This window comes from Chrysemys picta, chromosome 12, assembly GCF_011386835.1.
Source record: "Chrysemys picta bellii isolate R12L10 chromosome 12, ASM1138683v2, whole genome shotgun sequence".
In the NCBI taxonomy this organism is placed as follows: domain Eukaryota; kingdom Metazoa; phylum Chordata; order Testudines; family Emydidae; genus Chrysemys; species Chrysemys picta.
In genome coordinates this window covers 17,472,201-17,600,625 of record NC_088802.1, presented here as the reverse complement: position 1 = coordinate 17,600,625, position 128,425 = coordinate 17,472,201, and the positions used below count along the sequence as shown (strand labels likewise).

The window sequence follows — 128,425 nt, the reverse complement described above, 5'->3', positions numbered from 1 at the left end:
CCCAGTATTCCGAGTGTTAGGGTCCTTCCCACGAGAACACGTCCGTAATTTCAGGCGAAGAAGAAGGGAGTTACCAGATGCCCAATGGTATGTAAATAACATAAGCCCCTTGACCTGGGAAGAGGCCATTGGCGGTTCCCTTATCCCACTTGGGGGAGTAATACACCATGCAAAAAGGCTCCTGAGGTTACAAGCAGTAGTTGAAATAATGGCAAATGAAACCGGAGAGAGTTTAAGAGCCCTGGCCAAAGAAACAGGGGCGATCCGACAGATGGCCCTCCAAAACCGTCAAGCATTGGACATAGTGCTGGTGGCCAAAGGAGGGACCTGTGCTCTCATTGGAAAAGAATGTTGTGTGTTTATACCTGACGACACCAATGAGGTACTAGATCGCGTTAGCCACTTAGAACAAATCGTATATCTTCCCCATGAAGAGCCGAGTTCTTTATGGAAGTGGCTAAGTAACCTGTTCAATTTCTCTGGCATAGGAAACTGATTGTTTCAGGGAGCCCTGACTATCCTGTTTGGAATCCTAATGATTTTTGTATGTTTTCAGTTAATCTCCTGTTGTATCCAGAATTGTGTAAGGTATGCCACCCAGGTGACTGCCCCAAAACAGAGTGCTAATATGATGATTTTGAATATCGCTGATGAAGAAAGGGATAAAGAACGGTTAATATGTGGAACCCAGTAATTGTTGGTCATAGCGTAGCTTGACCAAAAGGAGGGATTGTGAAAGTAGAATGAATTATATTGTAAAAACAGAATGGATTGAAGAAATGCTGTATGTACCTTTTTAAGCAGAAATAAGGAATGTTGAAATACAGGTGTCATAACTATAAAGGGAAGGGTAATAGCTGTCCTGTGTACAGTACTATAAAAATCCCTCCTGGCCAGAGACTCCAAAATCCTTTTCCCTGTAAAGGGTTAAGAAGCTCAGGTAACCTGGCTGGCATCTGACCTAAAGGACCAATAAGGGGACAAGATACTTTCAAATCTTGGGGGGGGGGAAGGCTGTTGTTTGTGTTCTTTGTTTGGGAGTGTGTTCGTTCTCGGGACTGAGAGGGACCAGACATCAATCCAGGTTCTCCACATCTTTCTAAACAAGTCTCTCCTATTTCAAATTTGTAAGTAAATAGCCAGGCAAGGCGTGTTAGTTTTCCCCCTTTGTTTTCTCAACTTGTAAATGTACCTTTTAGCAGAGTGTTTATCTTTGTTTGCTGTACTTTGAACCTAAGACTAGAGGGGAGTCCTCTGAGCTCTTTAAGTTTGATTACCCTGTAAGGTTAATTTCCATACTGATTTTACAGAGATGATTTTTACCTTTTTCTTTAATTAAAAACCTTCTTTTTAAGAACCTGATTGATTTTTTCCTTGTTCAAGATCCAAGGGGTTTGGATCTTGATTCACCAGGAGTTGGTGGGAGGAAGGAGGGGGGATGGTTAATTTCTCCTTGTTTTAAGATCCAAGGGGTTTGGATCTGTTTTCACCAGGGATTTGGTGAAGGTTTTTCAAGGTTTCCCAGGAATGGAATCCATTGAAATGGTGGCAGCAGAACCAGAGCTAAGCTGGTAGTTAAGCTTAGAAGTTTTCATGCAGGCCCCTACATTTGTACCCTAAAGTTCAAAGTGGGGATCCAGCCTTGACAACAGGTGTCAGGAAAAGGAACATTAAGGCATAAACAATGGGTCCGCTTAACCTAATGCTGGACCATTAGCCAGAGATCTGTAAAAGTTAGTAAGGAAATTGAATATGTATGTCTAGCCTCAGGTAAACTTGTCAGTTCTGCTTATCTTTGTCCTCTTGTTAAGGTCTCGCCCTTTTTATCTGTATAAAATAAGGTAGTGTGGGTCTTGCATGGTGCTCACATTATCTGAATGTATTAGCAGAGCGCTGTGCTAATAAACAGAGTGGTCTAACAAATTGCGAGTCTTGAATCTAACTTTGACAGGAGTTAGAGGTGGGATCCACAAAGGTACTTAGGTGCCTAAGTCCCATTTGTAAGCCCCACTGAGATCCATAAAACTCCCCTTTGACTGCTGCTTACCCCTGTACATTCCTAAACTAATTCAGTGGCGAATCATGTGCAGAGGGAGTACCCTAGGTGCCTACATTTCTGCCTGTGTACATGTGCTGTGCTGCCTCACCGCAGGTGCTCAGACGCCATCTCCTGTCTGTGCTCCAGACTGATCCACAAAACAGGCATTTGTCCACCTAAATTGCATGCTGGGCCTGATCAGGTAGGCATGCCCAGAGGCTGCTTACTGGATTGGGCCCATTAGCTGAGTTAACACAACAGTTGCAGGTGGTGGAGGGAACCTTCCTTTATAATCTTTAGCTTAGTGGTTATGGGATGTGGGAGACCCCCAGTTCAAGTCCCTCCTTTGCCTGATGAGGAGAAGGAATTTTAACAGGGATCTACATCACTCAGGTGAGTGCTCTAATAACTAAGCTGTAGTGTCATTTAACTTTGTCTAGCCCAATTAATATATAATGATTTAATTTAAGTTGAAAAACTTCAATAGAAGGTTGAAGGGAGCCCCAGATCAGGATATTCCATACCATAGTGATTAGGGTTCTCATCTCAGATGTGGCAGATCCCTGTACAAATCCCTGCTTCCTCTCAGGTGGGGGTGGGGGATTGTCTTCCACATCTTGGGTGAGTACTCTAACCACTAGGCTAAAGGTTATAAGAGAGCTGCTTTCTGTCCCTCTTTCTCTCTCCCACCCCAGCTGTTTTGTGTAAACTCATCTAAAAGTCCTGATCCAGTTGGTGGCATCTGAGCACACCTGTCAAATCAGGCCCATTCACCGCTTAGGTGGCCTAATGCCTTTCTTACCTCAGTTCATGGATCTCTAGCAGAGATAGGTGCTGAACTCTGAGAGAAGCGTGGAACTTAGGATACGCCCCTGTTGTCTGCATCTCCTGCTGGATGGCTTAGGTGGCTCGTAGCATGCTGGCTTTGTGGATTGCATTCAAAGGTGCCTATCGCTTTGCCTAGTGGCCTAAAAGTTAGGTGTTGTGATACTGATCATCCTATGCCTAAGTCCTTTTTGTACATATTAGCCTATGTACCTAAATACCTTTCAGGATCTGGGCCAAACACAGTTCGATGTTGGTGAGAGATAGTTGGCTGACTTGATATTTTATGGACCTAGTGGTGCAACCCTTACTCAGATCTGAATTGTACTTACGCTTGTGGGCCTGTGCGATGGGGTTTCCACCCCACACAAGTCCTGGAGATCAAGATTAGGCCAATTAGGCCTTAACATTTCCTGGCTTTCCTCCATGTGCAGCCTATAGGTAAATTGGCATAACTTACCCCTTCAGGCCTTGTTTGGCGATGAACACCGCATCACAACCTGCTTACATGAATCTGCACCACTCAGGAGTAAAAGATGCAAAACCCAGAGCTTTTATTTGAAAGACTATTTATCAAAATCTTACATCTCACTATGAGGGGCTTACTTATACCAGTGCTTTGTCTCTCATTCTGCACAGACTCAGCAATATTTCCTACTCTAATGTGCAGTGTGGATCTCCATAGCATGACGGGGGAGGGATTTCTCAGTAGTTCGAGCATTGGTCCTGCTTTGAGGAGGGGGTTGGCCTAGATGACCTCCTGAGGTCCCGTCCAACCCTGATATTCTATGATTCTGCATGCAAAACATCAACTGCCATCCAAGGGAGTTCCACTTGTGGAATGAATGCAGGTCCATAGCAATTGGGATCACTAGTGATTCAGACTGTTGGGGAGTTGGTTTGTAAAGCAGGTTGGGAACCTCTGGTATGAAAAGCAACAAAGAGTCCTGTGGCACCTTATAGACTAGAGGGCTTCCAGATCACTGCAGAACTGTATCATGTTCGTGCGGGTGGTGGGGCAAAAAGAGAGTCCCCGAGATAGGACAGTCGCTTCTGCCGAGTTAAGTGTGGAGCTGTATAAATTGACGATATTGCTGTGTCTTAGTATATTCCTCAGTGGGATTTGAGGAAAGTGGCCTGTAGAATTTGGTATTGGAGAGTTGTCTGGCAGCCTCCTTTTGGTAGTCAGACCTGTTCATGATGACAACAGCACCTCCTTTATCAGCCTCTTTGATTATAATGTCAGGGTTGTTTCTATGTATAGGTCTATTCTATGTATAGGTCCAGACCGTCATTTTGATCCTCAGGAGGAGTCCATGTGGAGTTCTTCTTGTGTTGTTGGTGGGAGGGTATCTGAGTATCAGTGCATCAGTGCACTGTTCAGTGTTATCTTGAAAGTATTCTTTGAGTCGGAGATGGCAAAAGTAGGCTTCCAGATCACCGCAGAACTGTATCATGTTCGTGCAGGTGGTGGGGCAAGAAGAGAGTCCCCGAGATAGGACAGACTTCTGCCGGGTTGAGTGTGTTGCTGGATAAATTGACGATATTGCTGGGTGAGTTAGGGGTACCACTATTCTATCGTGGCCCCATGTGGCAGGTAGGATTTTAGACAGCTTGCGTTCCTTTTTCCTTTGTAGAAAGGTGAAGTGTGTAATGTAGCTCTCCTGTCTTATGTTAGTAAAGTCTGTTTGTGTGGAGGGTTGGTTATTTATGAAGGTCTCCAGGTTGGAGAGTTCTTTTTTGATGTTTTCCTGTTTGCTGTATAGGATGCTGATCAGGTGGTTCCTCAGTTTCTTTGATAGTGAAATTTCCAAAGGCAGGTATAAATATGCAGGCAGGAATCAGTCTAGAGATAATGAGGTTAGTTCAATCAGGAAGGGTGAGGCAGACTTCTAGCAGTTGAGGTGTGAAAACCAAGGGAGGAGAAACTGCTCTTGTAGTTGGCTAGCCATTCACAGTCTTTGTTTAATAATGAGCTGACGGTGTCAAATTTGCAAATGAACTGAAGCTCAGCAGTTTCTCTTTGAAGTCTGGTTCTGAAGTTTTTCTTTGCTGTAGGATGGCTATGCCTACCTTCATGCCTCCAGCTTCCATCCCGGACATACCACACTATCCATTGTCTACAGCCAAGCACTGAGGTACAACTGCATTTGCTCCAACACCTACAAGATCTTCACCAAGGATTCTCAAAACTACAATACCCGCATGAGGAAATAAGGAAACAAATCAACAGAGCCAGACGTGTACCCAGACGCCTCCTGCTGCAAGACAAGCCCAAGAAAGAATCCAACAGAACTCCACTGGCTATCACCTACAGTCCTCTCCTTAAACCTCTCCAACGCACCATCAGTGATCTACAACCCATATTATTGGCTGTGGCTTCTGAAAGTTCCTGAGGAAGATGGCATCCACCTGAAATAAGAAAAATGGAAATAGAATATTAGACACAGCTGAACAATCCCCATTTTACCTCTCCCATTTGCTTTTATTGTCCATGTTAATATACTCTCAACTTGACCAGCCAGATGGATCTACATGACTCTTCAAAAGGATAAAATACAGAGCCGCCTTCCCCACAGTGAATCAGAAGAAGCAAGCAAAGAACTGTGGGTAGAGAACAGTAGACTCCAGTATATTTCAAAGTGTTTAGTAGAGCAAACTCCACTGATTTGCATGTCTAGCTAATCTGTATTGTTCTGGAGAAGGTTGCAGGAGACAATGCCAAGGAACTGTGGAAAACTAGATCCTGTTCCCAATCTCATAAGCATGAATAATTAGAGTCGCTGCTAATGATTGTGTTTGACAAGAGAGAGGAACTAGGCAAGGGCAGGAGAACTAGTGACTCCAGACTTTAACTGTAAAATTCATTTAATATTGCATATAACTGAGTCTGTGATAAAGGAAACAAGGCCCTCACTCTCACACAACAGAGAAGGAACAAGACAGCATGATACAGGGTAAAGATGAAATGTGGGGGAGGGGTAGCTCAGTGGTTTGAGCATTGGCCTGCTAAACCCAGGGTTGTGAGTTTAATCCTTGAGAGGGCCACTTAGGGATCAGGGGCAAAATCAGTACTTGGTCCTGCTAGTGAAGGCAGCGGGCTGGACTCAATGACTTTTCAAGGTCCCTTCCAGTTCTAGGAGATAGGTATATCTCCATATTATACTTGCTAGAGGAATTCATATGACCCATATTTTTCTGTGCCCCTGCACAGAAAAAGGCAAATTAAATCTACCGAGGGACACGGCCTCTTCCCCAGCAGCGCGTCTGTTGCAGCATGCATCGAGCAACCTCAGAGAGAGGGGCGCGGGGCCAGGCATGCATGCCTCCATGATCACCGTTGGGGGGGTGGTGGTATGTGGTATGTGCGTGAACAATCGAGAGAGAGAGAGAGAGACTCTGTCCCTCTCCCTTGCTACAACAGCTGACTGGTGTGGAAGGGGAGGGCTTTTTATTATGCACAAGGCAGTCTAGAGGCACAAATGTAGTAGCCCTGCCTGAGTTAATTGATTCATTCTCTGAGGCATTAGCAACCTGACAATGGAGTTAGTAACGTCGTTAAAGTTGCTGTTGTTGGTTAATTGATCTCATTCTCTGAAGCAGAAATGTAGCAGCCTGCCTGTTACAGTGAATGTTGTTAATGTTGGTATTGTTAGTTAACTCTTCCCTTTCTCAGTCAATTTCCCCAGGAGCATAAAACCTGTAAAAGCTTTAAGGCCCCTACATTGCCAGAGTGATGTAAAGGAGCCTTATTATAAATGACAGTAAGGGAATCCTCAGCTAGGAAGATCTATGTGCTTTCTCAATTTATTTCTGTGCCAAAGGGGCACAATGGGGTTAGAATACAGCTCAGGATTGATTTTACTTACCCATTAAAAAAAAGACTTTGAGGGCAAATAAAACATTTACCAAAGAGTCAATAAAATGCCAGGACAATCAGAACCAAGCACTTCCCAAAGTACCCAGCCAGGTCCAGGACAACGATTACCAAAACTGTATGACTTTCATGTGTGAAAGTCTGAACAATTTAAAATGACAGTCTACTTTTTTTTTTTTTTTTTTTTGCTGTTTTGTGTTCTGTAATGTAATTTAAATGAAAGGGTATTAGTTACCAAGTGTTTGTAACTTAACTTTCATGTGCTTAGGAAATGCTGAATAGTTATTGTGATTTTTCTGTATTGTAGTTTAAGTAAATTACCAAAACAGTTGAATCTGATGTGATTATATTGCATTATTTTGACAAATAAAGGATGCAGAATTTTGATTTTGATTTTTTTTTGGCACAGAATTCTCCCAGGGGTAAAGGATATTGACTTTTGAAGGACATGCTAAAATGAGAAGCTATGACCAAGTTTTGTCATAGACCAGGCAGTGCCCTGAGTGATCCAGAAGCTCGTGCTTCCTTAAAATGCCTGCAAGGTGTGATCATCCAACACTTTCTCTTTCAGGAAGATGATTGTCATATTACATGCCTCCACCCTATTCCCTACACTGACGTATCACCCTGTGTGGTGTTTGAGGAGGGAGGAACTGAAGAGAGACGCAGTATTTGCTGGGCAGAAGATGGCCCACTCTTCAGTTGGTCTGCCCGAGACTGTGAAGTTGGAGATGAAGAAGATCTCTGTCTCAAGGAAAAAGAAGCACAAACATTTGCATCAGCACATTCCCATTTTACCACCTCTCAGTAAGATCTGTATCAATCTGCTGCCTTGTAAGCTCTTTTGGGCTGAGACCTTCTATGCTGCTCTTTAAAGCTCTGATGACATGATATAAATTGGAAAGTAAAGAATCATTCTTTCTTGATGTAAATGCTAAGATGAGAAGCAATAGTTGGGGGAAGATGTCGGTCGGCCAGTGTCCTGAGGAATTTGGTGCCTCCTTAGAATGCCTGGAGCAACATAATCATCTTGTATTTAGGTTTTCAGATAGATGGCAACTCTATTCCATGCTTTACCCTGAGCCTTTACTCACCCCTCCCCGCACAAAAGAAAGAAAGATGTACCTGCACAGTAGATCTCCTGTACTCACTGAATGGAAGAGGGTCTGCTCTAAATTAAATAGTAGTAAACTCCTTTGCCAAAGCAGTAACTGAGGCTTGGTCTACACTGGGGGGGATCGATCTAAGTTACGCAACTTCAGCTACGTGACTAATGTAGCTGAAGTCAATGTACTGTCTTCACTGTGGGCCACTGTTGACTCTGCCTGCGCTTGTCACGGTGGCAGAGTACAGGAGTCGATGGGAGAGCGCTAGGGGGTCGATTTATCGCGTCTAGACTAGATGTGATAAATCGACCCCTGCTGGATCGATCACTGCCCACTGATCCGACAGATAGTGTAAACATACCCTGAGTCTTTGAATCACTCGGCAAATATGTTAAGACTTTCCCCTTCCACTGAAGTGCAGTGATAGGGGAGAATATGACAATCACTAACTAGATAGAAGCAGGGTGAAGTCAGGATTACGGGAAAGGTGTATTTGCATTGCAAGAGAATGTTAACGTGAGGAGGAATGGTTGGAGCTGGTTGTTGGTCAGAAAATGACAAGTGTAAAAGAGAATGTAGGTCTTCCTTACAATGACTGCAGAGAATATATTGTTATGTGTTTATCTTTTTAGAAATGTGGTAACCATATTGTCTACACCCAAAGCCCTGCACAAACTTGGACATGCACCCTCCCCAATATACATACAGATAAAGAAGTGAAGAAATCCCAATACTCACTCAGGGGTAGAGGGTCTGGTCTGTTTGGGGGAACTTTCATAAATCCCAAAGAACTGATCCTCGGGGAGTACAGCGGCAGGCAAGGGAGAGTCACTAATCAAGTGATGCCATGCTGGAGTATTCATCCTAAAATAACATGAATGGAAAGGAAATATGAGTATCAGGAAAGGAATTCTCTCTTGTATCTCCTGCCTCCTCATATACCATAATTTACATTAATAACACTGAATGATCCCACGGCCTGGTAAAATCAATGTTAATGTGACTTTCTTCCATCCTCTAATAAAATCTCTATTGTTTCATCAACAGAAATTTCAAATCAGTTTGGGGAACTGGGCTCCCGCAGACTCCTAAATTCTCATATCAGGATTATCATAGTCTCATAAATGGGCAAGAGAGAGGAAAAGCAGTGAGCCCCATGACTCCCTAATTCCTATATGGCCATCAGCTGTCTCACCATGTGCTGTATCTCACCAGCCATTCTTCTTGGTCTTGGTCACTACCGAAGGCGAAAATAAACTCCATTGAATAAGGGATGGAGTGTTCCATTACTCAGGGGCAAAGGATTTTAGGGAATAATCTCTTTACAAGTAATTGAGATCTTTGGAGGAGCTCTCAGTTGCCCCTTCCCCAAACTACACTGTAGAAATACCTTTGTAAGTATGTTGTCCTCTTAGTAGAGCTGTTCCTCACCCCCTGCCTACCCTACAGTCCCAGTGAAATACAGAGAGCAAAGTTGAGATCACACTAAACGTGACTGCTGCATTTTCTGTTCCTAATTCCCTTCTTTTCTCACTCTTGAGAGCATCATGAACTAGAAAAAATGGGTCCCAAGCTCCAGTTGTGGGCATTCCCAGACTTTGCCGGGGTCCAGGTAGGACACCCCCCCCCCCCCCGGCGAAGGAAGAGTTTTTTGAACAGTGCTGCATCCACATTTTCAGAAAGATGGGGGCCCTGTTCCATACATGTACCTGAAACCCTGCAGCCCCCAAAGTACTCTAACCTAGGGCATGGAGTATGCTCATTGCCAGAATTACCTGATCAAGGATGGATCTACCTTTATAAAAGGTGAGGAGGCTGCACTCGGCAAGACAAAGTAGGTTAGGGGCCAAAACATAGCTGACAATTTGGTGTGGACCCTTGATGGAACCTTCATCCTAAATTAAATGGAAACAACAAAATGTTAGGAATGGGTAGGGCACTGGGAGGAGGGTTTAGGGTTGGAATACACAGTCTGTTTATTATTCTGTGTAAAATGACAGACAATATCCCAATGAGTTCCTAATCAGAGTATTTTACCAATAACCAAAGCAATTTATGAACTGTGGGTTTAAGGAATGCTGTGAACAGTAGAGGAGCTAAAGGATTGCTGACTCCAGCATTGAGCAGGAAACCTGATATAAAAGGGTGTCTTAATGAGTTTTTGAGGCACCTAAAACGATTATTTTAGGAAGGGATCTCTGAGAGGAACCCTGACATTTAACCACTCAACTGTTAGGGGGTTCAGAAGGAGACATGTGACACTATACACGAAGCAGAGCTGCCTGCAGGATTCTGTGTGAAGCTGTCAGTGGCCTACATGGTATTCTGAGGCTTTTTGGCTACGCTATGTGGCTCAAACTCAGACCTTTTCCCCTGTCACTCCCCGCCCACCGCACCCCCCCACACACACTCTGTCACTCTGTACAGTGTGTACAATGTAAAACTTTTCTTATCTTCTTACCAAGAATCCACCCTCGACCTTAGGTACTCCATCCTCCACGAATGGGTTCTGAGATCTTAACTGAATAAAAATAGAGAAATTTATATTAGACATTAGGGAAATCTTCCATGCATTTAAAGAGAGATGATCGGACAATGGGAGTATCTTGTCTTCTGAAAGTGACCAGTGCCAGACGCTTCAGAAGGAATGAACATTACTGGGCAATTTCAAGTGTTGTACAGTCCCAGCTTCTAGCACTAGAGGTTTAGGATACCTGGAGCATGGGGATTGAGTCTCTGACCAACTTGACTAATAGCGACTGATGGATCTGTCCTCCATGAATTTATCTAATTCTTTTTTGAACCCAGTTATACTTTTGGTCTTCACAACATCCCTTGGCAATGAATTCCACAGGTTGACTATGCATTGTGTGAAGAAGTACTTCATTTTGTTTTAAATCGACTGCCTATTAATTTCATTGGGTGACCCCTTTTTCTTGTGTTATGTGAGAGGTAAATAGTACTTCCCTAATTTGATAGATGGATAGAGAGATGTTGTGGTGATTGGTGCTCTCTCTCTCTCTCTCTCTTCCTCTCTTTCTCTCTCTCTCTATATATATATTTAGGATCACTGGCTAGACAAAGGATTATTATTGACTTGTGAAGATAGGACTGTTTTTCAGGTTGGTACTCATCTCATTAATGTTAGGGCAAAGGAATTAATTAAACAATGAGGTGATCTCTGCAGTTGAAGATGGCTTTAAAACTGTTCCCATATCTCATACAATATCCCTCTGTTTAAGAGACTGAATAAGTCCTATTTAGGTTAAGATTCTTTCAGGCTTTTCTTTGTTAGCTTTGTTTTCATTTGGAATTATCTAGGTTCAAAGTTACAGGAATAATCTATCTAATGCCCACTGAGAACTAGGCTGAAACCCCTGTGGCCCCACAACTCCATTCATAAAAAAACTCACACAGTTCTATTATATTGGGTACACGGAAAAACTCACTTACTTCTGAGGTCTGAATGCCAAATCTTGTACGTACTAAAATCTCAAAATTGCTACAGTATAGCACGGCACCAACTGTCTCTCTCTGAGGCCAAGTTGAGCACTGACTTTTGTTCATTGCCTCAATAGCTTTGCTTGGGCTAGAGGATGTCACAATGAAGGCTGTGGTGCAATTGCCATGACAACCAGGTGTTAACTCACAAAAAGGGGGTGATGTAGTGGCTGTTATATATGTGTGCACCCCTGCCCTGCTCATTTGTTTATGAGTATGTGCCCTCTCTAGAGACTAGCCCAAAAAGATAAATCAAAGCTCCAAGTTTAGGGAGAACTGGTGGTAATTCTCTATGAACAAAAGAGCTTAGTTACCTTAAGTTCCTTTGGCCATTTGTCATTCACTCTAATTCCCTTAGTGTGGTACGCTACATGAAATGCTGTAGCAAGAGTGTCTCTCTTTTGGCTTTTTAAAACATAGAATTAAGCTGAAAAGAAAGGAATCCCCCCTAATCCAGTGTATATATGCTGTATTGAGACCTGAGTAGGGAATTCATAGGCTCCAAATGATTAATTGACCATTTCAATCCACAATCATTTTCCCTGAGAGATTTTTCCACCTTGGTCAATTAACAGTGTAATATATGTTACAAAATTCCCCAGGTGACTGTTAATTACCTTTGAATTTCTTCACTATGGTGGCCAGAACTGCAGAATTTTGAGAAGATTCCCGGATTCTCCATTTCAGTTCAGAAGACAAGGCCACTGGGTTCTGAAACTTCTCCCTCTCACAGTTGAAGAAGACCCCAGTGTTACTCATGATGGAGTTTGTTCATATTTTTTTTTCTAAAATTAATTTTATTCTAGTGAATGGTTGTAGCTCCCCAGACCTTGGAGGATTAAATTCTCTATTGCCCCAGGAATAGGTCCAATACCAGCTACCAAATACCTCAATGCCCAGCCGAGCCGCCTCACTCCCCCGCCAGACCCCCATGCCTGCCGCTTGCTCACAGCGTCCCTCCTCACTTCCCCGCCCCCGAGGAGAGGTGATGTGGTGAGCAGTGGGGACCTTTGCGGGGAGAGGTGGAGTGCAGGCAGGCAGGCAGCGACGGCAGCAGCAGGTGGTGGGTGGGTGGGGCCTCCTGTCCCTCGGGGGTTCCTGTGCCAGGGAAGGGACTTCAAAGACAAATGAGCACTTGCCAGAATAGTCCTTTCTGATTTTCTTTTCACATTTCCCTAGCTTTTGTCATGAGATTTTCTTGTTCTTTGAACAAAGAAAATGACCAGTATCTACCTGTAAAAACACTGAGGGTGAGTGCTGGATACGCACTCTGAGAGGCAGAGACTGAAACGGGGAAGGAAGTTACTGCCTGATCCCTGCAGAGATGTGAGATGCACTCAGGAGGGGGTGGACGGGGGGCGTGGACAGGGCCTGGTGTGACATTACACTCCATATTCTTCACAGAAATATTGTTATGATATGAATATGGCATAGCTAAGATATGTTTTATGCAAGATGGGTCATGTGAGGTATCATTGAAAGGGTTATGATCTACTGAATGTGTTTATCTAATTTATATACATGTATCATTTCTGTATGTGAAGTTAGGAATATTGCCTATGTAACCATTACAACTGTGTGTGTATTGGAGGGGAACACCCACCAGACAGCAGGCAATCAGCCTGGATGGGCCATTAAGAAGGACAATAGAACGTTCAAGATACTAATCTCCCACCTTCCTGAGAAGGTCAGCTGATGATGTCACCTGGTACGGAGTCCCACCTTGGACACTGCTGGTACTTTTCCACTAGAAACAAAGGATTCCCACCTTATGTAAATTCTATTTACAGCTGGGAAGGAAGGCAATCCGGGGTCTTCTCCACTGCCTGCCCGCCCAAGAAGGAAGACTGCTAAAAACACCTGGAGAAACAAAGGAACTAAGCAGGGGAAAGGCCAGGGCTGAGTCCAGGCTGAGACAGGGGTCTAGCCTGTAAAGAGTCATAACTGGATCTCTGAGCTGCAGAAACTCTGCAACCTGCCTAAAACAACATTTAGGGTGAGAAATTATATTTGTAACCTGTTTCTTCAGTGTATCAAGCTTAGTTTAACAAATGTATTTGGGCATAAGCTTTCATGGGCTAAAACCCACTTCATCTGATGCATGGAGTGAAAAATACAATAAGCAGTATATATATTACAGCACATGAAAAGCTGGGAGTTGCCTTACCAAGTGGGGGGAGGCGGAGGTCAGTGCTAACGAGGTCAATTGAATCAAGGTGGAAGTGGCCTATTCTCAACACTTGACAAGAAGGGGTAAATGTCAACAGAGGGGAAATTACTGTTTGTAGTGCTAACCTAATCACCTTGAATTGGCCTCGTTAGGTCATCTGCTCACACTTCTTGCAATGATCCTGAGGACCAGTGTGACATGAGCCTTTATTAGCGACCTCCCATGGCCCATGGTGGATAAATACTATGAAAGCAATGCATGAGGAGTAGTGAGTTGGTCAGGCCCAATCGGCGTTGTCATCATAGAACAATGCACCCTTTTCCGGTCAACACTGAAGGGCTCTTAGTGTCATAGGAGGCAGGGTCTGGGGCAGAGGGTTGCAGCGCGATGGGTTTTCAGACTCTTCTAGGGGTCTGTGGTGAAAATTTTTCATCTCCAAGGGAAATCCCCTCTGGCTGGCATTTCCCATGTGCCTGCCTGCTGCAGGACAGTCAATCTGCCTGGGGGAGCATTTTTTTGAGCTTCTCCCACTGACATAGCTGCCGCCACTCGTTGGGGGTGGATTAATTAGCTCTCCTGCCGGCTTAGAGTGGATACACTAGAGCAGCAGTTCTCAAATGTGGCCACCGTTGATACCAGACACCTCTGTGTTCTTGGGGAACCAGGGTGCAGTATCCAGCCTGACTCATGAAGGCCACCCCACTCCCCACCCAGCCTCTGCTTAAACCAAAACCCATCAGAGGGAAAAACTTGCAGAGAGCAATGAAGGGTGTTGGGAGACACACCTAGACCCCTCCTGACAAGGGTGACAAGATTAAGACATCTCCATTAGCATACAGAATGGAGAGCAGAGACAACTCCCCTAGCCTCATCTGCATGAAAGATGGGACAGGAAGACAGAATGGAGAACCACACTGAATTCTGGGACCAGAAAAAGCAGGGAATCACTGCATCTTGGGAATCTCTGCTCCAGATGCTAATGAACCTATGTCTGGACACACCCAGCTCAGCAATTATCAGATCAATTCTAGTAATGAATCCTTAATTGATATCCAAATACTGAAGCAGCCTAGTTGCATTGTGAGCTCCCTGGAAGAAAACACCACCCATAGCCAAGAGTGATCAGCTCTTATTGTCTGGTCTAAAGAACCCTTCAGTCATCAGCTTACCTATAAACAAATCTAGTGTTCTCCCTTGAACCATTGTATTTTCTCTACAAAAATCCCTTCTCACCCTCCAGTCAGTGTTCTGATGCTTAGATCCAAACTATGCATCAGTTCCACTGGAACACCATCGTCTCCTGACTGATCGTGCTGGGGGCTCTGCCTGTCTCCAGCGTTCAGGACCCTCCACTACCACCATCACCTGGGAACCCCGACCAGTTCAAGCCTCGTGGAGTAGGTGAGATCTCCCCTCTTTCTCTCTCTCTGTTTTCCTTTCTACCTTAGGTATTAACCTTTAATCATGTATGTTATGTTGGTTTAGCCCTCCTTGTGTAGTTACCACTAGTATTCAATAAATAACTTTTATGATTAACTTGGTTGCTTCTCTCTCTCTTGCTGAATTTTACTCTTTTGTGCTTTTAGCTTCCCCCATTCACTCTACAGCAATGCTTCTTTTACCTAAGCTAAAGATCCCTGCACTCCAAAATACTGTGGGGTTTGCTCATCAAGTAGGTTACTGCCAGTACAATTGTGATGTGAGAGTGGGGATAGGGACATGCTGAATCTGGGACGCATAAGGGTAACAGCTTGAAAGTGCTGCTTGACCCAGTCCATGGAGCCCAGGGGCATATAAAGAGAAGCGGCTTGAAAGTGCTGCTTCCTCCAGCCCAGTGAGTCCAGAGACATATAAGGGGTCAGCTTGACAGTGCTGATTGACCCGGTCCGCTCAGATTTGCTCTGTTAATGTATGTGTGGGTGTGGGTGTGTTCATCCGGTTCTGGGGCGGGAGTAACCCAGCCCTAGGGAGCCTAGGTCCTGCAGGATAGCTCCATTGGGAGGGGACTTGCAGAAGGGAGAAGTAGAGCTCCATATGAAAACACAAGTGACACAAGCAGTACATTGATAGAATTACAGAATCCCCTTCCCCAGAAGAGTAACCCGAATAAATGAGCGTAGCCCAAAGTAATGGGCAAATCTCGTAATACCGTGGCCACATGCAGCCACCCGGGGCTTTTCTTGCGGCCACAGCTACCTGGGTTGGGTGGTGATTAGGGTGGGTGGCAAAGCAGCGGCCCCTCCCCCAGACTCACCAGCAGGGTTTGGGCCCTGTCCCCTTCTGGAGCCACAAACGCTGGAGGAGCAGGCAACCGGTGTGTGTTCCCATCTTGTCACCGGTGGTGGGGCTTGCGTTTCCGGCTTTAGCCCTGGTGGCTGCTGGCAGGCTCCAGCCCTGGCACTTCGGGCTCCAGCCCTGGCGCTTCCAGCTCCAGCCCCAACCCAAGACTCAAGCCCCCCATCCATTGCCATGGCAGCCACGGCCTCTTCTGTCCCCGGCCTCCAGCTGTGCAGCAGTAGGCTCCAGATCTCTGCTGCAGGACTCTGGGCCCCGGGCTCACCACCCCTCCCACCGCCACTGGCCCCTGCTGCTACCCATCCAGGGCTTAATTTGTCTCCCAATTTGCTGAGTTTGAGTATCTCTGCTGTAAAAAGTGATATTTGTATGTTTGTTAATCACTTTCTGCTGCCTCCCAGCTCGCTAGCAAGGCTGCTGCTGTGAAACGTGATATTAACAAATGTACAAACATCACTTTTCACAGAAGCAGACTTACTAGCGAGCAAGTCTTTTAAAAATAACGCAACCAAAAAAGCAAAAGAAACAATAATGAAAAAGACAAGAATATGCAACTACCTTATTTGTGTTTCTATTCTGTGTAGGTCCAGTAAAGAATACAGAGAACTGTATTATTGAGTGTGCAAAAAAACCCCAAACCTATGTAAATAAATTACAAGGATCTGGACATGGATATGTGCATATTTATTTGTTTTTCCTAAAGTTAATTAAGTATTTTAGGAAAAATTCTCGGAGTGGCCACCAGTGGGAACCCCTGCACTAGAGAGCTTACAATGGTGCAGCTGCATCAGTAGTCATAACCTAAGAGTGCTTCTAATATCTTACTGTCTGTACTGGGCTATCTTGATTATCATTTCAAAAGTTTTTTTTCACTTACTTAGTTGGCCTCTCAGAGTTGGTAAGACAACTCCCACCTGTTCATGCTCTCTGTATGTGTGTATATATATCTCCTCAATATATGTTCCATTCTATGCATCCGAAGAAGTGGGCTGTAGTCCACGAAAGCTTATGCTCAAATAAATTTGTTAGTCTCTAAGGTGCCACAAGTACTCCTGTTCTTTTTGCGGATACAGACTAACACGGCTGCTACTCTGAAACCCATCTAATATCTTGATCTGTTTCTGGCCTAGCAAAATGAGGCCCTGCCCTTAACTCGGTGGCACTGGTCTGTTTCGATGGCTGCATCTGATCAATTCCAACATTTATGGGGATTGTCTGGGCGCCCATCAGGAGAAGGGGGATGATTTTGGTGACAATCAGGAAACAATGAGGGGGAAATAGGGGACAATCCTGAATGGGCAAAGCACCAGTCCCTGACACAGTGCAACAGGAGCTTTAGTGCCGACATCCAGGTGCCCAATGGGGAGCTGCAGTCAGTGCCCACACCGGGGAACCAGCCGGGACATGGGCTGAGGCGATTCCTGGGAGGGGGGCAGACATGAAGGGGTTTAAATAGAGCCCAGGGCTGGGTTCATCTGGACCTACAAGTAACCGGAAGAACCCAGTGGCAAAGCTCTGACAGTTCCATGACCCAAGCGAGGGGAGCAGAGCTGGTAGCTCCGGCCCAGGGCTGGTAGCCAGTGAGTGTGGTGTGGAGACAAGAGACCAGCTCTGCCCAACTGCTCCCTGTGCCAGTCTGTTACCAGAGCGAATCACACACAGTGTCCCCGGCTCCCCTCGCCCCTGGATTCTCTGAAACAACCGGAATCTCCATAGATACCTCCCTTCTCCCCACTCCCCGGATCTCACGTCTCTTTCTGTCCCCCCATTGATCCTGTGGCTTCTAGCTAGGATCTACATAGTTTCTGGGAGAAGCTGCCCGTGCCCAGGGGAGGTGGGGCCCCCAGGGGGCAGGGTCTGGGGCAGGCGGCTGCAGCGCGATGGGTTGATCGCTAGGACCCAGGAGCAGCTGGGTGGGAACAATGGCCGGGTTCCCTGTATCCCGGCGCCAGGAAGTGATTCGCAGCCGCTGCGGTGACTCGAGCTCCTGGCGAGATCCCCGAGCCCCGGCGGCTGGTGCTGGGAGCCCGGAGCCCGGGCTGCAGCCGGGAGAGGGGAATCTCCAGCAGGGCCCTTCCCGCTGCTCCCCAGGAGCCTCTCCCAGGGCAGAGCCCCCAGCCCGGCCAGGGCCATTCCCGGCCCGGCCCCTGCCCCAGGGGGGCCCCGCTCGGAGGGAAGGTGAGAGAGACCCGCCCGCCCCCGGGCTGCAGGGGGAGGTTTGGCCCCAGGCTGCTCCCAGCGGAGCTGGCTGCGATTCCCGCCCTGGGCCCGGGAAAGCTGCCGCCGGCTCCGGTGTGTGCGGGGCGGGGGGAGCCAGCCCGGGCCATCCGCTGCCCCCACCATCTACTGCTTTGCTCGTGTGAAGGTGCCGCTCGCTGACCTCTCCTGCATGGGAGGCCCAGGGGCTCTGCTGGCCCTAGGGGTAAGAGCGGGCAGAGGAGTCAAATGTGGGGACTATCCGTGCAGGGGGCAAACTGATGTGCAGGAGGGTCAAAGCGCTGGAGGGAGGGGAAGGCGATGGGGAAAATCAGAGACGGGGTAGTTAGGTACCAGGGTTAAGAATGTGGCTAAGGCCCGGCCAGGCAATATCAGTGGGGAAACCCCAGGATAAGTAAGGGCAGAGGAGTTAAAAGTGACAACAATGGGGGTGAGCAATCTGCAGTGGTTGCAAAAAAGGATGTTGAGATGTCAAGGGGTTCCCCGGGGGGCGTGGGGGTGGGATGCTACACCTCAGCACCTGTTCCCAGGGCTGGGTTCTCTCACAGCTGCATCCCAAGGCCCAGAGGCATGGAGCTGCTAAAGGAGACCTGATTCTGCACAATATTTCACATACCCCCCTTCCCCCGCAAAGTTTTAGTGTTTAAAATAATCCCCGATCAGTCGCTATCTCTGCATCATGCCTCACTGATGCAGGAAGGCTCTTGGTCTGCCTAAGGATCCATGAATGGGAACGGTTCTGCTGGTGTCTGAGTGGGCTGGGATGTAGGAGACCCAGGTCTCAAGCAGAGGAGGAAAGCAGATTTGAACAGGGGTCGCCCACATCCCAGGTGAGTGCTGAAAGATAGAAGGTGGGACAGTGACATGGCGGGAGGCTGAAGAGGGGCAGGGGGTGTAAGTAAGGGGGGATTGACAGGGGAACAGAGATGTGTGAGGCCGGGGGCAGGAGGGGATGGTGGCAGGGGGTAGCTGTTGCACTGAAGGGAGGATGGGGTGATGCAGGGGGGGAGGATTATGGGGCTGAGGGGAACGACGCTGGAATAGAGGGAAGATATGAGTGGGGGGTCACTGCGAGGAAAAGGGGGGATGTGGGGAGAGGAGGTTGTGAGGAGACTGGCCGGGGAAGGGAGAGCCGGGGGCAGGGATAAGGCGGAGGGGTGGGGAGAGATACAAGGGCAGCTTCCCTGCCTAATGGGGCAAGGGAGGTTGAGGGGGCTGCCCTGCCCTGCCCAGCCCAGCAGCCTGCCCTGCCCTGCCCAGCCCAGCAGCCAGTGGGGATTTGTTCCCCTACAAATGGTCAAACCAGCAGTGAGGAATGGGCAGGGTGACCATTCATCCTGAATTGGCCAGGACAGTCTTGTAATGCAGAGTTCAAGTCCTGGTCCTGAGCTGAATGACTCCGGGACACCATTTGTCCCAGATTCTCTGCGCCTGCCCCAGGCTCCGGGGCAGTGCCAGCCTGTTCCCCGTGGGTGGGATTGAGGTGGGCCTTAGCCCCCCTTCACCATGAGGCCCCGCCCCCGGCTCCTCCTCTTTCCCCGAAGCCCTGCCACCTGACCAGGCCAGAAGCTAGATCAGGGCCATAATAAGAGCCACCCAGGCTGCAGTGGGGAGCCCCAGACCCTCCACCTGCCCTGAGTGGCATGCCCTGGGGGGGTGGGCACATGTGCCAGGGGCTGCTCTTGAACACCCTATCCCCCTGTCCAGGGCAGGTGGAGGGTCCCTGGGCAACTCTTATCACAACCCAGCTTCTGGCCTGGGCAGGGCATTAGGAGGAGGAGCAGCAGGCGAGGCCTCTAGGGATAGGAGGGGTGGGGCCATGGAGGGGGCGGGGCTCCTGCATGTGTCCTGCATCCTGCTTTTGCCTTTTTTGAAAGGTGACCTAGGAATTGGGGGCGGACAGGAGACTTCCCCGGAAGGGCTGAGAATTTACAAAGGCAAATGTCCACCCAGAACCCCTCCCCCAACACAGCCAGCTCCCAATTTCATATTTGTGTTTAAAGGCAATCTCATTATTTGGGTGGGGGGGTCTGACTCCTGGGTTGACAGGACTGAACAGGGGCTGGTCTGATTTCTGTGCAGGATTCGGTGTCCAACCAGAGTCACTGCGAGCCGAAAGGAGTGGAATTGGGGTTTGGTTTGGATCAGTGGCAGTCAGTGTGTTCGGTTCTGGTTCAAGATGACCCAAAATAGTTCAGTTACCAGGCAGTGCCCCAGAAGGGGGGAGGGAGTTGGGAGTGAGCCCTGTGGCTTGCTTCAGTGGGGAACTGAATTTGGGGCATGGGGCCTGCCTCAGGTTGTGACAGTTGGAGGGAGGAGCTGCCCCAAGGGGTGGGGACGGGTGAGAGGAGGCCTGTCTAAGGGGAAGAAGAATTGAGCAGCCTTTTTCCTTGGCCTTGAAGAGTTAATGTTAACTTCTGGGACAGGGAGTCCCCACTTCTCTCCCCTTCCTCCCTGCTCCTGTGGGCTGCCCCCTTCTCTTTTTCTGCCGGACAGGCTGTTCCGGTATCGATCACATGCCTGGGGGTTGTTTTGTTGTCTTGTTTTATAATGAATGAGATCAGAGTAGGTTTTATTTTATTTTGTCATATGTTGAGCTGAAAAATTGCTGAAACTTCATTTTAACTGGAAGCCATTTTTCCCTGAGTTCGATTCAGGTTCACTGAGGAAGAGGAAAAATGATGGTTTAAGTCTGGTTCCATAGGTGCCGACTCCGTTGGTGCGCCGGGGCTGGAGCACCCACGGGGAAAAATTGGTGGGTGCTCTGCACCCACTGGCAGCTCCCCACCCCAGCTCACCTCTGCCTGCTCCCCTGAGTGTGCCGTGTCCCGCTTCTCCCCCCTCCCTCCCAGCGCTTGCCGCCGTGAAACAGCTGTTTCACGCTGCAAGCGCTGGGAGGGAGGGGGAACACGGCGCGCTTGGGGGGGGGAGGTGGGGGCGGGCTGGGGATTTGGGGAAGGGGTTGGAATGGGGGCGGGGCAGGGGTGGAGTCGAGGGGCGGGGGCTCGAGCATCCACTGGCGCTGGGAAAAGTTGGCGCCTGTGTCTGGTTCCAGTTCAGTTAAGCATATCGGTTCAACCTGGTTCTCTGGTTCTGTTCTGGTGGAGTCCAGGTGGGCAAATGAAATCTGCAGCCACTGAACTGTCCTCATAAGGAAGGCTGGGGGGCTGGTTATTGCTAAGGCAGAGGAGGCTGGTGTCTGTCTCTGTCTGCTCATGATTAAGGCTGCGAGTTTGTCACGAAACTCACGGATTCTGTGACTTTCCATGACTTCTGCAGCGGCTGGTGTGGCTGCCTCCGGGGATGCCCCAAGTAGCTCAGGTCCCTGGGCCAGTCTCACCAGCCACTGCTGGGGCAGTCCCGGGCCAGCACCCCTGCCCCCAACAACAGCAGGAGGAGTTTGCATGTGGGAGGGGGCTCAGGGCTAGGGGTCGGAGTGTGGGAGGGGGTGAGGGCTCAGGGTGACACTTACCTTCGGGGGCTCCCCGGAAGTGACAACAGGTCCCTCGCCCCGGCTCCTAGCTCCACGCGCTGCCTCCACCTGCAAGCACCGCCTCCACACTTCCCATAGACTGTGGTTCCTGGCCAATGGGACCTATGGGGGTGGCAGTTCACAGAGCTAGGAGCTTAGGGAGGGACATGTCCTGTGGCATGGGAACAGTGGGGGTGCTGAAAGCCAACCCCCTTACCTGTGTCTGTCCCCCCCTGTCCCGCTAGCCAGGGTGCGGGGGGGGCTGGGACCTGGGCGTGGGAGGCTGGCAGCGGAGCCTCGGCTAAAGCCTGCACGCAGTCATTAGCTGCTGTCACCAGAGGGGCTCTGGCTATTGCTCAGGGAGAGGAGGGAGGCTGGTGTGTGTCTCTCTCTGCTCCTCATATTAGAGCCCTTGAGTTGAGCTGCCTGGGTCAGATGCTGCTGCCTCCTCTGCCTGAGAGCCCAGACTGTGAGACTGCTGCTCCCCAGCTGGGGCTGTGCCAGGGGACAGACCTTCATTAACCCCCCCCCCCCCCCCCCCTGTGCCCAGCCCAGGTGGGCACTTTCTCCAGTGGCTGGAATCAGCTCCCTGGGGCAGATCCGGACTCTGCCCACACCAGCCCCTGAGCCCAGCCTGCAGGGGACTTGGAAAGGGCTGGGGCTGGGCAGGGACAGTGACTCTGCACAAAGGGCCCCTTTCAGCGACCTGCTGGTGAGTTTGTACCGGAGGGGGAGGGGCTCTCTATGGGTCTGTGGCTCCCAGAGCTGCTGCCCTCAGTGACACAGCCAGGCAAATGCCACAGGAACGGGACAGTCCCCAGTTCTCCCAGGCAGAAGGAAGAGGGATGGAGACAGGAAGGGGGAATGGTGAGACCGAAAGGGGCAGCAGGAGCAAGAAGTGGGGAGGGAGGTTCCCAGCTCCCAGCCCTGCCCGGATCCATTCCCTGCATCCCCCTGGGCCGACTCACTCTCCTGGGAAAAAGGGGAGGAGCTGACAGAGGAAAAGCCAGTTCTTGCCATAGACAGTCCCCACCCTGCTGGGGAGATGCACTGCCCTCAGGGGGCAATGTCAGGGGGGAATCTGCCAAAGTGGCTCCTTTGATTCTGCTTCCTTTCTAGCATTTGTCTTAGGGACTCTGTCCCTGGAGGGGTTAAAAGTGTCTCAGGGGTTCAGTGCTGGTGGGAGGGGCCGGGTCTGTGTTGTAATAAAGAGACTGAGGGTTTTCCCAGCATGGCAGAGTCCAGAGCGTCTGTCTGTAGGGAAAGAGCCTGGGGGGAATCGGGGTGTGAAATGGACTCAAGCCCCTTCTGAAACCTCCCTGATCACCCCTCTCGCCCTGACAGGCTGAGGAATCACGTCTGCGTTTTGCCCCAGATCGTCCCGTCTCCAGGAGACAGGGAAGGGAAATGTCTGTGATGGAGCCAGCTCAGGTAGGAGATTTTCAGGGAGCTTTGGAGCAGAGTGGGGTTTGCTGTAGAGGGGGAGGGGCAGGGAAACACACAGGGTGAGGCAGGGAGGGGACAGGGTGTGATAAACCTGCTGGGACATGTTCAACTTGGAGCCTGATTTTCTGAAAAGGCCCATTGGTGGGTTGGAGGAGGGGTGAACATGCCCTCATTTCTGAACCAGGAAACACCCCCCTGGGCAGGGCTGGGGAAAACTGACCAGACTCCCAGTGCTGGAGCCTGAACCCACTAGCCAGAGGCTGCTGTGAAATACGAAGGGAAGCTCTTGGGATTCCTGTCCCTGTCCCCGGCTCAGAGCTCTGCTTCCCATATCAGTCCTGTGGCTGGCAGGCGTGTGGGAAATGAGAAGACCCTGCCCACCTCCATCTGCTGGGGGGACAAGGAGCTCTCACCTCCCCACCCCCCCTGAAGCCTCCTGGCTGCTCTGAGCAGGGTGGGGGGTGGGATTCTGCTCCTCTGGCCCTCCTAGAGCTTCCATTTTATTGATCTTTCTCCCCCATGAACACTGAGATAGTGGCTGGGGCAGCAGCAGGTGCTGAGTGGGGAACTCTTGTTGTTTCAGATGCCGGTGACCTTCGAGGATGTGGCTGTGTATTTCACCCAGGGGCAGGGGGCTCTGCTGGACCCCCACTCAGAGAGCCCTCTACAGGGACGTCATGCAGGAGAACTATGAGACGGTGACCTCGCTGGGTAAGCGATACTCGTCCCTCGGTTATTGGAAGCCGCGGGGTCTGCATTTCTGAATCTGTTTTTTCCGTGGTCACGTAGTCCCCAGCTCCAGTGTGGGAGCGAGACTTTCATCTGCATACCCCCCTCCTATGGGATCGGGGAGTCATAAACCTAATGCACATGCTGATTCATCCCCATCCCTCCAATTTTCAAGGGGGCAGAAGCACTGTGTTGTCCTGTCTGGTTTAACTCTCACTCTCACACAGAATCCCAGTGCCCCTCCCTTCCTGGGACTAGCTCCAGCCCTGGGGAGGGCTCTGGATATTTTGCAATATGCAGGGGTTAAACTCCTGAGCTGTGATGGAGCCAGCCTCAGCAAGTCCCACCAGCTCCCGGAAAGCCCTAGGGATGGCTTGACAACCATCACCTCCACCCCCATTCCCCAGATATTTGCCTCTCCCAAGGGGGCTCAGGGGACCATGCTCCCCCCTTCCTTCAGATCCCACGTCCCCCCAGCACAGCATGGGGTCTGGTTAAACTCAGGAATGTTTTGTGACAAATATTCCTCCAATATCTGATCAGCACCCAACCTTGCCTGATTTCACCCCCTGCGCAGGATTCCCCATTCCCAAACCGGACCTGATCGCCCGGCTGGAACGAGGGGAAGAGCTGTGGGTCCCGGATCTCCAGGCCACTGAGGAAAGGGAGAGCCCGAGAGAGGTACCCGCACAGGTGAGGAGTCAGTGAGACTGACACGAAAACCATCTGAAGGAAAAAGCTCAGACTCCCAAAAATGTGCTGTGAGGTCTTCCTCATCTCCCCCAGATCAGGCTGTAGTCAGATATCACACACCGTCTCCCACCCACCCTGTTAGCTGTCAGGAGTTTCCTTCCTGATTTTACTTCCCAGTGAGTGTTTGCATGGGGATGTGGAGAGAGAATCCAATTTCTCCATCTCCCCACCTTTATTGTGTTGAGTTTTCCGTTTTTGCTATTCCCCTTTCTCCCCGGCACAGGCAGTGACTCATGTCTGGATTCTCTCTCCCAGCAGGTGCTGAGAGAGTGAGTGTGAATGAGGAGAACAATCAACAGTGGGAAGTTCCCGGGGAAGTGGAACCATGGGGGACCTTTTTGAGAAGAGCTGAAGGGAATTTTTCCCAGTGCTTGGAACAGGGAGAAGCCTGGGGAAATCGGAGCAGGTCAGAAAAACAGCTGGGAAAAGTGACAAAAGTGGATGAATCCATTGATTGTGGGGCAGGATGCAAGGATCCCAAGGAAACCACAGTCCAGCAGACAAGTCAAAAGGAAGAAGAACCCTATAAATGCCCCAATATTGAGAATAGATCTCATATGAGTACAAACCTTATTTCTCACTGGAGAAACCACACCGGAGAGAGACCCTATAAATGTCTTGATTGTGGGAAATGTTTCAATCAGAAGTCAACGCTTGTTAGGCATCAGACAGTCCACACAGGAGAGAAACTCCATAAATGCTCGGAGTGTGGGAAAAGCTTCACTAGATGCTCATACCTCGCAATACATCAGACAATTCACACGGGATTCAGACCCTATAAATGCCTTGAGTGTGGGAAGTGTTTCAATTGGAAGTCAAGCCTTATTACACATCAGAGAACCCATACAGGAGAGAAGCCCCATAAATGCTCGGACTGTGGGAAAAGTTTCATGCACAGATCTGACCTTATTAGACATCAGAAAACACACACAAGAGAGAAACCCCATAAGTGCTTGGACTGTGGGAAAACGTTCACACAGAGATCAACCCTTGTTGCCCATCAGAGAATCCATACAGGAGAGAAACCCTTTAAATGTTTGGACTGTGGGAAATGCTTCAGCCAGAGTTCATATCTTACTTCACATCAGCAAATCCACACCGGAGAGAGAACCTATAGATGCCTCGACTGTGGGAAATGTTTCAATTGGCAGTCATCATTTATTACACATCAGAAGATCCATACAGGAGAGAAACCCCATAAATGTTTGGACTGTGGGAAAAGCTTCAGTAGCACCTCAGACCTCGCTAAGCATCACAGAACCCACACGGGAGAGAGACCCTACAAATGCTTGAACTGTGGGAAAAGTTTCAATAACAACTCAAACCTTCGTAAACATGGGAAAATCCACACTGGTGAGAGACCTTATAAATGCTTTGATTGTGGGAAATGTTTCATTTGGAAGTCAAACCTTACCAGACATCAGGGAACTCACACAAGAGACGGATCCCACACCTGCTTGGAATGCGGGGAAAGTTTCATCCAGAGATTGGACCTTATGCAACATCAGACAATGCACAAGAGACAAGAAACATAAATGCTTGGATTGTGGAAAAAGTTACATTAAGAGAGCAAACCATATTACGCATCAGAGAACACACACAGTAGAATATCCCCATACATGCTTGGACTATCTAGGGGCGCTCACCCGTGTGGCTTCTCCGATGTTCAGTAAGAACATAAGAATGGCCGTACTGGGTTAGACCAAAGGTCCATCTAGCCCAGTATCCTGTCTACCGACAGTGGCCAATGCCAGGTGCCCCAGAGGGAGTGAACCTAACAGATCAAGTGATCTCTCTCTCTCTCCTGCCATCCATCTCCACCCTCTGACAAACAGAGGCTAGGGACACCATTCCTTACCCATCCTGGCTAATAGCCATTAATGGACTTAACTTCCATGAATTTATCCAGTTCTCTTTTAAACGCTGTTATAGTCCTAGCCTTCAACACCTCCTCAGGCAAGGAGTTCCACAAGTTGACTGTGCGCTGTGTGAAGAAGAACTTCCTTTTATTTGTTTTAAACCTACTGCCCATTAATTTCATTTGGTTGCCCCTAGTTCTTGTATTATGGGAATAAGTAAATAACTTTTCCTTATTTACTTTCTCCACATCACTCATGATTTTATATACCTCTATCATATCCCCCCTTAGTCTCCTCTTTTCCAAGCTGAAAAGTCCTAGCCTCTTTAATCTCTCCTCATATGGGACCCGTTCCAAACTCCTAATCATTTTAGTTGCCCTTCCCTGAACCTTTTTTAGTGCCAGTATATCTTTTTTGAGATGAGGAGACCACATCTGTACTCAGTATTCAAGATGTGGGCATACCATGGATTTATATAAGGGCAATAATATATTCTCCGTCTTATTTTCTATCCCCTTTTTAATGATCCCTAACATCCTGTTTGCCTTTTTGACGGCCTCTGCACACTGCATGGACGTCTTCAGAGAACTATCCACGATGACTCCAAGATCTTTTTCCTGATTTGTTGTAGCTAAATTAGCCCCCATCATATTGTATGTATAGTTGGGGTTATTTTTTCCAATGTGCATTACTTTACATTTATCCACATTAAATTTCATTTGCCATTTTGTTGCCCAATCACTTAGTTTTGTGAGATCTTTTTGAAGTTTTTCACAGTCTGCTTTGGTCCTACCCCTTTCTCCAGATCATTTATGAATAAGTTGAATAGGATTGGTCCTAGGATTGACCCTTCGGGAACACCTCTAGTTACCCCTCTCCATTCTGAGAATTTACCATTAATTCCTACCCTTTGTTCCCTGTCTTTTAACCAGTTCTCAGTCCATGAAAGGACCTTCCCTTTTATCCCATGACAACTTAATTTACCTAAGAGCCTTTGGTGAGGTACCTTGTCAAAGGCTTTCTGGAAATCTAAGTACACTATGTCCACTGGATCCCCCTTGTCCACATGTTTGTTGACCCCTTCAAAGAATTCTAATAGATTAGTAAGACACTACTTCCCTTTACAGAAACCATGTTGACTTTTGCCCAACAATTTATGTTCTTCTAGGTGTCTGACAATTTTATTCTTTACTATTCTTTCAACAAATTTGCCTGGTACCGACGTTAGACTTACTGGTCTGTAATTGCCGGGATCACCTCTAGAACCCTTTTTAAATATTGGCGTTACATTAGCTATCTTCCAGTCATTGGGTACAGAAGCCGATTTTAAAGGACAGGTTACAAACCTTAGTTAATAGATCCGCAACTTCACATTTAAGTTCTTTCAGAACCTTGGGTGAATGCCATCCGGTCCCGGTGACTTGTTAATGTTAAGTTTATCAATTAATTCCAAAACCTCCTCTAGTGACACTTCAATCTGTGACAGTTCCTCAGATTTGTCACCTCTAAAAGCTGGCTCAGGTTTGGGAATCTCCCTAACATTCTCAGCCGTGAAGACTGAAGCAAAGAATTTGTTTAGTTTCTCCGCAATGACTTTATCGTCTTTAAGCGCTCCTGTTGTATCTCGATCATCCAGGGCCCCCACTTCCTGCTTCTGATGTACTTAAAAAACATTTTATTACCTTTTGAATTTTTGGCTAGCCATTCTTCAAACTCCTCTTTGGCTTTTCTTATTACATTTTTACACTAAGGCCTGGTCTACACTATGAGTTTAATTCAAATTTAGCAGCATTAAATCAAATTAACCCTGCAGCCGTCCACACAATGAAGTCATTTACATCAAAATAAAGGGCTCTTAAAATCGATTTCTGTACTCCTCCCCGACGAGGGGAGTAGCACCGCAATTGACATTGCCATTTCGAATTAGGGTTAGTGTGGCCACAATTTGACGGTATTGGTCTCCAGGAGCTATCCCACAGTGCACTGTTGTGACCGCTCTGGACAGCAGTCTGAACTCAGATGCACTGGCCAGGTAGACAGGAAAAGCCCCGTGAACTTTTGAATTACATTTTCTGTTTGGCCAGCGTGGATAGCACAGGTGACCACGCAGAGCTCATCAGCACAGGTAACCATGCAGTCAGAGAATGGAAAAAGAGCATCAGCATGGACCGTACGGGAGGTACTGGATCTGATCACTGTATGGGGAGACGATTCTGTGCTAGCAGAACTATGTTCCAAAAGACGAAATGCCAGAACATTTGAAAAAATCTCCAAGGGCATGATGGAGAGAGGCCACAATAGGGATTCACTACAGTGCCGCGTGAAAGTTAAGGAGCTCAGACAAGCCTACCAGAAAACCAAAGAAGCAAATGGAAGGTCCGGGGCAGAGCTGCAGACATGCCGCTTCTACGCTGAGCTGCATGCAATTCTAGGGGGGGCCACCACCACTACTCCATCTCTGACCGTGGATTCCGAGGCGGGGGTAATCTCAGCCATGCCTGAGGATTCTGAGGACAGGGAAGATGAGGAGGAGGATGACGACGAGCTTGCGGAGAGCACACAGCACTCTGTTCTTCCCAACAGCCAGGATCTTTTTCTCAGCCTGACTGAAGTACCCTCCCAACCCTCAGACAATGAGGCCATGGAAGGGACCTCCAGTGAGTATACCTTTGTAAATATAAAACATGGTTTAAAAGCAAGCGTTTTTTAATGATTAATTTGCCCTGAGGACTTGGGATGCATTTGCGGCAAAGTCTGTTAACGTTTCTGGGGATGGAGCAGAAATCCTCCAGGGACATCTCCATGAAGCTCTCCTGGAGGTACTCCAAAAGCTTTTGTAGAAGGTTTCTGGGCAGTGCAGCCTTATTCCGTCCTCCATGGTAGGACACTTGACCATGCCATACTAGTAGCAAGTAATCTGGTATCATTTCATGATAAAGCCTGGCAGCATATGGTCCCAGTGTTTGCTGGCATTCAAGCAACATCCGTTCTTTATCTCGCTGTGTTATCCTCAGGAGAGTGACGTCGTTCCAAGTAACCTGGTTGAAATACGGGAATTTAATTAAGGGGACAGAGGTGACCGTTCCTACTGTGCTGTTTGCCTGTGGCTGAAAAGAAATCCTTCCCTGCAGTTAGCCAAGTGGGGGGAGGAGGGGGGAGAGGGGGAGAGATCATTGGCACTGAGCTTTTTGCGTTTGGCTAGCAGGGATCTTCCCTGATACCAGCCACGCGGTGGGGAGAGGGGTAAAGCGATTATCCCAGAGAATTGGAGGGGGGGGTTAGTTTGGTTTCTGCTGCTGCATGTTAACAGGAAAACCGCAGCACTCAACGGGCTTTGCTTGGTATTTGGGAAAGGAGGGCGCTGCTTTTCTGATGGCTACAGAAGCCGAAAGACAATGGCTTACCATGGCCGCATGCAAGCCGAATTCTGTTGCCCGGACCTGCGTCTGTGCTCTCTAACATCAAAGCCGCAGGCACTCAATATTAAGATGTAAAATGTGACCTTGTACCGAAATCACATGTGCTATGTAATGTGAATAGTTTTGTTCACCATGAAAGAGTATAAGCATTGTTCTGTAAAATGTATCTTTTTAAATACTTCTCTACTTTTTTTCCTCTCCCTCCCACAGCTGCAAATTTTTCAAGCCTCCCTCCTTCATCCCAAAGGCTATCTCAGATAAGGCAGTGGAAAAAAAAGGACATGAGACAAAATGTTCTCTGAAATCATGTAATCCACCCGCAATGAAAGAGCTTATCTGAATGAGTGGAAGGACACGGTATCAAAGTACAGGAAAGATGCCAGTGAACATGAGGCCATGAGGGACGCTCGAGATGAGAGGAGGGACACTTGAGATGAGAGGTGGCAGGCTGCAACGCTGGGGCTGCTGTGTGATCAAATGGACATGCTCCGGCGTCTGGTGGAGCTTCAGGAACGGCAGCAGGATCACAGAGTGCCGCTACAGCCCCTGTATAACCACCCTCCCCCCTCACCATGTTCCGTAGCCTCCTCACCCAGATGTGTAAGAACGTGGGGGGGGGGGGGGCGGGGAAGGCTCCATGCACCCTCCCACTCCACCCCAGTAGACAGCCCAAGCAAAAGGCTGTGATTATTTTGAACTTTTTTAGTGGCCTTTTCCTTCCCTCCTATCCTCCTCCCAAACCCCACCCAGGCTACCTTGTCGGTTCTCTCCCTATGTTTATAATCAACTAATAAAGAATACATGATTTTTAAATGATAGTGACTTTATTTCCTTTGAAAGCATGCTGTGAACGAAGGGGGGAGGGTGGTTTGCTTACAGGGAATGAGTCAATCAAGGGGGCGGGTTTTGAAGAAACAAAACTTTCACACCGGTTTTCAAACTGGTTTTCAAAGCTTCTCTGATGCGCAGCGCTTCCTGGTGTGATCTTCTAATGGTCCTGGGGTCTGACTGCGTGTAATCAGCGGCCAGGCGATTTGCTTCAGGCTCCCACCCCGCCATAAAGGTCTCCCCCTTACTCTCATAGAAATTGTGGAGCACACAGCAAGCAGCAATAACAATGGGTATATTGGTTTGGCTGAGGTCTGAGCGAGTCAGTAACGTGCGCCAGCGACCTTTTAAAGGTCCAAATGCACATTCTACCACCATTCTGCACTTGCTCAGCCTGTAGTTGAACAGCTCCTGACTACTGTCCAGGCTGCCTGTATATGGCTTCATGAGCCATGGCATTAAGGGGTAGGCTGGGTCCCCAAGGATAATTATAGGCATTTCAACATCCCCAACGGTTGTTTTCTGGTCTGGGAAGTAAATCCCTTGCTGTTGCTGTTTAAACAGATTAGTGTTCCTCAAGACGCGAGCGTCATGAACCCTTCCCGGCCAGCCCACGTTGATGTTGGTGAAATGTCCCTTGTGATCCACCAGTGCTTGCAGCACTATTGAAAAGTACCCCTTGTGGTTTATGTACTGGCTGCCCTGGTGCTCTGGAGCCAATATAGGGATATGGGTTCCATCTATCGCCCCACCACAGTTAGGGAATCCCATTGCAGCAAAGCCATCCACTATGACCTGCACATTTCCCAGAGTCACTACCTTTCATAGCAGCGGCTCAGTGAGTGCTTTGGCTACTTGCATCACAGCAGCCCCCACAGTAGATTTGCCCACTCCAAATTGATTCCCGACTGACCGTTAGCTGTCTGGCATTGCAAGTTTCCACAGGCTATCGCCACTCGCTTCTCAACTGTGAGGGCTGCTCTCATCTTGGTATTCTGGCGCTTCAGGGCAGGGGAAAGCAAGTCACAAAGTTCCATGAAAGTGCCCTTACACATGCGAAAGTTTCGCAGCCACTGGGAATCATCCCAGACCTGCAACACTATGCGGTCCCACCACTCTGTGCTTGTTTCCCGGGCCCAGAATCAGCGTTCCACGGCTATAACCTGCCCCATTAACAGCATGATCTCCAAAGTGCTGGGGCCCATGGTTTGAGAGAATTCTGTGTCCGTGTCCATGTCCATGTCCTCATCACTCTCGTCGCCGCACTACTGTAGCCTACTCCTCCTCGCCTGGTTTTGCAGGTTCTGGTTCAGCATAAACTGCACGAGAACGTGCGAGGTGTTTACAATGTTCATGACTGCTGTCTTGAGCTGAGTGGGCTCCATGCTTGCCGTGGTATGGCATCTGCACTGTTCACCAAGGAAAAACGCGTGAAATGGTTGTCTGCCATTGCTTTCCCGGAGGGAGGGTGAGAATGTACCCAGAACCACCTGCGACAATGTTTTTGGCCCCATCAGGCATTGGGATCTCAACCCAGAATTCCAATGGGCGGAGGAGACTGCAGGAACTATGGGATAGCTACCCACAGTACAACGCTCTGGACGTCATCACTAGCCTCGGTACATGGACACACACCGCCGAATTAATGTTCTTATGTGGCCGCATACACTCGACTTTATACAATCGGTTGCCAAAAATTGAATTCTGTAAATTCGGATTAATCCCATAGTGTAGACATACACTTAATTAGGCAGTGTTTATGCTCCTTTCTATTTACCTCACTAGGATTTGACTTCCACTTTTTAAAAGATGCCTTTTCATCACTCACTGCTTCTTTTACATGGTTGTTAAGCCACAGTGGCTCTTTTTTAGTTCTTTTACTGTGTTTCTTAATTTGGGGTATACATTTAAGTTGGGCCTCTATTATGGTGTCTTTAAACAGCGTCCATGCTGCTTGCAGGGATGTCACCGTACCTTTTAATTTCTGTTTAACTAACCCCCGCATTTTTGCACAGTTCCCCCTTTTGAAATTAAATGCCACTGTGTTGGGCTGTTGAGATGTTCTTCCCACCACAGGAATGTTAAATGTTGTTATATTATGGTCACTATTTCCAAGCGGTCCTGTTATAGTTACCTCTTGGACCAGCTCCTGCACTCCACTCAGGACTAAATCAAGAGTTGCCTCTTCCCTTGTGGGTTCCCGTACCAGCTGCTCCAAGAAGCAGTCATTTAAAGTATCGAGAAATTTTGTCTCTGCATTTCGTCCCAAGGTGACATGTTCCCAGTCAATATGGGGATAATTGAAATCCCCCACTATTATTGAGTTCTTAATTTTTATAGCCTCTCTAATTTCCCTTAGCATTTCATCATCACTATCACTGTCCTGGTCAGGTGGTCAATAATAGATCCCTAATGTTATATTCTTCTTAAAGCATGGAATTACTATCCACAGAGATTCTATGGAACATGTGGATTCACTTAAGATTTTTACTTCATTTGATTCTACATTTTCTTTCACATATAGTTCCATTCCTCCCCTCCCCCGCACGACCTGTTCTGTCCTTCTGATATATTTTGTACCCCGGGATGATTGTGTCCCATTGATTGTCCTCGGTTCACCAGGTTTCTGTGATGCCTATTACACCTCTACCTCAATATAACGCTGTTCTCGGGAGCCAAAAAATCTTACCGCGTTATAGGTGAAACTGCGTTATATCGAACTTCCTTTGCGCCACCGGAGTGTGCAGCCCCGCCTCCCCGAGCACTGCTTTACCGTGTTATATCCGAATTTGTGTTATATCAGGTAGCGTTATATCGAGGTAGAGGTGTATATCAATATCCTCCTTTATCATGAGGCACTCTAGTTCACCCATCTTATTATTTAGACTTCTAGCATTTGTGTACAAGCACTTTAAAAACTTGTCACTGTTTATTTGTCTGCCCTTTTCTGATGTGTCCGATTTTTAATGTGAATGTTTCTCATCTGATCTGGCCCTTACATTATCCTCTTCCATCCTTTCCTTCTGACTATAACTTAGAGAATCTCTATCAATAGACTCTCCTCTAAGAGAAGTCTGTCCAAGCCACATGCTCCTCCGCACCTCTTGGCTTTCCCCAGCCCTTAGTTTAAAAACTGTTCTGCAACCTTTTTAATGTTAAGTGCCAGCAGTCTGGTTCCACTTTGGTTTAGGTGGAGCCCATCTCTCCTGTATAGGCTCCCCGCATCCCAAAAGTTTCCCCAGTTCCTAATGAATCTGAACCCCTCCTCTCTACACCATCGTCTCATCCACGCATTGAGACTCTCAAGCTCTACCTGCCTACCTGGCCCTGCGCGTGGAACTGTGAGCATTTCTGAGAATGCCACCATAGAGGTCCTGGATTTCAGTCTCTTCCCTAGCAGCCTAAATTTGGCCTCCAGGACATCTCTCCTACTCTTCCCTATGTCATTGGTACCAACATGTACCACAACCACTGGCTCCTCCCCAGCACTACACATAAGTCTGTCTAGATGTCTCTAGAGATCTGCAACCTTCGCACCAGGCAGGCAAGTCACCATACAGTTCTCCCGGTCATCACAAACCCAGCGATCTATGTTTCTAATGATCGAATCTCCCATTACTAACAGCTGCCTTTTCCTAGTGATTGGAGTTCCCTCCCACGGAGAGGTAACCTCAGTGCTTTTTCAGTAAGAGCTCAAACCTCACTGAGCATCGGAGAAGCCACATGGGTGAGCAGCCCTAGGAATAGCTTGACTGCAGGAAAAGATTCAATTTGACTTCACACTTCAGTGACCCACACAACAGAGAGACCTTGAATGTGGGGGAAGCTTCATTTGGTGCTCCTGGAGTATCAGACACCCGCAAATGCACACAGGGAAGAAACCTCTGAGATGTTCTTAGTATGGAAAATGCTCCAAGTGGAGCTAACACCATGTTTGACATCAGAGACTCCTCCACACAGCAGGGAAATTCTCTGAGTTCCCTGACGGGGGCCATCCATGGTCACAAACAATGATGAGCTCCCAAAATCCTAATAACCAGTTCTCTACCAGGTCCTCGGTGGCACTTTGGCAGCGGGGGTGGGAAGGGTCTTCACTCGCTCCAGGTTTTTGGCGGCACTTGGGCAGCGGGTCCTTCACTGCTGGAACAAGTGAAGGACTTGCCGCCGAAGTGCTGCCGCTGACCTGGTAGGGAACCGCCCGGTGAATACAAGCCCCACATGCCTGTCCCCCCCGTGCCTATACGACCCCAACCCAAGTCTTGCCCACGACTGTCCCCCTCAGAACCCGCAACCCATCAACCGCCCCCTCCTCCTTGTCCCCTGACCACCCCCTCCTGAGACCCCCCCACCCCGAACTGCCCCCCAGGATCCCAGCCCCTACCCAACTTGCCCCAATCCCTGTTCCCTGACTGCCCCGACCCCGTCCACCACCACCCTGACAGACCCCCGGAACTCCCGCCTACCCAACCGCCCCAGTTCCCCGTCCCCTGACCGCCCCCCCCAGAGCCTCCGCCCCCTCCAACTGCTCCCTGCCCCTTATCCAACCCCTCCTCCCAGCCCCAGCCTGGCCTCCTTACCATGTGGCTCAGGGCAGCATGTATGGATGTTGCACGGCCCACTGGAGCTCGCAGCCCCACCCCCTTACCATGCCACTCAAAGCGGCAGGAGACACGCTGCCAAGGCTCTGCGACGGGGGGGGGGCTGGGGGAGCCTCCCCAGCTGGGAGCTCAGGTGGGTCGGACAGGACGGTCCCGTGGGGACATAGTTTGCCCACCCCTTTAACAACCGGTTCTAAACCGGCTTCTAAATTTAACAACCAGTTCGCGTGAACTGGTGTCAACCGGCTCCAGCTCACTACTGGTCACAAACCCATTTCCTGGTCCCCACACATATCAGGGGCATTTGGCTCCCAAGGATCCAGCAGCAACCGAGCATCAGCTGGTCAGTGACCCTCTGGCTCTGCCTGGTCTCAGCAAACCCCAGGCAGAGGAGAAGCTCCGATCAGCCCCTCCCCCCTGCTGCAGCCCTGGCTGCTGAGCTGATGGGGCACAAGGTGGGGGAAGGGAGAGAGAGAGAGAAACTCCTCCAGATGCTCCCTCTCTCTTCCTCTCCCAGCCGGGATCCCCCTGCCATGGAGATGAGGAGAAGGACACTTGGGCCAGGCCCCACCTTCACTCTACACACCTGTCCCCATCCCCCACCGTCCACCAGCCCGTGGGCTGGGCTCCCCCACTGACCTGGGGCTGTTCCCTGTAGGACGAGTGTCCCTGGGGCCCAGTAACTCCTCCCCTCCCCAAATTCCCCAGGGCGCTGGGCTCTGGGGGATCAACCGTTAAGAGACCAGGCCGATGGGTTGTGGGGAGGACACTGGGGATTGAATGGCTGGGGCTGGGGGAGCTGGGAAGCAGGGGGAACTGGGTGCTGGGGCTATCAATTGTTTGGGGATCATGGGATAAGAGGCGAGGGAGAGCACAGGGGCAGAGAGGTGCTGCCTCTCATCACTCACCCCCTCTGCCCCTTCTCCCTGCCCCCTCTGCATTCAGACAGCACCATTAGGAGAGACTGATTCCCACCGGGCCTTTTGTTGGAAACCTGGATTTTCCACCTCTGCTACAGTAGCATCAGCGTCTGAGGGTCTGTCTATGTTAGGGATTAGCTAGCACAGCTCTGAAACTCGACCAGATTGCCTAGTCCAGACTGACCATGACCATTGAATTTATTCTGATCTGGTGGCAGTCTGTACCCCTATGTTCACCCCTTTTACAAGACTATGATAAATTGTATACAAATCCTGCCATGTGAGGTATCATTTGAAAACCGATAATATGCTGATCATTATTGTCTTGTTAAAATATGTGTGGCAATATGGTATGTAAAGTTTTAAGATTCTACTAAGGGCAGCCACAAACTAGTTCCTCAGAGATAAAAGTTGATGCCTCAGCCAGGTGTCAACAAAATTAAATGGTTAAGGGCCATTGTTTGGCAGGAACGAGGGTGTGACCAAGAAATCTACATTTTCACAAAGAAACAACTTGACATTCCCATCCGCACAGACTTTCTGTCTCCTGAACCTCAGCCAGATCAAAGGAGAAAGAACTATAAGAAAGAGGACCAGATGTCCCCAAATATTCCTCCCTTTCTCTCTGCCCACGGCAGCCACAACACCTGACGAACAAAGAAACAGCTTTGGACCCAAGGGATGGATCCTGTCTGAAAGAGATTCTGCCAGTGAAATTGCTGAAGAATGTGGTGAGAGAGATTTTGTTTTGAATTCACTTAGCTCATTAAGTTAGGTATTAGTTGTGTTTTACTTCTTTTATTTTCTTGTAGCCAATTCTGACTGTTAAGCCTCATTACTTAAAAAAATTAGATTTAAAATCTTTCTGTAATTAATAAACTATGTTTTAATATTTAAACCAGTGCGTTTGGATTGAAGTGTTTGGGGGAAACGCCCTTTGAGATAAAAGGATTTGTGTATATTATTTTCTATTAATAAAATGACGGATTTTCTATCAGCTTGTATTGTCCAGGAGAGAGGCTGGGCAGTACAAGAGTTGCATTCCTGGGGAAAGTCTGAGACTGGGAATTTGCTGGTGTTGCTCTGCAGTGTAATTTTAGATGGATCACTTGATGAGTGCCCTGTTGTGTTCATTCTCTCTGGGGCACCTGGCATTGGCCACTGTCAGAAGACAGGACACTGTTGGACTTTTCGTTTGACCCAGTATGGCTGTTCTTATGTTCTTGATTCAGGAGTGGCTGACTATAGTGTTCATGCAGTATAACTGGGAGTGATTTATATGCTGGAGGCTGTTTGTGGACAGACCAGGAGTGGCTGCTCTCACTGTGAAACTGTAAAAGGCACCCCAGGTTGGAGAATTGAGGGGACACAGCTGTTCAACGGTCCAGATTGTACCCTGGGTAATGTCACAGATTCCCCACCCTGCTCCCCACCATTATGAGAATTATTGTTAGAGTCACTGAGTTCCCCCTCTGGGGGTACATTTTTTCATTCCCAAATAGTGTCATATTGCTCCAGATTATGTTGACAAGCATTTATTGTTTGTACATTTTATCCCTTTTACTGTCCCTGAATTACATTCTGGCTAATAAAGGTGGTGTTTTAGCTTCAATGTTATTTGAGAGTGATGGGGTGAGTCCGAGGGATTCCCTCCTTCCTCCGCCACTGTCACACTCCACCGGATACAGCAGCCCCTCTCTAAGCCTTGGAGAGTTTTATCCTCTCCCTATTCTACTCCTCCACCTCCCGCGGTGTCACTTGCCACTGGGTCCTTGGCTCTCCATGCTTAGGAATCACACTCTGATTTCCCTGATTCTAAATCAGACTCCCGAGGGCTGAGATGAAAGTGTCACAGATCTGCACGGGAAATTCAAATGAACCTCAAAGCACAGTTTGAGCTTTCTGAACTTACAGCCCTGTTTCCATCTATTAGTAAAATTGCTTCTGGGCGTTTTCTAGACTAGTCTAGATCATTTGTGGGTGGGAATTTTTTTTTCCTTTTTTTTTTTAATATGATGTTGCTAAAACTTTTGTAACGAATAGAACCAAATCAGGAGGCGAAAAGAGAAGCCAGTTTAGCCAGGTCGGAAGAAAATAGGCTCAGACTGACCTGACCCATGGGTGAACCTTAAGGACTGATTAGGAAGATATATAAATGAATAGAGCTTTGAAATGCAAGTCTGCATTGTAGGCATCCTCACCCCAAAAGGAGTTGTGTGTGTGTGTGGGGGGGGTGTCACAAAGTTATTGTAGGGGGTGTTGCAGTATTGCTACCCTTCTGTGCTGCTGCTGATGACGGTGCTGCCTCCAGAGCTGAGCAGCTGCAAAGTGGCGGCTGCTGGCCAGGAGCCCAGCGCTGAAGGCAGAGCTGCTGCCAGCAGCAGCACAGAAGTAAGGGGAGCATGGCAGGGTATTGTCACTCATACTTTGGTGCTGCTGCCTGCAGAGCTGAGCCCTCAGTCAGTGGCCTCCCAGCTGTGAAGGCAGCAGCGCAGAAGTAAGGATGGTACCATGACCTCCTGTTAGGACCTCCGATTTGAGAAATGCTGGTCTCCCCCCAGGACCAGATTTCACAGGGGGAGACCAGATTTCATGGTTCGTCACATGTTTATGGCCTTGAATTTAGTAGGGCTCTAATTATGATTAAGGGAGGTTAGTGTTTTGAGGTCCCGATTATACTGAACTGATTTTTAAAGCTGTGATGGTGCTGCCCGTGGGAGCCAGCTGAGGTCACTCAATTAGGGTGAACTGCAAACAAAATGGGGCAGACAAACCCCAAGAGCTGGTGGTTATTCCAATAATTAGATTTACCAAGCCAGCACAAAACAGCTTCTATAGTACCTCACTGGTTACTTGGAAGTCCAAACTTCGCAGTTCCCTTAAAGTACCCAGCCTCAGGCCTCCCTCCAGACACACCTGTCAGATATGATGATGATTACTGAAAAATCTAATCATATAAAAGAAAAAAAGGTTCTTCCAATCCTAAAGGATCAGCCACACACCCAGGTTCAATTACAACTTAGATCTTACCCAAAATATAGGCTTATAGACAATTTTTATTAACAAAGTTAAAATTTATTAAAAAAGAAAAGAGAATGTCGGTTAAAAGATCAATATACATACAGACTTGAATTCAATTCTTGAGGTTCAGATACATAGCAGAGGTGAGCTTGTAGTTGCCAAAAGTCCTTTTAGAAATAGTCCAGAGGTTATAGTCCAACGTCCATATTCAGGGTGGCTCCAGTCAATGACTGGGGATCTCAATCCTTGTGGCTTAAGGTTTCCCCCTCTTGAAACCCAAAGCAGATCTGAGATGAAGTAGGATCGTGTCCCAGGGTTCTTATACATTTCCAGCAGCCTTTCGGCCTGAGAAAACAATAGGCTTAATTCTCCTAGCACAGGTTAATTTATCCATTAAACAGTTCAGATATAGGTTACCACAATCTTCAAAGAGACATATAGACAATAATACTATTTCACTCAAGTATCATCATAAATGTTAATATTCCCTTTTTTGATCTTTGAATTAAAGTTATAGCAATAGACAAGACTCATTTGCTTACATCACAAGACCTGAGCAAACACCTACCCTTCTACCTCTAACAATGCAGACTTGCATTTCAAAGCTCTATTCATTTATATATCTTCCTAATCAGTCCTTAAGGTTCACCCATGGGTCAGGTCAGTCTGAGTTAATTAACTCTTTCTGGCCCTGTCACCTTTCAATGAGATTGTAAGGGTGTGGGACTCACCCTTGCGGCACCTCCTGCTGGTCACCTGGGGAATCAGCTCAATCCAGCCTCCGGAGTGCCCTCTGCAGGCCAGTGATATGCCTTGTCCTCTGCTGGCTCCCATGTCCCTCCCAGGACCCCAGTGTCCCTTGCTCTGGGTGCTGCCCCCTAGCAGTACCCACACACACTGGGTCACCACTCCCAGGGGAACCCCCACCCACTAACCCCACCTCAGGATAAGGCCACTGCCAGTCACCATCTAGCCCCCACTCTCTGGGGCAGACTGCAGTATAGGCCACTCATCATCAGCAAGGCTGGGTTTGGACCTGCTGCCTTGGCCTAGCCCTCAGCTGCCCTCTGCAACCCCAGTACCCCTTAGCCTTCCCCTAGGCTGCAGCCTGGGGCTATCCAGGCTGGAGCTCCCCAGCTCCTCAGCCTTTCCCCAGCCCTGCTCCACTCAGGTACCCTATGTCTAGCTCCCTGCAGCCAGGCCCTTCTCTCTCTAAGCGCAGAGAGAGACTGGGCATGAGCTCCCGGCTCCCTGCCTTTATAGGGCCAGCTGAGTCTGTTTGGGGCGTGGCCCCAGCTGCAGCCACTTCCCCCAATCAGCTCAGCCTTCATGCTGCCTTCTCCCTGGGCTATCTCAGGCCTTTCCAGGCAGGAGCAGGTGTCCACCCTGCTACAGAGATATTATATTATACTATTAACATCACAAAAGCACATTAGACTTTCAGGTAAGTTTTTCAAAAAACAACTTAGGGCTGGAGTTTTTAAAGGTATTAGGCACCTGAGGATGCCGATGGGGGGGCCTTGTGGGGTTTTCAAAGCAGGTTTAGGCACCTAGGGCTAGATTCACAAAAGGGCTTGGTGCATAAATGCCATATTAGGTACTGGAATCCAACATTTAGGTGTCACTCATTCTCAAAACCCCTGCTCAGCTGCTGCCTAACTCAGTAGGTGTCTAGAGTCCCTCTGTGCTTAGATTTCTTCTGTTAAGTCCTCCAGGTGCTAAAAGATCTACTGGGCATGTGCACAGCTGCCTCAGTCTAGGTACCCGGGTGCTGATCTCATTCCTAAGCCTCAGGCTTGCTGTTCTCCTGCCCTGTCTCGCAGGTGGGACCCAGCATGATAGGCTATTGAGCAGAATAGCCCCTTTGGGGTGCTGCAGGCTCAGCAGAAACTGTCGGCAGTCTATAGACAGCGGGGCTTTAAAACACTCCAGATGGCGGAGACAACGAGTTTCCTCCTGCAGACTCTTGGCTTGGCAGAAGCCATGCTCCGTTCTGGGAAGAGGAGCCGCCCCTAGATTTCCTGCTGGGCCGTAGCCTGGAGCAGCAGTTGGACATTCCCCTCCCTGACACAGATTGGAGCTTGCTGAATGGAGCGAGGCTCTAGGCAGTGGTACAGCTCCTGGGGTTGGGGTGAGACTCTGACCCGCTCTAGCTAAGGACTAAAGGGGGCTAAGGCCTGGAAGAAGCAGGCAGGACCAGGGGGATTGCATTCCCCCGGGCCAAAACACTGATAGGGTCAGGTGCTGCATGTTAATATGATGAGAGATTCAAGGAAACAGGCCTGGTGTATACTCTGTAAATAAATGTAACCCTTCTGCCCCTCTGAGTTGGCAGCAACAAGGGCTGGGTTCAGTATCTAGGGGTTCCGTTTCAATAACGCAATGCAAAACCGGCTCGAGCCCCCCCCCCCGGGCTCCTCTGGGAGGCAATACTTCCCCTCTCGCAAGCACGGAGTCTGAGTGTAGCAAAAGCCTTTTAATAAAGGAGGGAAACAATCCGGCATTATGTTGGGGAAACACCACAAACAGGATTCATAACACAAACCAGGAGCAAAAGACCCACCTCCAAGTAAGTTTGGCAGTGTCCTTTTCCCCTCAGGGTCTTAAGTCCAATCACCCCAAAGTCCAACAACCCCAAAGTCTCTGTCCCTGGTCAGTGCTGCCCCAGAGTTCAAAAGTTTATCTGCAGAGTTTTACCTCCCCGCCTGGGCGGAAATGGGGGGGGGGCACACGGGATGCTAAAGGGCACCTTACGTGGTCCGAGGCCGACTGCCCCACCTCTCTGTGGAGTTCTGCTACAACCTTTACCACAAATGGCTTCGCGCTACCAGCTGCGCCGCGCCGCTCCACTCTGCTCCTCCAGCCATTCCCGCAAAACTGCTCAGCTCTGCCAGCCCCTCCACTCCACCAGCCATCCCATGAACCACTCCAGCTGCCCCCGCAAATGGCTCAGCTCCGCTCTGTGCCACTCCGCTCACTGTTCCATGGGCCACTCCACCATCCCACAAACGGCTTGGCTCTGCCAGCTACTTAGCAATATATCTTCAGGCTCCTGCATTGGTTAACACAGCACTCAGTGATCTCAGTTCAGCATTTTTAGCAAGTAGTATGGGAGCCCCAGTGCTGGTGCACCATTGGCCCAAAGTGAATTCAGTTCAACAACTTCTAGCTAAATTCCTAATGAAAGCAAACTTAGCTCTGCTATTCAGCATGGAGAGGGAAATAGTGCAATTAGTGCTCCCAGCCCTCAAAAGGTGCCCATACCATCAGGTACATATACCTCTCCCCCAACCTCTCTTAATTTACTGGGTTTTGTAACCCATGCCCCTTGTCTAGCGAGTGCTACTTAGTTACTGGTGACTCCCTCTGTCATACAACAGTTCCACTGGCCTTGATTCACAGAATCAGGGTAACAACACTTTATTCTTCCTGTCCCAATAACAGAGAAACTGGGGATTCCACACCAGCCAAAGTAACCACTTTCAGTTGTTGTTGTCCCAGGCTAGGTGGGGTGGGTGTGCCTATGCAAACAAGATTAGCCCCTGAAGTTCTTTTCCACCCTCGCCATAATTCACCACCAGATGTCAGGGTAGAGCTTATCCTGACTCTGCTTACATAAATAAATACAAATAACACTCCATCCCCTCACTTATTTCCACAAGAGCTCCTCAGCTGTTGAAGTTGCAGCTACAGGAGCCATGTTTGCCTGGGTAGCAGGGCCTGTGGGGGCCGGGCCCCAACATGGAGCCAGGTGGGTTGCTCCACTTATGTCCAAAGGCCATGGAAGGAAGCAGGGGAGTCCCAAAATCTGCCACCTTCAGCAGCTGCCTAGAGCAGCCTCTGGGTGTAGCCTCAGAAGCCCAGAGCGGGGGCAGGATCCCAGCTCAGACTGTGAGCCGGAGACATGGGGGGGGAGGGAAATATCCCAGGAAGGACCTGGGCCTGTTGTAATATTTGGAGCTACAAATTTGTGTCAATGGGATGGAAAAGTTCATAAGTTGTCACAACGGCTTTTGATAAATGCTGATGGGAAAAGCTACGCGAACCAAACAGAGAGATTACATTAGTCCAGTGTTTTTCAAAGTTTGGGTCAAGACCCAGTACTGGGTCATGGCATTTAAGGCACTGGGTCGCCTTGCTCAGCACCCAGGACCCTAGTGGCTCTGGGCAGCACCGCTGACCGGGATGTTAAAAGCCCCATCAGCGTTGCTGCCCAGCTAAGGCAGCTATTGCCTACCTTTTCTGACCCCACACTGCACCCCGGAAGTGGACAGCAGTGGGTCCGGCTTCTAGGTGGGAACCGGCCAATGGGAGCTGGGGGGGCCGGTGCCTGTGGGCGAGAGCCACACGGATCCGCTTGTGTACCTCCGCTTAGGAGCCAGACCTGCTGCTGGCCACTTCCGGGGTGCAGTGTGGTCCACGTTGCCAGGACAGGCGGGAAGCCTGCCTCTGCACCCCAGCTGCACTGCTGACCAGGAGCTGCCGGAGGTAAGTCCGAACCCTTTCCTGCACCCCAAACTCCTTATCCCCGGCCACAGCCCAGAGCCCTGACCCCCCTCCTGCCAGGGCCGGCTTCAGGCACCAGCCGACCAAGCACGTGCTTGGGGCGGCACCTTGGGGCAGGGCAGCGCTCGATTATTTATTTATTTTGATTCGGCGGCGCGGCACTCGGAGGGAGGGCGGGGGCTTTGGGCGGCGTGGTGCTCAGGGGGCGGGGGTTTGGGCGGTGTGGTGCTCAGAGGGGGCGGGGCTTTGGGCAGCATCTTGGGGGGGCGGGGGCTGGTGCGGTGCAGCACTCGGAAGGGGGCGGGGGCTTCAGGTGGCATGGTCCTGGGGGGGGGCGGGGATTTCGGCAGCACTCGTGGGGGGCAGGTACGGCAGGGCGGCACTCTTCTTTTTTGCCTGGGGCAGCAAAAAAGTTACAGCTGGCCCTGCCTCCTGCACCCCAACCCCTTGCCCCAGCCCAGAGCCCCCTCCCACAGCCTGAATCCCTCATTCCCAGCCCCACCCTGCACCCCTCACTCCCGCACCCCAACCCTCTGCCCCAGCCCTGAGACCCTTCCACACCCCAAATGCCTCATCCCCAGCTCTGCTGGATTGTGGGCATCAACAATTTTCTTCAACTGGGTCCCCAGAAAAAAACACTGCATTAGTCCAAACAACCAGGCCACATTCATTTAATCAACAAGGAGTCTGGTGGCACCTTAAAGACTAACAGATTTATTTGGGCATAAGCTTTCGTGAGTAAAAACCTCACTTCTTCGGATGCACTTTCATTTAATGAAAGGACTGTTGAAATCATGCTTGGTAAAAACAAGAGACATGGAGCTGGCAATTAATTAACCAAATTCATGGGCAGCCGGAGAAGTTTCACTGCGGCCCTGCCTCTTCTGCTCATGGCCCCGCCCACACGCCACCCCAGGCCCTGCCCCTGCTCGGTCCCCTTCCCGCTCAACCGCCCGCAGCCGCAGCTTGCCGCATTCCTCCTCCTCCTCCTCCCCACCCGAGGCCCCCACCGCCCGCCTCTCTCTGCGTTCCTCTTTTCCTTCATGCCCACCTTCCCCTGAGTGAGGCCCCTGCTGTGTGCGCTCTCCATTTTCCTCCTCTCCTCCACTGCCACTATCCCCCGTGAGGGCCCCACTGTCTGCCGCTCACAGTGTCCCTCTTCTCCACCCCCTCTCCTCTGTGAGGGCCTCATGGAAGAGGGGAGATGGAGGAGAGGAGGGACGCAGCAAGTGGTGGGTGGGGGGGCCTTTCAGGGGAGGGGAGATGGAGTGGAGGAGAGAAGAGGAGGGACTCATCAGGCAGCGGCGGGTGGTGGGGGCCTCAGGAGGGGCAGAGCAGGGATGGGAAGAGGCAGAGGAGCGCAGGTGGGGCCATCACGGCTCAGGCATCTGGCGCTGGGGTGCTTAGCCTCCCCTGGCCTATTATACTCATCCCCTATGACCAGAATCAGTGTGTTGGATATTAGCCCTAGCTGGCAGACGAAATAATGAGATGGGCCATTCCACCCATGGTCCTTAAAGAAGGCACAGAGAAGGAAAAACAGATAGAGGCCACCGGAGCAAACTTTTGTTGAAAACTGAAAAATTTATGGTTGAAAATTTTCAGTTTTTGTGTGTTTCAAGTTCTGGATGAAAAGTCAAAAATGTCTATGGAACATTCAAGCAAAACATTTGTTCTTCATTTTAATCTGAGTTTTTTTGGGGGGGAGGAGAGCAGAGAGGAACATTTTCTAAACAGCTCTACCGTAACCCTTTCAGAGGAAAGATGGTGTTTTTTCTGGGTTTGAACAGTGCACAACATAATGTGGTGCCATCACTGCTGGGGCTTTTGGGCATTGGTCTTTTATGAATTAGAGAGAATGGACGACTGCAGGAACTTGATCAAATGGTGAATGCAGAAAAGCACGATCATAGCACTTATACTGATACATAAATCACAAGAATCATAACATCAAATGGAAGGAAACTGATCACAACTCCTTGTAGGGCACGTCTACATTACAAAATTAAGTAGGCCTAATTTACGTCGGCATATAGCTGCAGCAGTAATTACGTGGCTTGTGTATGTCTACACTTTGCTCCTTGTGTCAGCGGTGTGCGTCCTCACTGGGAGTGCTTGTATTGATTGTACTGGCACTGGGGGGCACAGTAAGCCGGCTTCTGAAAGCTAGTAACACTCAGTATGTCTCCACTGACACTGCATCAACCTAACTACATCGACCTTCACTCCACGCCTCTCATGGAAGTGGAGTTATTAAATCACTGTGGCAGGGCAGTTATTTTAGTTCCCTAGTCAGGTCAATGTCAACTACCTTGCATCAACCTAACTCTGCAGTGTAGACTAGGCCTCAGGCTCTTGTCAGACTGTCAAGAAGGCATCTGCAACCCTAATGGGGAAGCGGACCCTTTCTCACCCCACCCTACCCCCCAAAAATTGAAGCTGAAATAATAAATAAAGAAATTTTGAAATAATGGATGTATTTTCTGCTCTTCTCCTGTCTACTTTATTTACAGGGAATTAGGATGAAGTTAAAGAGGAGCTATAAGTGATCTTTATAAACTGGATGAGAGATATCCTAAGTTGATGAGAACACATTTGAGTGAGTCCAAGTGGAATCATGTACCCTTTCTCACGGACACACTCTGAGGTGGGCTCCTGCACCCCCAACCCGGAAGAAAGGGAAGATTTTCTCAGCAGCGAAAGAGGCCGAGCAGAAAGCGTAGAACGGTTTCACATTATCAGCATCGAAAAATTCCACCAGCCCCTCTTCATAGTTCAGAGAAACCCGAATCTTGTCAGGTTTCCTACTTAGGGAAAGGAGTGTCGTAGGACTAGTGAGAGCCCAGAGCTCACCCCACCACTGTCGCTCTACAGCCCAGATCCCCTCCTCAGGACTAAGGATCACTACTCCTTCCTTCCTCCTCACAGACTCTCTGGCCACCCCCACAGCCCAGCCTCCTTTGCTCCCAACTTCCACCCCCCAATAATGTCTCCCAGAGGTGAATCCCTCAGACGCCAGCACACACGGAGAATAACAAAATCCCTCATGATTGGCGAGCAGCTTCTCATCTGTGCCTTCCAGTCTGACTCTTTTCCGATCCTTCGACAAGATGAGGTAGGGATTTGCTGACTCTGGATCCAGGGTCACCCCCTCTGGAGAGAGTAAGAGAATCAGTGTGTTAGAGACAGAGCTCAGCCCTGGGGGAGGCTTTGATCGTATCAGTGACAGAATCTGCCCCAGCTGGAGAGTGAATCAATTTATCTCCTTTCTCTTGATTGTATATCTGAGGGAGGAAGGATGGCTGGATGATGAATAGATTTTAATTAATATTTTAAAATGATCACAAATGTTATCCAAACTTTTCATTTGCCAAAAAACAATTTTTGGATAAATTAAAAAAAAACAAAAAACTGACCATTTTTAAATAAAAAACGTTAAAAAAAATTCCTCAAAATCCTAAAAAAAGAAAAATGTTAAACACTTCAAAAGGAAAGCATTTTAAAAATATTTTTTGCAAAACTTTTTTTTCCCTTCCATTTTCCAACCAGGAGAGATCTGCCACTGTTCACACTTCTGCTTTCTCTGAAGCTGAGATCAGGGATCATTGCTGGATCCCCTCAGGTAAGAACAGTGGAAAGAACAGTATGATTATGCTGAAATGGGTATGTATACGGTCTTGAATTAAGAAGAAAAAAGAACCAAAGACCTCCTTAAAGCCAGGGGGTGTGCTGAGCTCACTCTGTTACCATCCATGGGAGGCGCAATCAAGCCCCTTTACATAGTAAAAACATCTGGAAACAAAGAAGGCCACAAATGCAGGAGAGGGCTAAGTTTCATGGTCTGAGGGGTTTCCTTTGTTGCAGAGGCTAGGAGTGTGTGAGTGTGAGTGTGTATATTACAGGGAGAAAGCCAGAGATGCAGTTGTGAGAGTGACCCTGAGAGGAAGCAGAGAGACCAGAGTCCCCATTCCACTAAGGGACACACAGCTTTACAACACCGAACTTTTAGGCACCTAGGAATCACCGTGAAAACAATGGGAACCCAAAATCCTGAGTGAGGCACCTAGGCTTCCTATGTGAATGGGGAGAGAGAGGCCCCTAAAGCTACATCGACATTACACACCACTGGCAGTAGGGTGCAGGGTCCGTGTACCCACACGCTGCAGTGAAAAGCATGCTGTATCGACACTGTGGTGTGTAGCTACATGTTTTAGTGAAAAGTTCTGGCCAGGTGGGGGCAACGGGGAAAGGCTCTGGCAGTGGACAGTTGTTGGAGACTTTTCCCACTGCCTCCCCACCAGAGCCTTTCCCCACTGTTTGTGGCAGGGAAAGGCTCCAGCAGCGACCTACAGAGGTGAAAGTCTCTGGCAGTGGGGAGGCAGCGGCACATTCTGGGAAAGGTTTTGCTTGGGCATGTAGACAGCCATGTAGGGTACATACCCACAGGGCACATGGGTGTTTTCACTTCCCTAAGCCGAGCCTCACCGTCTACAACTGCTATTTATACCCATGCTAGGGGGGCGTATAGCGTATGCTCTCTGCGCACGGCCACAAGAATACCGTGCAGGGTAGATGCACTTTAAGGAGGGGATTCACAAAAGCCGGCATGCTAGACAGGGAGCTGCCTAAACTAACTGGTGGGAGGGGTGTGTGCTAAGCCCCGTCCCATTCATGGAGATAATGCCTAAGTCTGGACAGCACGGAGGTGCCTGTCTCTGCTTGTGATCCATGAACCTGGGGGATGCAGGCACCTGAATGCCTGTCGTGCCTGGAGGGCCTGAGCTGGTAAATGTGCTCAGAGGCTGACTAGTTCAACACAAAACAGTGGGAGTGAGGAAAAATGCACATTCCTTTATAACCTTTAGTCCAGTGATTAGGGTGCTCACCTGGGCTATAGGCGACCTCTAACTCTGCCTGCTCAAGAGAAGGGATTAAAACAGGGATCTCCCATCTCTCAGGTAAGCGCTTTGGCCAACAGTGCCGGAACCTTGGTAGAGGGGGGACATCAGGCCCCGCCCCTTTCTGTGGCCCCACCCTTGCCCCTCCTCTTCCCCGTGTGGCCCCACCCCGCTCCATGGCCCTGCCCCCTGCTCCACCTCTTCCCCTCCCCCCCCCGAGGCCTTGCACCTTGTTCCTCCTCTTATCTCTGTAGCCTCCTCTTTGTGGCCCCACCCCACTCTATGGCCCCCACTCCCTGCTCCTCCTCTTCACCTAAAGTCCCGCCCCTCTCCATGGCCCCCACTCCCTGCTCCTCCTCTTCTCCCTGTTGCCTGGCCCCTCTCTGTGGCCCCCATCTCCATGCTCCTCTTCTCCCCCCTCCTCCTGTCCTCCCTGTGGCCCCACCTGCTTCCGTGGCCCCCACCCTCTGCCCCTCCTCTTCCCCCAAAGTCCCTCACCCATGCCACCTGAGCTGGGCCATGATAAGAACTCCCCATGGAGCTTGAGCCACTGTGGGGAGCCCTGGACCCTCCAACTGCCCTGGGCGGGGGGGAGGAGGTCTAAGAGAAGCCCCTGGCTTGTGTCCCCGTCCCAGCCCCCTTTTAAAGTCCCTTTCTCCTCACAGGTGGAGAGAGACTTGGACTGGAGGTTTTCCACATCCTGGGTGAGTACCCTAAGCACTGGCTGAAAGCTACAAGGTGCCTTTTCCCTCAGCTGTTCTACACAGAGCTAGGTGGCCTCTGAGCCACTAGAAAGGCTGTCGTCCCTGGCTCCTGGCTCGCACAGGGACTTAGGTGGGAGATAGGCACCTGGGTGCCTAGTGGGAGACAGCAATGTACCTGCCCAGAGGCAGAAACGTAGGCCCTTGGTGCCTATAGTTTTGCAGAGAAAGTCCCTGAGTTCTGACATCTCCATTCAGGTGGCAGCCAGGCAGGGGTTTTGTGGACCTGGGAGTTAGGTGCCTCAGTCTGGGCTTGTGGATCTGAGCCCGAACTCCCTGGGCACGCAGCTTGCTGGTGTGGCAGACCAAGGGATTTCTGAGAAAGGAAACTATCTGCAACAAAATGGCTGATGAAATTCAATGCTGATAGACGCAAAGTACTGCACACAGGAAAACGTAATCCCAACAAAAGGTTGGGGTCTAAATTAGCTGTTGCTACTCAAGAAAGAGATCTTGGAGTCATTGTGGATAGTTCTCTGACATAGGGTTGCTAACCCTCCAGGATTTTCCTGGAGTCTCCAGGAATTAAACTTTCATCTTAAATTAAAGATTATGTCATGTGATGAAATCTCCAGTAATACGTCCAACCAAAATGGTCAACCCTCCTCTGAAAACTTCTGCTCAGTGTGCAGCGGCAGTCAAAAAAGCAAACAGAATGTTAGGAACCCTTGGGGGGGATGGGATTTGGGCTTTGATAAAATATGAACATTTATTACCTGCTTCTGTAAGGCAGTCTCTCCACCCTGCAATCAATAAAAAGAAATGAGAACTCCTCTGAACGAACACTGAATTAGCAGGCAGCAATATTAAACAGAATTAAATGCAGGGAGTGGAAAGGGGGAAACACTTATAAGTAAATCTGGTCAAAAATGTGTTTGAAAACTTTTCCTGCAAAAAATATTTAATTGAAATGATAATTTTTAGAAGAAAAATTATGATTCTTATGGTGGGGGGAGGGGAACCTCTTTTTCTGTGGGGAAATTTCAAAAAAATAAATGTAAATCAACATTTAGAAATGAGAATTTGTGTTTCATTTCAAATTAAAATATCAGTTTTCAGTTAATTTTCCCATTTAAACAAACAAAACCTTACTTTGTGCCTAAATGTCCATTTGAAATGATATTTTTCATTTTTTAGAACTTTCTGGTTCCATTATTATTATTTTTTTAATATTTTGACTTTTGGGGGGAAACTAATTTTCAAAGAGCAAAATGTCCAGCACATCTTCCAAACATCTCTAGTGATAAGTTCTAGTAAAAAGTTACCATGAAATAATGTCAGAAATACGTATACAGTACATGAGCAATTCTCTTTCAAAGGTTACACATTTAATAGCGAGTTTACAGAAATTTCCAACTACTAATATTTATTTCTACATTATCATCATACTTAACCTGGAGATACACTAAAGTTATCTTTAAAACAAAAAACAAAACAAAACAAATAACCCCTTTTATTAAAGGTCTAATGCTTCACTCACTGATGTCCATGACAAATCCTCAATTGTTACCTATGGACCCAATTCCAAATCTCATGAGAGAGAAGGGAAAGACCCTGGCTTTGTATCCAACCCACTTGGAGAAGGTCTGAACCCATTATCATTATTTCCAAAGATTTGAAATAACAACAGGAAATAAAGTTACTAATATTAATATTTTGATAACATGCTTTAAGCATTTATTTTATCTTTGATTTATTGAAATATAAACTTTCCATCTTCTGTGTCTGATGTCCTTACTAGAAAGTAAAGATTCAGGCCCATGCAAAATTTTGGCATGCACTTACGTGCCAATTGCCTTCAATGGGACAAAAAAAACCATGCCTAAAGTTAAGCATGTGTTTAAGGGCTGCCCTAAATAGGGAGACACTTAAATACTTGCATAAAACTTTCCTGAATCAGGCTCTTAGATTTTCCCTTCATTGTATATGTTATATCTCATGCCTTTATTACATTAAATTGTCTGTCAGTACCAAGATTAAGGCTGATGGGTCATTTCTATTCAACCTTCCTGGTTTTAGTCTCTCACAACATTTTTTTTTTAAAGTTTCCTTTCAAAGTGAAATTCCACATATTTAATATTAACCCACCCCACAACACCTTTTAAAAATTAAATTAAAAACCAAATGAAACAAAAAAAACCCCAAAACAAGCAACCACCACCCCCTCCCCCCCAATACAACTGTGTGCAAAAGATTGTGAAAGGTGAGGGAATAACACTTACTAAGTTCTGCAGCCTTCTTCTCTAAAAAAATAAGCAGAAATAAATACACTATTATTATTACATTTCTTTTCCCCAGTAAAAAGACTATGCCCTTTATGGTCAAAATTTACCCATGGGGCTTCAAACCTCCCCCAGGGACTGCACTGGGGTACGCTGGCAGAGTGGCCAAACAAGGTGCCTGTGCGTCCACTACATGCAAGATAAAGTGACTCTGCTCTGAATGCAAATAGGCATGTGCAAAAGGTGGGGCAGACCCAGAATGGGGTCCCAGATCTCTTGGCTCCCGGACCCACAAAACCGGTGCACAGTGAAAATGGTCATTGTTTGGGTTCCTGAGTTTTAACATGTCCAGCATGATCCACCCTGTGCCTGATTTTCAGAAGAGCTCAGCATCTACAGTAACCTTTGACTCCAGCTGGAATTGGGATTCCTCAGATCTTAAAACCAGGCTCCAGGAGTCTCAGAGTGTGTCTTCATTGCAGAGTTAACTTGAATGATTGGTACTTGGGTCTGAGCATCTAGGTTAACCTAGGCCAGGTCTGTGGCTGCTCTGCAAACACATACTCGGAAAGTTACTGGGTCTTCACTACCGTCACACTCACCCTTGTGCAATACTAGGGTTTCTGGGGACATATCCCAGGGTTCTTTGGGCTATGCTAAGCTGAGTCATTCTACGATTCTTTTCCAGTGATTTTTGGGAGAACTTGTCTGTCCTTCTGGGCACCCAGGGGAATTGTGGGAAGGAACTGGAGGACCATCAGAATTCTAGTGATTTAGCCTGAGCCCTCACTGTATTACCAGCCTGAGTGAAAGCACAGCCCGAGCTGGGTGAGCTAGCCTGGGTGGAAAGGACCACTGAACTCAGGCCAGAGGGCTGTGTGTGTGAATGGAAGATGGGGCTAGGAGCAACAGCTGAGTGAAAGCCAGGGCTAATTCTGAAGTCAGGACATACCCTTGGATTCATTACACAAAAACAGAGGCAATTCAAATCAGTGATGACATGTGACAACTTGGGCCTTATCCGTGTTGCATATTGCCACTTTATACAACTGTATTTTGGTTCTGCACATTAGATCTCAGCTGCGAAGTCCAATAAACTAAATTTTAAGTTTCTCCTTTGTTTTGTTCTTAAGAAATGGTAAAAGAAAAAAAATGGAGCTTGGATGAACATTCCCATATTTAGGATGCTGTAAATTGGAACCCTTTGTTCAAATCACTTCCAATTTTGCAGAACAAAAATCACACACGGCTCTAGGGCTATAATTTTTTTGTGTTGATATCACTGTTTTGGGATTGTAGAGAGGGGAACAAAACCAGACTTTGCAATAATCTGAAAATAAAGTAACAACCTTAACTATGGAGTCATCACCATCACTGTATAACATTAAAACATCTTTTTATTTATTTATTACGAGAATGTCTCTTTATAGTTTATTTCCTAATTTAATGTATTACCTTTTGTTTTCAAGAGATAAATTAAGAGGCCAATAAAAAAAACCTGAATAACCAGGATCGTGCACAGAATGGCGATCCAGGGAGATTTCGTCGGGAAAAAGAGTTCTGGAAAAAAAAATTGAATTGACATTACTTTGGAAGCAAGGACAAAGGTCAAATGGTTTTTATTACAAATATATACATTTACAGCAGAATTTGGGTTAGACGAGGAATCAGAGATGGCCCTGTTTACACTGTGAAAGTGATCAGAAACTGACTTAAAAATGATCTTGGTTAGAACCATTTTAACAGTGATATATGGTATCAGTGAGTAAGTTGGCTTGGCTTGATTCACTGCTGAGATATTGTTCAATGCTGTGATATCACATATAATAATTAATTATAGTTGAAGGGAACAGTTTTTGACAAACAACCCATAAGATAAAAATTACCCACACAGAAAACTTTGCTAAAGTGAAGAATCCAGACACATATCAATGGTTTGAGTCTATACTACCTTTATATATAAAAAAAAACCATTAGACTTAAAAAGACTTAACTATCTTACCTGCAAATTTCCAGTTTTCCAAAAATGTGGATTTCTTGTAATTTAATCTTAACTATGAATTTCTTGGCTTCTAATTTTCCCCCCAGAATTTTAGAGTTCTTAAAAGGCAACATTCTCAAATTACTACTATTAATACTAACAACATAAGACAATTATAACAGTGTAACATAAACAGTGGGAAAATGTGAGAAAAAAAACCACGATTGAGGAACACACAGAAATATCAAAGAAAGAAACATGAGACACTGAGAGGAATGAAAAATTAGAAAGCATGAGGATTAAATGGGGGTGCATGGATTGTAGATGAAATGACAAACCACTCTCTGACTGCCTACTGGAAAAAATTAACAAATATTTGAAGAACAGATGCCCAAGATGGATGGTGACAGAGAGAAAAGAAAGAAGAAAGCAAGAAAGCTGCAGTGATCCTCAGAGTTACAGGCTGATCATGTGTTTACCAACAGCCTGGAAACTTCTATAATGACACTTCTGGCAAAGCAGATTTGGATACTTCTAATTTGCAGTGGAATGCTGCATCCTGAGCAAGAAAACTGCACAGCAAACATGAAAAGGATGCAAAACCACCTGATGCTGAACAGAAGGGTCACAAAGGATGCAGAACAGAAAGAAGAAAAAGCTAGAGAGGTATGATTAGTGTTGCCTAATCTTTTTAATGGTTAATAATACTTGTATTGGTTGCCAGTTGATCTGATTAATAGACTGAGGGCAAGAGGATTCTTGTCCCAGAATCAGGCTACACTGAACTCAAACTAACGAGTTCAATATCTTTTACGGATCCTCAAGGTGTAGGGTGAAGACACACACACTGTGGGCAAAGCAAAGCTTTAGAGATTTTTATTAAAATCAATAAGAAAGCCAGAAAATTGGGAAACAAGAAAAAAACTCCTAGTAATACATAGAGTAATGAATGTTAATCAAGATATGGAGAGGATTTACATCCAATGATGTAATGGAGGAAAAGTCTCTCTGTGTGTGTGGAGGAAGTAACGGACAATGAAGAATACAACATCAAAATATATGAGGAGTCAGCTGGAATAACAACAGGTGTGGGAAATAGACAGCAACATTATCATCATACACTAGGGACCATGACTGTGGATTGAGGGCTGCCAGTCAGTTTCACCCCAAATATCCAGCAAATAGTTAAGAATAATAAATACGTTCCTAGAAATCAGGACAGTTCATGAATGATTCAATTCCCTTGGAAGGTTTAAACTGGCAATGAACATTTATTCTGACCAGTTAAACTGGTTTTATTCAGTACACGGAGATGGGAAACCACACCACTCCACATCCTCCTGTAGTGGAGCGGCTGCCCCACTCCAGCAGAACAGGGGTTAAAAGCAGCCCTGGAGAGGGCTGTGGCTGGGATGAAAGGAGTGAGAGCAGCTGAGGGAGTAGCTGACCACAGGTGTGGCCAGCTCAGTCAGGTCCAGCTGGCCCTGATAAGGGGCTGGGGGGCAGGAGCTGGAGGAGTCTGACTCCAGCCTTGGAGTGGGAAGGACCTGGCTGCCTGGGAGCTCAGGGTATCTGGAGCAGAGCAGTGCTGGGGAAGGGCAAGAGGAGCTGGGGAGCTCCTGCCTGGCAACTCTCCAGGCTGAGGCACTGTTAAGGCCTAAGCAGCTACTGGGGCTGCAGAGGTGCAGCCTGGGGATAGGCAGAGGCAGCTGGTCCCACCCCCTTGTGGATGATGAGTGGCCATTACAGACTGCAGTCTGCCCCAGAGAAAGGGGGCTAGATGACGACTGGCAGTAGCCACTGAGGCAAGGTGGGAATAGGGGGAAGGGGTTCCCCTAGGAGGAAGACCCAGAGTGTGGGGCGGCACCCCAAGGTAAGAGTCACCAGGTCCAGGAGGGACATGGGGCCTGAGGCAGGCGAGACACCGGCCAGCAGAGGGTGTGCCGAGAGCTGGAATTGAGCTAATTCCCGAGGTAACCGGCAGAAGGCGCTGCTGTACAGACTGGAAATACTGCTCTACCTGCCATAATCACGGTGTGTCAGTGGCCCGCACCTTCCAGATACAGACCCACTCTTAGTGAATCCACGCCACATAATCTGCGTAGGCTGTTTGCATTGATCAAACCTGAAGGCACCTGAATGCACAGTTAATATAATCTTACAAGTTCTTCTCCTTGGATTGAGAACTCTGTTCAGTCTTTCAAGACACGCTTTAATGTCATTGAAGGGCCAAAATCCATGTGCTGTTTATGTAAAAACCTGATACAGGCTATGTCAGCTCTTTTTACAGGCCCAGAAAACAGTGAACAATATTAGCTAAGAGAAGCAGAACAAACAAGAGACAACCTTGCCTTTTACTAAAATAGGCATGGTCAGCAAAACGCCAGATGGGAGCAGTAATTGGCACTCTTAGCTGAAGCTGCAAACAGACCAAAGGAATGAAAGGGGCCCTGTGTCTGGGTCTGTGTCCACTCCTCTGCAAGAGGAGGTTGCCATGCTCTCCCCACACACCAACCTTGAGTTCATGGAAGAGGATCAAGCATGTCAGTATGAGATATGACCTCCTCCCTTTTCCCTCCCAGATACCAGTGTGTGCCTTTAGAAACACAAATGAGCAACATGAAAGACAATTTCTACTGCCATGTACTTTTCAATGTCTTTTTGCTTTAACCTCCAGGTATGCACCTGTTGGACAATCAGAACGGCTATTTCATTCCTATGACCCCAAATCAGAATTCAACATATATATTTTATACTAATACACTTTATACATTGTTTAAAGAAAAACACCTGTGTACTAATTGTATGTTACTTGTTAACCTGAAACCATGGGAGGAGACATTATGTAATCTTTAGACTACTGTGCTTATCTTGTCTTGCTGCTAGACCTATCCAGGGGCTCGGGACCACCCACCTTGTCACTTCCCTCCGCCCATGAAAAAACCTATGTAATCCATTGTAATCAATTGTTTGGCAGTGTCTCTGAGCCTGATAAGCAAAGTGACACTCCGCCAGTGCTGTGCGTAATAAACCCACGTGCTTGATTCTAGACAGTGTCCATTTCGTTCCTTCAGTCATTAGCTTTGTGCTGTAGTTTCTTCGGCGGGGAGCTGTGGCAAAGAGCCAGAAAGTTCGCCCTCTGCCTTAATCTCTCTCAGGAGAGTGAATTATTGGAGCAGAACTGCTCCCAGGGAACAAGGCAGTGGTGTCTGAGCTGAAATTTCTGACAGAGGGTTTCACCTGCATGCTGTTTGTTACCATCTCACTTCAAGGACTGATGTATGTAGCATAAATAAAACATGCTGCACTAAGAATATCACCAAGGTAGAGTCTGGGTGATCTCTCCTCCAATGGGCAGCAAACCTGTGAGGCCGTGAAATCTGCTACTGTTCAGCTGAGGGGAGACAAGAGTTTGGGAAGGAATTAGGCACAATAAGAACATAAGAACAGCCATAATGGGTCAGACCAAAGGTCCATCTAGCCCATAGCCTGTCTTCCGACAGTGGCCAATGTCAGGTGCCCCAGCGGGAATGAACAGAACAAGTGATCATCAAATGATCCATCCCTTGTCGCCCATTCCCAGCTTCTGGCAAACAGAGGCTAGGGACACCATCCCTGTCCTTCCTGGCCTATCACTGATGGACCTATCCTCCATGAACTTATCGAGTTCTTTTTTGAACCGTGTTATAGTCTTGGCCTTCACAACATTCTCTGTTTGAATATTTATGTACCATTCAATCACTATTCATTTGCATACATAATAATGCTTATTGGCTGTTTCTAAGGTGGTTTTTGTTGGTATAGACACATTTTAACATTGTTAGCCAATTGCAGGTGCGTGCGTGTTGATGGTCACATTGTGGCTTGGATGGTAACTGACCTGCTACATAAATTCTTGATTCCTTTTCTTGTTTGAGGAGAGTGCTCCTAATGGAACAGGAGATGTTCTGGTTTGAGGTTTCTGTTATGATTGTAGAAGTTTCTGTTTCAAACAGGCCATTAGCCCCTTGGAATTTTCTTTCAGACAGCAACGGTACATGTTGTCCAGTGAGACCTCTCCAACAAACCTCAGGCTCTGGGTACCACCCAGCTGATCGGCACACCACTCGGATCCCTCCATCCTGATAACCCTCAACAGAGATGAGAGGAGCAGCACCTAGAGCTGAAGGAGAGTGGAATAAAATTGTTTCAATTTTATATTCTGCCGTGGTGTTGTAGCCATGTCGATCACAGGATATTAGAGAGACAAGGTGGGCAAGGTAATACTTTTATTGTACCAACTTCCATTGTGGAGAGAGACAAGCTTTTGAGCTTACACAGAACTCTTCTTCAAGGTCTGGGAAACTAACCCAGAGTGTCATAGGTAAATACAAGATGGAACACTCTGAGTTAAGTTCCCAGACCTGAAGAAGAACTCTGTGTAAACTAGAAAGCTTGGCTCTCTCCCCAACAGAAGTTGATCGAGTAAGAGATATTACCTGGCCCAACTTGTCTCTAACATTATTCAGCATAAGAAGTAAGTATTTAAACCTTCAGCACAACAAATGCTTGGCAATGCACAACAGAAGCAGAATCGAAAGCCACCAAAGGGACTTGGGAAGAAGCTAAGATTGAAGCAAGAAACCAACAAAGATGCAAGGCAGCGGTGAAGGCCCTCTGTGCCACATGGCATAAAGTGCATAAGTCATGTTAGTTAAAAAGGCCCCTGTCTGGCTTACAGGGGGAAAGGGTTAGAACAGGAGAAGACAGCTGCAGCCATCTCTGCACTGAAGTTCTGGGTGTGCATGGCAGCTCAGGTAGATGTATCAGCACTAACTGTGCTCTAGCTGGCTCGCTAAAAGTAAAAGCGAGGATGCCACAACATTAGGGTTACCATTCGTCCGGATTTACCTGGACATGTCCTCCTTTTGTGTGCTAAAAATAGCGTCCGGGGGGAATTTGTAAAGCACTCACAATGTCCGGGATTAGCAGAGCGAGTGGCTGGGAGGGCTGCAGGGAAGTCCCGGGCTGGACTCAGGAGCAGCTGTAGAGGAGCCGGATCCGCCCTGCATTCTGAGCCAGCAGCTCCCTTGCAGCCCAGTCCAGCAGCACTGTGCAGGGCCAGACCGGGTTTTGTTGTGCAGGGCCAGGGACCAGGTTTTGTTGTGCAGGGGAGCTCAGCCACGTGTCCGGCTCGGCTGCACAGAGCCCAACACTCTGTTCTGAGCAGCAGGGTAAGGAGGTCAGGGGGCAGGAAGGTTCTGGAGGTGGAGGTCAAGAAACGGGGGGGGCTTTTTGGGGGGAGTGGAGAAAGTTTTGGGCAGTCAGGGTACAGGTAGGGGGTAGGGTCCTGGGGGGTATTTGGGGGGGGTCTTAGGAGGGGGCAGTTAGGGGACAAGGAACAGGGAGTCTTAGGTAGGGGGTGGGGTTCTGGAGGGCAGTTAGGAGCAGGGGTCCCAGGAGGGGGCAGTCAGGGGACAAGGAGCAGGGGGGGAGTGTTTGGGAGTTCTGGGGGGGGGCTGTCAGGTGGCAGGGGTGGGGAGATGGATCGGAGCAGTCAGGGGACAGGGAGCAGAGGGGTTTAGATGGGTTGGGAGTTCTGGGGGGGGCTGTCAGGGGGTGGGGAGTGGTTGGATGGGGCGTGGGAGTCCCAGGGGTCTGTCTGGGGGTGGGGGTGTGGATAAGGGTTGGGGCAGTCAGGGGACAAGAGGCAGGGAGGCTTAGATAGGGAGTGGAGTCCTGGGGGGCAGTTAGGGGCAGGGGTCCCAGGAGGGGGCAGTCAGGGGACAAGGAACGGGGGGAGGGTTGGGGGTTCTGGGGGGGCGGGAAGTGGGAGGGGCAGGGGCGGGGCTAGGGCGGGGCTCCTCCCGTCCTCTTTTTTTCTTGCTGAAATATGGTAACCCTACACAACATGGGCTTCACTGGCAGCTGCTCCAGCGGGTATGTTCCCAGGGGGGGTGAAAGCTGCTCTGAAGCCCAGGCCCTGGTGTTCTCACTTCTAGTTTTAGCGAGCTAGCTACAGGACGGTTACTGTGGGCATATCTACATGAGCTACTATTCACGCCCCTGGCTGCAATGCAGACAGACCCTTAGTTTCATCCACTGTTACTGACAGATGTGCTGAGAGAGCAGTGTACAAACACTTGCTCTTGGACAGTGCCAAACTAATGGGAGCCATTAGGCCATTTATTGATGGCCATTCTTTCGAAAGAGTACGGTGCGAGGCAGAGACGACCCGTGCCTGCCAATAGGGGGAGGGCAGAGTGAGGGCAGCCGGTTTCAGCAGTGTTACTGAGCATGCTCAGTACAAGCCAAGCAGCAAATGGGGTGGGGGATGCGACCCCACATGCCCCACCCCCCACGCGTCGTCTCTGATGCCAGTCCCTCTTCCACAAAGAAATTCGACCTCTCTTCATAACAGGAGTCTTAGGATATTCACAATCTTATCCATCAATGCCCGTTTTCAAATCCATTTTAGAAGGTAAATTGCTGAAAAAGTACTAAGGAGACATCTGCAGTCACATCACGATTTCACAATTTCCCAAGATCTGTAGCAGCTGAGCGTGAGACAGGTGATGGAAAAAGTGTTGGTATCTGTGGCTGAAAATCTTTTAATGACATATTCAGGAAGGTGTCCTGAAGATTTCAATAGATCTCTCAGTGGCCTTTATGATCACGGACCACGGCTCATCTCTGCTGCTTCTCATGGGTAACCTGGTTCCTATAGTGTAGTTCAGTCATTTTCTTCCTGCCTAATGAAAGCAACCTATGCCGGGGGTTCTCAACCCTTTTCTCTCTGAGCCCTGCCCCAACATGCTATAAAAACTCCAAGGCCCACCTCTGCCACACCCACTGTTTTTCTCCATGTAAAAGCCAGGGCCAGCGTTAGGGGGTAGCAAGCAGGGCAATTACCTGGGGTCCCACTTCACATGGGGCCCCGCGACACTCAGTTCCTCAGGCTTTAGCTTCAGGCTCATGCAGTGGGACTTCAGCTTTCTGCCCTGGGCCCCAGCAAATCTAATGCCGGCCCTGTTTGGTGGTCCCCCTGAATCCTGCTCGCGTCCTCGCAGGGAGCCCTGGGCCCCTGGGTGAGAACCACTGACCTAGACGATTAAACTCTTTTCACCTCGCCTGACTCAAGGCATGAGCCAAAACTTACTGAAGATATTACACCTGGCTTCAAAGACATTGGAAAACCTCCGGTTGATATCTATGGGCTTTAGATCAGGCCCTCAGTGTGTACATAAAAGCAGAGGACTTGACTGTGATAGGAGATATTTAGATTAAGAGATGCACCATTGCTTTGCTTTTTACATTCACCTGCACATCTCCTTTTCAGTGAATGATTATTCGGTTGTCTCTCTGCTGTCTCAGTTTCCGACAGCATTTGGGACACTGAGAGAAAACTGGGTCTGGCTGAATAAGTGAAAGGCTAAAACAAGGCTGATGGCCCAGTTCCTCCAAAGACTTCTGGTCATTGTGGTGTGAGGCTCATGCTGGCTCCTTTGCTGTCCCTGGGTTCTCAAGATATAGCAACTATCTCATGGCTAGCCACCCAGGAGGATGTCCCTCTTCCTCTCTTAGGCTTGGTCTACACTAACCCCCCAAATCGAACTAAGGTACGCAACTTCAGCTACGTGAATAACGTAGCTGAAGTTCGAAGTACCTTAGTTCGATCTTACCTCGGTCCACATGCGGCAGGCAGGTTCCCCCGTCGACTCCGCGGTACTCCTCTCGTCTAGCTGGAGTACCGCAGTCGACAGCGAGCACTTCCGGGTTCGACTTATCACGTCCAGACAAGACGCGATAAGTCGAACCCAGAAGTTTGATTGCCAGCCGCCGAACTAGCGGCTGGGTATAGACGTACCCTTAGGTGAGCCAAAACGAGTAGAAAAAACACCTTAAATTTAGAAACACACATGCCAAAAGCTTACAGCTTATTTGGTACTGAGCTCCAAATGAGAAAAAAGATCAAATGTTATCGTTAAAGGAAATACAAGCACAAACTACTGACCTGCCACCTTCAGTTCCATTTGGGCATCTTTATAAAAGGAAGTTGACCCAAAATAGCACACGTATCGTCCCTCATCTGTGGGTCTGATATTATGTAACCTCAAGGCGACACTTCCATTTCTGATGTCAACTTTCAGAAACTCTGTCCTTCCTGTATATTCCGGCATCTGATTTTCAGTCTGATCCTTTCCATCACGATAGTGATGCACAAGGTAAGAGTAATGGGACCGGAACCATCTCACCTCCATGTTCTCAGCACTCATCGGGGGAGACAAGTGACAGGATAACACAATGTCCTCACCCACAATAGCGGTGGCAGGTTGACTCGGTCCAATGACAGTGAACTGGGCTGTGAAAAGTACCATGACACAAGGAAAAATATCATATTCCCTCTATATAAATCCATGACACGCCCACATCTTGAATACTGCGTGCAGATGTGGATGCCCCATCTCAAAAAAAGTTATATTGAAACTGGAAAAGGTACAGAAAAGGGTAATACAAATTATTAGGGGTATGGAACAGCTACCATATGAGGAGAGATTAATATGACTGGGACTTTTCAGCTTGAAAAGGGACAACTAAGGGGGCATATGAGTCTATAAAATCATGACTAGTGTGGAGAAAGTAAATAAGGAAGCGTTCTTTAGTCCTTCCCATAACAAAAAACTAGGGTCATCAAATGAAGATAATATGCAGCAGGTTTAAAAGAAATAAAAGGAAGTATTTCTTCACCCAACGCACAGTCAACCTATGGAACTCTTTGCCAGAGGATTTGTGAAGGACAAGACTATAACAGGGTTCAAAAAAGAACTAGATAAATTCATTGAGGACAGGTCCATCAATGGCTATTAGCCAAGATGGGCAGGGATGGTGTCCCTAGCCTCTGTTTGCCAGAGGCTGGGAGTGGGAGGCAGAGGATGGATCACTTGGTGATTACCTGTACTCTTCATTCCCTCTAGGGCAATTAGCATTGGCCACTGTTGGAAGACAGGATATTGGGCTAGATGGACCTTTGCTTTGACCCATTATGGCTGTTCTTATGTTCTTAAGGTGATCGATAAAAAATATAAATGGTTACATTTGATCAGAGCTGGCCTCATATTATTATGAAGCCACTTGGTTTCTGATTCAAGCTGAATTTTCAATCCTTTCTGAAATCTACATATAGTAGAACCTCAGAGTTATGAACACCAGAGTTACAAAGTGACCTGTCAACCACACACCTCTTTTGGAACCAGAAGTATGCAATCAGGCAGCAGAGACCCACCCCCTTAAAAAAAAAAAAAAAAAAAAAAAAAAGAAAAGAAAAAAAAAAAAAGAGCAGCAAATACAGTACAGTGCTGTGTTAAATGTAAACTACTACAAAAGGGGAAAATTTATAAAAAAAGATCTGACAAGGTACGGAAACTGCTTCTGTATTTGTTTAATTTAAATTAAGATGGTTACAAGCAGCATTTTTCTTCTGCATGGTAAAGTTTCAAAGCTGTGTTAAGTCAATGTTTAGCTGTAAACTTTTGAAAGAACCACCATAACGTTTTGTTCAGAGTTACGAACAACCTCCGTTCCCCAGGGGTTCACAACTCTGAGCTTCTACTGTACATAGTCAATTTGGAAATGGCCATGTCTCTTTAGGGCTTGGTGCTAATTGGTGCCCATTTTCTCAAGAGGTTTCCTAGTTTCATCTCCCCCACAATGACCTGTCTCTAAAATCTCAACCAGTTGTATAATGCCTTTTCTGCAGAGACAGAGAAAAAAAATCGGAGGGAGGATCCACCCCAAACTTATACCACTGGGTTTCAAGCGTTGAAACCAGAGGTGAAAGTAAGCCTGTATGGGCCCTTTAAATTGCCACAAGAGCCCTGCTGCTGGAGCCCCCAGGTAGTGGAGGTGACCAATAGCGAGCCATTGGCGATTTAAAGCGCTGGGGCCTCCGCTGCGGTAGCGGTGGCTGGGAACCCCTGGCCCTTTAAATCACTGCCGGAGCCCCGCCGCTGCTACCCCAGGGCTCCATCAGTAGGGCTCGGATGGCGATTTAAAGGGCCCAGAGCGGTAGCGGCGGCTGGAGCCCCAAGCCCTTTAAACGGCTGCCTGAGCACCGCTGCCGGAGCCCTGGGGTAGTGGTGGCAGCCTGGAGCCCTCGGGGTTCCTTCGGGAATTTAAAGGGCCCAGGGCTCCCAGCTGCCACTACCGTAGCCAGAGCCCCCGCCTCTTCTGGTCAAGGTCACACCCCTTCTGGTTGAGACCCTGCACCCTGCTCAGGACTCCAACGTACTGGTAAGTCCTTTAAGTTTACTTTCACCCCGGTTGAAACCAAAATATTAAAATGCTGTTAGTTTGTTTTTGACTCTGCAATGTGAGCCAAGTGTGGTTTGCAGTCACTTGACAGCACCGAGCAGACTCAGCTGGCCCTCGGGAACAGGTGGTGAACGCACTGTGGACATTCCTCAACTTAGTTGGTAGCTGCACTCATGAGACAGCAGCAGATGATGTGGAGGAGGCAGGTGTCCATCTACTTATATTTCCCCCCCAGGCTATGGTATCTGTTTTCCAGAGGAGCATGAATGAATTGTCAGCTAGGTAAGTTACTGTCCTCATTTTCCAAATGGGCAAAGAGAGGCTCTGAGAGACTGGTTTAGCAAATATTTCCTTATGATGGAATTTCATTGTTCCGTTGGGGGGCCTAGGTACTCTCATCGCTGTAATTCCAGTTGTTCTGTGCTGGAATGATTTTGATTCTGTTTTTGCAGTTGCTGTACTTGCAGGGAAAATATGCAGTACAGGTTAAAGAAAAGCTGGTCATTCTTTTAAGTCATCCGAGAGGTGAAAAACTGAAGGGGGCAGACTTAACATAAGAACATAACATAACAATGGCTGTACTGGGTCAGAGCAATGGTCCATCTAGCCCAGTGTCCTGTCTTCCAACAGTGGCCAATGACACGTGCCCCAGAGAGAAAGAACAGAACAGGTAATCATCAAGTGATCCATGCCCTGCTGCCCACTCCCAGCCTCTGACTAGTAGCCATTGATAGACATGTCCTCCATGAACTTATTGAGTTCTTTTTTTTTTTTTTTTAACCCTGTTAGTGTCTTAAGGTTGTGTGATGATGTTGTATGGGTATGAAGCAGCACAATAATTACCGGTATTTGTCTCTTGTTTTTTTGAATTGTGCGCTTTGGTTTTAATTTCGGTAATAATTTTGCTGCAGCTGATGAATTTAAACAAACAAACAAACAAACAAACAAACGTATGTTCCTGGCATCCCTCAGGAAAAGGCTGTTGATTTTGGTGAACATCAGAAAACCATAAAGGGAAATGGGATGGCATCTGGCAATGAATTCTTCTAGCCTTTGATCAAGTGGTAGAATTAAGTAGGCTAAAATGATGCTTTTTTTCTGATACTTGTATAATTTTGTCCCTATATGCACCTTAACAGCTAAGCAATAGAAAAAGCAAATGAATACTATAAGTAACAACGGGGGAGGGGGGAGGGACAAAAACGATGAATGAGTGGTATTGCCTACCTGACACCAAGTTGTGAATTGGTAAATTAATGAAGAAAATGAAGAAACCAGGCAAAGAGACACTTGCTGTGGAGCCATGGCGGAGAGACGATGATTTCATTTTCACTGTAACTTGATGAAGACAAAAATGAGAGAAAACAATAAACAGAGTGCGCATAATAAGGATTATGTTATAACTAATTACATCTTGTGCAGCATGTAAAGAGCTCATGGGACACTCTGATATGGAGATCCTGATTCAAATGTCCTGTTTATAGCACTGTCATCAACTCCATCTCCTTAGGTGCATTAATCCCAGATTTAGGTTTAGAGTCCCTGGAGCGGCAGGACCGGATTTGGTTTCCCACCTCCGAGGTGGGTGCCCTAATCATTGGGCTACAGAATCATTTTTCTATGGCCCAATGATTATTTATTTAATCGGAAGTGGGACAGCTTCACTAGCTGAGGTTGAGGGAGCCCAACGTCAGCCCAGCTGAGTGCTCAAACCACTGGGCTAAAAGTTATAAGACGGACTCCTCCTCCGGCCATTTTGTGTGGAATGAGGCAGGCGCCTAATGCATTCTTCAGAAGAACTGACGTAGGCACGTACAACACACGACTCCAGGAGAAGAGTTCCCAGTCATGGAGTTTAAGCAGAGACAGGCAACTCCCTGCAGCCCAGTGCAGCCAATGATTTTAGTTTATTATCCATTTATTGTGTCATGCTATGATTAATCAACATGTCATATTATATATATTCATTAAATAGAGTTAATTTGTAGGATTATAGAAGTATAAAATTGATCAGTATTTAGAGGGAATCATGTATTAGATACAAGTAAGACAAACTGAAATGCAAGAACCTGTAGGCTGAGGCCTGCAAGATTTTATCTTAGGTATTTTAGGCCTTGGAGATAAGAAATGCTAACATAAATAAATGACCAAGGAATAACCCGATGCCCTAAGATTATGGGAAAAGAGGTACCAAGTGGTAATAGCCGGAAGATTAATTTTAAATTATAAAAATGCTATAAAAGCACATCTCTGTCTCCAACATGTGTCTTTACCACAGGATACAGGTGATGCATCAATGCTAATGCGAATAAAGAGAACCTAAAGCACCTATAGACTTCGGGGTCCTTTGTGTTTCTATTGGACACAGACCAATAAGGAAAAGAGGGTTGACACTTCCATGTATATGTGCAGAATGTAGGTATAGACAGAATCACATTCTAAAAAAGGGTGCCCAGGGTGGGAAAATTGAGCTTCCTATGGGAATCCAGCAGGGACTATCCCTGTACTGATGATCAATCCATGAGAGAGCCATCAGACTCTAACTCCATCTAGGAGGATGTGAGTGTGATGGGTTGGATCACAAAAACCCCCTTTGGGTCTGCCACCTGACATGCCGAGTCTACCCCAAGCCCAAAGGTTTCCCTGGCAGCTTGGGACTTCAGTGCCCTGTCTGGCTGTGCCAGACCCCAGGTCTGAACCACATTCCCCAAAAGCTGCAGGCTTATCTGAAAATAGTTTAAGAAGTGTTCCCGTCTCCAACACTCAAATGCCCAGTTCCCAATGGGGTCCAAACCCCAAATAAATCAGTTTTACTCTGTATAAAGCTTATACAGGATAAACTCAAATTGTTTGCCCCCTATAACACTGATAGAGATGCACAGCTGTTCCCCCACTCCCCTTAGGTATTAATACATACTCTGGGTTAATTAATAAGTAAAAAGTGATTTTATTAAATACAAAAAGTAGGATTTAAGTGGTTCCAAATAACAACAGACAGAACAAAGTGAATTACCAAGCAAAATAAAATTAAACACTGAAGTCTAAGCCTAATTCAGTAAGAAAATTGAATACAGATAAAGTCTCACCCTCGGAGATGTTTCAATAAGCTTCTATCACAGACTGGACACCTTCCTAGTCTGGGCACAATCCTTTCCCTTGGAACAGTTCTTGTTTCAGCTCAGGTAGTAGCTAGGGGATTTCTCATGATGGCTGCCTCCCTTTGTTCTGTTCCACCCCCTTATATATCTTTTGCACAAGGCTGGAATCAGTGATTTCCCTACCCCCTCCCCCCCAAATTTTCCCAACCCCCCCCCAGTTTTGTGAACTAGTTACATGCCAATTTAGTGACTGTTTGGAAATTTGAATTGAAATTGAAACATTAATACACACTTTAAAAGCATATACAGTGTATGATAAAATACATGTATCTGAAAAAGTATAATAGATTTGAAAACTATGAACCTAGACTAGCTTCCTTATACAGCTGTTGTTTTTTATGACAATGTCAGTGCATTCATTTCGGTGATGTTGGCCAACCTAATAATTTCAAATGATGATTTGTAAGCGAAGTCTAAATGAGCTCTCCCTGACAGCTAGTGATGCGCTGGGGCTGGGGGGAAAGGCTTCAGGACCAGATTGTATTTACAGTCACATCTAATCTACCTACGTATCCAGCAAACAGAGCTGTGTTGCCCAAGTGATAGATTTTTGACTGGGGTTGGGTTACAAATCACTTGAATGCGCGGGGAGGGGGGGGATGAAATGTTGTTGTTCTTATTGTATAAGTAAAGGGCAGTAGAACAGTACTTAGCCTGTGCTGATTGAGGGCATCAAGAGAGAGGGTGGGGACCTGTCCCTCTCCACTATTTAAAGATAGAGCTGATTAGGCTCCATAGATAGTCTTTTGTTTTGTTAAGTGACCACTGCAGCTGAAATCACTGATAATCAGATCTAAGTGCTTAGTCCTGCTGTGGGACAGTGTTTCTGTGGAAGAGACGGCCCAGACTGTACTAGCAGCAAGGTTCCCCCCCGACCCCGAGAGCTCAGCTGAAATCACTGAGAGCTGGGTGGAACCTCAAGAGACCAACTCGCAGAGGTCACAGTGGCAGGTGGCAGCAGAAGGTGACTGCGCAGGGCCATTGGCAACTGAGTGGTGGGGTGAATGGTGGCACAACAAACAGCCGTGGCCAGAGCGAACAGTGAGCAGCTGGAGGAACGAGCAAGGTGCCTTCTTGCCCCCCACCTGGGAGGTGTACTCACGTGAAAGCGCCTCTGATCTCTGAGTCTCCACTGACCAAGGACAACACCGGTGAGTGGGGTGCGGTGGAGGGAAAAGTGTGGGGGGTATATTAAATAAACATTTGTTTGTTGGACTATATTTTAGTGACTTTGCTCCAGAATGCTAGATTTGTGACTGGGAATGGAAACTTATATAAATATGTTTCCTAGTAGGCCAAGATTTTTAAAATGCATTATTTGCCAAGGTTGTTATCTCACATCGTTGTTATCTTGAGAGGTCATTATGTTGGGGAGTTTCTGTACAAAAAACACTTTTATTATTATAATTAATTTTTACATAAGAATGGCCATACTGGGTCAGACCAATGGTCCATATAGCCCAGTATCCTGCTTTTCGACAGTGGTTAAGGCCAGGTGCTTCAGAGGGAATGAACATAACAGGGAATCATCAAGTGATCCATCCCCTGTTGCCCATTCCCAGCTTCTGGAAAACAGGATAGGGACACTCAGAGCATGGTGTTGCTCCCCATCCTGGCTAATAGACACTGATGGACATATTCTCCAGGAATTTATCCAGTTCTTTGTTTAATCCTGTTATAGTTTTGGTCTTCACAGCATCCCCTGGCAAAGAGTTCCACGGGTTGACTTATGTTGTGTGAAGAAGTACTTCCTTTTGTTTTTTTTAAAACCTGCTGCCTATTAATTTCATTGGGTGACTGCTAGTTCTTGTGTTATATGAAGGATTAAATAACATTTCCTTACTTTCTCCACACCAGTCAAGATTTTATAGACCTCTATCATATCCCCCCTTAGTCATCTCTTTTCTAAGCTGAAAATTCCCAGTCATTTTAATATCTCCTCTTGTTTCATACCCCTAATCATCTCTGTACCTCTTCCAATTCCAATACATCTTTTTTGGGATGGGGTGACCAGATCTGCACACAGTATTCAAGGTCTGCACGTACCATGGATTTACATAGAGGCAATATGATATTTTCTGTCTTATCTATCCTTTTCTTAATGATTCCCAACATTCTGTTTGCTTTTTTGACTGCCGCTGCACATTGAATAGATGTTTTCAGAGAACTATCCACAAGGACTCCAAGATCTCTTGAGTGTTAACAGCTAATTCAGACTCCATCATTTTGTATGTATGGAAAACCATCTTAACTAATGTGCATTACTTTGCATTCATCAACATTGAATTTCATCTGCCATTTTGTTGCCCAGTCACCCAGTTTTGTGAGATCCCTTTGTAACTCTTTGCAGTCTGCCTGGGACTTAACTATCTTGAATAGTTTGGTATTATCTGCAAATTTTGCCACCTCACTGTTTACCCATTTTTCCAGATCATTTATGAATATGTTGAACAGTAATGGTCCCAGTACTGACCCCTGAGGGATACCACTATTTATCTCTCTCCATTCTGAAAACTGATACTTTATTCCTACCCTTTGTTTCCCATCTTTTAACCAGTTACTGGACCCATGAGAGGACTTCCCTCTTATCCCATGAGGGCTTACTTTTCAAAAGTCAATTTAAATTAAATACATTTAAAAAAAAAAATTATATTTTTTTTAGAAATCTAGACCTGTTTTGGTGTAACTTGCATTATCCTTATGTTAAATTTGCATTATCCTAACAAAACATTTACTTTATTCATATCTCTTTTATATGTTGCCGGTCAAAGTCAAAATGAAAAGACAAAAAACAATACAATAATTTTTCCACTCAAAGGCCTCAAAAACTAACCAAGGTGAAGAACACATCAAGAACCAAGAATATATCAACAGGTCATCTGAAGGTTCAAGTGGTATATCTACATCCGACCAGCCCAAAGCACAAATACAGCTACCTACTGAAGAAACAGTGTCTCCAAAACCTAAAGGCAGTTCCCGATGTTTGTCGATCAAAGTGTTCCCATTTATTGAAGTTACAAAAGATGGCTACCGGTGCACCTCTTGCAAAAAAGCTTACAAAGAAGGAAAGCTTCCCAATGCTATAATTGGTAAAAGTGGAGGAGGTTGGTTTGTCAAACCGATCAGCAAAGCCAATGCTACATGAAAAGGCTGCAAAACACCAGGCCTCCGCAGTGTATCAACATGCGGAAAGCCTTATAAGCCCACTTTCAAAGCCAATTTTAGAAGTACTTAATGAGGCTGTTAAGAATGCTGGAGACACAATACAGTTCATGTGAACAAACATGGCTGTGGCATCCTACTTTCTATTTAAGCAAGAGATACCACACACTACAAACTGGAAACCAATGTTAAGTGCATTGTCACTTGTTCATCCTAAAGTTGAACACTGGTTCCAAACAAGACCAGCAAATGCTCACTATCTTTCTGCAAGAAACTCAACTGACTGGCTAGAAGCATGCGGTGCAACAGTGAAAGACTCAACAGTTGAAAAAGTGAAGAACTCTCTCACCACATTCAAAAAATTTGCATACATGGCTGATGAATGCACCAATGCAAATGGGCATCAAGTATTAAGTCATTGTGTACGTTATCTTGATGTCAGGGGTAGGCCAGTAGATGCATTTCTAGATGTTCAAGTTATAGAAGACAGATTGGCTGCATCTGTGACAACCCACATCTTAGAAGAGTTAAATGCTTGTCAATTGGACCCTAAATGGATAGCTGCTTGTGCATTTGATGGAGCTGCAAACTTCTCTGGAAGACATGGTGGAGTACAAGCTTTGCTCAGAGACAAGTGCAACCCTAATCTCTCCTATACACACTGCAGAGGACATCAACTCCAACTAGCACTAGTACGAGCTGCAGAATCTTCAAAAGACATTAAAAAAGCTATAAATTTAATCTCTTCATTATATTATTTTTTCAGTAAGAGTCCAAAAAGACTGAGTATCTTGGAAAATCTAGAAGATACTTGAACTTCAGTCCCAGTGTTAGTCCAACCTGGGAAAACCCGCTTGCTTTCTCATGAGCGATCCTTGGCTTTTGTCTTAAAATTACTCCAGCCGTTATTACTGGCTTTGGAAAGTATCTACCAAGATGGGATGGAGCTAAGTAGTGAGGCTGGTGGATTACTTTTGCTACTACGTTCAGAGAAGACTATTGCCATTCTCTCTCTCTCTCTCATAAGTCTACTGTTGAAACCACTTGGGTCATTACACAATGCCATCCAGGCATCTGCTACAACAGTAGTAGATCTTTGTCCAGCAATGGAAGCTACATTTGGATCAGAGATCTACCCATTGAAAAAAATACTGGAAGAAGCAAAGACTTCAGTCCAGAAGTTGACTAATGAAGGCATTTATATTGAATCCTTAAGTGAAGAGGACAAGAAGTGTTTGTTAAGACAACTGAAAAAGTACACAGACTTGATTCTTTAAAATCTACAACAGCGACTTCTAGATTCTACTCAAACTCTATGTAGGTTTTACAGATGCCTGTCCTATAACACACCAACAGTTGAGTGGAGTGAGGCACTACCAGCAATGGGGCTGCCATGTGATTAGGACAAAATAGAGAATTTGAACACAGAGTGAAATATCATATGACGAATGAATGAAGATTTGACTTTAACTTCTTTTTTAACATCACTAGTGGCTCGACCCGATCTTTGTGTTCTGTTTCCTGGGCTGAAAGAAGTAGGAATTCATCTCTTGCTACTCCCAGTCACAACAGCTACAGTTGAGCGTTCTTTTTCATCACTGAATAGAATTTTGTGTTCTGAAAGAAGTCGCCTTCTGCCTGATCATGTGAATAAACTAATGAGCATATCAACTGAAAAAATGGAAGTACCGGACACACGAGAAGCCACCAAAGATGAACACATTGCATTCAAGAAGTTCATTAACAGAGTTGTGCAAAATTATAACAAGAAAGATGTAGACGTAGTGCTTCATAGAAGGCTTGAGTAGCCAACTTTAATTTGTGTGATGATTTTAAAACATGAGTTAAATCTAATAAAATGGTCATGAAACATTTTTCAGTTTTTACTATGGTGCCATACAGCCCACCTTCACCCTCACAGTCTCACCCCTCATCGACCCTGACACCCCGCCCTGTAAATTCGAACATCCCCCCTAATTTCAATTCCTGGGGAAGCCACTGGCTGGAATCCTTTGTCCATCTCTGGGTTCCCACCCCTCCTTCTAAATGGAAAAGCGCCAGGTTAAAAATGGATTCCAGTTCAGGTGACATGATCACATGTCATTGTAAGACTTCATTACCCACTTGCCAGCACACAGGTATACAGGAAGACTTGCAAGTAAACAGAGCCATCTACAGTCAATTATCCTGGTTAATGGGAGCCATCAAGATTCTAAACCACCATTAATGGCCCACACTTTGCATAAATACAATAGGCCCTCAGAGTTATATTTCATATTTCTAGTTTCAGATACAAGAATGATACATACATACAAATAGGATGACCACACTCAGTAGATTATAAGCTTTGTAATGATACCTTACAAGAGACCTTTTGCATGAAGCATATTCCAGTTACGTTATATTCACCTCATTAGCATATTTTCATAAAATCATACAGAATGCAATGTTACAGTGAGTACGTCAGTAGTTATAACTGGTGCATGGATATATTTAGGAATTGTATATGCTGTGACATTCATAACTTTGTTGACAACTGCTAAAAGATAGTGGACCTTGTACTTGTGATTGCATGCGTTACTTGCCTATGGTTTCACATGCGCCTATGAGTTCTAGATCAAACAGAGATAACTCTGTTGAACCTGAGACTGCAGCCGTCAGAGCCAAACCCATGGTGGTATAATAAAATTAAGCATAAATAAAATAAAAGGCTACAGAATGGGTGTCCAACAAGTGGGGCCATAAAGAATAGAGAAAGCCCAATGGAAAGGAAGGTCCGAGAAAATAGATCAAAAGTCATAATGGACTAAAAGGGACACTTCCTGTATCCTGGTTTGCATTTTATGTCATTTTGTTTGTCTGTCTATGTGATATGGTAAGAACCAAGCTCAGGAAAAATTTGCGTATGGTACCAAAATAGGGAAATAGGAGTTGTGTCGGAGGGTCTCAGCACTCACGTATGGGTAGAAACCCTATCAGGAGTGGCAGAGGGAGTCAGATGGTTTGACATCATTAATAAACTCCCCAAACTTGTTAATAAGCTCCCCAAATTTTGGATTCCTCTGGACTACACCACCGATGGAGGCTCAAGGAAAACTTTGTGGGGTACCTTGGTCACCACCACTCCTCTCGGTGCAGTCGCGTATCAAGGACAGGAAAAGTGGATGGGCCCCGGCTTCTGAGTGGGTGGGCAATGATGGGGGACGGGGATAAGGAAGGATCAGGGACACAGGAGGGATCTGGTGCCCTGGGAAGGAGGGGCACGAGGGAGGGGGGACCCACCTCCCTCCACCCCCTTACCTCTCAGCAGGCACCCGAAGATGAGGCTGCCTGGGGCACACAGACTGCGGGGTGTGCCTGTGGGGTGGAGGGGGGACACGCCCAGGGGGTGGAGACAGGATGCACCCATGGAGCTCAAGATCTGGGCCGTGCCCCCATCCTGACGGTGGTCAGGCACTGCTGCCCCAATTTCTGGCTCCAGTGCTAGCCTGCCCCCACACCTGCCCCCATAAGGTACACCCCCCACGAAGCTAGTGCTGGGGCTGGCAGGAGGCGGACGCAGCCCAGTTGACGGACACTGGGTTAGGAGTCCCAGCCTGTGGATTCGGGGGGCTCCGGCCCCAATTTGGGTGGGCCTGGATGCTAAGTGGGTGGGCCGCAGCCCACTCAGGCCCACCCGTGGCTACTCCCCTGTCTCAGTATACTCCAGCTGTAAGTGGCTGAAGGAGAAGTAAGGACAGTCCCACCGCCCTTCTCAGCAGAAATAAATCCCTGTGAAATATTTAATAGGAGCAAGGAAGGGACGCCTTCTACTATTTTTCTAAGGGAAGTATGGAACAGAATAAAGTATCTGTTCAGGCATTTGTTGTGACAGACCCACAAACGCCTTTGGAGGCCTTTGTGCGAGACTACATTAAAACCCACGCGGGAGGGTTAGTGAGAAAACCAAGTAACGGAGTTCTTTGGGCACACACAGATCCACGGAATTTAATGTGTTCCCTCTTTAAAAAGGAATTCTTTAAAATTAAAAAAAGCTCAAGAGGTGACAGGAATAGCCATGGATTGTGTATATATGGCATGTAATATCCGGGGAAGAAGATTTAAGAGAAAAGTAGAGCAACTGGAGGAGGCGAGGCAAGAGACCAGTAAAACATTAAAAGAGCAGCTTTGTCAAACAAGGGAAGTAAATTCCGTACTCATCTGTCAGAGGGATAGTCTTGCAAGAGACCTGACTTACATTAAACAGTTACAAAAAGGCTGGTTATGAAATTATCATGTGGAGAGAGATAAAGCAATGGGGCATGAGTATTCATTTGGGCAAGAAGTAAGAATAGTGGACCTAGCTCACAGAACGCAGGTATTAGAAGAAACCTGTGACATTCTGGAGGATATGTACCGTCAGGTCATAAATATTGAAAGTGAGAATGGGCTAACACCCCCCAAAAATAAGGAGGATGCCTGTATAAAAATGGAGTTGCCACCTGTATATGTTGTGAATATAAAAATTCCAGATATTCCAGTCATTATGGTGGGGTGAGACTGAGGAAAAACAACCGACAATAAGCAGAGGTAGAATCTCACCCCCACTTACAGACTGAGAGCAAAAATCAGACAGGAAGAGCAGAAGAAAACTGAACAATCTGGGGAGTTAGGAATCGAGGAGGAATCAAACACAGAAGATTTGGGACGGGGGTGGGGATGGGAGGAAGGGGAATCTGAAAGAACGGTCAGCAGTGAGGCAAGGAAAGAGAAAGTCACAGGCAGTCTTGGTGAAAATTCTGATAAGGGATTAAATATCAAAAGATTGAAACAAGGAATGAACGAGAGCAAGAAAAAGGAAAATCAGTTACAAATGGTTCACCAAAGAATAAGTAAGCCGGACATGTCACAGACCCATCCGCAATTGTGCCACTTATTACAAGAAGCCCAGGGAACTATAGAAGTTGCTGTGAAGGCCTGTAAGGAGGCAATCTGAAATATCAGTATATCTCAGGAAAGAAAAAAGTCTTTGCAACCTGAAATTCCAACAAGGTGCAGGCACCGACCACTGCCAAAAGAAAATGTAAAGGGTTACAGCAAAACTCCCTGTAACAAAGTGGGGTTTCCCCCTTGTTATGTTGTATGAGAGTCTTACTGTTGTGCATGAACACTGTGTGTACCTCAGTTTCCCTGTATATTACACCAATGCCTAGGTGGTGGGAATAAGGGTGTGTGACTTTTCCTGAGGCCCTCAGGGGCAGGTGAAGCTGCTCCAGCTGCCTGCACATAAGGGATGGATGGTGCCCTTCCTAACAGGAGAACCAGGAAGGGGACGTGACCAGGTGACACTTTAGCCAGGAAGCAAGACAAAGACCAGGAGGAGGGGGAGGGGCAACAGGCATGTGGGAGGTCACCTGGTTGGAAGCTGGGCAGTCTGCTGTTGGGGACTCGAAGGGGGGGGGGAAAGAGTCTGAGGCATCCAGCTTGGGGTCCCCCACAAGATGGACTTTGCTGAAAGTCACTGATTTCTGTGCTTGCAAGATCTGTTCTATGCTGTGTTCCTGTCGACTAATAAATCTTCTGTTTTACCAGCTGGCTCAGAGTCATGTCTGATTGCGGAGTTGGTGTGCAGGGCCCTCTGGCTTCCCCAGGGGTCCTGTCCAGGTGAACCCGCCAAGGGGAAGTGCCGAAGAGGCTCCTTGCCCTGGACAGCGTGCCCTGAGGGGAGTCACACTACCCAGAGTCCTGGCTGGCTTCATACAGAGCAGTTCCAGGGCATAGGGCCCAGGGCTGGCTCTAGGCACCAGCGCTCCAAGCATGTGCTTGGGGCAGCACTTTCCAAGGGGCGGCACTCCAGGCCCCCCGCCTGTTTTTTTTTTTCCTTGGGGCACAAAAAGCCGGAGCCCGACCTGAACCAAGATGTTCCCTGTCAGCTGAGGCTTTCAGGCTGAGCCGGAACTGACACTGCAGTTCTGGCTGCAGTCACTAGATGGCGCTCATGGCAGCCTGAGTCGCACAGGCTGGACGGCAGTTCAGGCTGCCCGGCCGCTGGAGAGCCGGAGCGTCATCCCCGGAGCTGAGCCCGGCTGCGGCGGCGAGAGGGGCTCAGCTCCGGGGGATGATGCTCCGGCTCTCCAGCGGCCGGGCAGCCTGAACTGCAGCCCAGCCTGGGTGTGAGGAGCCGGGGAGGAGGGAAGTGGGGCCGGGATGCAGGGAGAGGGGAGGGGTCCTGCTGCCGCTGCTGCTAGGGTGACCAGATGTCCCGATTTTATAGGGACAGTCCTGATATTTGGGTCTTTTTCTTATATAGGCTCCTATTACCCCCCACCCCCGTCCCGATTTTTCACACTTGCTGTCTGGTCACCCTAGCTGCTGCTCTGAGTCTCCCCAGGGCGGTGCGGCGTTTCCCCGCCCGAGGGGGCTGTGCAGGCGCCGCCGGGCTGGGCAGGGGGGGCGGATCCCGGCTCGCGCGCTGATAGGGCAAGTGGCTGGGTAGCCCGAGCTGCCAGGGAGCTGCCGCCTCCTGCCCCCGGACCCAGCCCGCCGCGCACCTCCCCCGCCTCAGCCCTGCGCTGCCTGCCCTGGGCGGGGAGAGGCAGAGCGCGGCTCCGAGCGGGGCAGCGGGGGATACTGCCCTGCCGGGGGACCCCCGCAGCTCAGGCACCTGGGGGTCAGTGTCTGTCCTCTCGGCTCTGCCTGCACGGGGCTGGGGAAGCAGCTGTCAGCGCCTGCTCCTCTCAGCCCTTGTACCCCCCATCCCGCTCGCAGCCCGTCCACTTGTACCTCCCCCATTGCTCCTTCGCTGCACCCCTTCCCCTTGTATTCTCCCTTCACCCACACCTCTCCCCTTGTACTCTCCCCCAGCCCTCTCCTCCCGCACCTCTCCCCTCCCCTGCACCTCTTCTCCCGCAACCTTCCTGATACCCCCTCTCCTCCTCCACGAGTACATCACACCCCGCCTCTCTGCCAGTGTAGAGCCCCCAAGCACCACCACACCCGCTCCTCTGCCTGAACCCTCTTTACTAGCTCCCCATCCCTTTCTGGGTACAAGGTTTGAGGGTTAGTCCCTATGCCTTCCATGTGCATTTGGAGCACTGAAGATGAGGTTGCGGGGGATGGGGGGGGGCGAGATTTATACTAAAGTGAAATAAAAATAGGAGAAACAGTTTGATCCCCACTGTAAGTGTAAATGGGGATTGCTGTGGTGAACAAGGAGGTCATGTTTGGAGGGGGGAGCTCAGGGCTGGGGCAGCAGGGGGTGCAGGTGGGGGAAGAACCCAGGGCTGGGGGGCAGCCAAATTTTTTTTTTTGCTTGGGGCGGCAAAAAAGCTAGAGCCGGCCCTGATAGGGCCTGTGACTCCATCACACTTCCCACCTAAATTGTCTACTGTAGAAGCTGCCCAGACTTGGGAGGTACCAGTTCCTCTAAAGGGACAGGGACCCCAGACTCCCCAATATAACTGTGAAAGAGGAGAAAGCATCAATTTCTAATGTGGAACCATTAGAAGCCAGTGGTCATGTCTCTCCAATAGCCATGGTGAGGGGCAGCCATTTCTAATGGATTTGCCTTCACAGCAAGAGACGTTTATGAGTGACAATCCCTGGCAGGGCCAGCTTTAGGAAGTGCGGGGCCCGATTCGAATACCCAGCGGCGGTCTGGGTCTTCGGCAGCGGGTCCTTCACTCACTCCGGGTCTTCCGCGGCACTGAAGCACCCACCACCGAAATGCCGTCGAAGACCCGGAGCGAGTGAAGGATCCGCCACCAAAGTGCCACTGAAGACCCGGACCACCGCCGGGTGAGTAAAAATTAAAAAGGCGCCTAAGTTAGGTGCTCTTCTTTAGGGCGCGGGGCCCGATTCGGGGGAATCGGCATAAAGTCAGCCCTGATCCCTGGGATGTGTGTATTTAAGTTTATTTGTGTTTAATAGCAAGATATAAAATATATTTTAAAAATAGCTATCCCAACGCTAGGCAGACAATTATCAACACTATCCAACCAGGAAAAAAAACAAAACAAAACCCTAGAACTGAAATTTTCACACCTCCTCCCCGAAAACCTTAGTCCACAATAATATGATAAATAATACACACCTTTGCTTATTCCCCTGAGAACTTCAACTCTGCTTGAACATCTGTCTTTATGCAAACTACTTCTACTGAGGTTTTCTTTTGGGGTGGGGGAGAGAAAAAGGGAGGATTGAAAAAGATTAAAAAAATAGATGGTATTGTGACAATCAGGGTCCAGACACCCGAGAGGGAGAACTGGGGTAGTGAAGCCCAAAGAACAAGGACTTGTTTTGTCCGGTGTTGGTCCTGCATCCAGCACTATGGGCCCTGACCATGACTGGGCTTCCCCAGTGCTATTACAATACAAATAAATAAGAACAACAATTAAGAAGTAACCAAAGCTCACCTATTGGCAGAAGTTTCCCCGTGTTTTCATGATCTCATCGGTTCTTACAGCTTCTCTTAATTCCTTATTTCTTCTCTCCCATTGCAAGCAAATCTTTCCATTTAAGAGCCTGCATAATTAATTATTTAGAGTCGCTTCTCCTCGTGGATTTAATTGAAGGGTTTGGTTTGATTTCCACTGAAAAGAAGTGTCTCTCTTGATGCTTTGACCCACTCAGAAAATAAACGCGGAGAAGTAACAGGAACAGGACAGTCATTCAGCCCTTAAAGACGCACACACAGTCCTACCGAAAGGTAAGTTTCCGTGGCAGCAGCAGGCTTATATTCCAAGGAGCTCATGTTCAGCTGATTATCCACCAGGCTCTTTTCAAGGTATCTCTCTTCGAATGAAGGTAACAGGTTTGAGGAGCCTCTTTTGCTGTTCTTCAAAACCTTACTGACTTTTTTGTTTTTCAACTCTTTTTTCACCTCACTCCCAGAACGAAACTTCCCTTAGCAAACCCATAAAAAAAATAATCTTGTTCCTCATCTGGCATTTATGGTAATACTGCAAGGTCTAAAGATCGAAGCCCAGCCCATATCTGTTCTCAGGCAGGAGTCAATCTGTAACTGAAAGGAGATATTATAAAGTAACATGAGGATAGTCAACTATAGAGTGATCTTGGCATAAGACAACACAGGTTGGAACTATTACCGTTCATATGAACTACATCCCACGTCAGCATTCCTCCAAATAAAACAGTGTTCCCCAGACTTTTGAGGGTCACACCCCTCCCTTACCTCTGTCCACACTCCCCCAGGGGCTGAGGCTGGGGCAGGGCAGCGCCATGGCTGGGGATGGGGCCAAGGACATGGCTAAGGGCGGAACCAGAGCAGAGCTGGGAGCAGAGTGGGGCTGGGTGGTGCTCTCTCCCTGCCCCCCATGGAGGCTGGCCTAGGCCCTGCCATGCCCCACTAGGGGAACGTGCCCACAGTCTGGGCACTTCTGAAATAAAGGCTACTGCTCACCAGGCACAATGCAGGGATGTCTCTGGAAAACAATACACTGAATCATTGGGAATACCCACAAGATCCCCAACATGGCAACAAGCAGAGTAATGAGGGGAAAGAACTCTTTTCAGGCTGGGGAGTTTTACTCTTTGGAGGAGACAGAATGTCGTGTGCGTGCGATACATATAGAATAGCCCAGCTACATATACAGAACTGTCAGCAGACACATCTGTTGTTTTTTTTCCCTAAAATAGCATGCGCACCTTCTCAATTTTCTGCTGTACTCCAATTACATTTCCCCAACATAAAAAGTCCCTTTTTATACAGACAACACACCTAGGTTTCATTTGCAGATTTCTGCCAGCAGCAGGTGTTGAATTTATAATACACAAGTGTTACTTCCATTTACTAACCACTCTTAAATTCTGTTCAGCCACCTAGGGCAGTGGTTCTCAACTGAGGGTACACATACTCTTGGGGTATGCAAAGGCCTTCCAGAGGGTACATCAACTCATCTAGCTATTTGCCTAGTTTTACAACAGGCTACATAAAAAGCACTAGCAAAGTCAATGCAAACAGAAATTTCACACAGACACTGACTTGTTTATACTGCTTTATATACTATACGCTAAATGTAAGTAAAAGATTTAAATTCCAATTGATTTATTTTATAATTATATGGCAACAATGAGAAAGGAAGCACTTTTTCAGTACTAATGGCTGTGACACTTTTGTATTTTTAAATTAGGTGGAACTTGGGGGTAGGCAAGACAAATCAGCCTCCTGAAAGGGGTACAGTCATCTGGAAAGGTTGGGAGCCACTGTCCTAGGGTATGAAAACTAGATGGTGAGCAGTTCTCATACGTACTCTGCATGCATGCAGTGTAATTCATTTGCTGTGTGGTCATTAGGCTCCAGCCTACCAGGAGAAATTAACTCTTTATTGAATGTAACATTTTTTAATATAGCTTTTCCTAAGGGGTGATGGGTGCCACATACTAGCTGGGGCTGACTGTCAGAGAGACCCTCTAGGGCCCGCTCACAGCCATGATTTGATCCCCATGTGTGTGCAGAAATCTGTGGGTAGAATCAGTCAACCTTAGGAAAAGTGCTTATTTTTTCAGGGGAGCAGGGGCTGTATCTTAGGAAACTCTTTATCAAATGACCCCAATTTTGGATCTCCAGCCCCATTCCAGCCCCCTATAAGACACATCAAATTTCAAAGCAATCCAAGCATACATGCCGAGTTTAGAGTGCTTAGAAACATCATCATTTAAACAGAAAGGGCTTCTCAATTCTAACAACAGTGGATCTGGGGTAACGCTCACAAACCCTGGTCGTGGGTGGGCAGGATCCAACCTCGGACCTCTGGAGCTAAATGCCTGAGCCTCCACCGCATGAGCTAAAAGCCACAGGGCTCCTAGCCAGCACTGTAGCACATTCATTCATGTCTAAGTGGTCTAGGTGCCACTACATGGGACAGAGCACCACACCTAGCAGGCATGGGTTACACTGGCCCTGCCCTAGAATTTGCCAGCTGTCTGGTTGGCCTGAGGCTTCTCTGTTGCGCACCTTGTCTACACTGAGGGCAGGGGACGGACATAACGGCTCCCTCCTGCCACGGGGATGCAGATGGGCAGAAATTGCGCCCACACTCTGGAGCGACAGGTTCTCCGCAATACACCAGAGCGACGGCACCAGTAGCTTCATCCTGGAAACATCCCATAGGGTTCCTTGAGGCCCTGGCCAGGGCCGGCGCTTCCACTAGGCGACCCTAGGCGTTTGCCTAGGGCGGCAGGATTTGGGGGGTGGCATTTTGCTGTCCTCGGAAGAAATTAGGCGGCGGGTCCTTCACTCGCTCCGGGACCTGCCGCCGAAGTGCCCCAAAGATGCGGAGTGGAAGGACCCCCGCCGCCGAATGCTCAGAGGAGGAGCGCTGCCGCTTAGGGCGGCAAAAACCCTGGTGCCGCTCCTGGCCCTGGCTGGCTCCCCTGGACAGTTTCACTTCCCTAAGCTCAGGAACATGCTCTGGCTGCTGCTGTGAGCAGGTAGGTGTTTCCCGCCCTGAAGCTGAGCCGGTGGGAATAGAGAAGTGGAGGCTTCTATAAAAGGTGCAGTATTGGTAACCTGCATTGCTCAAAACTAACGAGTCAGCCCCGCGTCTCCCAAGGATCATGCAATAAGCCCCCCCAGAGCCAGGGCCGGTTCTAGGCACCAGCAAAACAAGCTGGTGCTTGGGGCGGCACATTTTTAGGGGCGGCATTCTGGCGCAGGCCATGCCACCCCTAAAAATGTGCCCCGGCCGCCCTAACTCACCTCCGCTGCTGCCGCTCGCGCACCACTGCTCGCCCTCCCTCCCAGGCTCTCAAACAGTGGATTCGCGCGCCGCGGCCGCTCGGAATCTCCCCCTCCCTCCCGGGTTTGAAAGCCTGGGAGGGAGGGGGAGACCCCGAGCGGCTGCGGCATGTGAAACAGCTGATTCGTGCACCGCGGCTGCTCAGGATCTCCCCCTCCCTCCCGGGTTTGAGAGCCTGGGAGGGAGGGGGAGACCCTGAGTGGCCGCGGCGCACGCGCTGCTTCTCCCTCTCCCTCCCTCCTTCCTAGGCTTGAAAGCCTGGGGGGAGGAGGCAGGGCTGGGGATTTGGGGAAGGGGCGGAGTTGAGTGGGGCCGGGGGTGGGGTAAGAAAAAAACGGGGGGGAGGGGGCGGCCAAAATTGTTTTCGCTTGGGGCGGCAAAAATCCTAGAGCCGGCCCTGCCCAGAGCAGGAGATTAATAAAACAAGATGATGTTGGGTTTTGGGATGTCAATGTCTGAACTACTCCTGCCGGGCCCGGGGTGTGTGTGTCACACTTAGCTGCTACCCACCCACCCACCCACCTTTACCGAGCAAGGTGATTTCTGCCCCAGGGCACAAGCTCCCACCCCCTCCTTTGCCCGGCCTCAACCCTCAAATCAATCCCCCCACAGCAGTTCTGCCCCCAGATCTGACACCTCGATTCTACCCTTCCCCCAGCCAAGCAATAGGCCGGTCTGGTCAGGCTGCACCAGCCCGCACCGGAGAGACACCGACCCGCCCCCGGCCTCTCAGGAGAAGGGGGGCTGGGAGCGGTACAGCGGCTGCCCCTCCTAGCGGGGAAAGGAGCAAAACCCCAGACCCGCCCCCGCCCTTCCAGGCACGGTCTGCCCTACCCCTTCCAGCTCCCTCCCCCCCGCCCCAGGTAATGTCGGGTGGGGTGAGGACGGGGGGGGGGGGAGAAAATAATTTTACTTGCACCACTGCCCCCCCACCACATCTGCCCCAGCTCCCACACCAGTTCCACCCCCACATCCGCCTCCCAGCCTCACCTCTGCTCCTTCGGGAGCTCCTGGGTTCCTCATGCCCCCTCCCAGGCCTGGGGCAGGCAGTGGGGTCCCCTCTCCCCCTTGCCAGGCTCTGTGTTGCGGGATGAAGCAGAGGCTGGGCTGGCTGCGACTTGCCGCTGGGGGTAGAAGAAAAGAGCTGAGCTGCGGTCACATAATGAGACTGTCCCCACTTATCGGTATTTACAACTTCGCTGTTTCCTGAGCAGACTGCAGGGACCGGAACATTCTCAGTAACATCCACTGAAGCCACTGCCCCCACTTGCATCCCAACCAGCTCCCTGCATAGCTCCCGTGTGAGGAGAAGTTAATAAAACCGGGACTTTTCAGCATGGAAAAGGGATGACTAAGGGGGAGGGGGGGTTATCACAGAGGTCTATAAAGGCATGACCTGTGTTAGGGTGACTAGATGTCCCGATTTTATAGGGACAGTCCCGAGTTTGGGGTCTTTTTCTTATATAGGCTCCTAGTACCCCCTCACCCCCATCCCAATTTTTTACACTTGCTATCTGGTCACCCTAACCGGAGTGGAGACAGTAAATAAGGATGTGTTATTTACTCCTTCTCATAACACAAGAATTACAAAAACAACAAGGAGTCTGGCGGCACTTTAAAGACTAACAGATTTATTCGGCATAAGCTTTCGTGGGTAAAAACCTCACTTCTTCAGATGCATAGAGTGAAAGTTACAGATGCAGGCATTATATACTGACACATGGAGAGCAGGGAGTTACTTCGCAAGTGGAGAACCAGTGTTGACAGGGCCAATTCAATCAGGGTGGATGTAGTCCACTCCCAATAATAGATGAGGAGGTGTCAATTCCAGGAGAGGAAAAGCTGCTTCTGTAGTGAGCCAGCCACTCCCAGTCCCTATTCAAGCCCAGATTAATGGTGTTAAATTTGCAAATGAATTTTAGTTCTGCTGTTTCTCTTTGAAGTCTGTTTCTGAAGTTTTTTTGTTCAATGATAGTGACTTTTAAATCTGTAATAGAATGACCAGGGAGATTGAAGTGTTCACTTACTGGCTTATGTATATTACCATTCCAGATGTCCGATTTGTGTCCATTCATTCTTTTGTGGAGGGACTGTCCGGTTTGGCCAATGTACATGGCAGAGGGGCATTGCTGGCACATGATGGCATATATAACATTAGTGGATGTGCAGGTGAATGAGCCCTTGATGGTGTGGCTGATGTGGTTGGGTCCTCTGATGGTGTCGCCGGAGTAGATATGGGGACAGAGTAGGCAACAAGGTTTGCTACAGGGATTGGTTCCTGGGTTGGTGTATCTGTGGTGTGGTGTGTAGTTGCTGGTGAGTATTTGCTTCAAGTTGGGGGGTTGTCTGCGAGGTCCTCCTGTAAGTGAGGACTGGCCTGCCTCCCAAGGTCTATGAGAGTGAGGGATCATTTTCCAGGATAGGTTGTAGATCATGGATAATGCGCTGGAGAGGTTTTAGCTGGGGGCTGTATGTGATGGCCAGTGGTGTTCTGTTATTGTCCTTGTTGGGCCTGTCCTGTAGTAGGTGATTTCTGGGTACCCGTCTTGCTCTGTCAAGAACTACGGGTGACCAAATGAAATTAATAGGCAGCGGGATTAAAACAAACAAAAAGAAGTATTTATTCACACAACTCAGAGTCAACCTGTGGAACTCTTTGCCAGAGGATGTTGTGAAGGCCAAGACCATTGCAGGGTTCAAAAAAGAACTAGATAAGTTAATGGAGGATAGGTCCATCAATGGCTATTAGCCAGGATGGACAGGAATGGTGTCCCTAGCCTCTATTTGCCAGAAGCTGGGAATGGGCAACAGGGAATGGATCACTGGATGATCACCTTCCAACAGTGATCAATACCAGGTGCTTCAGAAGGAATAAACAGAACAGGGAATCATCAAGTGATCCATCCCCTGTCCATTCTCAGCTTCTGGCAAAGTGATTCACAGCCTAGCGATGAGGCTAGTGATGTTTCACCTCCGTGTAGCTAATCAAGGTGAACACGAGTCTGCCGAGCCATCCCCCATAGTTCCTCTTGCCCAGTTATACTAAGGTGAAACTATCACTTGCCTTGTCCACACTAGGATTGTACAATGAGAGAGAAAAACCTCCCGCCTAGTACAGTCAAACCCTCAGACACTGTTTCTTGAAGCAGCTCTATGGGTAGTGGGAGGAGCCCTGGGCCAGCTGGAGCCCCCCCAGCTGTGTCACGCTGTGCCGCCCTGTCTGAGACCCCAAGCTACCCCATGGGAAAAGCTCACATCCAGGGAGATCACTGATGAACCCAGGAAGCTGAGTAGCACATGCCGCCTCCTCAGCAGTCCTGGAACCTGCATGGTGCATAATAATAAGCAAAAACTTCCCTGTGCAAACCTGCAACTGGCAGCTGCAGCTGTGCCAGGGGAGGCTTAGCCTGCCCCGGCCTATTATACCTGCTGCCTATGAGCAGGTCCCATCCCATGAACACCCGGTGGCCACCCCAGCAACTGCGGATGGGAAGAAGAAATGGTAACAATGTATTTCACACATTTTTAGCCACCTTTGAGTACAATTCAATACAGCTGGAAACGAAGTCAGTCCAGCGTGACCAGCCACCACGCTGCAGGGGCAGTGAGTTATATGGGCCTGTGGTGCCCCAGCTCCAGCAAATTCAGAGCCAGGGGGGCTTGGCTCCACCAACGTTCAGGGCCGGGTCTCTCCCCCGACTCTGCCAGCCAACCTGCCACTGTGACAGCGACTGACACGGCCCTCACCTCATGAATACCCCACTGCACCCCCTCATGCACCGTCAACTCTACCCCCTTATTTTCCCCCCCAGTTCCCACCCCTCATCAGTGTCCTCTTTTTGGGCACCTGGAATATGGTCACCCTAGTAACAAACATACAATAAAATCTCACCATTCTACATGCAGTGGATTACATGCATTTCAACGGCAAAATATTCAGCAGCTCATGAGTTTTCCAACGATCCCTCACCAGGCATATGTTGTAATCTGACTTTCTGCACATCCTAGGCCACTATACCCCACCCAGTTAAGTTACCTCTGCAAAGAGCCCAATCATCTGGATTAGACTAAAGCATTACAACCATCTGGAGACTAAACTATTGTCTGCCACAGGCCGCAGGAATTGGCGGGACTGGGGTGCACCACTGTCCAAGGCCCCTGCAATGGCAAGGAATTCCTCTGGTGAGATACCCCCAGATGATTCTAGCAAGGCAACTCACACCCCATGCTGTGGAGCTAGGTGGAAAAAAAACCCAAGGTCCCTACTGTGACAGAATCCCTGGGGTGCCCCCTTAACTCTCCAGCCTGGGCTGTCTCTCTCAATGCTTTGTCAGTGATAAGCAGCAAACCCCCCAGGTGCAGTTATCACTCAGCACAACAGCATGTGGCACTCCACACCCAGCTAGATTGCATGAATGCTCCCTGAGCCACTGATGAATCACACAGAGAAAGGTACAGGCCAATTGCTCCCCAGCCTTGCATCCCAGAACTGTACTGTCTTGCCCTGCTCAGAAGCCTCATCAGTGTAAGTTTATTACCCAGTTCACCCCTCCCTCAGTGTGGAGAGGACATACACAAGCCTTTGTAAACTGATCTGAGATTTCCCAAACACTTCAACCAAAACACACTGTTTTAGGTGAAATACGAAACAGATTTATTAGCTACAGAAAGAGATTGTAAGTGATTATAACTGGTAGGCATAAAAGGTCAGAGATAGTTATTTAAGAAAATAAAAGGTAAGCACACAGTCTAAATCTGAAACCCTATTACACTAGGCAGTATTTAGATTAAGCAGTTTTCTCACCCCTCACTGGATGTTACAGTTCTTAATACACAGGCTTCTCTCTCAAGCCTGGGACCAGTCTCCTCAGTTAAAGTCTTTGTTTTTTCCAGCGTTCTTGTTGCTTTCCGCGTGAGTGGGGGAGGAGAAAGGTAAAAGCATGATGCCGCTGTCCCTTATTTCATATCCTCAGTCTGTGCCTGGAAAATACTAGCCCAGATGTGTCGTGGTGGGCTTTGCTGAGTCACAGGGTTGAGCAATCCTCTGGTGCTGTCTTATGCAACTGACATTGAATTGTAAATCCCTTGATTACAGCCCCCCTGTTGATTAATTGTCATTGACCATCCTCCTGGGAGTGGTTTACCTTCTTTGTATGTCACTAGCAAACTTACACCTTATTTCAGTAACAAGAATATGGCAAAATCTCACACCTTGATACACACTAATGAGATACGTATCTTGAAAGAACAGTGGGTTTCAGCAGATCATGATCTTTCATATGATATCCTACATAGCCTGCTTTGCATGAAATATATCATAATTATATGACAGGGTTGGATATGGGGGTTCCATGGTGCTTGCTTTGAGGTACAGAGTACCACACCTTCAGTAAAATTTCTTCCTGACCTCAAAATGTGGATCATTTTTGCCCCTGAGCATGTGAACAAGACACACCAGCCAAGCATCTGAGAAAGATACTTTTTTAAGCCATCCCAGTCAATGTCCCATCTCCAGCCATGGCCAATCTCTGATGCTTCAGAGGAAGGAGAAAACATAAAACCCGGAATACATAAGGGAAGGGGTATTTCTTTCCTGATGCCTGCAGGAGATCATCTGAAACCCTGAAGCATGAGATTTTGGACAAAAGACATAGGACTAAATGGGCCACCCGGGCCACCAATCCCCATCTCTCAGCATCGCAGGCAATCACATAATTATATAATCCCACTCATCAATTTATCAAGATCTATTTTAAATCTAATTTAGCTATTTGTTCCTACTCCTCAATTCTTTGGAATGTGTTGTCCCACCCACCACCTTCAACATGACTTCCCTGCACAGCTACCTTCTCAATTCTTGTTTTCCTGAGTTGAGCACAAAAGTCAGGAATCAGCTCAGGGTAGGGGATATGTGCAGGGGCTAGTCAAGAAATAGCACAGAACTGGACTGGTATTGAGAGAAACTGTAAGTATCTTCGGGATGCCTGGTTGTATGTTTGAGATAGTTATGGGAGAGCAGCAGAGTGCGCTAGGGCTATGGTATAGTGCTTGCATGCATTTACTTTTATGTGTTTTGCTGCAAGAGTTCACAGGGACAGATTGTGTTCCAGATAAGTGGGTGGGTTTATGCAAATGAGGAGTGTATGGGAGCAGCTAGGGAAACCGGCGAGATGAACCAAACTAACCAGGCTGAAAGAATTCTCTGTCTTGGAGCAGAATCCTGTGTTAAGAGTTCTTGTAAAAGACCTTTCTGAATAGAGTTTTACAGTACTATGACTGTATGCAATCACTTGGTTTAATGCTTTTTTGGGGGGGTTAAACCTTCTATTCTCCCCTTGGGGTAGCTGATCCTGATTGTCACAACAGGTGCCTGTGTCAACATTTCTATTTTTATTTTTTTTAACCAGAAGATATCCTCAGATTTTCTTCACTTTCTGTGAGCCCTTTGCTGCTGTTTACAACCCCATCCTTCCTTCTCACCAGAATCAGTATATTTTTCTGTAGCCCAGGAACAGTACCATCCTTTCACTTTGATTCCCTTTACGAGCTGACAATCCAGGCAAGTAAAGCGATCAACAAGTTGTGTATCCTTAAATATGTTGTTAGCCCCATTGAATTTAATAGGTCGACTCACAGGCTTAAAGTTAAGCATGTGCTTAAGTGCGTTGCTGGATCAAAGACTAAGAGACCAGCAGGACAAGGACAAAGAATAGTAAAGTTTACCTGGGAGCAGCACAATGTGTATTCCCTGTAACTAGGTCTAGTTGAAAAATTTCCATCAAAATTGGTTTTTGACAGAAAATTAAGCTTCTGAATACGTGAAATGTTTCACAGAGAGCATGAAAAATTTCAACTTTTGGTTGAAAACTGAGAAATTTGTGGTTAAAAATTTTCAGTTTTTTTGTGTTTCAAGTTTTGGATGAAAAGTCAAAAATTTCTATGGAACATTCAACCAAAACATTTGTTCTTCATTTTAATATGATTTTTTTTTCAGGGGGAGGAGAGAAGAGAGGAAGATTTTCCAAACAGCTCTACCGTAATCCTTTCAGAGGAAAGATGGTGTCTTTTCTGGGTTTGAACAGTGCACAACATAATGTGGTCCCATCACTGTTGGAGCTTTTAGACTCATAGACTCTAAGGTCAGAAGGGACAATTATGATAATCTAGTCTGATCTCCTGCACAACGCAGGCCACAGAATTTCACCCACCCACTCCTGTAACAAACCCCTAACCTATGCCTGAGTTATTGAAGTCCTCCAGCAAGTGACCCATGCCCCACGCTGCAGAGGAAGGCAAAAAATCTCCAGGGCCTCTGCCAATCTGCCCTGGAGGAAAATTCCTTCCTGACCCCAAATATGGCGATCAGTTAAACCCTGAGCATGTGGGCAAGACTCACCAGCCAGCACCCAGGAAAGAATTCTCTGTAGTAACTCAGAGCCCACCCCATCTAACATCCCATCACAGACCATTGGGCATATTTACCTGCTAATAATCAAAGATCAATTAATTGCCAAAATTAGGCTATCCCATCATACCACCCCCTCCATAAACTTATCAAGCTTAGTCTTGAAGCCATATATGTCTTTTGCCCCCACTACTCCCCTTGGAAGGCTGTTCCAGAACTTCACTCCTCTAATGGTTAGAAACCTTCATCTAATGTCAAGTCTAAACTTCCTAATGTCCAGTTTATATCCATTTGTTCTTGTGTCCACATTGGTACTAAGCTTGAATAATTCCTCTCCTTCCCTGATATTTATCCCTCTGACATATTTATAAAGAGCAATCATATCTCCCCTCAGCCTTCTTTTGGTTAGGCTAAACAAGCCAAGCTCTTTGAGTCTCCTTTCATAAGACAGGTTTTCCATTCCTCAGATCATCCTAGTAGCCGTTCTCTGTACCTGTTCCAGTTTGAATTAATCCTTCTTAAACATGGGAGACCAGAACTGCACACAATATTCCTGAAGAGGTCTCACCAGTGCCTTATATAATGTTACTAACACCTCCTTATCTTTACTGGAAATACCTCGCCTGATGCATCCCAAGACCGCATTAGCTTTTTTTAACGGCCATATCACATTGGTGGCTCATAGTCATCCTGTGATCAACCAATACTCCGAGGTCCTTCTCCTCCTCTGTTACTTCCAACTGATGTGTCCCCAATTTATAACCAAAATTCTTGTTATTAATCCCTAAATGCATGACCTTGCACTTTTCACTATTAAATTTCATCCTATTACTATTACTCCAGTTTACAAGGTCATCCAGATCTTCCTGTATGATATCCCCATCCTTCTCTGTATTAGCAATACCTCCCAGCTTTGTGTCATCCGCAAACTTTATTAGCACATTCCCACTTTTTGTGCCAAGGTCAGTAATAAAAAGATTAAATAAGATTGGTCCCAAAAGCAATCCCTGAGGAACTCCACTAGTAACCTCCTTCCAGCCTGACAGTTCACTTTTCAGTATGACCCATTGTAGTCTCCCCTTTAACCAGTTCCTTATCCACCTTCAATTTTCATATTGATCCCCATCTTTTCCAATTTAGCTAATAATTCCCCATGTGGAACTGTATCAAATGCCTTACTGAAATCGAGGTAAATTAGATCCACTGCATTTCCTTTGTCTAAAAAATCTGTTACCTTCTCAAAGAAGGAGATCAGGCTGGTTTGGCACGATCTACCTTTTGTATTTTGTCCCAATTACCCTTGACCTCAATGTCCTTAACTACTTTCTCCTTCAACATTTTTTCCAAGACCTTGCATACTACAGATGTTAAACTAACAGGCCTATAGTTACTCGGATCACTTTTTCCCCCTTTCTTAAAAATAGGAACTATGTTAGCAATTCTCCAGTCATACGTTACAACCCCTGGGCATAGTGCTTCTGCAGAGCTCTGAAATTTAAGGGTTGATCCAACTTCCACTGACATCAGTTTCTGTCAGCCAATCAGAAAACACCAATGATGTTATTTCCTAACTGTGGTTGACTGCAGGAACTTGATCAAATTGTGACCCCAGGAAAGCATGATCACAGCACTTACATAGATACGCAAATCACAAGAATCATAACATCAAACGGAAGGAAACTGATCACAACTCCTCGTAGGGCATGTCTACACTATAAAATTAAGTAGGCCTAACTTACGTCGGCATACAGCTGCCGCAGTAATTACGTGGCTTGTGTATGTCTACACTTTGCTCCTTGTGTCAGCGGTGTGCGTCCTCACTGGGAGTGCTTGTATTGATTGTACTGGCACTGGGGGGCATTGTAAGCTGGCTTCTGACAGCTAGTAACAGTCAATGTATGTAACTCAGTGTCTCCACTGACACTGCGTCAATGTAACTACATCAACTTTCACTCTACACCTCTCATGGAAGTGGAGTTATTAAATTGCTGTGGCGGGGCAGTTATTTTAGTTCCCTAGTCAGGTTGACGTCAGCTACCTTGCATCAAGCTAACTCTGCAGTGTAGACTAGGCCTCAGGCTCTTGTCAGACTGTCAAGAGGGCATCTGCCACCCTAATGGGGAAGCAGACCTTCCCCCCCTCCCCGAAAACTGCAGCTGAAATAAATAGACAGGAGAAGAGCAGAAAATACATCCATTATTTCAAAAGTTCTTTATTTACAGGAAATTAGGATGAAGTTAAAGAGGAGTTATGAGTGATCTGTATAAACTGAATGAAAGATATCCTAAGTTGATGAAAACACGTTTGAGTGAGTCCAAGTGGAATCATGTACCCTTTCTCATGGACACACTCTGAGGTGGGCTCCTGCACCCCCAACCCGGAAGAAAGGGAAGATTTTCTCACCAGCGAAAGAGGCCGAGCAGAAAGCGTAGAACGGTTTCACATTATCAGTATCGAAAAATTCCACCAGCCCCTCTTCATAGTCCAGAGAAACCCGAATCTTCTCAGGTTTCCTACTTAGGGAAAGGCGTGTCATAGGGCTAGTGAGAGCCCAGAACTGACCCCACCACTGTCGCTCTACAGCCCAGATCCCCTCCTCAGGCTTAAGGATCACTACTCCTTCCTTCCTCCTCACAGACTCTCTGGCCACCCCCACAGCCCAGCCTCCTTTGCTCCCAACTTCCACCCCCCAAAAATGTCTCCCAGATGTGAATCCCTCATAGGCCAGCACACAGGGAGAATAACTAAATCCCTCAGGATTGGCGAGCAGCTCCTGGTCTGTGCCTTCCAGTCTGACTCTTTTCCCATCTGCAGTTATGATGAGGTAGGGATTTGCTGTATCTGGATCCAGGGTCACGCTCTCTGGAGAGAGTAAGAGAATCAGAGTGTTAGAGACAGAGCTCAGCCCTGGGGGAGGCTTTGATCGTGTCCGTGACAGAAGCTGTCCCAGCTGGAGAGTGAATCAATTTCTTTCCTTTCTCTTGATTGTATATGAGAGAGGAAGGACGGCTGGATGATGAACAGATTTTAATTAATATTTTTAAATCATCACAAATGTATCCAAACTTTTCATTTGCCAAAAGACAAGTTTTGGATAAATTTAAAAAAAAAATCACATCAATTTTAACCATTTTAAAATACAAAACATGAAAAGAATTCCTCATAAAATCCTAAAATAGAAAAATGTTAAACACTTCAAAACGAAAGCATTTTAAAAATATTTTTTGCAAAAAAATATTTCCCTTCCATTTTCCAACCAGGAGAGATCTGCCACTGTTCACGCTTCTGCTTTCTTTGAAGCTGAGATCAGGGATCATTGCTGGATCCCCTCAGGTAAGAACAGGGGAAAGAACAGTATGAGAATACTGAAATAGGTGTGTATTTCTGTGTACGGTCTTGAATTTAAAAAAATATACCTCCTTAAAGCCAGTGGGTGTACTGAGCTCACTCTGTTACCATCCATGGAAAGAGCAATCAAGCCCCTTTACATAGTAAAAACATCTGCAAACAAGGTAGGCTACAAATGCAGCACAGAGCTAAGTTTCATGGTCTGAGGGGTTTCCTTTGTGGCAGATGCAGGGGCTAGAGGTTTGGGTTTGGTGTGTATTACAAGGAGAAAATCAGAGACGCAGTTGTGAGAGTGACCCTGAGATGGGGCAGAGAGACCAGAGCCCCCCATTCCACCAAGGGACACTCAGCGTTACAACACTGAACTTTTAGGCACCTAGAAAATCACTGTTTAAAAAAAAAAAAATCCTGAGTGAGGGGCCTCGGCTTCTTATATAAATGGGGAGAGATAGGCCTCTAAAGCTACTTCTCCCTGTGGCCCCTCCTCTCTCCGTGGCCCCCAGATCCTGCTCCTCCTCTAGGGTTACCATCCGTCCGTATTTCCCCGGACATGTCCGGCTTTTGCGTCTCTAAATAGCCGTCCGGGAGGAATTGGTAAGAAGGTTAAAATGTCCGGGGTTTTTTTCTCCCTCGCCTCCCTCCCTCCCTTCCATGCAGAGTGTGGCTGCTGATTGGGCGGCTAGGCCGATTGACCCACTCCCATTGGCCTCCAGCAGCCAGAGCCCTCCCCTGCTCCCCCCTCCCTCTCTCTGTAGTCCCGTGTAACACACAAACCGACCCACGTGGAGCCAGAATGGTAAGAGGAGTGGGGGGGGCAGTCAGGGAGTGGGGGAGTGTTGGATGGGTCCCCAGCCTCCACCTGCCACCCCCGCCTCCATGCATCCCCCCCTCCGTGGGTCCCCCATCCCTGTCTGCCTCTCCCTTGTCTGCTGTGCTGGCTCTGGCAGTACACGCAGACAACTGCTGTCTGCTGCCCCCGGGTCCTAGTGCCCCCATCCACTAATGGGAAGACAGGCTGCCCTTACCCTGCCCTTCCACCCTAGCCCTGAGCCTCTCCAACACCCCAAACCCCCCAGCCTTCATTCCCACACACCCTAATCCTCTGCTCCATCCCTGAGCCCCCTCCTGCATCATGAAACCCTCATCCCCAGACCCACAGCCCTCACCCCTGCATCCCCTCCTATCCCCAAACTCCCTCCCAATCCCCCTCCCTCTTCCCACACACCCCCTCCTGCCCTCAAACTTCCTCCTAAAGCCTGCACCCTCTCCCTTTGCACCACCTTTCACCCCCAAACTCCATCCCAGAGCCTGCACCCCTCACCCCCTCCTGCACACCCACCCCCTGCCCCAGCCCGGAGCCTGCACCCAGCACCCAAACTCTATCCCAGAACCTGCACCCCTCCTGCACCCTAATCCCCAGCCCAGGACCTGCACCCCAGACCTCCTCCCCCCACCCAACCCCCCTCCCAGAGCCTTAGGCAGGTGGGGTGGGGGGTTCTGGGCACCACCAAAATTTCTACAACCCTGCCACCCATGCGAGTGGATAAGGGTCAGGGCAGTCAGGGGACAGGTAGGGTCCTGGGGGGGGGGCAGTTAGGGTAGGGGGTTCTCAGCAGGGGACAGTCAGGGGACAAGAAGCAGGGGGGGTTGGGGTTCTGAGGGGAGCAGTCAGGGGGTGGGAAGTGGGAGGGAGTGGATGGGGCAGGGTGGGGCTAGGGCAGGGCTTTCCCCCCCCCCCCCCAGTGTCCTCTTTTTTGTTTGTGGAAATATGGTAACCCTACCTCCTCTTCCCCCAAAGTCCTGCCCCCATGCCACCAGAGCTGGGCTGTGATAAGAGCTCCCCATGGAGCCTGAGCCGCTGTGGGTGAGTACCTTAAGCACTGGCAACGGGGGCCTCTGAGCCCGCCTACCAGATTGGGCCCCAGTGTGTTCCCTGGCTCCTGACTCACACGGGGGCTTAGGTGGGAGATAGGCACCCAGGTGCCTGAGGGAGGCAGCGATGTGCCTGCCCAGAAACAGAAGCTTAGGCCTTTGGTGCCTACATTTTTCAGTGAAAGTCCCCGAGTTCAGACACCTCCATTCAGGTGGCAGCCAGGCAGGGTTTTGTGGATCACTGTGATACCTAAGACTGGGAGTTAGGTGCCTCAGTCTGGGCTTGTGGATCTGGGCCAGAACTCCCTGGGCACACAGCTTGCTGGTGTTACAGAACAAGGGATTTCTGAGCCAGGAAACTGCCTGCAACAAAATGGCTGATGAAAGTCAATGCTGATAGACGCAAAGTACTGCACACCGGAAAATGTAATCCCAACAAAATGTTGGGGTCTAAATTACCTGTTGACACGCAAGATAAAGACCTTGGAGTCATTGTGGATAGTTCTCTGAAATAGGGTTGCTAACCCTCCAGGATTTCCCTGGAGTCTCCAGGAATTAAAGTTTCATCTTTAAAGATTATGTCATGTGATGAAATCTCCAGGAATACGTCCAACCAAAATGGTCAACCCTCCTCTGAAAACTTCTGCTCAGTGTGCAGCGGCAGTCAAAAAGGCGAACAGAATGTTAGGAACCCTTTGGGGGATGGGCTTTGGGCTTTGATAAAATATGAACATTTATTACCTGCTTCTGTAAGGCAGTCTCTCCACTCTGCAATCAAGAAGAAGAAATGAGAACTCCTCTTAATGAACATTAAATTAGCAGGCAGCAATATTATACAGAATGAAATGTGAGGAGTGGAAAGGGGGAAACACTTATAAATAAATGTGATCAAAAATGTGTTTGAAGACTTTCCCTGCAAAAAATATTTAATTGAAATGGTAATTTTTGGAGGAAAAATGATGATTCTTATGGGGAAAAACCCTTTCTTTTTCTGTGGGGAAATGTCAAAATAAAAAAAAAATGTAAATCAACATTTAGAAATGAGACAATTTTTGTTTAATTTCAAATTAAAATATCAGTTTCCAGATAATTTTTCCATTTAAACCAATAAAACCATACTTTGTGCTAAAATGTCATTTTGAAATGACAATTTTCATATTTTTAAAGATTTTTGGTTCCATTATTACTATTTTTTAAACATTTTGACTTTTTTTTTTTTGGAAACTAATTTTCAAAGAGCAAAATGTCAGTACATTTTCCAAACATCTCTAGTTATAAGTTCTAGTAAAAAGTTACCATGAAATAATGTCAGAAATGCGTACACAGTACATGTGCAGTTCTCTTTCAAAGGCTACACATTTAATAGGGAGTTTACAGAAATTTCCAATAATTGATATTTCTATATTATCATCATAATTAACCTGGAGATAACTTTAGTGTATATTTAAAACAAACAAAAACAAATAACCCTTTTCATTAAAGGTCTAATGCTTCGCTCACTGATGTCCATGGCAAATCCTCAATTGTATCTTATGGTCCCAATTCCAAATTTCACCAGAGAGAATGGAAAGACCCTGGCTTTGTATCCAACCCAGTTGGAGCAGGTCTGAACCCATTATCATCATTTCCAAAGATTTGAAATAACAGGAAATAAAGTTACTAATATTACTATTTTGATAACATGCTTTAAGCATTTATTGTATCTTTGATTTCTAGAAATATAAACTTTCCACCTTCAGTGCCTCATGTCCTTATTAGAAAGTAAAGGTCTAGGCACGTGCAAAACTTTGACATGCGCTTACGTGCCAATTGCCTTCAATGGGACAAAAAAAAACAAAACAAAACAAAACACATGCCTAAAAATTAAGCATGTGCTTAAGGGCTGCCCTAAATAGGGAGACACTTAAATACTTGCATAAAACTTTCCTCAATCAGACCCTTAGATTTTCCCTTTGTTGTATATGTTAAATCTCATGCCTTTATTACATTAGATTGTCAGTACCAAGATTAAGGCTGATGGGTCATTTCTATTCAACCTTCCTGGTTTTAGTCACATATAACGTTTCCTTTCAATGTGAAACACCACATATTTAATATTAACCCACCCTGCAACACCTTTTAAAAATTCAATTAAAAACCAAATGAAATAAAAAAATCCCAAACCAAGCAACTCCCTCCCGCCCCCCCCAAAACAAGGATACAGCTGTGTGCAAAAGACTGTGAAAGGAGAGGGAATAACACTTACTATATTCTGCAGTCTTCATCCCTAAAAAATAAGCAGAAATAAATACACTATTATTATTACATTTATTTTCCCCAGGGATACACCGTAAAAAGACTATGCCCTTTATAATGAAAATTTACCCATAACTCTTCAAACCATCCCCCAGGGACTGCACTGGAGTAGGCTGGCAGAGTGGCCAAACAAGGTGTCTGTGCGTTCACTACATGCAAGATAAAGTGACTCTGCTCTGAATGCAAATAGGCATGTGCAAAAGACCCAGAATGGGGTCCCAGATCTCTCGGCTCCAGGCCCCACAAAGCACAGTGAAAATGGTCATTGTTTGGGTTCCTGAGTTTTAACTTGCCCAGCATGATCCACCCTGTGCCTGATTTTCAGAAGAGCTCAACGTCTACAGTAACCTTTGACTCCAGCTGGAATTGGGATTCCTCAGATCTTAAAACCAGGATCCAGGAGTCTCAGAGTGTGTGTTCATTGCAGAGTTAACTTGAATGATTGGCACTTGGGTCTGAGCATCTAGGTTAACCTAGGCCAGGTCTGTGGCTGCTCTGCAAACACATACTCGGAAAGTTACTGGGTCTTCACTACTGTCACACTCACCCTTGTGCAATACTAGGGTTTCTGGGGACATATCCCAGGGTGCTTTGGGCTATGCTAAGCTGAGTCATTCTATGATTCTTTTCCAGTGATTTTTGGGAGAACTTGTCTGTCTTTCTGGGCACCCAGGGGAATTATGGGAAGGAACTGGAGGACCATCAGAATTCTAGTGATTTAGCCTGAGCCCTCACTGTATTACCAGCCTGAGTGAAAGCACAGCCCGAGCTGTGTGAGCTAGCCTGGGTGGAAAGGACCACTGAACTCAGGCCAGAGGGCTGTGTGTGTGAATGGAAGATGGGGCTAGGAGCAACAGCTGAGTGAAAGCCAGGGCTAATTCTGAAGTCAGGCCATACCCTTGGATTCATTACAGAAAAACGGAGGCAATTCAAATCAGTGATGACATGATAATTTGGGCCTTATCTGTGTTGCATATTTCCACTTTATACAACTGTATTTTGGTTCTGCACATTAGATCTCAGCTGCAAAGTCCAATACACTAAGTTTTAAGTTTCTCCTTTGTTTTGTTCTTAAGAAATGGTAAAAGAAAAAAAATGGAGCTTGGATGAACATTCCCATATTTAGGATGCTGTAAATTGGAACCCTTTGTTCAAATCACTTCCAATTTTGCAGAACAAAAATCACCCACAGCTCTAGGGCTATAATTTTTTTGTGCTGATATCACCGTTTTGGGATTGTAGAGAGGGGAACAAAAACAGACTTTGCAATAATCTGAAAATAAAGTAACAACCTTAACTATGGAGTCATCACCATCACTGTAGAACATTAAAACATCTTTTTATTTATTTATTACGAGAATGTCTCTTTATAGTTTATTTCCTAATTTAATGTATTACCTTTTGTTTTCAAGAGATAAATTAAGAGGCCAATAAAAAAAAACGGAATAAACAGGATCGTGCACAGAATGGTGATCCAGGGAGATTTCGTCGGGAAAAAAAGTTCTGGAAAAAAAAATTGAATTGACATTACTGTTGTGAAAGCAGAGAAAGAACTGACAGGAAGGGGATGCAATACATGACAGTTCTTATAAACAAATGACAGTACCTAAACAAATAGTAAAAACTCTGTTTTTCTCTGACAATTTGGAAGCAAGGACAAAAGGTCAAATGGTTTTTATTACAAATATATACATTTACAGCAGAATTTGGGTGAGACGAGGAATCAGAGATGGCCCTGTTTACACTATGAAAGTGATCAGAAACTGACTTAAAAATGATCTTGGTTAGAACCATTTTAACAGTGATATACAGTATCAGTGAGTAAGTTGGCTTGGCTTGATTCACTGCTGAGATATTGTTCAATGCTGTGATCAGGGCCGGCTCTAGGATTTTTGCCGCCCAAAGCAAAAACAATTTTGGCCACCCCCCACCCCCCGTTCTTTAATTACCCCATCCCCGGCCCCGCCTCAACTCCGCCCCTTCCCCAAATACCCAGCCCTGCCTCCTCCCCCAAGGCTCTCAAGGCTGTTTCGCGCGCCACGGCTGCTCGGGATCTCTCCCTCCTTCCCAGGTTTGAGAGCCTGGGAGGGAGGGGGAGACTCCGAGTGGCGGTGGCGCGGGCGCCGCTTCTCCTCCTCCCTCCCAGGTTTGAGAGCCTGGGAGGGAGGGCGAGTAGCGGTGCCGAATCAGCTGTTTCGTGCGCCGTGGCAGCAGCAGCGGAGGTGAGCTAGGGCGGCCGGGGCACATTTTTAGGGGCAGCATTCTGGCGCCGGCCATGCCGCCCCTAAAAATGTGCCACCCCAAGCACCAGCTTGTTTTGCTGGTGCCTAGAGCTGGCCCTGGCTGTGATATCACATATAATAATTCATTATAGTTGAAGGGAACAGTTTTTGACAAACAACCCATAAGAGAAAAATTACCCACACAGAAAACTTTGCTAAAGTGAAGAATCCAGACACATATCAATGGTTTGAGTCTATACTACCTTTATATAAAAAAAAACATTAGACTTAAAAAGACTTAACTATCTTACCTGCAAATTTCCAGTTTTCCAAAAATGTGGGTTTCTTGTAATTTAATCTTAACTATGAATTTCTTGGCTTCTAATTTTCCCCCCAGAACTTTAGAGTTCTTAAAAGGCAACATTCTCAAATTACTACTACTAATCCTAACAACATAAGACAATTATAACAATGTAACATAAACAGTGGGAAAATGTGAGAAAAAAACACGATTGAGGAACACACAGAAATATCAAAGAAAGAAACACGAGACACTGAGAGGAATGAAAAATTAGAAAGCATGAGGATTAAATGGGGTGCATGGATTGTGGATGGAATGACTAACCACTCTCTATGACTGCCTACTGGAAAAAATTAACAAATATTTGAGGAACAGATGCCCAAGATGGATGGTGACAGAGAGAAAAGGAAGAAGAAAGAAAGAAAGAAAGCTGCAGTGATCCCCAGAGTTACAGGCTGATCATGTGTTTACCAACAGCCTGGAAACTTCTATAATGACACTTCTGGCAAAGAAGATTTGGATACTTCTAATTTGCAGTGGAATGCTGCATCCTGACCAAGAAAACTGCACAGCAAACATGAAAAGGATGCTGAACAGAAGGGTCACAAAGGATGCAGAACAGAAAGAAGAAAAAGCTAGAGAGGTATGATTAGTGTTGCCTAATCTTTTTAATGGTTAATAATACTTGTATTGGTTGCCAGTTGATCTGATTAATAGACTGAGGGCAAGAGGATTCTTGTCCCAGAATCAGGCTACACTGAACTCAAACTAACGAGTTCAATATCTTTTAGGGATCCTCAAGGTGTAGGGTGAAGACTCACACTGTGGGCAAAGCAAAGCTTTAGAGATTTTTATTAAAATCAATAAGAAAGCCAGAAAATTGGGAAACAAGAAAAAACCTCCTAGTAATACATAGAGTAATGAATGTTAATCAAGATATGGAGAGGATTTACATCCAATGATGTAATGGAGGAAAAGTCTCTCTGTGTGTGTGGAGGAAGTAACGGACAATGAAGAATACAACATCAAAATATATGAGGAGTCAGCTAGAATAACAACAGGTGTGGGAAATAGACAGCAACATTATCATCATACACTAGGGACCATGACTGTGTATTAAGGGCTGCCAGTCAGTTTCACCCCAAATATCCAGCAAATAGTTAAGAATAATAAATACATTCCTAGAAATCAAGACAGTTCATGAAAGATTCAATTCCCTTGGAAGGTTTAAACTGGCAATGAACATTTATTCTGACCAGTTAAACTGGTTTTATTCTGTACACGGAGATGGGAAACCACACCACTCCACATCCTCCTGTAGTGGAGCGGCTGCCCCACTCCAGCAGAACAGGGGTTAAAAGCTGCCCTGGAGAGGGCTGTGGCTGGGATAAGGAGTGAGAGCAGCTGAGGGAGTAGCTGACCACAGGTGTGGCCAGGTCAATCAGGTCCAGCTGGCCCTGATAAGGGGCCGGGGGGCAGGAGCTGGAGGAGTCTGACTCCAGCCTTGGAGTGGGAAGGACCTGGCTGCCTGGGAGCACAGGGTACCTGGAGCAGAGCAGTGCTGGGGAAGAGCAAGAGGAGCTGGGGAGCTCCAGCCTGGCAACTCCCCAGGCTGAGGCCTTGGTAAAGGCCTAAGCAGGTACTGGGGCTGCAGAGGTGCAGCCTGGGGATAGGGAGAGGCAGCTGGTCCCACCCCCTTGTGGATGATGAGTGGCCATTACAGACTGCAGTCTGCCCCAGAGAAAGGGGGCTAGATGACGCCTGGCAGTAGCCACTGAGGCAAGGTGGGACTAGGGGGAAGGAGTTCCCCTAGGAGGAAGACCCAGAGTGTGGGGCGGCACCCCAAGGTAAGAGGCACTGGGATCCGGGAGGGACACGGGGCCTGCGGCAGGCGAGACACCGGCCAGCAGAAGGTGCGCCGAGAGCTGGAATTGAGCTAATTCCCGAGGTAACCAGCAGGAGGCGCTGTGGCGGTGAGTGTTCACTCCGCTACGTCTCCATTTTGCCAAAAAGCCAGTCTGCCTCACCTACTGCTGTACAGACTGGAAATGCTGCTCTACCTGCCAGAATCACTGTGTCAGTGGCCCGCACCTTCCAGACACATACCCACTGTTAGTGAATCCACGCCACATAATCAGTGTAGGCTGTTTGCATTGATCAAACCTGAAGGCACCTGAATGCACCGTTAACATAGTCTTACAAGTTCTTCTCCTTGGATTGAGAACCCTGTTCAGTCTCTCAAGACACGCTTTAATGTGATTGAAGGGCCAAAATCCATGTGCTGTTTATGTATAAACCTGATATAGGCTGTCAGCTCTTTTTACAGGCCCGAAGTCCAGAGTTTGGCTGACAGGCCCAGAAAACAGTGAACAATATTAGCAAAGAGAAGCAGAACAAACAAGAGACAACCTTGCCTTTTACTAAAATAGGCATGGTCAGCAAAACGCCAGATGGGGAGCAGTAATTGGCACTCTTAGCTGAAGCTGCAAACAGACCAAAGGAATGAAAGGGGCCCTGTGTCGGGGTCTGTATCCATTCCTCTGCAAGAGGAGGTTGCCATGCTCTCCCCACACGCCGACCTTGAGTTCATGGAAGAGGATCAAGCATGTCAGTATGAGATATGACCTCCTCCCTTTTCCCTCCCAGATACCAGCGTGTGCCTTTAGAAACACAAATGAGCACCATGAAAGACAATTTCTATTGCCATGTACTTTTCAATGTCTTTTGCTTTAACCTCCAGGTATGTACCTGTTGGACAATCAGAACGGCTACTTCATTCCTATGACCCCAAATCAGAATTCAACATATATATTTTATACTAATACACTTTATACATTGTTTAAAGAAAAACACCTGTGTACTAACTGTATGTTACTTGTTAACCTGAAACCATGGGAGGAGACATTATGTAATCTTTAGACTACTGGCTACTGTGCTTATCTTGTCTTGCTGCTAGACCTATCTAGGGGCTCGGGACCACCCACCCCGTCACTTCCCTCCGCCCATGAAAAACCTATATAATCCATTGTAATCAATTGTTTGGCAATGTCTCTGAGCCCTGATAAGCAAAGTGACACTCGGCCAGCGCTGTGCGTAATAAACCCACGTGCTTGATTCTAGACAATGTCCATTTCGTTCAGTGATTAGCTTTGTGCTGTAGTTTCTTCAGCAGAGAACTGTGGCAAAGAGCCAGAAAGTTCGCCCTCTGCCTTAATCTCTCTAAGGAGAGTGAATTATTGGAGCAGAACTGTTCCCAGGGAACAAGGCAGTGGTGTCTGAGCTGAAATTTCTGACAGAGGGTTTCACCTGCATGCTGTTTGTGACCATCTCACTTCAAGGACTGATCTATGCAGCATAAATAAAACATGCTGCACTAAGAATATCACCAAGGTACAGTCTGGGTAATCTCTCCTCCAATGGGCAGCAAACCTGTGAGGCTGTGAAATCCGCTACTGTTCAGCTGTGGGGAGACAATAGCTTGGGAAGGAATTAGGCACAATAAGAACATAAGAACAGCCATAATGGGTCAGACCAAAGGTCCATCTAGCCCAGTATCCTGTCTTCCGACAGTGGCCAATGCAAGGTGCCCCAGCGGGAATGAACAGAACAAGTGATCATCAAGTGATCCATCCCTTATCGCCCATTCCCAGCTTCTGCCAAACAAAGGCTAGGGACACCATCCCTGTCCATCCTGGCCTATCATTGAGGGACCTAGCCTCCATAAACTTATCGAGTTCTTTTTTGAACCCTGTTATAGTCTTAGCCTTCACAACATCCTCTGTTTGATTATTTATGTACCATTCAATCACTATTCATTTGCATACATAATAATGCTTAGTGGCTGTTTCTAAGGTGGTTTTCGTTGGTATAGACACATTTTAACATTGTTACCCAATTGCGGGTTCGTGCGTGTTGATGGTCACATTGTGGCTTGGACGATAACTGACCTGCTACATAAATTGTTGATTCCTTTTCTTGTTTGAGGAGAGTGCTCCTAATGGAACAGGAGATGTTCTGGTTTGAGGTTTCTGTTATGATTATAGAAGTTTCTGTTTCAAACAGGCCATTAGCCCCTTGGAATTTTCTTTCAGACAGCAATGGTACATATTGTCCAGTGAGACCATTCCAGAAAACCTCAGGCTCTGGGTACCACCCGGCCGCTTGGCACACCACTCGGATTCCTCCATCCTGATATCCCTCAACAGAGATGAGAGGAGCAGCACCTAGAGCTGAAGGAGAGTGGAATAAAATTGTTTCAATTTTATATTCTGCCGTGGTGTTGTAGCCATGTCGGTCGCAGGATATTAGAGAGAAGGAGGGCAAGGTAATACTTTTATTGTACCAACTTCCATTGTGGAGAGAGACAAGCTTTTGAGCTTACACAGAGCTCTTCTTCAAGTCTGGGAAACTAACCCAGAGTGTAACAGGTAAATACAAGATGGAACATTCTGAGTTAAGTTCCCAGACCTGAAGAAGAGCTCTGTGTAAACTAGAAAGCTTGGCTCTCTCCCCAACAGAAGTTGATCAAGTAAGAGATATTACCTGGCCCAACTTGTCTCTTTAACATTAGAACTTATATCATTATTCAGCATAAGGAGTAAGTATTTAAACCTTCAGCACAAAAAACGCTTGGCAATGCACAACAGAAGCAGAATCGAAAGCCACCGAAGTGACTTGGGAAAAAGCTAAGATTGAAGCAAGAAACCAACAAAGATGCAAGGCAGCGGTGAAGGCCCTCTATGCCATGTGGCACAAAGTGCATAAGTCATGTTAGTTAAAAAGGCCCCTGTCTGGCTTACAGGGAAAGGGTTAGAACAGGAGAAGACAGCCGCTGCCATCTCTGCACTGAAGTTCTGGGTGTCCATGGCAGCTCAGGTAGATGGATCAGCACTAACTGTGCTCTAGCTGGCTCGCTAAAAGTAAAAGCGAGGATGCCACAACATGGGCTTCACTGGCAGCTGCTCCAGCGGGTATGTTCCCAGTGGGGGTGAAAGCTGCTCTGAAGCCCGGGCCCTGGCACGCTCACTTCTAGTTTTAGCAAGCTAGCTGCAGGACTGTTACCGTGGGCATATCTACATGAGCTACTATTCACGCCCCTGGCTGCAATGCAGACAGACCCTTAGTTTCATCCACTGTTGCTGACAGATGCTCAGGATGTGCTGAGAGAGCAGTGTACAAACACTTGCTCTTGGACAGTGCCAAACTAATGGGAGCCATTAGGCCACTTATTGATGGCCACTCTTTCGAAAGAGTAGGGTGCGAGGCAGAGACGACCCGTGCCTGCCAGTAGGGGGAGGGCAGAGTGAGGGCAGCCGGCTTCAGCAGTGTTACTGAGCATGCTCAGTACAAGCCAAGCAGCAAATGGGGTGGGGTATGTGACCCCACATGCCCCACCCCCCATGCATCGTCTCTGATGCCAGTCCCTCTTCCACAAAGAAATTAGACCTCTCTTCATAACGGGAGTCTTAGGATATTCACAATCTTATCCATCAATGCCCATTTTCAAATCCATTTTAGAAGGTAAATTGCTGAAAAAGTACTGAGGAGACATCTGCAGTCACATCACGATTTCACAATTTCCCAAGATCTGTAGCAGCTGAGCGTGAGACAGGTGATGGAAAAAGTGTTGGTATCTGTGGCTGAATATCTTTTAATGACGTATTCAGGAAGGTGTCCTGCAGATTTCAATAGATCTCTCAGTGGCCTTTATGATCATGGACCACAGCTCATCTCTGCTGCTTCTCATGGGTAACCTGGTTCCTATAGTGAAGTTCAGTCATTTTCTTCCTGTCTAATGAAAGCAACCTATGCCAGGGGTTCTCAACCTTTTTGTCTCTGAGGCCTCCCCTAGGGTTACCATATTCAAACATTTAAAAAAGAGAACACTCCACTGGGCCCTGGTCCCGCCCCAACTCCATCCCGGCCCCGCCCCAACCCCACCCCTTCCCTGCCCCCATTCCAACCCCTTCCCCAAAGTCCCTGCCCCAACTCTGCCCCCTCCTCTGAGCACCCCACATTCCCCCTCCTTCCTCCCTCTCTGATCTTGGTTGGGGGTTGCTAAGTGCTTCCCTGCTCCCGCCTTGCCCTGCAGCACCTGCAGCCCTTGTGCCCCCCTGCCCCGCTCCTCCTCGCCCTGCAGCCCCTGCACCCCCCCGCCCCTGCGCCCCCCGTCTGCCCTGCCCCTGTACTCCCCTGCCCTTGCAGCCTCTATGCCTCTGTCTGCCTTGCTCCTCCTCGCCCTGCAGCCTCTGCACCCCCCCGCCAGCCCTGCTCCCCCACTCCCCCGGCAGCCTCTGCCTGGCGGGGGCTTCAGACACTCAGTGGCGACCGGGGCAGCGCGGGTCCCTGCAGCCTTGGCACACGCTGCACTCCCCGCCCCGCGCCGCAGCCTCCTTCCTGCCGCGTGGGGTGACGGGGCCGCAGGAAGGGTCCCCCAGTGGCCGGGCAGTCCCCGCCCACGAGGGAAGCCCGAGCCGCTGGCTAGGCCCGGCCTCCCCATGGTCCTGCAGGCTCGGCTGGGGCGCGCAGTCCACCCAGCCTCTGGGGGCAGCAGCTGCCCCTTCGGCGCCTTCTGCAGCTGTGCCCCCGCCCAAGCTCGCTACAATGTAGCCGGGCGGTTGGGCTGCGCTGCGGACCCGGCGGATCATGCTGGAGCCAGGCGGACTCTGGCTTATGCTGCCTCCCTATTTCCCTGGACATGTTCGGCTTTTTTGCAATTCCCCCCAGACGGGCATTTGAGTACCAAAAAGCCAGACATGTCCGGGGAAATCCGGACGTATGGTAACCCTATCTCCCCCAACATGCTATAAAAACTCCAAGGCCCACCTCTGCCACACCAACTGTTTTTCTGCATATGAAAGCCAGGGCCAGCGTTAGACAGTAGGAAGCAGGACAATTACCCGAGGTCCCACTCCACATGGGGCCCCGCGACACTCAGTTCCTCAGGCTTTAGCTTCAGGCTCATGCAGTGGGACTTCAGCTTTCTGCCCTGGGCCCCAGCAAATCTAATGCCGGCCCTGTTTGGTGGTCCCCCTGAAACCTGCTCGCGGCCCCCGCAGGGAGCCCTGGGCCCCTGGGTGAGAACCACTGACCTAGACGATTAAACTCTTTTCACCTCGCCTGACTCAAGGCTTCAGACAAAACTTACTGAAGATATTACACCCGGCTTCAAAGACATTGGAAAACCTCTGGTTGATTTCTACGGGCTTCAGATCAGGCCCTCAGTGTGTACATAAAAGTACAGGACTTGACTGTGATAGGAGATATTTTGATTAAGAAATGCACCATTACTTTGCTTTTTTCATTCGCCTGCACAACTCCTTTTCATTGAATGATTATTCGGTTGTCTCTCTGCTGTCTCAGTTTCCGACAGCATTTGAGACACTGAGAGAAAACTGGGTCTGGCTGAATAAGTGAAAGGCTAAAACAAGGCTGCCTGACCAGGAGAAGTCTTTGGAGGAACTGGGTCTTGTGGTGTGAGGCTCATGCTGGCTCCTTTGCTGTCCCTGGGTTCTCAAGATATAGCAACTATCTCATGGTTATCCACCCAGGAGGATGTCCCTCTTCCTCTCTTAGGTGAGCCAAAACAAGTAGAAAAAACACCTTAAATTTAGAAACACACATGCCAAAAGCTTCCAGCTTATTTGGTACTGAGTTCCAAATGAGAAAAAAGATCAAATGTTATCGCTAAAGGAAATACAAGCACAAACTACTGACCTGCCACCTTCAGTTCCATATGGGCATCTTTATAAAAGGAAGTTGACTCAAAATAGCACACGTATCGTCCCTCATCTGTGGGTCTGATATTATGTAACCTCAAGGCGACACTTCCATTTCTGATGTCAACTTTCAGAAACTCTGTCCTTCCTGTATATTCCGGCATCTGATTTTCAGTCTGATCCTTTCCATCACGATAGTGATGCACAAGGTAAGAGTAATGGGACCGGAACCATCTCACCTCCATGTTCTCAACACTCATCGGGGGAGACAAGTGACAGGATAACACAATGTCCTCACCCACAATAGCGATGACAGGTTGACTCGGTCCGATGACAGTGAACTGGGCTGTGAAAAGTACCATGACACAAGGAAAAATATCATATTCCCTCTATATAAATCCATGACACGCCCACATCTTGAATACTGCCTGCAGATGTGGATGCCCCATCTCAAAGAAAGTTATATTGAAACTGGAAAAGGTACAGAAAAGGGCAATACAAATGATTAGGGGTATGGAACAGCTACCATATGAGGAGAGATTAATATGACTGGGACTTTTCAGCTTGGGAAAGGGACAACTAAGGGGGCATATGAGTCTATAAAATCATGACTAGTGCGGAGAAAGTAAATAAGGAAGCGTTCTTTAGTCCTTCCCATAACACAAAAACTAGGGGTCATCAAATGAAGATAATATGCAGCAGGTTTAAAAGAAATAAAAGGAAGTATTTCTTCACCCAACGCACAGTCAACCTGTGAAACTCTTTGCCAGAGGATGTTCTGAAGGCCAAGGCTATAATTCATTGAGGACAGGTCCATCAATGGCTATTAGCCAAGATGGGCAGCGATGGTGTCCCTAGCCTCTGTTTGCCAGAGGCTGGGAGTGGGAGGCAGAGGATGGATCACTTGGTGATTACCTGTACTCTTCATTCCCTCTGGGGCATTTGGCATTGGCCACTGTTGGAAGACAGGATATTGGGCTAGATGGACCTTTGCTTTGACCCATTATGGCCGTTCTTATGTTCTTAAGGTGATCGATAAAAAATATAAATGGTTACATTTGATCAGAGCTGGCGTTATATTATTATGAAGCCACTTGGTTTCTGATTCAAGCTGAATTTTCAATCCTTTCTGAAATCTACATATAGTAGAACCTCAGAGTTATGAGCACCAGAGTTACAAAGTGACCTGTCAACCACACACCTCTTTTGGAACCAGAAGTATGCAATCAGGCAGCAGAGACCCACCCCCTTAAAAAAAAAAAAAAAGAAAAAAAAGAAAAAAGCAGCAAATACAGTACAGTGCTGTGTTAAATGTAAACTACTACAAAAGGGGAAAATTTATAAAAAAAGATCTGACACGGTACGGAAACTGCTTCTGAATTTGTTTCATTTAAATTAAGATGGTTACAAGCAGCATTTTTCTTCTGCATAGTAAAGTTTCAGAACTGTGTTAAGTCAATGTTCAGCTGTAAACTTTTGAAAGAACCACCATAACGTTTTGTTCAGAGTTACGAACAACCTCCGTTCCCCAGGGGTTCACAACTCTGAGCTTCTACTGTACATAGTCAATTTGGAAATGGCCATAGCTCTTTAGGGCTTGGTGCTAATTGGTGCCCATTTTCTCAAGAGGTTTCCTAGTTTCATCTCCCCCACAATGACCTGTCTTTAAAATCTCAACCAGTTGTATAATGCCTTTTCTGCAGAGATAGAGAAAAAAAATAGGAGGGAGGATCCACCCAAAACTTATACCACTGGGTTTCAAGCGTAGAAACCAGAGGTGAAAGTAAGCCTGTATGGGCCCTTTAAATTGCCACAAGAGCCCTGCTCCTGGAGCCCCCGGGTAGTGGAGGTGGCCAATAGCGAGCCATTGGCGATTTAAAGTGCTGGGGCCTCCACTGCGGTAGCGGTGGCTGGGAGCCCCTGGCCCTTTAAATCACTGCCGGAGCCCCGCCGCTGCTACCCCAGGGCTCAGGTGGCGATTTAAAGGGCCCAGAGCGGTAGCGGCGGCTGGAGCCCCAAGCCCTTTAAACGGCTGCCCGAGCACCGCTGCCGGAGCCCTGGGGTAGTGGCGGCAGCCAGGAGCCCTCGGGGCTCCTTCGGGAATTTTAAGGGCCCAGGGCTCCCAGCCGCCACTACTGTAGCCAGAGCCCCCGCCTCTTCCGGTCAAGGCCACACCCCTTCTGGTTGAGGCCCTGCCCCCTGCTCAGGGCTCCAACATACTGGTAAGTCCTTCAAGTTTATTTTCACCCCGGTTGAAACCAAAATATTAAAATGCTGTTAGTTTGTTTTTGACTCTGCAATGTGAGCCAAATGTGGTTTGTAGTCACTTGACAGCACCGAGCAGACTCAGCTGGTCCTCGGGAACTGGTGGTGAACGCACTGTGGACATTCCTCAACTTAGTTGGTAGCTGCACTCATGAGACAGCAGCAGATGATGTGGAGGAGGCAGGTGTCCGTCTACTTATATTTCCCCCCCAGGCTATGGTATCTGTACTCCAGAGGAACATGAATGAATTGTCAGCTAGGTAAGTTACAGTCCTCATTTTCCAAATGGGCAAAGAGAGGCTCTGAGAGACTGGTTTAGCAAATATTTCCTTATGATGGAATTTCATTGTTCCATTGGGGGGGGCCTAGGTACTCTCATCGCTGTAATTCCAGTTGTTCTGTGCTGGAATGATTTTGATTCTGTTTTTGCAGTTGCTGTACTTGCAGGGAAAATATGCAGTACAGGTTAAAGAAAAGCTGGTCATTCTTTTAAGTCATCCGAGAGGTGAAAAACTGAAGGGGGCAGACTTAACATAAAAACATAACATAACAATGGCCGTACTGGGTCAGAGCAATGGTCCATCTAGCCCACTGTCCTGTCTTCCAACAGTGGCCAATGACACGTGCCTCAGAGAGAATGAACAGAACAGGTAATTATCAAGTGATCCATGCCCTGCTGCCCACTCCCAGCCTCTGGCTAGTAGCCATTGATAGACATGTCCTCCATGAACTTATTGATGATGTTGTATGGGTATGAAGCAGCACAATAATTACCGGTATTTGTCTCTTGGTTTTTTGAATTGTGCGCTTTGGTTTTAATTTTGGTAATAATTTTGCTGCAGCTGATGAATTTAAACAAACAATCAGGGAATGTTCCTGGCATCCCTCAGGAAAAGGCTGGTGATTCCGGTGAACATCAGAAAACCATAAAGGGAAATGGGATGGCATCTGGCACATGAATTCTTCTAGCCTTTGATCAAGTGGTAGAATTAAGTAGGCTAAAATGATGCTTTTTTTCTGATACTTGTATAATTTTGTCCCTATATGCACCTTAACAGCTAAGCAATAGAAAAAGCAAATGAATACTATAAGTAACAACGGGGACGGGGGAGGGACAAAAACGATGAATGAGTGGTATTGCCTACCTGACACCAAGTTGTGAATTGGTAAATTAATGAAGAAAATGATGAAACCAGGCAAAGAGACACTTGCTGTGGAGCCATGGTGGAAAGACGATGATTTCATTTTCACTGTAACTTGATGAAGACAAAACGAGAGAAAAACAATAAACAGAGTGCACATAATAAAGATTATGTTATAACTAATTACATCTTGTGCTGCATGTAAAGAGCTCATGGGACACTCTGATATGGAGATCCTGATTCAAATGTCCTGTTTATAGCACTGTCATCAACTCCATCTCCTTAGGTGCATTAATCCCAGATTTAGGTTTAGAGTCCCTGGAGCGGCAGGACCCGATTTGGTTTCCCACCTCCGAGGTGGGTGCCCTAATCATTGGGCTACAGAATCATTTTTCTATGGCCCAATGATTATTTATTTAATCGGAAGTGGAACCGCTTCACTAGCTGAGGTTGAGGTTGAGGGAGCCCAACGTCAGCCCAGCTGAGTGCTCAAACCACTGGGCTAAAAGTTATGAGACGGACTCCTCCTCCGGCCATTTTGTGTGGAATGAGGCAGGTGCCTAATGCATTCTTCAGGCTATTTTAGGCCTTGGAGATAAGAAATGCTAACATGAATAAATGACCAAGGAATATCCCGATGCCTTAAGATTATGGGAAAAGAGGTACCAAGTGGTAATAGCTGGAAGATTAATTTTAAATTATAAAAATGCTATAAAAGCACATCTCTGTCTCCAACATGTGTATTTACCACAGAATACAGGCGATGCATCAATGCTAATGCGAATAAAGAGAACCTAAAGTACCTATAGAATTCGGGGTCCTTTGTGTTTCTAGGGGACACAGACCAATAAGGAAAAGAGGGTTGACACTTCCATGTACATGTGCAGAATGTAGGTATAGACAGAATCACATTCTAAAAAAGGGTGCCCAGGGTGGGAAAATTGAGCTTCCTATGGGAATCCAGCAGGGACTATCCCTGTACTGATGATCAATCCATGAGAGAGCCATCAGACTCTAACTCCATCTAGGAGGATGTGAGTGTGATGGGTTGGATCACAAAAACCCCCTTTGGGTCTGCCACCTGACGTGCCGAGTCTACCCCGAGCCCGGTTTCCCTGGCAGCTTGGGACTTCAGTGCCCTGTCTGGCTGTGCCAGACCCCAGGTCTGAACCACGTTCCCCAAAAGCTGCAGGCTTATCTGAAAATAGTTTAAGAAGTGTTCCCGTCTCCAACACTCAAATGCCCAGTTCCCAATGGGGTCCAAACCCCAAATAAATCAGTTTTACTCTGTATAAAGCTTATACAGGATAAACTCAAATTGTTTGCCCCCTATAACACTGATAGAGATGCACAGCTATTCCCCCCCCCACACACACTCCCCTTAGGTATTAATACATACTCTGGGTTAATTAATAAGTAAAAAGTGATTTTATTAAATACAAAAAGTAGGATTTAAGTGGTTCCAAATAACAGACAGAACAAAGTGAATTACCAAGCAAAATAAAATTAAACACAGAAGTCTATGCCTAATTCAGTAAGAAAACTGAATACAGATAAAGTCTCACCCTCAGAGATGTTTCAATAAGCTTCTATAACAGACTGGATGCCTTCCTAGTCTGGGCACAATCCTTTCCCTTGGAACAGTTCTTGTTTCAGCTCAGGTAGTAACTAGGGGATTTCTCATGATGGCTGCCTCCCTTTGTTCTGTTCCACCCCCTTATATAACTTTTGCACAAGGCTGGAATCAGTGATTTCCCTACCCCCCCCCCCCGAATTTTCCCAACCCCCGACCCCCCCAGTTTTGTGAACTAGTTACATGCCAATTTAGTGACTGTTTCGAAATTTGAATTAAAATTGAAACATTAATACACACTTTAAAAGCATATAAAGTGTATGATAAAATACATGTATCTGAAAAAGTATAATAGATTTGAAAAGTAAGAACATAGACTAGCTTCCTTATACAGCTGTTGTTTTTTATGACAATGTCAATGCATTCATTTCGGCGATGTTGGCCAACCTAATAATTTCAAATGATGATTTGTAAGCGAAGTCTAAATGAGCTCTCCCTGACAGCTAGTGATGAGCTGGGGCTGGGGGGAAAGGCTTCAGGACCAGATTGTATTTACATTCACACCTAATCTACCTACGTATCCAGCAAACAGAGCTGTGTTGCCCAAGTGATAGATTTTGGCTGGGGTTGGGTTACAAATCAGTTGAATGCGGGGGGGGGGGGGGGGGGGGGGGGGAGGGATGAAATGTTGTTGTTCTTGTTGTATAAGTAAAGGCCAATAGAACTGTACTTAGCCTGTGCTGATTGAGGGCATCAAGAGCGAGGGTGGGGACCTGTCCCTCTCCACTGTTTAAAGACAGAGCTAATTAGGCTCCATAGATAGTCTTTTGTTCTGTTAAGTGACCACTGCAGCTGCAATCACTGATAATCAGATCTAAGTGCTTAGTCCTGCTGTGGGACAGTGTTTCTGTGGAAGAGACGGCCCAGACTGCACTAGCAGCGAGGTTCCCCCCCAAGAGCTCAGCTGAAATCACTGAGAGCTGGGTGGAACTTCAAGAGACCAACTCGCAGAGGTCACAGTGGCAGGTGGCAGTAGAAGGTGACTGCGCAGGGCCATTGGTGACAGAGTGGTGGAGTGAACGGTGGCACAACAAACAGCAGTGGCCAGAGCGAATAGTGAGCAGCTGGAGGAACGAGCAAGGTGCCTTCTTGCCCCCCACCTGGGAGGTGTACTCACGTGAAAGCACTTCTGAACTCTGAGTCTCCACTGACCAAGGACAACACCGGTGAGTGGGGTGCGGTGGAGGGAAAAGTGTGGGGGGTATGTTAAATAAACATTTGTTTGTTGGACTATATTTTAGTGACTTTGCTCCAGAATGCTAGATTTGTGACTGGGAATGGAAACTTATATAAATATGTTTCCTAGTAGGCCAAGATATTTAAAATGCATTATTTGCCAAGGTTGTTATCTCACATTGTTGTTATCTTGAGAGGTCATTATGTTGGGGAGTTTCTGTACAAAACATTTTTATTATTATAATTAATTTTTACATAAGAATGGCCATACTGGGTCAGACCAATGGTCCATATAGCCCAGTATCCTGTCTTCCGACAGTGGCCAAGGCCAGGTGCCCCAGAGGGAATGAACAGAACAGGGAATCATCAAGTGATCCATCCCCTGTTGCCCATTCCCAGCTTCTGGCAAACAGGCTAGGGACACTCAGAGCATGGTGTTGCATCCCTCCCCATCCTGGCTAATAGACACTGATGGACCTATTCTCCAGGAATTTATCCAGTTCTTTGTTTAATCCTGTTATAGTTTTGGTTTTCACAGCATCCCCTGGCAAAGAGTTCCACGGGTTGACTTATGTTGTGTGAAGAAGTACTTCCTTTTGTTTTTTTTAAAACCTGCTGCCTATTAATTTCATTGGGTGACTGCTAGTTCTTGTGTTATATGTAGGATTAAATAACATTTCCTTATTCACTTTCTCCACACCAGTCAAGATTTTATAGACCTCTATCATATCCCCCCTTAGTCATCTCTTTTCTAAGCTGAAAATTCCCAGTCATTTTAATATCTCCTCTTGTTTCATACCCCTCATCATCTCTGTACCTCTTCCAATTCCAATGTATCTTTTTTGGGATGGGGTGACCAGATCTGCACACAGTATTCAAGGTGTGCACGTACCATGGATTTACATAGAGGCAACATGATATTTTTTGTCTTATCTATCCTTTTCTTAATGATTCCCAACATTCTGTTTGCTTTTTTGACTGCCGCTGCACATTGAATAGATGTTTTCAGAGAACTATCCACAAGGACTCCAAGATCTCTTGAGTGTTAACAGCTAATTCAGACTCCATCATTTTGTATGTATGGAAAACCATCTTAACTAATGTGCATTACTTTGCATTCATCAACATTGAATTTCATCTGCCATTTTGTTGCCCAGTCACTCAGTTTTGTGAGATCCCTTTGTAACTCTTTGCAGTCTGCCTGGGACTTAACTATCTTGAATAGTTTGGTATTATCTGCAAATTTTGCAACCTTACTGTTTACCCATTTTTCCAGATCATTTATGAATATGTTGAACAGTAATGGTCCCAGTACTGACCCCTCAGGGATACCACTATTTCTCTCTCTCCATTCTGAAAAATGATAATTTATTCCTACCCTTTGTTTCCCATCTTTTAACCAGTTACTGATCCATGAGAGGACTTCCCTCTTATCCCATGAGGGCTTATTTTTCAAAAGTCAATTTAAATTAAATATACTTTTTTTTTAAATGTATTTCTTTTAGAAATCTAGACCTGTTTTGGTGTAACTTGCATTATCCTTATGTTAAATTTGCATTATCCTAACAAAACATTTACTTTATTCATATCTCTTTTATATGTTGCAGGTCAAAGTCAAAATGAAAAGACAAAAAACAATACAATAATTTTTCCACTCAAAGGCCTCAAAAACTAACCAAGGTGAAGAACACATCAAGAACCAAGAATATATCAACAGGTCATCTGAAGGTTCAAGTGGTATATCTACATCCGACCAGCCCAAAGCACAAATACAGCTACCTACTGAAGAAACAGTGTCTCCAAAACCTAAAGGCAGTTCCCGATGTTTGTCGATCAAAGTGTTCCCATTTATTGAAGTTACAAAAGATGGCTATTGGTGCACCTCTTGCAAAAAAGCTTACAAAGAAGAAACGCTTCCCAATGCTATAATTGGTAAAAGTGGAGGAGCTTGGTTTGTCAAACCGATCAGCAAAGCCAATGCTGACAAACTACATGAAAAGGCTGCAAAAACACCAGGCCTCCGGAGTGTATCAACATGCGGAAAGCCTTATAAGCCCACTTTCAAAGCCAATTTTAGAAGTACTTAATGAGGCTGTTAAGAATGCTGGAGACACAACACAGTTCATGCGAACAAACATGGCTGTGGCATCCTACTTTCTATTTAAGCAAGAGATACCACACACTACAAACTGGAAGCCAATGTTAAGTGCATTGTCACTTGTTCATCCTAAAGTTGAACACTGGTTCCGAACAAGACCAGCAAATGCTCACTATCTTTCAGCAAGAAACTCAACTGACTGGCTAGAAGCATGCGGTGCAACAGTGAAAGACTCAACAGTTGAAAAAGTGAAGAACTCTCTCACTACATTCAAAAAATTTGCATACATGGCTGATGAATGCACCGATGCAAATGGGCATCAAGTATTAAGTCATTGTGTATGTTATCTTGATGTCAGGGGTAGGCCAGTAGATGCATTTCTAGATGTTCACGTTATAGAAGACACATTGGCTGCACCTGTGACAACCCACATTTTAGAAGAGTTAAATGCTTGTCAATTGGACCCCAAATGGATAGCTGCTTGTGCATTTGATGGAACTGCAAACTTCTCTGGAAGACATGGTGGAGTACAAGCTTTGCTCAGAGACAAGTGCAACCCTAATCTCTCCTATACACACTGCAGAGGACATCAACTCCAACTAGCACTAGTACGAGCTGCAGAATCTTCAAAAGACATTTAAAAAAAGCTATAAATTTAATCTCTTCATTATATTATTTTTTCAGTAAGAGTCCAAAAAGACTGAGTATCTTGGAAAATCTAGAAGATACACTGGGACTGAAGTTCAAATTAGTCCAACCTGGGAAAACCCACTTGCTTTCTCATGAGCAATCCTTGGCTGTTGTCTTAAAATTACTCCAGCCGTTATTACTGGCTTTGGAAAGTATCTAACAAGATGGGATGGACCTAAGTAGTGAGGCTGGTGGATTACTTTTGCTACTACATTCAGAGAAGACTATTGCCATTCTCTCTCTCTCTCATAAGTCTACTGTTGAAACCACTTGGGTCATTACACAATGCCATCCAGGCATCTGCTACAACAGTAGTAGATCTTTGTCCAGCAATAGAAGCTACATTTGGATCAATCAGAGATCTACCCATTGAAAAAAATACTGGAAGAAGCAAAGACTTCAGTCCAGAAGTTGACTAATGAAGGCATTTATATTGAATCCTTAAGTGAAGAAGACAAGAAGCGTTTAAGACAACTGAAAAAGTACACAGACTTGGTTCTTTAAAATCTACAACAGCGACTTCTAGATTCTACTCAACCTCTACGTAGGTTTTACAGATGCCTGTCCTCTAACACACCAACAGTTGAGTGGAGTGAGGCACTACCAGCAATTGGGCTGCCATGTGATTAGGACAAAATAGAGAATTTGAACACAGAGTGGAATATCATATGACGAATGAATGAAGATTTGACTTCAACTTCTTTTTTAACATCACTAGTGGCTCGACCCGATCTTTGTGTTCTGTTTCCTGGGATGAAAGAAGTAGGAATTCATCTCTTGCTACTCCCAGTCACAACAGCTACAGTTGAGCGTTCTTTTTCATCATTGAATAGAATTTTGTGTTCTGAAAGAAGTCACCTTCTGCCTGATCATGTGAATAAACTAATGAGCATATCAACTGAAAGAATGGAAGTACCGGACACATGAGAAGCCACCAAAGATGAACACATTGCATTCAAGAAGTTCATTAACAGAGTTGTGCAAAATTATAACAAGAAATCAAGAAAGATGTAGACGTAGTGCTTCATAGAAGGCTTGAGTAGCCAACTTTAATTTGTGTGATGATTTTAAAACATGAGTTAAATCTAATAAAATGGTCATGAAACATTTTTCAGTTTTTACTATGGTGCCATACAGCCCACCTTCACCCTCACAGTCTCACCCCTCATCGACCCTGACACCCCACCCTGTAAATTCGAACACCCCCCCTAATTTCAATTCCTGGGGAAGCCACTGGCTGGAATCCTTTGTCCATCTCTGGGTTCCCACCCCTCCTTCTAAATGGAAAAGCGCCAGGTTAAAAGTGGATTCCAGTTCAGGTGACATGATCACATGTCATTGTAAGACTTCATTACCCACTTGCCAGCACACAGGTATACAGGAAGACTTGCAAGTAAACAGAGCCATCTACAGTCAATTATCCTGGTTAATGGGAGCCATCAAGATTCTAAACAACCATTAATGGCCCACACTTTGCATAAATACAATAGGCCCTCAGAGTTATATTGTATATTTCTAGTTTCAGATACAAGAATGATACATACATACAAATAGGATGACCACACTCAGTACATTATAAGCTTTGTAATGATACCTTACAAGAGACCTTTTGCATGAAGCATATTCCAGTTACGTTATATTCACGCTCATTAGCATATTTTCATAAAATCATACAGAATGCAATGTTACAGTGAGTACGTCAGTAGTTATAACTGGTGCATAGATATATTTAGGAATTGTATATGCTGTGACATTCATAACTTTGTTGACAACTGCTAAAAGATAGTGGACCTTGTACTTGTGATTGTATGAGTTACTTGCCTATGGTTTCACATGCTCCTATGAGTTCTAGATGAACTAGAGATACCTCTGTTTAACTTGAGACTGTAGCAGTCAGAGCCAAACCCATGGTGGTATAATAAAATTAAGCATAAATAAAATAAAAGGCTACAGAATGGGTGTCCAACAAATGGGACCATAAAGAATATAGAAAGCCCAATGGAAAGGAAGGTCCAAGAAAATAGATCAAAAGTCATAATGGACTAAAAGGGACACTTCCTGTATCCTGGTTTGCATTTTATGTCATTTTGTTTGTCTGTCTATGTGATGTGGTAAGAACCAAGCTCAGGGAAAATTTGAGTGGCAGAGGGAGTCAGATGGTTTGACATCATTAATAAACTCCCCAAACTTGTTAATAAGCTCCCCAAATTTTGGACTCCTCTGGACTACACCACCGACGGAGGATCAAGAAAAACTTTGTGGGGTACCTTGGTCACCACCACTCCTCTCGGTGCAGTTGCATATCAAGGACAGGAAAAGTGGATGGGCCCCAGCTTTTGAGTGGGTGGGCAATGATGGGGGACGGGGATAAGGAAGGATCAGCGGCACAGGAGGGATCTGGTGCCCTGGGGAGGAGGGGCAGGAGGGAGGGGGGACCCCCCTCCCTTCACCCCCTTACCTCTCAGCAGGCACCCGAAGATGAGGCTGCCTGGGGTACACAGACTGCGGGGTGCGCCTGTGGGGTGGAGGGGGGACACGCCCAGGGGGTGGAGACAGGATGCACCCATGGAGCTCAAGATCTGGGCCGTGCCCCCATCCTGATGATGGTCAGGCACTGCTGCCCCAATTTCTGGCTCCAGTGCTAGCCTGCCCCCACAAGGTACACCCCCCACGAAGCTAGTGCTGGGGCTGGCAGGAGGCGGACGCAGCCTAGTTGACGGACACTGGGTTAGGAGTCCCAGCCTGTGGATTCGGGGGGCTCCGGCCCCAATTTAGGTGGGCCTGGATGCTAAGTGGGTGGGCCGCGGCCCACTCAGGCCCACTGGTAGCTACGCCCCTGTCTCGGTATACTCCAGCTGTAAGTGGCTGAAGGAGAAGTAAGGACAGTCCCACCACCCTTCTCAGCAGAAATAAAGGAGCAAGGAAGGGACGCCTTCTACTATTTTTCTAAGGGAAGTATGGAACAGAATAAAGTATCTGTTCAGGCATTTGTTGCGACAGACCCACAAACGCCTTTGGAGGCCTTTGTGCGAGACTACATTAAAACCCACGTGGGAGGGTTAGTGAGAAAACCAAGTAATGGAGTTCTTTGGGCACACACAGATCCACGGAATTTAATGTGTTCCCTCTTTAAAAAGGAATTCTTTAAAAAAAACAAAAAAAAAACCAAAAAAAAACCAAAAACAAAAAACGCTCAAGAGGTGACAGGAATAGCCATGGATTGTGTATATGTGGCATGTAATATCCGGGGAAGAAGATTTAAGAGAAAAGTGGAGCAACTGGAGGAAGGAGGCAAGCCTTATCCAAAGAGCAGGAGACCAGTAAAACATTAAAGAGCAGCTTTGTCAAACAACTGAAGTAAATTCCGTACTCATTTGTCAGAGGGATAGTCTAGCAAGAGACCTGACTTACATTAAACAGTTACAAAAGGCTGGTTATGAAATTATCATGTGGAGAGAGCTAAAGCAATGGGGCACGAGTATTCATTTGGGCAAGAAGTGAGTACAGTGGACCTAGCTCACAGAACGCAGGTATTAGAACAAACCTGTGACATTCTGGAGGATATGTACCGTCAGGTCATAAATATTGAAAGTGAGAATGGGCTAACACCCCCCAAAAATAAGGAGGATGCCTGTATAAAGATGGAGTTGCCACCTGTATATGTTGTGAATCTAAAAATTCCAGATATTCCAGTCGCTATGGTGTGGTGAGACTGAAGAAAAACGACCGACAATAAGCAGAGGTAGAATCTCACCCCCACTTACAGACTGAGAGCAAAAATCAGACAGGAAGAGCAGAAGAAAACTGAACAATCTGGGGAGTTAGGAATAGAGGAGGAATCAAACACAGAAGATTTGGGACGGGGGTGGGGATGGGAGGAAGGGGAATCTGAAAAAACAGTCAGCAGTGAGGCAAGGAAAGAGAAAAAGTCACAGGCAGTCTTGGTGAAAATTCTGATAAGGGATTAAATATCGAAAGATTGAAACAAGAAATGGAAAGGACAGCTACTAATTGCTGTCACGAGAGCCAGAAAAAGGAAAATCAGTTACAAACGGTTCACCAAAGAATAAGTAAGCCGGACATGTCACAGACCCATCCGCAATTGTGCCACTTATTACAAGAAGCCCAGGGAACTATAGAAGTTGCTGTGAAGGCCCGTAAGGAGGCAATCTGAAATATCAGTATATCTCAGGAAAGAAAAAAAAGTCTTTGCAACCTGAAATTCCAACAAGTAATTTGATATCTTTAAATCAACTGAGCCAGAAGCAATAATGAAAGAACAAGAGCCAAAACCAAAATCGCCACAGAAACCCACCCCAGTGCCAGACCTTTCCAAGGTGCAGGCACCGACCACTGCCAAAAGAAAATGTGAAGAGTTACAGCAAAACTCCCTGTAACAAAGTGGGGTTTCCCCCTTGTTATGTTGTATGAGAGTATTACTGTTGTGCATGAACACTGTGTGTACCTCAGTTTCCCTGTATATTACACCAATGCCTAGGTGGTGGGAATAAGGGTGTGAGACTTTTCCTGAGGCCCTCAGGGGCAGGTGAAGCTGCTCCAGCTGCCTGCACATAAGCGATGGAGGGTGCCCTTCCTAACAGGAGAACCAGGAAGGGGACATGACCAGGTGACACTTTACCCAGGAAGCGAGACAAAGACCAGGAGGAGGGGGAGGGGCAACAGGCATGTGGGAGGTCACCTGGTTGGAAGCTGGGCAGTCTGCTGTTGGGGACTCGAAGGGGGGGGGGGAAGAGTCTGAGGCATCCAGCTTGGGGTCCCCCCCCAAGATGGACTTTGCTGAAAGTCACTGATTTCTGTGCTTGCAAGATCTGTTCTACGCTGTGTACCTGTCGACTAATAAACCTTCTGTTTTACCGGCTGGCTCAGAGTCATGTCTGACTGCGGAGTTGGTGTGCAGGGCCCTCTGGCTTCCCCAGGGGTCCTGTCCAGGTGAACCCGCCAAGGGGAAGTGCCGAAGAGGCTCCTTGCCCTGGACAGCATGCCCTGAGGGGAGTCACGCTACCCAGAGTCCTGGCTGGCTTCATACAGAGCAGTTCCAGGGCATAGGGCCTGTGACTCCATCACACTTCCCATCTAAATTGTCTATTGTAGAAGATGCCCAGACTTGGGAGGTACCAGTTCCTCTAAAGGGAAAGGGACCCCAGACTCCCCATTATAACTGTGAAAGAGGAGAAAGCATCAATTTCTAATGTGGAACCATTAGAATCCAGTGGTCATGTCTCTCCAATAGCCATGGTGAGGGGCAGCCATTTCTAATGGATTTGTCTTCACAGCAAGAGACATTTATGAGTGACAATCCCTGGCAGGACCAGCTTTAGGAAGTGCGGGGCCCGATTCTAATACCCAGCGGTGGTCTGGGTCTTCGGCAGCGGGTCCTTCACTCACTCCGGGTCTTCCGCGGCACTGAAGCACCCACCACCGAAATGCCGCCGAAGACCCGGAGCGAGTGAAGGATCCGCCACCAAAGTGCCACTGAAGACCCGGACCACCGCCCGGTGAGTAAAAATTAAAAAGGCGCCTAAGTTAGGTGCTCTTCTTTAGGGCGCGGGGCCCGATTCGGGGGAATTGGCATAAAGCCAGCCCTGATCCCTGGGATGTGTGTATTTAAGTTTATTTGTGTTTAATAGCAAGATATAAAATATATTTTAAAAATAGCTATCCCAACGCTAGGCAGACAATCATCAACACTATCCAACCAGGAAAACAAACAAACAAACAAACAAAAAAAAACCTAGAACTGAAATTTTCACACCTCCTCCCCGAAAACCTTAGCCCACAATAATATGATAAATAATACACACCTTTGCTTATTCCCCTGAGAACTTCAACTCTGCTTCAACATCTGTCTTCATGAAAACTACTTCTACTGAGGTTCTCTTTTGGGGTGGGGGAGAGAAAAAGGGGGTAAAGAGAAAAAATAGATGGTTTTGTGACAATCAGGGTCCAGACACCCCAGAGGGAGAACTGGGGTAGTGAAGCCCAAAGAACAAGGACTCGTTTTGTCCGGTGTTGGTCCTGCATCCAGCACTATGGGCCCTGACCATGACTGGGCTTCCCCGGAGCTATTACAATTCAAATAAATAAGAACAACAATTAAGAAGTAACCAAAGCTCACCTATTGGCAGAAGTTTCCCCGTGTTTTCATGATCTCATCGGTCCTTACAGCTTCTATTAATTCCTTATCTCTTCTCTCGCATTGCAAGCAAATCTTTCCATTTAAGAGCCTGCATAATTAATTATTTAGAGTTGCTTCTTCTCGTGGATTTAATTGAAGGGTTTGGTTTGATTTCCACTGAACAGAAGTGTCTCTCTCGATGCTTTGACCCACTCAGAAAGTAAACGCGGAGAAGTAACAGGAACAGGACAGTCATTCAGCCCTTAAAGACGCACACACAGTCCTACCGAAGGGTAAGTTTCCATGGCGGCAGCAGACTTATTTTCCAGGGAGCTCACGTTCAGCTGATTATTCACCAGGCTCTTTTCCAGGTATCCCTCTTCGAATGAAGGTAACGGGTTTGAGGAGCCTCTTTTGCTCTTCTTCAAAACCTTACTGACTCTTTTGTTTTTCAACTCTTTTTTCACCTCACTCCCAGAACGAAACTTCCCTTAGCAAACCCATAAAAAAAATAACTTTGTTCCCCAGCCCATATCTGTTCTCAGGCAGGAGTCAATCTGTAACTGAAAGGAGAAATTATAAATTAACATGAGGATAGTCAACTATAGAGTGATCTTGGCATAAGACAACACAGGTTGGAACTATTACTGTTCATATGAACTACATCCCACGTCAGCATTCCTCCAAAGAAAACAGTGGTCCCCAGGGTCACACCCCTCCCTTACCTCTGTCCGCACGCCCCCAGGAGCGGGGCTGCAGCCAGGGGCTGAGGCTGGGGCAGGGCAGCACCATGACTAGGGATGGGGCCAGGGCCGTGGCTAAGGGCGGGACCAGAGCAGAGCTGGGAGCAGAGTGGGGTGGGTGGTGCTCTCTCCCTGCCCCCCATGGAGGCTGGCCTAGGCCCTGCCATGCCCCCCCCCCCTCCCCGACTTTCCTCCATGCCGACTTTCCTCCCCAGTTTGGGGACCTCTGAAATAAAGGCTACTGATCACCAGGCACAATGCAGGGATGTCTCTGGAAAACAATACACTGAATCATTGGGAATACCCACAAGATCCCCAACATGGCAACAAGCAGAACAATGAGGAGAAAGAACTCTTTTCAGGCTGGGGAGTTTTACTCTTTGGAGGAGACAGAATGTCGTGTGCGTGTGATACATATAGAATAGCCCAGCTACATATACAGAACTGTCAGCAGACACATCTGTCATTGGTTTTCTTTTCTAAAATAGCATGCGCACCTTCTCAATTTTCTGCTGTACTCCAATTACATTTCCCCAACATAAAAAGCCCCTTTTTATACAGACAACCCACCTAAGTTTCATTTGCAGATTTCTGCCAGCAGCAGGTGTTGAATTTATAATACACAAGTGTTACTTCCATTTACTAACCACTCTTAAATTCTGTTCAGCCACCTAGGGCAGTGGTTCTCAACTGAGGGTACACATACCCTTGGGGTATGCAAAGGCCTTTCAGAGGATACATCAACTCATCTAGATATTTGCCTAGTTTTACAACAGGCTACATAAAAAAGCACTAGCAAAGTCAATGCAAACAGAAATTTCACAGACACTGACTTGTTTATACTGCTCTATATACTATATAACGCTAAATGTAAGTAAAAGATTTAAATTCCAATTGATTTATTTTATAATTATATGGCAACAATGAGAAAGGAAGCACTTTTTCAGTACTAATGGCTGTGACACTTTTGTATTTTTAAATTAGGTGGAACTTGGGGGTAGGCAAGACAAATCAGCCTCCTGAAAGGGGTACAGTTGTCTGGAAAGGTTGGGAGCCACTGTCCTAGGGTATGAAAACTAGATGGTGAGCAGTTCTCATACATACTCTGCATGCATTCAGTGTAATTCATTTGCTGTGTGGTTATTAGGCTCCAGCCTACCAGGAGAAATTAACTCTTTATTGAATGTAACATTTTTTTAATATAGCTTTTCCTAAGGGGTGATAGGTGCCACACACTAGCTGGGGCTGACTGTCAGAGAGACCCTCCAGGGCCCGCTCACAGACACGATTTGATCCCCATGTGTGCGCAGAAATCTGTGGGTAGAATCAGTCAACCTTAAGAAAAGTGCTTATTTTTTCAGGGGAGCGGGGGCTGTATCTTAGGAAACTCTTGGTCAAATGACCCCAATTTTGGATCTCCAGCCCCCTCCCAGCCCCCTATAAGACACATCAAATTTCAAAGCAATCCAAGCATACATGCCGAGTTTAGAGTGCTTAGAAACATCATCATTTAAACAGAAAGGGCTTCTCAATTCTAACAACAGTGGATCTGGGGTAACGCTCACAAACCCCGGACCTCTGGAGCTAAATGCCTGAGCCTCCACCGCATGAGCTAAAAGCCACAGGGCTCCTAGCCAGTACTGTAGCACACTCATTCATGTCTAAGTGGTCTAGGTGCCACTACATGGGACAGAGCACCACACCCAGCAGGCCTGGGTTACACTGGCCATGCCCTAGAATTTGCCAGCTGTCTGGTTGGCCTGAGGCTTCTCTGTTGCGCACCTTGTCTACACTGTCAAGTATCAGGGGGTAGCCGCGTTAGTCTGTATCTACAAAAACAACAAAGAGTCTGGTGGCACCTTAAAGACTAACAGATTTATTTGGGCATAAGCTTTCGTGAGTAAAAACCTCACTTCTTCGGATGCATAGAGTGAAAGCTACAGATGCAGGCATTATATACAGACACATGGAGAGCAGGGAGTTACTTCACAAGTGGCGAACCAGTGTTGACAAGGCCAATTCAATCAGGGTGGATGTAGTCCACTCCCAATAATAGATGAGGAGGTGTCAATTCCAGGAGAGGAAAAGCTGCTTCTGTAGTGAGCCAGCCACTCCCAATCCCTATTCAAGCCCAGATTAATGGTGTTGAATTTGCAAATGAATTTTAGTTCTGCTGTTTCTCTTTGAAGTCTGTTTCTGAAGTTTTTTTGTTCAATGACAGTGACTTTTAAATCTGTGATAGAATGACCAGGGAGATTGAAGTGTTCACTTACTGGCTTGTGTATGTTACCATTCCTGATGTCCGATTTGTGTCCATTTATTCTTTTGCAACCGGACTGTCCGGTTGCAAAAGAATAAATGGACACAAATCGGACATCAGGAATGGTAACATACACAAGCCAGTAAGTGAACACTTCAATCTCCCTGGTCATTCTATCACAGATTTAAAAGTCACTGTCATTGAACAAAAAAACTTCAGAAACAGACTTCAAAGAGAAACAGCAGAACTAAAATTCATTTGCAAATTCAACACCATTAATCTGGGCTTGAATAGGGATTGGGAGTGGCTGGCTCACTACAGAAGCAGCTTTTCCTCTCCTGGAATTGACACCTCCTCATCTATTATTGGGAGTGGACTACATCCACCCTGATTGAATTGGCCTTGTCAACACTGGTTCGCCACTTGTGAAGTAACTCCCTGCTCTCCATGTGTCTGTATATAATGCCTGCATCTGTAGCTTTCACTCTATGCATCCGAAGAAGTGAGGTTTTTACTCACGAAAGCTTATGCCCAAATAAATCTGTTAGTCTTTAAGGTGCCACCAGACTCTTTGTTGTTCTTGTCTACACTGAGGGCAGGGGACGGACGTAACAGCTCCCTCCTGCCACAGGGATGCAGATGGGCAGAAATTGCACCCACACTCTAGAGCAGGTCTGCACAACTTGTAAAGCGGCGAGGGCCATATTACGCCAAAGAAAACAGCTGAGGGCCGAAACCTCCCGGCCCTGCTGAACACCCCCCCCAGCACCACGCAGCCCCCCGAAACACAACACCCCCCGCCCCACAGAAACAACCCCCCCAGCGCCACTGAAACACTCCCCCCAGCGCTGCCTGTCCCACAGAAACAAACCCTCCTTCCCCTGCGGGCCACACAGTGAGCCCACCTACTCACCCCCCGCGGGCCGCACAAAGAACCCACACGGGCCGCATGTTGTGGAGGCCTGCTCTAGAGCGACAGGTTCTCCGCAATACACCAGAGCGACGGCACCAGTAGCTTCATCCTGGAGACATCCCATAGGGTTCCCTGAGGCCCTGGCCAGGGCCGGCGCTTCCACTAGGCGACCCTAGGCGTTTGCCTAGGGCGGCAGGATTTGGGGGGTGGCATTTTGCTGTCCTCAGCGGAAATTAGGCGGCGGGTCCTTCACTTGCTCCGGGACCCGCCGCCAAAGTGCCCCGAAGACGCAGAGTGGAAGGACCCCCGCCGCCGAATGCTCAGAGGAGGAGCGTTGCCGCTTAGGGCGGTAAAAACCCTGGTGCCGCTCCTGGCCCTGGCTGGCTCCCCTGGACAGTTTCACTTCCCTAAGCTCAGGAACATGCTCTGGCTGCTGCTGTGAGCAGGTAGGTGTTTCCCACCCTGAAGCTGAGCCGGTGGGAATAGAGAAGTGGAGGCTTCTATAAAAGGTGCAGTATTGGTAACCTGCACTGCTCAAAACTAACGAGTCAGCCCCACGTCTCCCAAGGATCATGCAATAAGCCCCCCAGAGCAGGAGATTAATAAAACAAGATGATGTTGGGTTTCAGGGTGTCAATGTCTGAACTCCCCCTGCCGGGCCCGGGCTGTGTGTGTCACACTTAGCTGTCGTCCCCCCCTCCTTTACCGAGCAAGGTGATTTCTGCCCCAGGGCACAAGCTCCCACCCCCTCCTCTGCCCGGCCTCAACCCTCAAATCAATCCCCCCCTCCCCCCCAGCAGTTCTGCCCCCAGATCTGACACCTCGATTCTACCCCTCCTCCAGCCCCCCCCCCGCAGCCGAGCAATAGGCCGGTCCGGTCAGGCTGCACCAGCCCGCACCGGAGAGACACCGACCCGCCCCCGGCCCCTCAGGAGAAGTGGGCGGGGGGGGGCTGGGAGCGGTACAGCGGCTGCCCCTCCTAGCAGGGAAAGGAGCAAAACCCCGGACCTGCCCCCGCCCTTCCAGGCACGGTCTGCCCTACCCCTCCCAGCTCCCTCCCCCCGCCCCAGGTAACGTCGGGTGGGGCGAGGACAGGGGGGAGAAAATAATTTTACTTTCACCACTGCCCCGCCCCCCCCCCCACATCTGCCCCAGCTCCCACACCAGTTCCACCCCACATCCGCCTCCCAGCCTCACCTCTGCTCCTTCGGCAGCTCCTGGGGTTCCTGCGACTTCCGCTGCGGGGAGGAGAAAACAGCTGAGCTGCGGTCACATGATTTCTGAGACTCCCCCACTTATAGGTATTTACAACTTCGCTGTTTCTTGAGCAGGCTGCAGGGACCGGAACATGCTCAGTAACATTCACTGAAGTCGCTGCCCTCACTTGCATCCCAGCCAGCTCCCTGCACAACTCCCTTGTGAGGAGAAGTTAATAAAACCGGGACTTTTCAGCATGGAAAAGGGACGACTGGGGGGGAAGGTATCACAGAGGTCTATAAAGGCATGACCTGTGTTAGGGTGACTAGATGTCCCAATTTTATAGGGACAGTCCCGATTTTGGGGTCTTTTTCTTATATAGGCTCCTATTACCCCCTCACCCCCATCCCAATTTTTTACACTTGCTGTCTGGTCACCCTAACTGGAGTGGAGACAGTAAGTAAGGATGTGTTATTTACTCCTTCTCATAACACAAGAATTACAAAAACAACAAGGAGTCTGGCGGCACCTTAAAGACTAACAGATTTATTTGGGCATAAGCTTTCGTGGGTAAAAACCTCACTTCTTCAGATGCATAGAGTGAAAGTTACAGATGCAGGCATTATATACTGACACATGGAGAGCAGGGAGTTACTTCGCAAGTGGAGAACCAGTGTTGACAGGGCCAATTCAATCAGGGTGGATTTAGTCCACTCCCAATAATAGATGAGGAGGTGTCAATTCCAGGAGAGGAAAAGTTGCTTCTGTAATGAGCCAGCCACTCCCAGTCCCTATTCAAGGCCAGATTAATGGTGTTAAATTTGGAAATGAATTTTAGTTCTGCTGTTTCTCTTTGAAGTCTGTTTCTGAAGTTTTTTTGTTCAATGATAGTGACTTTTAAATCTGTAATAGAATGACCAGGGAGATTGAAGTGTTCACTTACTGGCTTATGTATGTTACCATTCCTGATGTCCGATTTGTGTCCATTTATTCTTTGGCGGAGGGACTGTCCGGTTTGGCCAATGTACATGGCAGAGGGGCATTGCTGGCACATGATGGCATATATAACATTAGTGGATGTGCAGGTGAATGAGCCCTTGATGGTGTGGCTGATGTGGTTGGGTCCTCTGATGGTGTTGCCAGAGTAGATATGGGGACAGAGTAGGCAACAAGGTTTGCTACAGGGATTGGTTCCTGGGTTGGTGTTTCTGTGGTGTGGTG

At 47.3% G+C, this 128,425-nt stretch overlaps 3 protein-coding genes across 11 annotated transcripts; 1 reads left to right on the top strand and 2 right to left on the bottom strand.

The window, feature by feature from the left end:
* The first annotated feature begins 17,704 nt into the window (after positions 1-17,704).
* LOC101953991 (zinc finger protein OZF-like) lies at positions 17,705-30,520 on the top strand. 8 transcript variants are annotated; one of them, XM_065565073.1, is made up of 7 exons: positions 17,710-17,990; positions 18,726-18,859; positions 22,846-22,932; positions 23,531-23,658; positions 24,254-24,369; positions 24,688-28,945; positions 29,918-30,520. In XM_065565073.1, exon 6 carries the CDS (start codon positions 24,987-24,989, stop codon positions 25,962-25,964), a length of 978 nt encoding a protein of 325 aa, XP_065421145.1. In that variant the 5' UTR covers positions 17,710-17,990; positions 18,726-18,859; positions 22,846-22,932; positions 23,531-23,658; positions 24,254-24,369; positions 24,688-24,986; the 3' UTR covers positions 25,965-28,945; positions 29,918-30,520. The 8 variants fall into 8 exon arrangements, 6 of the variants coding, with proteins under 6 accessions (XP_065421145.1, XP_065421142.1, XP_065421148.1 ...); XR_010592082.1 differs by lacking the exon at positions 18,726-18,859 and having other exon boundaries at positions 17,705-17,990; positions 24,685-28,945; XM_065565070.1 differs by lacking the exon at positions 18,726-18,859.
* Positions 30,521-45,185: 14,665 nt separating this feature from the next.
* Positions 45,186-79,053, bottom strand: LOC101932414 (butyrophilin subfamily 1 member A1-like). The gene is made up of 8 exons (XM_065563244.1): positions 78,446-79,053; positions 64,960-65,070; positions 61,436-61,783; positions 57,323-57,604; positions 52,917-53,021; positions 51,462-51,482; positions 49,956-49,982; positions 45,186-46,733 (listed from the first exon to the last, which is right to left on the bottom strand). The coding sequence occupies exons 2-8, from the start codon at positions 65,057-65,059 to the stop codon at positions 46,210-46,212; spliced, it is 1,407 nt and encodes a 468-aa protein (XP_065419316.1). The 5' UTR covers positions 65,060-65,070; positions 78,446-79,053; the 3' UTR covers positions 45,186-46,209.
* Positions 79,054-91,391: 12,338 nt separating this feature from the next.
* On the bottom strand, positions 91,392-127,355 carry LOC101938721 (butyrophilin subfamily 1 member A1-like). Of its 2 annotated transcripts, XM_065563243.1 has the most exons (10): positions 127,205-127,351; positions 122,092-122,654; positions 121,778-121,852; positions 110,362-110,472; positions 106,950-107,297; positions 103,181-103,462; positions 98,109-98,213; positions 96,661-96,681; positions 95,157-95,183; positions 91,392-92,057 (listed from the first exon to the last, which is right to left on the bottom strand). In XM_065563243.1, exons 4-10 carry the CDS (start codon positions 110,459-110,461, stop codon positions 91,534-91,536), a joined length of 1,407 nt encoding a protein of 468 aa, XP_065419315.1. In that variant the 5' UTR covers positions 110,462-110,472; positions 121,778-121,852; positions 122,092-122,654; positions 127,205-127,351; the 3' UTR covers positions 91,392-91,533. The 2 variants fall into 2 exon arrangements, with proteins under 2 accessions (XP_065419315.1, XP_065419314.1); XM_065563242.1 differs by lacking the exon at positions 121,778-121,852 and having other exon boundaries at positions 127,205-127,355.
* Between the last annotated feature and the right edge of the window lie 1,070 nt (positions 127,356-128,425).

Excerpts from the sequence above, each read along its gene's own strand:
- LOC101953991 (XM_065565076.1), top strand. The coding sequence starts at position 24,987 with ATGAGTACAAACCTTATTTCTCACTGGAGAAACCACACCGGAGAGAGA.
- LOC101932414 (XM_065563244.1), bottom strand. The coding sequence starts at position 65,059 with ATGAAATCATCGTCTCTCCGCCATGGCTCCACAGCAAGTGTCTCTTTG. Across the intron at positions 61,784-64,959 it reads AATTCACAACTTGGTGTCAG|CCCAGTTCACTGTCATTGGA; the intron begins GTAGGCAATACC and ends TACTTTTCACAG. Across the intron at positions 53,022-57,322 it reads ATCAAGAATTTATGTAGCAG|AACTCTTTTTCCCGACGAAA; the intron begins GTCAGTTACCAT and ends TTTTTTTTCCAG.
- LOC101938721 (XM_065563242.1), bottom strand. The coding sequence starts at position 110,461 with ATGAAATCATCGTCTTTCCACCATGGCTCCACAGCAAGTGTCTCTTTG. Across the intron at positions 96,682-98,108 it reads TTATCTCTTGAAAACAAAAG|GGATGAAGACTGCAGAATAT; the intron begins GTAATACATTAA and ends CTTATTTTTTAG. Across the intron at positions 92,058-95,156 it reads AGACTGCCTTACAGAAGCAG|AGAGCGTGACCCTGGATCCA; the intron begins GTAATAAATGTT and ends TACTCTCTCCAG.